The 139,733-nt window shown below is 35.1% G+C and overlaps 9 protein-coding genes across 11 annotated transcripts; 2 read left to right on the plus strand and 7 right to left on the minus strand.

Annotated features, from left to right (window-relative positions):
* Positions 1–21,545: 21,545 nt before the first annotated feature.
* LOC111988030 (uncharacterized) lies at positions 21,546–23,678 on the minus strand. Its single transcript, XM_024019786.2, has 2 exons — positions 22,919–23,678; positions 21,546–22,696 (listed from the first exon to the last, which is right to left on the minus strand). Exons 1-2 carry the CDS (start codon positions 23,676–23,678, stop codon positions 21,546–21,548), a joined length of 1,911 nt encoding a protein of 636 aa, XP_023875554.2.
* Positions 23,679–36,233: 12,555 nt separating this feature from the next.
* On the minus strand, positions 36,234–38,220 carry LOC112012891 (uncharacterized). The gene has a single exon (XM_024045262.2). It carries the CDS (start codon positions 37,652–37,654, stop codon positions 36,572–36,574), a length of 1,083 nt encoding a protein of 360 aa, XP_023901030.1. The 5' UTR covers positions 37,655–38,220; the 3' UTR covers positions 36,234–36,571.
* Positions 38,221–57,073: 18,853 nt separating this feature from the next.
* LOC112037304 (ankyrin repeat-containing protein BDA1) lies at positions 57,074–59,138 on the minus strand. Of its 3 annotated transcripts, none has more exons than XM_065766517.1 (3): positions 58,477–59,138; positions 57,646–58,101; positions 57,074–57,361 (listed from the first exon to the last, which is right to left on the minus strand). In XM_065766517.1, exons 1-3 carry the CDS (start codon positions 59,071–59,073, stop codon positions 57,338–57,340), a joined length of 1,077 nt encoding a protein of 358 aa, XP_065622589.1. In that variant the 5' UTR covers positions 59,074–59,138; the 3' UTR covers positions 57,074–57,337. The 3 variants fall into 3 exon arrangements, with proteins under 3 accessions (XP_065622589.1, XP_023925885.2, XP_023925884.2); XM_024070117.2 differs by having other exon boundaries at positions 57,074–57,557; XM_024070116.2 differs by having other exon boundaries at positions 57,074–58,101.
* Positions 59,139–79,960: 20,822 nt separating this feature from the next.
* Positions 79,961–81,671, minus strand: LOC111986599 (uncharacterized). The gene is made up of 2 exons (XM_024018267.2): positions 81,047–81,671; positions 79,961–80,960 (listed from the first exon to the last, which is right to left on the minus strand). Exons 1-2 carry the CDS (start codon positions 81,650–81,652, stop codon positions 80,088–80,090), a joined length of 1,479 nt encoding a protein of 492 aa, XP_023874035.1. The 5' UTR covers positions 81,653–81,671; the 3' UTR covers positions 79,961–80,087.
* A 5,420-nt stretch (positions 81,672–87,091) lies between these two features.
* LOC112030639 (squamosa promoter-binding-like protein 9) lies at positions 87,092–93,894 on the plus strand. The gene is made up of 3 exons (XM_024063309.2): positions 87,092–88,055; positions 92,753–92,892; positions 93,031–93,894. Exons 1-3 carry the CDS (start codon positions 87,685–87,687, stop codon positions 93,642–93,644), a joined length of 1,125 nt encoding a protein of 374 aa, XP_023919077.1. The 5' UTR covers positions 87,092–87,684; the 3' UTR covers positions 93,645–93,894.
* Positions 93,895–95,209: 1,315 nt separating this feature from the next.
* LOC112030609 (uncharacterized) lies at positions 95,210–100,561 on the minus strand. The gene is made up of 4 exons (XM_024063284.2): positions 100,375–100,561; positions 98,728–99,264; positions 95,771–95,836; positions 95,210–95,611 (listed from the first exon to the last, which is right to left on the minus strand). The coding sequence occupies exons 1-4, from the start codon at positions 100,501–100,503 to the stop codon at positions 95,552–95,554; spliced, it is 792 nt and encodes a 263-aa protein (XP_023919052.1). The 5' UTR covers positions 100,504–100,561; the 3' UTR covers positions 95,210–95,551.
* Positions 100,562–101,164: 603 nt separating this feature from the next.
* Positions 101,165–107,751, plus strand: LOC112030392 (protein STRUBBELIG-RECEPTOR FAMILY 2). Its single transcript, XM_024063090.2, has 16 exons — positions 101,165–101,439; positions 102,044–102,176; positions 102,277–102,348; positions 102,437–102,502; positions 102,600–102,671; positions 102,774–102,845; positions 103,477–103,548; positions 103,643–103,708; positions 103,793–103,858; positions 103,961–104,292; positions 105,013–105,284; positions 105,396–105,661; positions 105,979–106,126; positions 106,618–106,757; positions 106,842–106,998; positions 107,427–107,751. The coding sequence occupies exons 1-16, from the start codon at positions 101,346–101,348 to the stop codon at positions 107,604–107,606; spliced, it is 2,208 nt and encodes a 735-aa protein (XP_023918858.2). The 5' UTR covers positions 101,165–101,345; the 3' UTR covers positions 107,607–107,751.
* Positions 107,752–111,385: 3,634 nt separating this feature from the next.
* On the minus strand, positions 111,386–117,975 carry LOC112030527 (CDK5RAP3-like protein). The gene is made up of 10 exons (XM_024063214.2): positions 117,772–117,975; positions 117,546–117,680; positions 115,492–115,586; positions 115,311–115,405; positions 115,074–115,209; positions 114,822–114,971; positions 114,167–114,733; positions 113,739–113,947; positions 113,024–113,156; positions 111,386–111,742 (listed from the first exon to the last, which is right to left on the minus strand). Exons 1-10 carry the CDS (start codon positions 117,830–117,832, stop codon positions 111,611–111,613), a joined length of 1,713 nt encoding a protein of 570 aa, XP_023918982.1. The 5' UTR covers positions 117,833–117,975; the 3' UTR covers positions 111,386–111,610.
* Positions 117,976–122,812: 4,837 nt separating this feature from the next.
* Positions 122,813–123,142, minus strand: LOC111985763 (egg cell-secreted protein 1.1). Its single transcript, XM_024017408.1, has one exon. It carries the CDS (start codon positions 123,140–123,142, stop codon positions 122,813–122,815), a length of 330 nt encoding a protein of 109 aa, XP_023873176.1.
* Between the last annotated feature and the right edge of the window lie 16,591 nt (positions 123,143–139,733).

Consider the following 139,733-nt stretch of genomic DNA (forward strand, 5'->3'; position numbering starts at 1 on the left):
AGGATTTTTATGACTTTAAAAAGAAAAAAATGCTAGAGCTACAATTTTTTTTTTAAAAAAAATTAGTGATATGGTGAGTGGTTATTGGTAAGTAAAAAAGTGATAAAAGTAGTAGGTCTAGATGCAAACCAATAAGAATCTGTTATCTCATGAGTTTGCAAAAATATTGTAGAAAACTTTGTAGCTATAATATCACTCTTAAAAGAATTAATGATATTATTAAGGAGGCAAAGTGTAAAAATATAAAACAAAATTACTAAAATTAATACCGAGTATATATTCTAATATTTAAAAAAAAAATTAGGGGGGGTCATTGCCCCGCCCCCCCAAGCCAAATGCTACCTTTGTCCCTGGCCCAAAGGATTGCATATGCCTTAGCAACAATGGGGGAGCAAGGTTGGTGAAGCTTGGACTAGACTTTAATGACTGTGCCCTTATGATCTCTAGCCACAACCACAAGAGTGGAGAAGGATTTAGTTATGGTTGCATCAACATTGAGCTTTATCCAGCCAATGGGAGCCAGCTCCCAAAATAGGTGATTTACTTGAGCAGTAGGGAGTGTCTCCAAAGCAATCAAAGTGGGAAATTCTTGGAACTTGAATTGAATCTGCTTGATAGAATCAAAGATATCAATTTGAGCCTCCTGATATGTGGTTCTATTTCTTGAATGCCAAATTTCATCAAGAACAAGAGCCATGTTCAAGGATATACACCATTGATCCTCTTGAGGGCATAAGGCTTGGGGTGGATTCAATACTAGCTTGATAATGTTGGAGCTGGAGGAGATGTGCAACTCATCAGCTCTAAGGCCCCAACAGCTGGAATGCCAAATTACTTTAGCAACTAGGCACTTAAAGAAGAGGTGGCAGCTAGATTCAATCTCACAACCACATAGCACACAAGATGGGTCATCTATGCCCATTCTTTGAAGCAGATTTTCTTTCGTTGGAATGGTGTTGGTTCCAAATCTCCAAAGAAACATTTTGGTCCGTTCAGGAGCTTTGAGCTTCCATAGCTTTTTCCAATTGACATCTAAATGAGGTGGTGGATGGTTGCATCTAAGAGGGATAGTTTATGCATGGAATTCTTAGAGCCAAATACAAAGTTCGAAATGATTGGCTATTCAAGGAGCCCCCAAAAGTTGCGTCTCCCATTTGGAAAGCCATCGAGGGGGTTAAAAACATCATTGTCAAGGCACTTGCTATCTCATCGGAAATGGAGCTTCTATCAATGTTTGGCAAGACCCTTGGGTACCTTGGATCCAAGGCTTCAAGCCCCTTAGTTAGCCAATTCCGATACAAATCCATTGATGGTCTCCTAACTGATTGATCAAGTGTCTTTTATGTGGAATGTAAGCCTCATCAAAGATTCGTTTGAGCCTGACTCTGCCAATGCCATATTATCCATACACATTCCACCTACCCCAAGGCTAGACAAGCTCATATGGACATTGAACCCCAATGGAAAAATCTCTGTCAAATCAGCCTTCCATATTGTAACTCATAAAGATAAATATAGATTCTATATAGATCTTGCACTTATATATTACAGATAGAGGTGGTAATTTATGTAACATTCCTATCATATATGTACTTTTTATCCCAAAAAAGAAGTTTGAAGTGTAACATATGAGTAGTTATCACACACAACCGTGGTATAAAATACTTTTTGTTTCTATGAATAACAGAATAAACTTAAACCAATATTACAATGATCATATCAAACTAATCATAATGTAAAAACTACTTCTACCTACATTATCAATCAAAAAATCCTATTGCCAACCTCACTCACCATGAGTCAGTAAACACAACTCCAACAAATCCCAAATATTTGTGACCAACTATGTATCTTATACAACAATTGTATTCAATATTCTTCATATATATAGGAATCATGTACAACACTGCTCTTGTATATATAAATTAGACTGAATTACAAATTGCATCATCTAATTTTATCTAAAATTTAATTCATTCTTATAATTTTTTATTTATTCACTTAAGTTATATTCTTTTTACTATTATTTAATGTTGTCCTTTTGTCTAATTTTGTCACGTTGTGGTGTTAGGTGTCTTAAAAATCACGTCATTTTGGGACACTCAACAGCAATCTTTCCAACAGAAATGGATGGAAGGGCTACATTGAAAACAAATGGAAGTTATAGTATTAAATGAATCGATCAAAAGTTATAGAACTGAATCAAATTTTGGGCAAAGTAAGTTGGTGCAATTTGTAATTTAGCTTAAGATTTATATGTAACCCTCTTCTTATGATATGAGAACATGATGTTTATGAGATTTATATGTTTATGAGATGCTTGTGGTGGTCTTGTGTTGAGTCAATGGAAGCTTTGAGACTTTTTTGTGTTGAGTCATTGGAAGCTTTGAGACTTTTTTGTTGTATGTATTGCCAATAATAGTAGATTTATATGAGGAAAAAAAAAACTGTAAAGATTTTATGGGTTTATTACGTATGTTCATGAATGATGTCAAGGATTTTTTTTTAAGCTACAAAAAACATTCTTACAAAACCAAACCCCAAAATATACCCAAAGAATGCTCTATTTCAATGTACAAAAGCTAAAGCTCCAATGATTTCACAGAGAACTTGAGCTTACCCAAAGTCAACTTGTAATAGGAAAATAATTCAAAATCTTAAAACAAGTTGAGTATGTAGTACTTAATTAAAAAAAAACAAAACGTACCTTAGGTATTGTTCCTTAGGTTTCTCTCTTAAGATTTAGCCATGTAGCTACTTAATTAAAAAATACACTTCCATCCTATAAGAAAAAATCCACATGGTAGAATTTTAAAAGAGGAACCTAAAAAACAGCACTTAAGTACTGTATCTAAGTCTTGCTCTAATTAAAATACCAAACCACAATCGAACAAAACACCTAACCAACTTTGGGAAACAAAGTCTAAATCCTAATAGGATGTTATCAAGTGTCCTTGTGCACTCGAATAGGAATGGGCCCTAAATGCATTGGGATTTGGGAATTGGTAAAAACTAATAAATAAGCGAGTGTCAAAATGCATTTGTTAAATGCTTTGATTAGCGAGTGTCAAAATGCATTTGTTAAGATTGAGTTTTTTGTTGCAATCAATTAACTTATTTTAAGGAGTTGTACAACATTCAATTAAGAGATATTTGTTTACTTGCTTACTTTCCAATGTAGTGGAACCCACTAGATTCATCCTTAACAAATGCAATAAAGCATCCGTTAACATATTTTATAAACAAATACTCTTTAAATTGAAAATGACTAAACTCCTTATAAAATGTAAATTGACTCAATTATAAAATTCAACCTAGACCTTAAATCCACTTGTTAACTACTTTTCCTTTTTTTTTTTTAAGAAAAAAAAAATAGAATATTCAAGCCATATACTATAATATTTGTTATGTAAGATAATGATAGCAAAGTTTCATTAAAAAAGAAAAAGAAAAAAAAAATTAAGATTGCAAAGAGGAGTGAGAATGAACCACTTTTTGTATTCACAATACCAAACACACAACCACCTGAGGGGTGTGCTTTGTATGAGTTGTGAGATTCAAATAGTAGCACCCCATTATTACTCGAGTGATGCCCATTGTATAACCCATTACCTTCACAGGAAGTAGGGTCAATAAATCCACATAGAAAACTTTTTTTTTTTCATTCAGCCCAAAAAAAAAAAAAAAAAAAACACCTTTGAGGCCACGACACACTACAGGAAGTAGGGTCAATAAATCCACATAGAAAACTTTTTTTTTTTCATTCAGCCCAAAAAAAAAAAAAAAAAAAACACCTTTGAGGCCACGACACACTTTTTAAGCACAAAGTAATGTTAAAGGCACAAACTATTTTACAACTGTTAATGTGACAAATTCTTACTAATTCTCATTTGAGTTCACTACTAACATCATTTTTTTTTTTTTTGGGCTTACTAGGAGCATTCCCATTAGCTGTTCTATAAGAATGCCATTTTGACACCCTAAAAAGCCTATCTTATTTTTTTAGCACATCATTTTACAATATCCCCTACATCACATGTTTTATTCTTCAATTCTATACATTAAAATAATATTCACAAAACATTAAAATAATATATTAACTCCTCAATTTAAGTACACAACTAGTGGGCTGTAGCCACCAACAACAACCATTGCCGCAACCATACCACCATTTGCACAAACCCATTACGAAATCGACAGCCACCACCGGCATAAACCCATTACCAAACTTATGCTCGCAACAAACTCATAGCCACCAACGCCACAAACCCACAACCACCACTGGCATAGACCCATAGCCACCAACGCCACAAACTCATAGCCACCACTGCCACAAACTCATAGCCACCACCGTCGGAATCCTCCCACAAAAAAATAAATAAAATAAAATAAAATAGAGAGTGGTTTGAAACCCCAACCCAACTGATCAATCAATGACCAAACTCAACCACCCACCCACCTAAAACCCCAGCCTAACTGACCCAAAACCTCGACCCACAACCCACACAACGCCGTTGAACGCCAATCCAAAACGTCGAATCCATAACCCACACAACCACTACTGAATCCACCATCAAATCACACAAAAAAAAAAAAAAAAGGAAAAGAAAAGAATCCACTGCGATAGAGATTGGCATGGCTTGATGTTCCAACCTGGGTTTTGACGGAGAGGGAGGCAGAGATGTTGAGTAGAGGGAGAGAGAGTGCAAAGAAATTGTTAGAGGCTTGGAGCAAGAATAAGAAAGATAGGGAAGAAAGAAAAAATAAAAAGAAAAGATAATGGGCTCCACTTGAATAAAAAAATAATATAAGTTTTACCATTCGTGAATAATGTGATCTCAAATTTGAGATTGCACTATTTATTAATGCCAAATATTTTGGTATTTAAAACACTTGATGTGAGTAATTTTTTAGTGTTTGGTGTGTCAAATGCCAAATATTTGACATTTGACACACCTAATACAAATGCTATAATTGCCCACTACATCAATCCTCTGTAAACCCTAATAGCATTTTTCTATTCACTTTTTCAGTAATTCTGTCTGACTCATTATCACCCTATCAAATCCAATTAACCCGCCAAATCCACCAAGATTCAAATCTGCACCATCTCTCTCATTTCCCAATTTCCCAATTATACCCCTAAAAAACCACTATAATCCCCGTCCCTATCCTACCTCGTATATATACAAATATCACACGCACACACATTATTCATTCATTTCATAATTTGTTTTAACCACAATTTAATTTGACTTTGATTGGTTTAGAGAGAGAGAGAGAGAGAGAGAGAGAGAGATATGAACTGGAAAAATGAAAGAGCGAAAGAAATTACAGTGGAAGATGTTTTTAGTGACATCAAAGGCCATAGAGATGGCTTGCTCAAAGCTTTCATTGCTGGTTTTTATCTTTCTCTCTCTCTCTCTCTCTCTCTCTCTCTCTAACTTTTCTGTGTGTCTTTTCCGTTGAAATGTTGTTTTGAGCGTTACGGAATTGTCGTTTTCACCTCTACAACAAGAATTTGGCGCTTCTTTGTTTCTTCGGTTAATAGGTTTTCTTTCGTAGCGTATTTACTATTTAGCTTTGAATTGCGAATCAATTACTTCTCTCTCTAACTTTTCTGTGTTCATTGATTTTTTGCGCTTCTTTCATTTCTTAATTCGTTTTTTTTTTTTAATTTTATTTTATTGTTGTGAATTTAGGAATAGGAAACGGTTTTTCTTTGTTTGATTTTTTTTTTTTTTTGTTTGGATAATTGTTCGTTTTTGTTTAGTTTCCAGAGATTAATTGAACAACAATGGAGGATTATTTTATATATATAAAAATTACTTTTTTAATAATTAAATTTGGTTGTTTTGGCATTGTGAAAAATGATTATATGAATTAAGATTTGAATAGTTTGTCACCCTGTTGTATTCTGCAAGAGTTTCTCTTTGTTGAATTTTATGTGCGTCACTGTGTGTGTCTTTTTTAATACTTTTTTTTTTCTTTGCTTTGGTTTAGTGGTTTGTTTGTTTCTGGAGAATTTGAGAGAATAATATAGATGTTTTATACGTGAGAAAGACTTTTTATAAGTTGGTTGTTTCGGCATTGGGAAAATTGGGTGTAGGTTTTTGACCCATGAGTAAGCAGTGTTTGTTATTGAGAAAGCTAACGAAAATGAAAATTCTGTGTGTTTTTTTTTTTTTTTTTTTGGTGTTGCTGTGTAAGTTTTAATAGTAAAGAAAAAAGCGGTCTGCATAACTGTGCATGGATTTTGAATTTCTTTGCTAAAAGATAAGAATTATATGATCGAATTAAATTTTAAGTAAAGTTAGATAGTGCATTTTGTAATTTAGCCTAACAATTATATACAACCCTCTTCTTATAATATGAGAACCCCAAGATTATGAGATTTACATGCTTATGAGATGCCCGTTTGATAGTGATATTGGGTTGAGTCGACTAAAGTTTTGATATTTTTTTTTGGTTATATTTATAGGCAATAATAGTGGATTTTATGTGAAATAGAAGTAGAAAAATTTCAGTGTAGCTAATATGTGTGCGAATGGTTTAACAAAAATTGGGTCCATGTAATCTATAGACTTTGTTATTTTTGATAAATCGGTGGAACTTTTGCTGGCTTTTGATAATGTCGAACTGTTTTGTAATAGACTTATTTGTTGTTAATGTTATCTATCCAGTTTAACAAAAAAAGAAAAAAAAAAGATTTAGAGTGATTTTGGTTATAGTTTTTGAGAAATGTTAACGGATACCTATAAGTAGTATTGGTTTAGAAACTATTTTTAAAAACATTTTATGAAAAAATGATAAAGCAATTAATTTTTTCTGACAATTTTTTATATTTTCCATGAAATTAGTGTTAAAAATTTCATAATATGGTTTATTAATAATTGTTGTAAAGACACTTGTTAATATATATGATCCAATTTTTTTTGCATTTTGTCTTAAGCTTTATTTTAAATAATCTAATTTTTAGCTTTTTGAAAATAAGCTAATTTTTAATTATATGTTTTATATTATGCAAATAAGTTATTGGAAATAAATTATTTCCAAACAACAATTAGATGGGTTTTTACATTTACGAGGGACATCAAGGGGAGATTTTTTTAAATGTTAAAAAAAAATTTAAAAAAAAAAAAAAAAACCTCTTACAAGCCAATCCCAAATAAACACTAAGAGCATTCACATCCGATCATCTAAAATTTTCTAAAATAGATCTACAGTGTAAATTTTACACATTTTGAGCAAAAAACCACCCACATTAGTAGGTGTAAAAATGTCTAAAACCATGTATATATTTCCATGATCTACGGTACCTGTTTATATTTACATGGGTACTATAGCTCATGTATATATTATTTTACTAATTTCCTTTCGCACCAATTTTTCTCTCTCTTCTCCGTGCACAACGACCTCAGCTCCTCATTTTCTTTTCCTTAGATGCACACAAACACACCCACACACAAACACATATCAACACAGAAACACACCCACACACAAATAAACCCACACAGACAAACCAAACGAGAGATAGATCGGTGTTTGGTTCGTGGGTCGCCGGAGCTTGGTTCTGGGTCGCTGGAGCTTGGTTCGTGGATCGGCCGGTGAAGACACGATCTGGGTCGCCGGGGCTTGGTTATGGGTCGTTGAAGCTTGGTTCGTGGATCGGCCGGTGAAGACACGATCTGGGTCACTGGGGCTTAGTTTTGGGTCGTTGGAGCTTGGTTCGTGGAGCGGCCGGTGAAGACACGATCTGGTCGCCGGAGCTTGGTTTGTGGACCAGCCGGTGAATAAAGGTTCTAGACTCGGTGAAGAACTGATCTGGGTTGGTTGTTTTTGAGAGAGAGAGAGAGAGAGGTGATCTGAGAGAGGCTGTTAAGAGAGAGACTTTTAAAAAAAAATGAGAAGAGAAAAAATGAGAAGAGAGAGAGGGAGGTGATCTGTTAAGAAAAAATGGGAGCGCGCGCGTATGTAGTGAGAGAAATAATAAAAATATTGAGAAGAGTGAATATTTTATTGAAATATCTTGTATAATAAACAAACTGATGTGGGTGTTTTGTAACAATAGGTGTGTAAAATAGAAAAAGTAGGTTTTAGACTTGTAAAATGAAAAATTTTTCCACGGACTGATGTAGATGCTCTAAGAATTCTCTCTCAATTTACAAAAAGCTAGAGCTCCAAATATATCACTGAGAGCTTTACCCAAAGTCAACCTGTAATTGGTAAATGATTCAAAATCCTACAAGAAGTAGAGTATGTGTTACTTAACTAAGAGCATCCACATCAGTCCCTCTAAAATCATGTAAAACACAGTTTTTACACATTTTTGCTCAAAAATGTTTTCCATCAGTTCTTCTAAAATGGTGTAAAAATGTGTATATCTTTACACGAGCTACAGTAACCGTGTAAATATACATGGTTACTGTAGCTCGTGTAAAGATTATTTTACTAATTTCCGTTTGCTTGTTTTTTTCTCTCTCTTCTCCGACTTAACAAACTCAGTAAACTAACTTCTCATCTTCTTCTTTTTCCTAAGATGCACACAATTACATCCACACACAAACACATCCACATAGACAAATCAACACAGAGATACACTTGCTTAAAAAAAAAAAAAAAAAACACAGAGATACACAAACACGGAGATCGGTTTCAGCGTGGTGGATTGGAGCTCAGAGATCGGCTGAGATTTTGTGGTGGATCGGAGCGGTGGTTCGGAGCTGTGACATTTGGTGGTGTAGATCAGCTAGGAGATTGGATCGAAGTGGTGCTCGGAGATCGGTTTCAGCATGGTGGATTGAAGCTCGGAGATCGGCTGAGATTTGGTGGTGGATCGGAGTGGTGGTTCGGAGTTGTGGCGTTTGGTGGCATAGATCAGCTGGAAGATTGGATCGGAGCGTGGATCGGAGCGCTGCTCGGAGATCGGTTTCAGCGTGGTGGATCAGAGCTCGGAGATCAGCTGAGATTTGGTGGTGGATCGGAGCGATGGTTCGGAGTTGTGGCGTTTGGTGGCGTAGATCAGCTGGGAGATTGGATCAGAGTGGTGCTTGGAGATCGGTTTCAGCGTGGTGGATCGGAGCTCGGAGATTGGCCGAGATTTGGTGGTGGATCGGATGCGGATGGGTTTTGTGATTTGGAAGAGGAAGGCCAGAGAGATGGGTGTAGAGAGAGAGAGCAAGAAATTAGAAAATGGGTAGAAAGAGAGAGAGAGAGAGAGAGAGCGCGTATTAAAGAGAGGTAGTTAGAGAGAAATAATAAAAAAATGGAGTATAATGAATATTTTATTGAAATATCTTGTAAAATAGATGAACTGATGTGGGTGTTTTGTAAAAGTGAATGTATAAAATAGAAAAAGTAAGTTTTTACTGTAAAAATAGATGTGTAAAATACACATCCTGATATAAATGCTCTAAAATACGAAACTAAGGGCCCGTTTGGTCATAGAGTTTAAAAATTGTTGTTTAAAAAGATGTGAAAATTGTGGTTTAAAAAGTGTTGTTAAAAAATATGTTTTTAGTGTCAATAAAAAAAAAAAATGTGTTTGGTATCATGGTTTAAATAACATTTTTTAGTGTTCAAAAAATATAAAATATGTGTTTGGTATGTATGTTTTGGATGGTAAAAAAAGCTGACCCACGTACGAAATAACAATTTTTTAATGAGGAGAGAGAACATCTTTAAATAACATTGCTCCTCTCTTTCCTTCTTTAGCTGTTTCTCTTCCCTAAGAGCAGAAAACCATTCCCTGAGAGCAGAAAATCAAACCCACGCACAGTCATCTCCATCCACGCCAAAGAAGATCCACGGCTAGGCTTCAAGTTCCTCGAATCTCATCTCCACTGTCAACACTCCAAGACCCAGCGACTAATCGAGCTTCTGTCGCCGCCGAGTTGCCGACCCATTACTCCAAGATCCAGGTTCAAATCTTACTTTCACCTTGCTTGTCAATAGATTTTTGTCTAAAGACTGAACCGTTCCTTCTTCACTCACATATTTCTCACTTTTTTGTTTTTTTCTTTTGTTTTCCTCACCAATCGGGAAAACCCCCAATTTTTCTGTTCTTTGTTTGTTGTCGAAGATGCGTTTATGATGGGTCGGTGATGATTTATGGCGCTAGGTCGATGAGGGGACCTATGGAGGTGGGTGAGAGTTATGCCGCTGGGTTGCTCTGTGTGATCTTCATACCAGGTGCGAGAGGATTGGGCGTGAAGAGATGAGAGTAAAGAGAGGAGATGATACTTGAAAAAAAAGCTGACCAGCTGGGCCCACAAAGAGTGTTCAATATTATTACCGAAGTGCCACTGAAACTAGTGTTTGTTGTTTAAAATCAGCTCCTAGGTGATTTCAAAAACATCTGTTTAAACATGGATTTCTGAACAATATTTTTTCAAACAATCCTGAGCAGAACTGGTCCACCAAACACAGTTTTTTGTTTTTGGACAATAGTGTTTAGTGTTTAAACACTAAACACACTATGTTTTGAAATGGGTGACCAAACGGGCCTAAAATGGAGCAGAAGTAGAACACCTAACCGCTTTGGGAAATGAAGCAAATTCAAATAGGATGCTGCAGTGCTTTCAAAAAAAAAAAAGGATGCCGCGCTAGTGAAGGGGAATAGAAACGGGTCCAATTTGTATTGCAAAAACTAATAAACAAGTGGTTCGGTAAACATGTGACGAAATGCGGTTAAGGTTGGTTGGATTTTTATTCTGGGCAATTGATTAGCTTTTTTGGAGTTTGCAAAAAAAGAAAAAAGAAAGTGTATATATATATATATATATTATTGGTGATAATTTACTAATTAATTATAAGTGAGGAGTGAGATTTGAATTCTAGTGTTTTGGAAATATTAGAAGTTGTAAACCAATTACATACTATCTAGTTTAGGAGATAGTTTTTTATTGAAATTAAATTTTATAAGGATGTGGTGTAAAACCAAAGTTTTACACTCTTTAATTCTAATATATTACATCATCTATCCTCTATCACATATTAAAGAGTATGCATAACTACACTTAATGTCTATTTGGGAACAGCTTATTTAGTTGAAATTGAAATTTTTTTGTTGAAAGTATTGTAGATAAATCTAAAATGTAGCTAAAATAGTATAGTAGAACTTATAAATAGTACTAAAAAGTACAATGAGACCTATAAATAATAGCAAAAATAAGCTAAATAGTAAAAAAAAAAGTTAGCTTTTTAATTTAATGCTAAACACACGCTTAATCAATTCTAATACATCCAATTCTTATCGAATTCAGACTCTTGTCTATTTATTTTTGCTACTTCCTAATGTGGTGAAATCCACTTGATTCTTCCTTAATTAATGTAACCGACCACGCATTAATGCGTTCTGTAAATAAATACTATTTAAATTGAAAATAACCAAATTTCTTATAAAGAAGTGAATCTACTTCATTATAAAATGAGTAATGCTATTGTAAGGACATTGGGCCTCAGAGCCCATTATTTGTGTATATAATGAACTTAAGGCCCAAGCTGAGAGCTAAAGGCCCAAGCCGTGGACTAAAGGCGTCCGAGAGGGGGGTAAACGCTGCCAAAAGAGCCCATGTTGGCAAACGGAAAAGCCAGTTTAGATCATAACAACCTGGGGGTTGTGCTAAGGATAAGAGTCTCCTCGGTTGACCGAGGCCAAGGTCCGTAGAGATGGTCTGCCGTCCGGGGGAACGTTACAAAAACACTCAGTTGATACGGATAAGCACTATGAGAGCTCAAGATAGGGAAGTGTCCTAAAATATCTAAGGAGAGAGCTGCTACATCCGCATTAAATGCACTATAGCTAACTTCTTGGCCGCATTAATATGGAGGTGATGTCTGAATAGTAGATTTCAGCCTTACAGCTGTTACATGAGGACTTGTGGGAGGTGTTGATGGGACAAGTATCAACACCAACCATCTAGTATGCACGTGGAAGGTAGGGGTGAAAAGAAATGACAATATAAAAGAAGGAGAGGGCAACGAGATAAAGGGATCGAAAGAAAAAGGAGGAAACACTGTAGCAATCTAGAACCAAACTTGTAACCACATTTAAGAGCATTATATAAGAATCAGTCTCCTCGGACATTGCCAATGACATTTTTTCTTCAGTTTAAACTTGTCTATCTTCGCTCTTTTGTCATCAACCTACTTAACTTATTGTTCAATTAACTAAAACCTAGTTTTCTAACCCATTTCTTTACAAATTCATTGTTTTGGGCTTTTTGAGCCTAAGTCCATTCACATTTTGGACTAGGAATTTAAATCTAGTCCTTACCGCTATAGTTATAAACTATTTTATAACATTTTTACAAAACTATTGATATGAAAAATTCTTACTAGTTCTAATTTGAGTCCATTATTAATATCCCATTTTTACTTATCAATAATTATTTGGAAAATGTTAAAGCCACATTAGTAGTTTGTAAAAATATTGTAAAATAGTTTATGTCTATAGTAATTTTTTTTTTTAATACAAGATAGAATTTTTACAATAGCCTAATCTAAGTGTATATATGTATGAAGTTTTATCTTGGAGACTTAAACCTTGACCCTTATCACCCATACTCTACAAGCATTTATATTGTGGAGTGACCATTGTACCAAGGGTGCGCGGTGGTAATTTATGTCAACCACAATTTTATAAAATTCGACCTTTACTCAAAGGACATTTGTCAACCACAATTTTTTTTTAATTTTTTTGATATTCGTTATACTTTACCATAATATGACAGATTGCTATTGATTTTCTGTTATTATCACCAATTAACTCATAAATTTTTTTTTTCTATTATTCACGGTCGTTCACAAAGAGAAAATTGTGACAAAATGTGTAAAATTGTTGGATAATATAGTAATAGGAATTTTTTTTTTTATTTTTTATACGAGAGTAATAGAATTAATCTTCTAGATAAGAGAGCAAAAGAAGAGAAGAAGAGTGATTAGAATAAGTGATTAGAATGAGCCACTTTTTGAAAGCCCAAAAAGGGCCGTAGACGACTCCAATATCCAAATGAGCATGAGTTTGGTTGGGTATTAACAACTTTCTATATTTTTTTCAGCAATGTGTCGGACTCATCATGACTCTATCAAATCCAGTTAACCCGTCAAATCCACCCAGATTCAAATCCGCAATCTCTAAAAAAACAAAATCCCAACCCTACCCCTAAAATAAAACCAAAACCTCATCCCTATCCTCCCTTATATACATATACCCATCACATCACACACATTTATTTATTAAATTTTACATTAACTAAACTTTATTTTGACTTGGTTGGCTCACTCTCAGAGAGAGAGAGAGAGAGAGAAAAAAAAAAACTCACATAGATAGAGAGAGAGAGAGATATGAGAGCGGAGGAGGAACAGGAGGAGTAGGAGTAGGAGAGCAGCAGCAGCAGCACACTATAATCCACGCACAGTAGAAGAGGTTTTTAGGGATTTCAAGGGTCGTAGAGCTGCTTTGATCAAAGCTCTCACTACTGGTTTCTCTCTCTCTCTCTCTCTCTCTCTCTCTCTCTCTAACTTTTTTCTTTTTTCTTGCGTGTTTCGTTTACGTTACTACTGTCGTTTTGAGCGTTACGGCATGTCGTTTTCGCTGTTAGAGAATGCGCTTCTTCTCTCTCTTTTAGGTTTTCTTTGTTGTTGTTGTGAATTACGGAATATGAAGCGGTTTTCTTTGTTTGAATTTATTTTTATTATTTAATTATTTTTTTTTTCTAAGAATTTAGTTTGAATTTTGTGTTGTTGATTTTTTTTTTTTTTTGCTTGGTTTTGGTTTAGTGCTTTGTTTGTTTCCGGAGAAATTGAGAGAAAAACGATTTTAACTGTGCAATTGTTTAATTTGTAGAAGAAAACTGAAGAATAATAGACACGAGAAAAACTGTTTTTGAATAATTTTTTTGATATAATTTGGTTGTCTTGGCATTGGGAGAATTGTGTACAGGTTTTGAGGATTGAATTAGCTGTGTTTGGTTAGTGAGAAAGCTTAGGAGGATGAAAATTTTTGCGTTTTGTTTGATGTTGTTGTGTAAGTTTGAAAGTTAAAAAAGAAAAGAAAGGAAAAGAGAGGTCTGCGTAACTACGAGCAGAATTTGAATTTTCGGGATTTAAGTGAGAGCAGAATGATTTACTTTCATTAATGTACATTGTCACAACAACAAAACAGCTCATGAATTTGAATTTGAATTTGCGTTAGAAATATGTATTTCATCTATATATGTGTTTTTTTCTTGTTCAATTAGCGGTTATATGGTTTGTTAAGAAAATTCGGGGGAAAGCAGTTAGTTTCTGAATTTAAGTACTTTTAGAAAATTGAGGTAGAAAATGTCGTTTAGTTAGTTGTAATGAACGTGGAAGAGGGGTCGCAAATGATTTTTTATGACCCGTTGGGTCTTAAACTCACAACCGTATCCTCCACCAAAGAGGAGGTGCCAGTTGAGCAAGAGCTCATTGTCGTTTTCTTATTTATTACTTTTTGTTACTTTTGGAAAATTCTTTGGATATTTTATTGTTTGAAGTTAGGGCTTTTTTTGGAAAGCATTTGTATTGAGTATTGACTATTTATGTATTTTTCATTTTGTTGTTGCAGATGTTGAAGATTTTTATCAGCAGTGTGATCCGGGTGAGGAGCTATTTCTTTCTTCATCTTGAATTACTTATTAAATGGATGAAAGTTTTTAGATATGAATCCACACCCCCCTTTCTTGCATATATTTGCAATGTATGCACTGTTCCTTTGTTGATTGAGTTATAAGATGGTGTGTTCTTATCTGTGGCATGCAATAAGGGGCTGGTAAATGATTTTGATTCTCACTATGTTTGTCTGTGTAACTGAAGACCTAAAAAAAGTTAATTTGCTAAGAAGTTCTATCAATGTGTTAATTGCGTTTTGTCTTATAATTCTTTTTTTGTTATAGCCTTTACATTATAAGTACGCGTTTATGAAAAAAGTTAATCATCATTAGATGATTACAGAAAACTATAAAAAAAAAGAAAATGATTATTGGAAGTCAAAAAGGTAATTGCTATTTGTAAGACCACATGCACGAGGCCAATCACACATAGTTCTAATCATCTTTAAAATTGCAACTATTGTGTTCCTTCCACAATGTCCACAATAAAGATGAAGGGACAAGATTCCAAATTTTTAATGATTGCTTCCCAAACCAATTCTTCCTGAACAAGAGATCAACCACCTGCTTAGGTAACACCCATGGAATCCCAAACACTTGAAAAGTCTAACTCCCCAAAGCAGAAGCAGCATCATAATGCATTAGAAGGGCTACTTTGAGGTGAAAATCAAAAAGACCTCATTTAATTTAAATATCTAATAGAAAACCCTTGTTGTTACATAAAATTTTGTGCTATTTTTGGGATTTTGTGCAGTATCCTGTCATTGATATGATGCAGTCACTCAAAATTTTATTTGCCATTAGATCTTCTTGTACCTTTATAGTTTCATGTTCATAGAACTGGTCATTTTCTGTGGACATAATTCTTAAAATAGCTTGGTGTTTCCAATTTTAACAACAGTTATTGTTTTTGCCTTTTTTTTTTTTTTTTGCAATAATTTGTCATTAATTAATATGAAGTTATGGTTTTAAATTTTGTGCTTTGTATCCCCATATATATATATATATATATTATTTTTTTTTTTTTCTTTTTGATTTTTATTTCTGATTCGTAGCTATTTTATTGTGTTCTGTTCCATGGTCTTTATGCACTAGTTTGTTCTTACAGAAAAGGAGAATCTATGTTTGTATGGCTTTCCTAGTGAGCAATGGGAAGTCAATTTACCAGCTGAAGAGGTGCCTCCAGAGCTTCCAGAGCCTGCATTGGGAATTAACTTTGCGAGAGATGGCATGCAAGATAAGGACTGGTTATCTTTAGTTGCTGTCCATAGTGATGCATGGCTGATTGCTGTTGCCTTCTATTTTGGTTCCAGATTTGGATTTGATAGGGCTGACAGGTAAACTTACGGACTTTTCTGAATTTTCTATCTTCCTTTACTGATTTGGCATACTCTTTCTAGCAATTTATTGTTTGTAGATATTGTCATTTTAAGTACTTCGCTTCCTTTTAGTGATTTGATATTAAAGTGTAGGTTCCTTAACTTGCAGCATGATTGTAACTTTGGGCAAGTCAGCCTGATTGGGTGACTCAATGGTTAAGGGAGAGAAATTTGCATCTAGGCACCATAAAATTTGGCTTATGTTGGAAATCATGGTCTTTTATTGGTTCAATTGAGGTTATTATTGATTGTTTTTGGATAATAGTATTTTTTACCCTCTGTGATGCAAACTAAATGACTGACCACTTTATCTGTTTTTTCGTCATTTTTGGGTTTTAAAACCAGATTTGGACCCCTTATTAGATTGAATAATCTTTGATTATGTAGCATACATTGACCATTTTTTTTGTATGTCCAATGGTTAATGTTGAAGTTTCACTCTTAGTTGCAAGTGCTTAATAGAAGGGTTTCAACTTCTCATGCGTTCTATCAAGTACCATAGAAATGTACATGCTCAGTTGACTCATACTATATGTAATGCTTCATCATGTAGTGTAATATATTCTGTGCTTGATGCCCAATAAATAACAGTCTATTTACAATATTAAGACTCACTTTTATGCACTTTGAGATGTGATGTCAGGTATCTATCTTAATCATTTGTTGAATGAAAGGCACTGATATTTTACTTTTAGCTGGGTGCAGTTGGATTTCTAGAAATGGATAAACCCAGTTGTATTCTTACAGTTGTTGAAGCATGAAGTATGAAACCATTGTTTAGATGTTGTAATCTTTGATTTATTATGTGGCTGATTTTCCATGAGATGCTATTCCATTGTCTTATTACTCGTGATGCAGGAAGCGGCTCTTTAATATGATAAATGAACTTCCAACAATTTTTGAAATTGTGTCTGGTACTGCAAAGAAACAATCAAAGGAGAAGTCATCTGTCTCAAATCACAGTGGCAACAAGTCCAAGTCGAATTCTAAAGTGGTAAAAGGATTTCCTGTATATAATGCTTTTATTTGGTGAAGAAAATTACAATACATATGTGGGCAGTGGCCATTAAGTCGGTCTGGCGTTTTTGAGGGAAGCTCAACTGAACTGTGTTTTCCTCAGTGGGAAGTCTTAACTTGTTACCAAGTTCTGGTTTTTTGTTTAACAATTATAATTTTGGTAAAATGTAACATCAAGGAGAATGTTTGGTCCAATAATTCAGTATTGATAAACCAAGTTGCTTTTTGTCACTTTAAAATTAGAATTTCCTACAAACTGACATTTTAGCTTAGTGTAGTTGATTGGAAAAGAAGTCTCTTTGTTTTCTTTCCAGTGAGGCAGTGAAAACAAGAAAACCTGATTTGGGTTTGGTCCTAGTTGCCATGACTTCGTACTTAATAATAATATGGCATCTTAGGACTGTGGCAACATTACCACAAATCACAGCTTGAAGTGAGAATGTAGCATTGTTGGATATGAATGCCTTTTAAAAGAAAAAAAAAATGTAGTACTACGATGGATGTTGCCCCTCAGTGTCACTGGCATGTAACAGATTGACTGACTTGTTTGTGTTGTAGTGACAGAAAATAACGGGGCTGTCATGTCTCAGCTTCTGAAATTGTACATTTGGGGAGCTATTATTAACCATTCCTGGATTTCTTGACATCATTCTTTTTAGATTTTTCCCTTAGTTGTAACCAGCACTTAAGAGATTCATTCACCATTGTTTTAAAATTTATTCATTTAGGGAAAGTTCATACTTTGGTTTGGGACAAAATGTTTACCTACTGGCTACAATTACACACTCTACTACCCCTGTTTCTCTTATCAATTGATTTATATTTGTTTTCTTATATTTTTTTGACAAAGCAGCGGGCAATGGAAGCGCCAAAATATCCAAAAGCTACTCCTACGAAGGAGGAAGATGAGGTCGTGGATGAGGAAGACGAAGATGAGCATGGCGAGACCTTGTGTGGAGCATGTGGGGAGAACTATGCATCAGATGAATTTTGGATTTGCTGTGACATTTGTGAGAAGTGGTTTCATGGGAAGTGTGTAAAGATTACCCCTGCTAGGGCAGAGCATATTAAGCAGTACAAGTGTCCATCATGCAGCAATAAGCGAGCTCGCCCTTGACATGGAGAGAGATGCAGCATATCTACCTTTGTACTCATCTCTTGGTGGACTCTGCTAACTGTTTGGTTGATTGGTATCTTTGTCTAGTTTTTAAAATTAGTGCAACTTGTGAATGTGTACTCTGGTTTAGGGACCTCAGTTTTTGGTATAATGCTGTTTAGTTGTAGTTTGGATCTTTACCCTGTTTAGCTTTTTAAATGTTACTGTCTTTCTAATCCAAGAAATATCTGTCTATTTGGGGTGCTGTAAGACTTGTACTCATCCTGCTTGCTGTAAGTCTGTAACATCATTCATTATTGTGGTTACATGCACTAATGACTGATGTTGACTTATTTAATGTATTGTTAGCTGTAACTTTTCTTAGAAAAACATAGAAAATCTGATGTTCATTGATTTTTAGGGCGGTTTATAAAACCAGTACTTTGAACTGACCAACCAAAACTGATTGGATTTTTCAGTTTTGGCTAGTTCTTCTTCAGTATCGGTCTGTGGTGTTTTTAATTTCTGAAAAAAAAAAAAAAAAATCAGTTCTTTGGTTAGATCTTGGGGCCTGGGTTTCTGGTATCGAAACCAACTGACATGTTACTTTTTGTATGAATCTTAAACACATAAGTATGTATTACTCAGTGGAAGAGGCACCTTTTTTCTTGCATTAATGTCTTAGGTTTGAACATTGTTTTGGTACTTTTGTGTATATATTAAACATAAAAGAATGTAGTTTGGGGGAAGTATGTTATTTTCTCTCTCAACTCTTAAGTCACAGCCACCTTCCCTCCACACCTTAACCTTCGCTCTCTCTCTCTCCCCTTTGGTCCTATTACAAAGGTTATTCGTGGCATACATGCTCATTCCTTCACTTGGAAGAGTTTTTGGGTGTCATTCTTTTTGTGGGAATCTACATAAGGTATGATTCTTACTCTAAGATGGGGTTCATATTAGGGGATTGGTGTTGTATGTGTTGGTGTTCTGGGAAAACGATGAAAGACCTCTTAATACATTGTGATGTTGCTCGTCCTTTGGAGCAGTGCTCTTTGGATATTTGGGATTCATTGGGTGCTGCCTTATGCTATGCCAACATTATTGTTTGGTTGGATAAATTGGTTTAGGAAGCACTCCCCAGATGTTTGGAATCTCATGCCGGCTTGTTTGATGTGGCTGGTGTGGAAGGAAAGGGATAGTTGTATGTTTGAAAAAGATGAAAGACCTCTTTGGATATTTGGGATTCATTGGGTGCTGCCTTATACTATGCCAACATTATTATTTGGTTGGAGAAATTGGTTTAGGAAGCACTCCCCAGATTTTTGGAACCTTGTGCTGGCTTGTTTGATGTGGCTGGTGTGGAAGGAAAGGGATAGTCGTATGTTTGAAGATGCTGAGAGATCCCTTGATCAACTTTAATCATTGTTAATCCATACCATGTTTGATTGGGTTTGGACAAGGGTTTTTAAACTTTGTAGCTCTATTTTTGACTTCCATTACTCAGATGATCTATATAACTGTTTGTATTGTGTTCATCATTGTGAACAAAAGTATTTTCTCTTTTATCAATAGAACTTAATTCTTATTAATAGCCTTTCTCCTTTCTTCAGCACTCCATTGCCGACATGCACCTGGCCTCTGTTAGAGGTAGAGAGTTTTGATGAAAAACCTTAACCAAGAGCGAAGTTTTTTGATGAAGAATTAGTGAGTTTGCTCATGGCTACAGGTTTTTAATCACAACTTTCTCACCTTTTAATGCAGTTTCAGTGCTCCAAGGGTGATCTTTGGGATTTGGGTAAGCAATCTTCAGCTCTTCTTCAGATGTTTTTTTATTTTTTTGGATTCTAGTTCTTTTTCTTGATTCTATTTTCTGCCCCTCAAATGTTACTCAGATGATTCATTATTACCATAATAACATATACTAAGGTTATGCTCGTATCAATTCTCATACTAAGGATATGCTCATATCAATTGATGATTCCTTAAATTGATGAATATTTAGTATTTTTCAAATCGATTAGAATTGGTCTGAAATTAGTAGTGTATTCCTTTCCCCTACCCCCCAACCCAATTGAATTGAATTGATTTGAATCAAACTGAACTGCATTTATTCCATTTTGGTCGGCTTTGGGGTGACTTTGAAAATCCAACCTTTTTCAGTTCAGTACAAAATCTTCTCTCAACCACGATTAATTGCATCAATATCAGCTCTAATTGATTTGCCTCTTTTATGTTGCTTATGCAACATCTTTGTGATTATATTTTCTTCAGGAAGATGCAAAGACAACTGTTTCGTGAGGTTCAGGATGTGACTCATTTGCGAGAATTGGAATCTGTTTTTGGAGTTTAATTCGCAAGTTATGTTATTATAGTGTTTTGAAGTCACTTGTGCTAGCTTTCCTTTTAGGACTTTTTGGTCATTAAAGTGAAATACTTGGCATGCTGTAAGTGCCTATATATATTATCAAGGTTAATATTATTTATGTGGAGTATTTTGGGTTTTTCTTTCCTTGGCCTCAGATTCAATAATATGGTAATTGCTCAATCTACAAAAATTTCTATTTGGAATTGTGTTCCACCGTTAAAATTCGTGGGGAATACGAAAAGTACTAACTTGGATAAGCGAATATACACATTAGTTCGGTGACCCTCTTGCAAGAATAGGTCTGAAAGGTCAGTTGATGAAGCAAACTCCGATCCTGCACTGAGCTTATTGTAATTATTATGTTTCCATAAAGAAATGCTTCAACTTTAATATCTTGAGGACTATGTCTTAAAGAGTAGGAAGTACTGAACGTGAGATCTAAAGCTACTTGCGTGATGTTTGTGCGAGAATAGGATGCAAGCCTGACCCAAAATCTTGAAGAATAAATATTTCTGTTAACTTCAATGACCATGATGTCTTATTTGATTTTCTTTCACCCGTGGTCCAATGATATAGAAGTGCTAACGCCATTATCAATCCACGTCTATCTATAATGAGAACGAGTTATGACTTATAACTAATAAGGTGCAGCCGACGTTTGAAAATTCTACTTATACCCTCTAGATCACTTTATAGTCTTATCCAATATTCCTTCAAAAACAAAATAGTCTTATCCTATATTTAGCTTCCTATTTCTAGTTCCACTTGAGTCTATATATATATATATATATACCCTCTAGATCACTCTATAGTCTTATCCAATATTCCTTCAAAAACAAAATAGTCTTATCGTATATTTAGCTACCTATTTCAAGTTCCACCTTCTTCTTCTTCTTTTTCCTTCTTCCTTTTTTTTTTTTTTTTTTTTTTTTTTTTCGAATTTTTTTTTTTTTTTTAAAGTAAGATGATATATTACTAAAAAGGCAAAAACAACAATAGGAAACTGATCCATCAGCTTCCTTACAAAAGACCCATGGAGGGATGGAAGAGATGGATTAGGGTCCCCAAGTTGGAGAGATACACGCCCAACGGGCTAAATGATAAGCAAGCTCATTACATGAACGATAGCAAAAAGAGAATTTTGCAACAAAAAAGTAAGGAAAAAGGTTGTGGATGTCTGAGATAATGGAAGAGATTTCCCATGGAGGATCGGAAGATGAGCAAACTATAGAGTCAATGACAACTTTGGCATTGCCTTCAAAAATCACAAACTTGTAACCAAGATTTATTGTTGTGGAAATGGCAAGGAGGGCAGCTTTGGCTTCGCCCCAAACTAGGGATTGAGAAGGTTCCTTTGTTGTACAAACTGAGATAATCATACCATTAGGATCATGACCAACAATAGAGATGAATGTCGCATTTGGTTGAATGGCAGCGTCAAAATTGAATTTGATCCAACCTGTTGGTGGGGGCCGCCATTGAGAGGCAGTGGAGGGGTATATGGACAACCATGCTTCAAAATGGGATTTGAAGGATTTGTTGATGTCAGCAGCAAGCCAATTAGGAGGGTTGGATAGGTCTTCAAAAATCAGTTTGTTTCTACTCCACCAGATGCAATCACACGTTATTGCAGCTAATAGGGAGAAAGATGGGCCAACTGATGGGCAGAGACCAAGGAGACACATAGGATTAAGGATGGACTTAACCAATTCAAATGCTGACTTTGGTGGGATGGAAGATGGATTGACGGGGATACTTGTGTGCCTCCATACAATAATGGCAAAAGGGTACTCAAACAAAGCATGAACCACCGATTCTTGAGGATGATGACACCGGGGACAGGATGAATCCAACCTAGCAATTCTTCGAGCAAGGAATTCTCTAGTGGGGATAACATCCCATGCAATATTCCAAATGTGGTATTTGGGTCGTTCATTGAACTTCATGGACCATAATTTCTTCCATTCAACAGCGATAAGGGGACCAGAATTTGTGAATTTGGCATTTTGGTCAGCAAGGTAAGCCGACTTGACAGAAAATTTCCCACTTGGACATTTTGCCCAAATAGTGGAATCTGCAACTGGAGTGAAGGGAATGTGGATTTGTTGAATAGAAGAGGCTGTATCATGGTCAAAGAGGTTGTGGAGAAGAGCTCGGTTCCACTGTCTAGTTTTAGGAACAATTATATCAGAAACCAATTGTTGGTCTGGCAGCAAGGTTATGGGGGGTTGGGGTGAAGGATGGAATTGAGGGAATCCATGGGTCATGCCAAATGGTCACCGAAGAACCAGATCCAATGAGGTAGCAATAACCTTTTTTTATTTTTTATTTTATTTTATTTTATTTTTTATCAAAGGGATGCTTTTGTGAATGCCTTTCCAAATGTAGGATGAGTTTTGTTGGAGGGTAGAGGTTAGGAAGGAACAACCACGAAGGTATTTGGATTGGAGAAGGTTGGCCCAAGGTTTATCAGCACTAGAAGCAATAATCCACCCAAGTTTGGATATTAGAGCATTGTTGATGTTATGAGCTTGACGGAAGCCTAAACCTCCAGTAGATTTTGGTTTGCATAAAGAATCCCATGCTTTTGGATAGATATGGTGACCTGAATCAATAAATCCCCATAAAAAATCTCGAAGTGTAGCATCAATTTTGCCGTAAACAGACTTTGGTAGCTTAAAAGATGACATCCAATAAGATGGTATTGAGGATAGCACAGACTTTATAAGAGTTGCTTTGGCGGCTTGAGATAAAATCTTTGCTTTCCAACTAGAAATCCTGTTGTTGATCTTTTCCGAAATGATGTTGAACTGAGCTTGGTGACCTCTTTGGATATGAGTGGGAAGCCCAAGGTAGAAATTCTTGGAAGTTGGTTGGTTCAAACCAGTCAAGTTGCGCAGAGAGATTTTGGATGATGGAGGAACATTTTGACTAAAAGTTATTGCCGATTTCCTCTTGTTGATGGAAAGCCCAGACCAAGTCTGAAATTGAGATAAGCAATATTGGATAGCCGCAAGGTCGTCATGGTTAGCTCGAGAAAATACCACAAGATCATCAACAAACATAAGATGTGAAATTGGGGGGCAGTTTCTCGCAATCTTGATGCCTTGGAGAGAACCTTCAGCCTCTTTCTGAAGAAATAATCTAGACAAAACATCAGTCACCAAAATAAAGAGAAAAGAAGACATTTAAAAATTCTACTTATATATATATATATAAGGTGCAGCCGACATTTAAAAATTCTACTTATACCCTCTAGATCACTTTATAGTCTTATCCAATATTCCTTCAAAAACAAAATAGTCTTATTCTATATTTAGCTACCTATTTCAAGCTCCACTTGAGTCTATATATATATATATATAATTTTTATTTAATAGTTATTAGTTTAATCTTTTGTTGCAAATGTTTTTTGTTTTCCCCCAAGGACATAAGCATGTGTTCGTCAGGATTTCCCATTTGCATAAAATGAAACAAGTATCTAGAAGGAGAGCACTCTACCTTAGAAAGCATGAATATTTCATTTGGGACGCTGTTCTAGTGTTGTACTCATACACACTATGTCATGCTATAATTTTTTAAAAATTATTCATATTGTTGTATTATACCCGTACAAATACTCGTGTTCGTGCTTCCTAAACTCTATTATTGTCTTGAGCATAAAACAAGATGCACTTTTCAAAGCATTTGGGTTAGGTGGATCATATCTCTATTATGTCGTTTCATTTTTTATTTATTTAATATCTTCTAATTCAGGGATGGAGCTAAGACTTGGAGTTAGGGGGAGCAGTTTTATTGTTAGCTATATGCAATGGCTTTGGCTTTCAGCTCTATTACTTAGCCGACAAAAATTTTCTTTTATTATTATTATTTTTATGTGTGTGCAGAGTGTGTCTTTTGTTGGTAAGGACAAAATTATTTTGTTTCAGGTTTTTTAAAGGGCTAAGTTGTTTGCTTTTGGTAAAATTAGTTGATTTGTCTCAATTTTTTTTTTAGCTTAGCTATTACCTATTGGTAATTTTTGTTGTTGGGATAATATTTTGGGCTTGTATATTGTTTTTTTTAGATTTTAGATTTATAAATTTTTTTTTATGGACTTTAAAGGAGGAGGAAAATACTAGATCTACAAATTTTTTTTGTGATTAGTGGTTATTAGTAAGTAAAAAAGTGATGTAAGTGGTGGACCCAGATGCAAATCAGTAAGAATTTGCTACCTCAATAGTCCTTAAAAATGTTGTAAAAAAGTTTGTAGTTGTAACATTTCTCTTATAATGATCAATAAGAGAGATAAAATGTAATTTTATTGAATGAAATTGCTAAAATTAGTACCTAAATCTATAGTTATATAATTATATTTTAAAAAATTTTGGGGGGGGGGGGGGGGAAAAGCCAAATGAAGAGTACGGTACTTGGATCTTGACTCATAGAAGTGGGGATGTTTGAGGGACTTTTGGTTCTTGATCAGGTAAGGCTTCATTGTCCATAAGATGTAACTTAAAGCATATGGGTTTAAATAGAAATAATGATTGTAGAAGGTGTGTAACTTAAAGCATATGGGTTTAAATAGAAATAATGATTGTAGAAGGTGTGTAGAGGTTTATGCTTTTCTATGGACAAAGTGATGTTTGGTTTTGCTACAGGGCTTGAAGGCGTTATATGGAATTCTTGGTTTAACTATATTTTCTTGCAAGATATTCACACAATATAAATTTAATTTTTCATGCCTATTTCAATTAAGTGTTCTTTCTCCTTTGATTTTAACTTAGCTCTTTATCAATGTTGATTCTTTGTCGTTTTTGGGGGATATGCCTTTCATTCCCAAAAAGAAAAGAAAAATGATATTAATCTTTTCATTCTTGATAAATTTTTAATGTTATTTGGATGTAGTTAAGCATCAGGGGAGTAGACCTCATTTTAGTTCATGTGGCTATTAATGAACTTAGTGTAAGACAATGAGTTAAAAGGTCTAAGTTTACATGTGCTGAAGAAAAAATTTATGCAATCTTCCTTAGAAGGTGGAGCATTCAAACAATGACGCTATAGTACTATAAAGATTGAAAAGTTTCTTTTTTAATTAATAATAATGTATAGTTTTAAGGCATGTACATGCTTATATTTGGCAAGTTGCTATGTTAAAGTACAAAATGTTCTATGTATGATGAAAATTTGAAAGTTTTATTGGGGCATTCAAATATATGTGTTTTGGAATCACTTTTCAACCATTGTGGATTCAGTTTGTCAAATGACTGCATATTGCAAAAGGTCATATTCATATTAGTTTGGGAGACTTACAAAAAATAACATAGTGTTGCCAAATTTGAATTTGGCACTAACTGTAGTCCTAGAAAAATTTATTAATTTTGAGCTTTAATAGGATTTGATCAAACATTGAAATGTGGAGGACGGTGGCACTTTTTTTTAATGCTGATCTCTTTANCATTGCCCCCAAATCTATGAATGGCTTCGTCCATGTTCTAATTTAAATATGTAGTAGCCTAGTAGGGGTAGTTTTGCCTTATTATAACGCATTGGTTATTATATGGAAGGGTCATGTTAATAATTGCCTTTATTGCAATTATTAATAAAACATACTAAGAAAGTTTTGACATCATTTTTATAGAAAATATAAAAATTAAAGTTGTTAGTAAAATTAATTGTTTTTCCATTTTCTCATAAAACATTTTAAAAATAGAATCATATTGTAGCCCTCCAAGCACATCATGGTGCCTAGCTTGCTTACAATCTCAGAAACATTTCACTGGGCTGGATTTTAATTCGTTTTGAAAATCTTTGAATTCCCAATTACTGATGTGAAATGATTACATCAATATATATATAAAAGCAGAGACCTCATGCGGGAGTGCATAAGGTCCTGCCATGTGGCACTCTATTAGAGCTCTATTTGGGTAATTATTGCATTTGATCTTCCACCTCACCTCCTTTTAAAAAGGTTAATTCTTACATGCATTTAGAAATAGAAACAATGCAGGTTACTTAATGGCTTCAGCAAAAACAGTTCATCTCTTTCTCTTTCTTGAAGTCTTCAGTTCCCCCTTTATATTTAATGCACACTAACGTGTTTCTTTTGAAATCAATATCTATATCTATCTACAGCCTTTACAACTTGCTGGACACCTAGGAAAATGAATCGGTGTAACACTTCTTTGGAGAATAACCAAAATCCTATTAGATACCTCTGTCCTTTCTTCCTCCATTGATGCCAATTTGCTTCAACTATCATATCTCCTTCTCAGAGCTATGCTTCGGATCCTCAATTGAATTGTAAGTTAATTTTTCCAATAAAAGATGGGTATATAATCTCTAGAATCTCTCTTAAATCTTTGCTTTATTATTTTGATCTCTTTAAGTTTTGCTTTATTATTTTGGTTTGGACTCACGCAACTACATTTTTGTTACATGCACGCAAGTTGTTTGATAAAACAGCTGAGTGTTTTGTTGTAGACAACAATTAATGTAGAAGCAGTGAACTATTTTTCATGTGCTCACATTGTAAATTGACACTTTTTTTTAATGCTGATCTCTTTAATTTCTTAGAGATTTAAATATATGTCTCATTACGCTTCTACAATTCATGATAAAACACTAGACAACAAATGATACCCAACTTTGGAATAAAAAACATGGCTAGAGACTAAGGTTTAGTTTGAATTTAGTTTTACTAGCAAGCTTCGTAGATTAACTATTATGTTAAGGTCAAAGGTTGTGAACTTGTGAGTTTTGTAAAGATTGTGATTAACTGTGAGTGTTTGGGATGTGTATTTTTGTTTTAGAATTAAGAAGAAAGAGAAAGACATATTTTATATCAACTTTTATTCTACAATATTTCTCCAAAGTTGTTTTCTTATTTCTCATTAATTATAATGGATATGTGTGTGCAATTTATAATTGTTGCTTCTTATGATGAATTCATTACTAACAAAATTCTATAATAATTATGCTATATAATATATGTACAGCATTCTCCAAAGTCATCTTATATAAAACATTACAACATTATCCGTGCTTTGCACGGGCAACTTACTAGTTACATAAAAAGAAGACGCCCCCCAAAAAAAAAAAAACAAATCCAAGTATATTCAATGTTTAGTTCCTCCAACGGTTCTCTATCAAATGGAGTTCAATACTCTGGGCTAGATTATAAAAAAAGATAGTTCACTCTAAGGGGCGTTTTGTTCACTATGATGTATCTTTGATATGATGCACATTACCATAATGTGACATTAAGGGCATGTTTGGTAGACTGTAATAGGCGTTGTAATGTAATAGTTATTCCTATAGTTTAGTTATTCTTTAGTTTGATTATGTTTTTATTACAAGGAATAGTCATTCCTTATGAATAGCTATTCTTCAAAATGAGGAATAACTATTCCTCTTTAAAAGGTTGTATTAATTATTCCTTAGTAAGTGCAATAATTTTAAAACTTAATATATTTCCAAATAAACAAACTTTCCATATAAATCTAACAATTATAAAAATAAAAAATCATAAAAAATAACACATATCTCTCTTAAATTTAAAAATAATAATTTTTAAGGAGATATAATTGTATGAGTAAGATATTTCCTAAAATAAATGTTAAGTTTTATTTTAATGTTATAACTCATAACCAAACTAATGAATAGGTTTAGTTATTATATTACAACACACTTTATTACTAGTTATAAAGATTACAATTCCCGCCATAATTCTCATTCAATGTACCAAACGTACCATAAGGTGTTTGGTTCATTTAATTTTTTCTAATATTGCCATAATTTAAGATTATAAAATATATTACATCACCATAATCACATCACCTTCTTAAATGAGGTGATCTTACATTACTTATTAGCAGGGATGTAATAATTTATTGAATTCACAAAATTGCCAATACTAAAAAAAAAAAAATTATTTTACTCATGAGAATTATTAAAATATAAAAAAAACCTCTAAAATACCCTAAAACCTTTAAAATGACCAAAATACCATCGGAACCACCAAAACAACTTAAATGCACAACGAATGTCCAAAATATCCCAAAAAACCTCCAAAATGCCCCCCAACACTTCAAAAATGACCAAAATACCCTAGAAACATAAAAAAATGACTAAAATACTCTTGAAACCTCTAAAATAACCAAAATACCCTTAAGATCTCTAAAATGACCCTTGAAACCTCAAAAATGACAAAAATACCTCCAAACCCTCTAAAATGACCAAAATACCCTTGAAACCTCTAAAAATGACCAAAATACACCTAAACCTAAGAAAATGACCAAAATACCCTTAAAACCTCAAAAACGACCAAAATATTCTTGAAACCTCTAAAAAACCCAAAATATCCCAAAACCTTAAAAATTACTAAAATAACATTGAAACCTTTAAAATGACCAAATACCCCAAAATTAATAAAATGGCTAAAAATAACCCGAAAATGACTAGAATGACCAAAATACTTTCGAAACCTCTAAAATGACGAAAATAATTCCAAAACCACTATAATAACCAAAATACCCCGAAAATCACTAGAATGACCAAAATACTCTCGAAACCATTAAAGTGACCAAAATACCCCCAAAAACTTCAAAACAAAAATATACTAAAATCACTTGAATGACCAAAATAATCCCAAAACTTCTAAAATGATCAAAAATATATCGAAACCTGTAAAATGATCAAAAATACCCCCAAAACCATCTTAATGACTAAACTACCTTGAAACTTTTAAACTGGCCCAAAGTACCCACAACCTTCGAAATAAACAAAAGTTTTAGGTTATTTTGTGTTATTTAACGTTTTTAGGGGTATTTTGGTCATTTTTGAGGTTCCAAAATATTTTTTTGGTCATTTTGGAAGTTAAAAGAGTATTTTGGCAATTTTAAATATTTTAGGATATTTTAGATATTTCATTGAAATTTTGGTCATTTTTGAGGTTAAAGGCATTTTTGGTCATTTTAGAGGTTTCATGGGCAATTTTAGTCATTTTGAGGTTTTAGGGGTATTTTGTTCATTTTGTAGGAGGTATTATGTTCATTTTGAGATTTTGGGGGGTATTTAGGTCATTTTAGAGGTTTCAAGTTTTTTTTTTTTGGCTCATTTTAGAGGATGTAAGGGCATTTTGGTCATTTTAGTGATTTCAAGGTGTATTTTAATCATTTAAATGTTTTCGGATATTTTGGTCATTTTAGATGTTTCATGTTTTTTTTTTGCTCATTCTAGCAGTTTTAGGGATATTTTGGTTATTTTAGAGGTTTTGAGGCTATTTGGCTGATTTAAGAAATTTTGGGGTATTTTAAGTTACTTTGAGGTTTCGATGGTATTTTGATCATTTTAGTGATTTCGAAGGTATTTTAGAGATTTTGGAACTATTTTGGTCATTTTGATGTTTTGAGGGGTATTTTGGTCATTTTTGTTAGATTTAGGGTATTGTTGGCAATTTTAGATGTTACATGGGTACTTTAGTCATTTTCTAGATTTCATTTATTTTTTTTATTGAGATTTTAAGGGTTATTTGGTCATTTTGGGTCTTTCTAGGGTATTTTTTTGGTTCAAGGCAATTTTGGCATTTTTTTTGGTGTTGAGGCTATTTTGAATCAATTTTTTTATTATTATAATTATTATATAAATGTTACATTCTTGGATTATAATTGAAATGTAATTTAATTAACCAAAAATATTAATGTCACATCAAAGTAATGTGATCACATGAATCTAAGATTTATGATGATGTAACATTACATGTTGATGTAACATCAAGTGAACCAAACTCCCTTAAAGGTTATCTGAAACTAGATTGAGCTTTAGGTTTCGTGGGCCAGATATTGGGCTTGTTTGATTAGGTGGAACCGTGGAAGCAGGTGTGATAGATACGAAATTTTTAAACAATTTTGTCCTAAAATTCTCGAAGATAAGTTCTATTTCTCTCAAGTTTCCACTTTCCTGGACCACACCTATGAAGTTGATGTTTCACCAAGGGGTTTAACAATTGAGCTAATGAGATAAATGATTTGTCATTACCCTCCACTTTACCTACTGACCAGAAGATTTAAATTAAAAAGAAAAAAAATGATTTGTCCGTACCTAAAATTCTCGAAGATAAGTTCTATTTCTCTCAAGTTTCCACTTTCCTGGACCACACCTATGAAGTTGATGTTTCACCAAGGGGTTTAACAATTGAGCTAATGAGATAAATGATTTGTCATTACCCTCCACTTTACCTACTGACCAGAAAATTTAAATTAAAAAGAAAAAAAATGATTTGTCCGTGCGCAAGCTGATTTTGAAAGAGTTTGGTGACAAGAAGCAATCAAAATCAAGATAAATGACAAGCATGCAAAGCTCAAATGATCAAGCACAAAAAAGGGGGTTATTTTTAACCAATAGAGTCAAAAGCATTTGACAAGGGGAGGCAAAAGAACAATCTATTTTGTTTGTCATCAAAAAGAAGATTAAAGAGTACTATTATTATTATTATTATTATAACTTTACGGCATATCTAATCGACTAATTCTGGTGTCCACTTTAAAGCACTCATCCGCCTATTAAATATAACCCTAAGCCTATATTGGTTTCTAGTGATTAAAAGAAGCTACAAGGCCCACTAATTTGGGACAAAATATTAAAAGCCTCCAGACCTACAGGCACCACACACCACTAAGAGCATCCGCATCCGTGGGTGCAAATTTTCTTTCTATTTTGCACAAAAAAACTTACTTTTTCTATTTTACACATCAACACATTTATTCAATAAAATATTTATTTTTTTTACAATTTTTTATTATTCCCTCCCTCATTGCCCCTCTCTCTCACAGACCCAACGATATCAACGATCTCTCCACACCCAGCCACCATCATCACTCACCTAACCAGCATCATCAAGGAAAATCAACCCACTCAATCCGAGAAACAAACACTCCGAAACTCACTCAATCTGAAACCCAGTCAATCGATGCCATCGACGCTCTGGTCTTATCACCAGCTTAATTCAAAACCGGCACGATTGACTTCATCACCAGCTCTAGTCTCATCACACCCATCAACGCACCCCAACTCCGCTCTTCGCCGTTCCGTACGCTGCTCCCATACTTGAAAAAAAAGGGACAAAGTAGTCGCTGAAACCTGACGAAGAAGACATTCTTTTTTTCTTTTTGGATCAGATCTAAGATGAGAAGAGAATGAATTTTTGCTTTCTCTTTTTTGGTTCAGTTCTCTTTTTGAATGGCTTTTATTCTCTATTTTATCAAATAATTTGATCAAATGAGGAAAAGGGAGAGTGAGGGTTTGATGATTGGTGGCAACAGAGGCATGAGGAAAAGGGAGAGAGGTGAGAGTGAGGGTTTGATGACCAGCGACAGTGGAGGCATGGTTTGACCGGCGGCAATGGAGGCATGCGGAAAAGGGTGAGTGAGGTGAGGTGAGAGTAGAGACAAGGAGAGAGTCAGGTGAGAATGAGAGAGAGAGCAGAGACCAAGAGAGAAAAAATTATTAAAATATTAAATACACATACTACAGTAACCGTACATATATGCATGGTTACTATAGCAATTGTGTATTTATACACAAGTTTATACCCACTGATGTGGGTGATTTTTTGGTCAAATTATGTAAATTTAGTTACTTTTTCCATTTTGCACATTTATGCACATGCTGATGGGGATGCTCTAAGATTCAAAGATCAAAACATGAGTAATGTTATATTTATAACATTTTTACAACGAATTTTAAATAGTAACTTATTACAAATTCTATTTGGGCCCATCATTGACATATCTTTTTAACCCATCAATAATAATTACCACTCAGAATGATTCGTTTTGAAAATATTCTGGACATAATATTACACAATAGTTTCATATTAGAATCCCTTTGTGTACTGTTTTTCCTTCTTATAAATGATTAACATGTCACCTGCCTTCAGATTACTTATAGCTAGAGGTGTCAGAGTACGTGCTCCCAAATGCAAAGCATCATTGATTTTTAATTATATAATAGCAACAGTCATGCTAACAAAATACACACACAAACATTAACCCAGTTGACATTAGCAAAAAATTCAATAAATAGGGAACAGGGGAAAATTTACATATTGTATGAGTTTCAACAATGGCTGAACTCATCTCCTTTTCACATTTCACATTAGATATACAAAAGATACTAGCAACAGGCACGCCTGAAAAAAGTATTTCATATATATATATATATATATGACAATAGACATAACTAAATACAATAAAGAATGTATAAGAATATATTTACATGCTTTAATATTAAATGAGTTTGGTGCTTGGTGAAACTTACCTCTTTTTCACATTAAATATAAGAAGATGCTATATATACACAGCCAAAATGACTAGGACACACACTAGAGACTTTAATTATGAGATAAATATGTGTCCTCAGCCATTTTGGCCGTCAGATTAGCAATTCACAGATCATAAAAGAAGAGGGAGTACATTAAATAATTAATGAGTCATTAACAAGATTGCAGTAGATAAGCCAACATTAAATATTTAATGAGTCATTAATAAGATAGCACTAGATAAGCCAAACCTAACATGGGAAATGCTAACAAGTGCCCTTAGGGCACTAGTTAAGAATCCATTTAAAGAAAATTTTTATGGGAAATGAAAAAAAAGTAATTAATATTTCGACAGCTTTTTTCATTTTTTTATAAAAGTGGTATCAAAACTTTCCTAAAATGGATTATTAACTAGTGCCCTAAGGGCACTCGTTAGCATTTCCCTACATTTTAATATAAGTTACTAATTATAAATAAAATCAAGATTTTGGAGTGAGTGCTAAGACTGATATCGTAGGGTCATACAGCTTTTAAGTTAAATCTTATAAAGATTCTCTCACAAGTCCCACATCCATCCAAGATGCAAGGTGTTCCCCACCATTTACTTTAAGTTATCCACAACCACTAGCTATCATGTGCCAATTAATCAATAACATCATGAAAAAAGAAAACATTGATGGGAACCCCAAGTGATGCTTAAGTTTCTATCCAACAAACACCAAACAAAATGCTTGCAGAAGAAATTCAATTACTCCCAAGACCATATGCAATTGAATCTGCAACAAAAGGAATCTTGACTATTCTAAACTAGTCCCATATGGAAAATGAAAACACTCATCCGCCTATTAAATATAACCCTAAGCCTATATTGGTTTCTAGTGATTAAAAGAAGCTACAAGGCCCACTAATTTGGGACAAAATATTAAAAGCCTCCAGACCTACAGGCACCACACACCACTAAGAGCATCCGCATCCGTGGGTGCAAATTTTCTTTCTATTTTGCACAAAAAAATTTACTTTTTCTATTTTACACATCAACACATTTATTCAATAAAATATTCATTTTTTTTACAATTTTTTATTATTCTCTCCCTCATTGCCCCTCTCTCTCACAGACCCAACGATATCAGCGATCTCTCCACACCCAGCCACCATCATCACTCACCCAACCAGCATCATCAAGGAAAATCAACCCACTCAATCCGAGAAACAAACACTCCGAAACTCACTCAATCTGAAACCCAGTCAATCGATGCCATCGACGCTCTGGTCTTATCACCAGCTTAATTCAAAACCGGCATGATTGACTTCATCACCAGCTCTAGTCTCATCACACCCATCGACGCACCCCAACTCCGCTCTTCGCCGTTCCGTACGCTGCTCCCATACTTGAAAAAAAAGGGACAAAGTAGTCGCTAAAACCTGACGAAGAAGACATTCTTTTTTTCTTTTTGGATCAGATCTAAGGTGAGAAGAGAATGAATTTTTGCTTTCTCTTTTTTGGTTCAGTTCTCTTTTTGAATGGCTTTTATTCTCTATTTTATCAAATGATTTGATCAAATGAGGAAAAGGGAGAGTGAGGGTTTGATGATTGGTGGCAATGGAGGCATGAGGAAAAGGGAGAGTGAGGGTTTGATGATTGGTGGCAACAAAGGCATGAGGAAAAGGGAGAGAGGTGAGAGTGAGGGTTTGATGACTAGCGACAGTGGAGGCATGGTTTGACCGGTGGCAATGGAGGCATGCGGAAAAGGGTGAGTGAGGTGAGGTGAGAGTAAAGACAAGGAGAGAGTCAGGTGAGAATGAGAGAGAGAGCAGAGACCAAGAGAGAACAAATTATTAAAATATTAAATACACATACTACAGTAACCGTACATATATGCATGGTTACTGTAGCAATTGTGTATTTATACACAAGTTTATACCCACTGATGTGGGTGATTTTTTGGTCAAATTATGTAAATTTAGTTACTTTTTCCATTTTGCACATTTATGCACATGCTAATGGGGATGCTCTAAGATTCAAAGATCAAAACATTTTTACAACGAATTTTAAATAGTAACTTATTACAAATTCTATTTGGGCCCATCATTAACATATCTTTTTAACCCATCAATAATAATTACAACTCAGAATGATTCGTTTTGAAAATATTCTGGACATAATATTACACAATAGTTTCATATTAGAATCCCTTTGTGTACTGTTTTTCCTTCTTATAAATGATTAACATGTCACCTGCCTTCAGATTACTTATAGCTAGAGGTGTCAGAGTACGTGCTCCCAAATGCAAAGCATCATTGATTTTTAATTATATAATAGCAACAGTCATGCTAACAAAATACACACACAAACATTAACCCAGTTGACATTAGCAAAAAATTCAATAAATAGGGAACAGGGGAAAATTTACATATTGTATGAGTTTCAACAATGGCTGAACTCATCTCCTTTTCACATTTCACATTAGATATACAAAAGATACTAGCAACAGGCACGCCTGAAAAAAGTATTTCATATATATATATATATATATGACAATAGACATAACTAAATACAATAAAGAATGTATAAGAATATATTTACATGCTTTAATATTAAATGAGTTTGGTGCTTGGTGAAACTTACCTCTTTTTCACATTAAATATAAGAAGATGCTATATATACACAGCCAAAATGACTAGGACACACACTAGAGACTTTAATTATGAGATAAATATGTGTCCTCAGCCATTTTGGCCGTCAGATTAGCAATTCACAGATCATAAAAGAAGAGGGAGTACATTAAATAATTAATGAGTCATTAACAAGATTGCAGTAGATAAGCCAACATTAAATATTTAATGAGTCATTAATAAGATAGCACTAGATAAGCCAAACCTAACATGGGAAATGCTAACAAGTGCCCTTAGGGCACTAGTTAAGAATCCATTTAAAGAAAATTTTTATGGGAAATGAAAAAAAAGTAATTAATATTTCGACAGCTTTTTTCATTTTTTTATAAAAGTGGTATCAAAACTTTCCTAAAATGGATTATTAACTAGTGCCCTAAGGGCACTCGTTAGCATTTCCCTACATTTTAATATAAGTTACTAATTATAAATAAAATCAAGATTTTGGAGTGAGTGCTAAGACTGATATCGTAGGGTCATACAGCTTTTAAGTTAAATCTTATAAAGATTCTCTCACAAGTCCCACATCCATCCAAGATGCAAGGTGTTCCCCACCATTTACTTTAAGTTATCCACAACCACTAGCTATCATGTGCCAATTAATCAATAACATCATGAAAAAAGAAAACATTGATGGGAACCCCAAGTGATGCTTAAGTTTCTATCCAACAAACACCAAACAAAATGCTTGCAGAAGAAATTCAATTACTCCCAAGACCATATGCAATTGAATCTGCAACAAAAGGAATCTTGACTATTCTAAACTAGTCCCATATGGAAAATGAAACAAATGTTTTATAAACACAAAGAGAACCCAAAATTATGCTATTGAGCTTTGCAAATTACATGAACCAGAAGTTCTGGATAACACCATATTGAGATAACATACATAAGGTGTAGTGAAGGAGAAAATAAAAAAGGAATTATTTCATATATATATATATATGTATATATAACACCTGCCATGGCTTACAATGGTTAACCAGTAAAGCAGGGCAGGCTATAAGCAGACACAGAAAAAGGCCAAAACAGAGAACAACAGAAACAAGGAAGAGAAAATAAACAGGATTTAGACAAAGATCAAAGAAAAGACCTCTTTTCTTTTTCATCTCATCATGTCACAGCTTCCTGATTCTTTGTTGACATTCGCTTCAGAAACTCATAGGTAGTGATCATTGTTGTTGCAGACATGGACATTGAAGCCCACCGAGGCCCCAATCCTCTGTAACAAGCCATCCAACCTCCTTCCTTAACCAAATTCCTAATTGTGTGTGCAATAGTTGGCCCTCGACGCCCATTCTCTTCCCCATCCAAGACTTGCAATCTGGTCTTAATTGTATCAAGTGGCATTGTAATCAAAGCCGAAACACCACCCGCCATGGCTGCACTGACTCCCTGAACTGCCATTACAGTTTTCGAATCTGGCCTAAACCTGTTCACCCCATTCTCATTACCATATTCATCTTTTTTGCAAAAGTAATACCCAAATCCACTCCAAACCATCCTTTGTGCAATAGAGTAAGATGCCCACCACACTGCATTTGATGGCGCATATGTCAATATCGATATCCCAAACCCCCTATACAACCCCCTTGGCCCATCTGTATTCAAAATCTTCCTAAATGCATCGATCCCATTAGCATATTTACAAGCCGACACATTAGCAACACGTGAATTCAAATTCCCACCACAACCTCTACTACTACCTTGAACCATCAACCTTTGGCTCACCACATCAATTGGAGTCCAAACAAGTTGTGCAGCCATCGCGGCGCTCAACCCTGCAGCTGCATTGGCGACCGTGGCTGCAGTCGGCTCTGGAACCCCTAACCTAACCGTGGCCGAGCCCACATTACTCTTTGTAATCTCCAATGCAGTCATGTAAAGCGCCCGGGCTGGAATCGTGCCCGTCAAGGAAGTTCCAAATCCTCTATACAATGCCCTAAACCCTTCATTCCTTACAATCCAAAAAGCAGTCCTGATACAAGACACTTCTGATTGAGCTACTTGTTGCCTAGTTTTCAACACCACAATCGGGTAAAGCATCCCGGACACGCCTGAAAATAGTGCAGCACCGAGGAAGAAAAACTTCGATTTGTCGAGCATTTCCCAGTCAATCTCCGCCGGAATATGAACCTCTTTGGCAGCCGCAGCCGCCGTAGACGGCGATTCCTCCTCGGTAGCACTCAAATTCATCTTAGCCACTTTCCCCCAAATTTACAATTTTCACAAAATTCACTTCAAAATTCAGCTCTAATCCAACACTTTAACCATATGTACATAATTAACAGACAAAAAAACCCCCCCAAATTGGAAACTTTAACAAAAAGCCTAACCCTAACCCTAATTGTACGGACTGTACAAAAAACCAGCACAAAAAATCTATGAAATATGGTACAAAAAAGTTAACAAATTTAATTCGAAATTTTTCTAGTTCTTTTTCCTCTTGTGGAACCAGGTTTTGGATCGGAGGTGAACCGAAACGAAAGGATCTAACATTTCTTGGTAAATGAACTGAATTTACAAGAGAACCTTACCGGAGAGTGGAGCATCGTCCACCGGAGAATCTCCCCGGAAAGTTCGGATCTCGCCGGAGAAGAAAAAAAAGGAAATTTCTTGGGTTTCCGATTCTAGATCAAAATTCTCACAAATTCATACATAGAAACACACTATTTATATTAATACCTTTTAGAGAGAGAAAGAAAATGAGAGAGGGAGTATTTTTGTCCGTACAGAGAGTGGGAGAGTGGGAGAGAGAGGTGGGTTACCGGCAATGAGAGGTTTTATAAGGTGAGAATTTGAGAGGGAGAGAGAGGAGAGAGAAGAGGAGAAGAAACACACTATTTATATTAATACCTTTTAGAGAGAGAAAGAAAATGAGAGAGGGAGTATTTTTGTCCGTACAGAGAGTGGGAGAGTGGGAGAGAGAGGTGGGTTACCGGCAATGAGAGGTTTTATAAGGTGAGAATTTGAGAGGGAGAGAGAGGAGAGAGAAGAGGAGGGAATGGAGGGAGGAACTGACACGTGGAGGTTTTGGATTAGGGGTAGTTTGGGATTGATGGGGGTTTTTTGTTTGTTTTTGTTTTTGTTTTTGTTTTTGTGATTTGTTATTTGTCAACGTATGTCTGAAGGGTGTGACTACTGAGTGACATGGGAACTCTTATCCATAAGTTGGGACGAGATTAGATCCGGTGTGTGGGAGTGTGGGAGACATGATGTTTAAGAACCTATGGCCTTTTGCCATGTGTTGCAGAAGATAAAATGCGTTTAATATTATGGACAAAACGTAGGTACAGTATTTAAAGTGTTATTCTTTAAGTTTTTTTCTTAAGATTTAGTCATGTAGTTATTTAATTAAAAAATACATTTTTATTTCATGAGAAAATATTCATATGACAGAATCTTAAAAGAGGAACTTAAAAGACAGTATTTAAGTACTGTACCCAAGTTTTTCTCTAATATTATATACACAATATTTGAGTTGCCAAAATGTCATTGATGTTTGTCTCAGTCTATCGCTAGTACCACTTTATTGTCTATTATTTATAAATGGTCAACTCGACGGTTGTAGAAGAAAAGGTAAAAATGATTGTAATTATAGATTTATTGCAAAAAGTTATGAAATTATGGAAAAAAAATTGTAAAAAAAGAGTCCGGTTATAGAGTTTTTGCAAAGGACAATCACGTGTGAATCCACACATTTTTTTTTTTATAAGATAGAATTTTTACTCTAACCTAATCTAATCCACACATTTTAAAATGTATTGAACTCGTGACTTTCCTAATTTCAAAAATAGCAAAGAATAGATTGGCCTATATAGGGAGACTATTTTGTAAAATCCACAAATGAGGTATTGTATTGGGGTTTCTATTTATGAAGCATAGTGATTTTGTTTTGTTTTGTTTTTTTTTTTTGAGAAGATTTAACATAGTGATTTTATTTTATGTATTTATAGGTTTGATTAATCGGTGTTTTTAGGGTATTTGTTAATGATTTATTTTAAAAAAATTTTAATATAACTTTTATAAAAAATATAAAAAATTGTGAAAAAAATTAGTTACTTTTTTTTTTCCAAAAAATATTTCTAAAATTATTTCCTAGATCAATGTCTTTGCGGCATCCACTAACTTTTTCATTTACTTATTATTATTGTTTTTATGAACAAGAAAAAGTTTTAATTAGAGGAAGAAGTAGGCCTAGGGCCCGAGCCATCTACCCTCTCGACCTCAAACACATGGGCTGGGAGGCTGGAGATAGGGACGGCCTAGGCTAGAGCGAGTATAATAGGGAGCCCATGCTGCTAAAGCAAAAGCTAGTGATGGGCTTATGTGTATAAATTTTGATTTTAATGTTGGTAGAGACATCTTTAGGAGCCGGATTGGCCTAGACAAGTGGGGTTTGTGTGGAGGCCGAAAGCCCAATTTAAATGGACTGAACATTTGGGGTTTGGTTGATCCTTTATTTCAGCCTTAATTAAAGGTTGAATCTCGCACAAAGATTTCTTCAAGTAAAGTTTGATTTGCTGAGCTGAGTTTACCATATCCTGGATACTTGTGTGTTTAGGGAATGCAACCGAATGTATGTATTTTGTTTTGATAATTTAATAGTGGGGTGGAGAGAATTAAACTCTAAACGTTTCTATAGCAACTAGTTGAATTAGGAGGTTTTTGAGCGAATTTTTATATTTTAGATAGGCAAGATGCATGTGTGTATTTACATTAATATTTTTCTATTATCATTTTCATTATATAAAAATAAAAATACATTCTCAGTTTAATTTTTTTCAAGACGCTTATTAGAGCATCTGTATCAGGTGTGGTAAATGTGCCAAATGCCAAATATTTGGCACATTTACCACACCAAACAAAAAAATGAAGTTTTATGAGATGAGGCAAATCTCAAAATTTATACCACATTGCTACAGTACCGTTGCAAATTTGCAACGGTACGGACAGATGTGGCAAAATTTTTAATCTTTTTATATTCTCTTTTCTCTCTCCTCTCTCTTCATTTTTTTTCTTTTCTCTTCTCTCTCACACACCGGCTCCCTCTCTCACATCAGACCAGCTCTTCCCTTCTCTCTCACTCACCGGCTCGCCATCGTAACTCAGATTCGATCGCCACTCCGATCGGATCATCGGTCTTCTCTCATCGCCATCGTCACTCCGATCGGCGAATCATCGGTCTTCTTTCATTGCCATCGTCACTCCGATAACCAAAAAAAAAAAAAAAAAAAAAAAAAAAAAAAAAAAAAAGAAGAAGAAGAAACCTCCATTGCCGCCACCGGACCACAGCCATTGGACCCACGATCCATGACCATAATCACCGGACCACAGCCATCGGCATCCCACAATCGCCGGAGCACAATCATCGGCGGAGCCCACTCATCGACAAACCACATCAACGAAGCACAGAGAGAGAAGAGACAAGAAATAAGTGAGAGAGGAAAGAGAAAGATAGAGCAAAGAGAGAGCGTTAAGTGAATAAAAAAAAAAAAAAAATCAGCTTGGCTTGATGCTCCGGCCTGGGTTTCGTCAGAGAGGGAGGCAGAGACGTCGAGCAGAGGGAGAGAGCGAGCAGGGAAATGGTGAAACAGGGAACAGAAATGAGAAAGACAGAGAAGAAAAGAAAGTGTGCCCCACTGAAAAAAAAAAAAAAATATACGGTTTATAATTGGTGAACAGTGCGGTCTCAAATATGAGATTGCACTGTTCATCAATTGCAAAAATTATACCATTTAAAACATTTGATGGAGCAAGCTTTTGGGTTAAAAATGCTAAAAAAATAAGATTTTTAGCATTTGAAAGGTTTGATAAGAATGCTCTTATAGAGTTATTGCAAAGGACAATCACATGTGAATCCATACACTTCTAAAATGCACTAAACTCGTGACTTTCTTAATTTAAAAAATCGCAAAGAGTAAATTGGCCTATATAGGCAGACTATTTTGTAAAATCCACAAAAGAGGTATTGTATTGGGGTTTCTATTTATGAAACATAGTGATTTTGTTTTATTTTGTTTTGTTTTTTTGAGAAGATTTAGCATGGTGGTTTTATTTTATGTATTTATAGGTTTGATTAAGGGCTTTTTAGGGTATTTGTTAATGAACTATTTTAAAAAAATTTTATATAACTTTTTTAAGAAATATAAAAAATTGTGAAAAAATTCAGTTACTTTTTTTTCTCTAAAAAAAATTTCTAAAATTATTTCATAAATTAATGCTGTAAGGACTGGGTTTGAGCACTTCTTCTGTTGGATGAGTGAAATCAGGCCCAACTAACCCAATACAATAAATATATAGAGAACGAGTTTAAGGACTAGACCTTAGTGAGGGTTACAACAACTAGACATGGTTATGAGTTGATTTGAATAATAAGGACATGGACTAAAGTATTAAATTTTGTCCTCGGCCCTCATCTGAGGAGTTGGTCGTTCTTTCAGTACCTGGTTATAAAGGCTTCAAAGGTGATACAAATTGCTATCGTGCTTTCTATTTTTTCTCTCTCCCTTTTTTTGGAGGATTTCTTACATTATATACCCCCTTCCAGTTGATCCTGGCTCTCTATTTCTTGATCATGCAGGTTACTACTCGAGTGTTTGTCCTATTAGCCACCTTCCCAAACCTTCTGTGAGTTGCAGCAACCAAGGTAGCACTGTTCAGGGGTCATTTCTTCATTAATGCGGTCAGGACATTAGTTGTGGGCATTTAATGCGGGGCGGCAGTTTCTCATTGAATTGCTCCTCCACCATGCGCCCATAGCTGACTCATTGTGCTCGTCCTTTTTCTTGGGATGCTCTGGGAGACTGCCTTTGATGGCGTGCTGATCTTCCCTTCTGTGATTTCGACTGGCCGAGGACAGGATCGTCCTCAGCGATGTTTTTTGGCTCTTTGGACTTCCTTCGTTCGTCCTCGGACATTTCTTCCTCCTCGGCGTGGGTCTTGAGCTTGGTATAAAATGGGCTGGGGTTGTCAAATTCTTGGACCTCACAAATGCCTTTACAATATCCACTAACTTTTTCATTTATTTATTATTATTGTTTTATGAATAAGAAAAAAGTTTTAATAAGAGGAAGAAGTAGGCCTTGGGCCGAGCCATCTACCCTCTCAACCTCAAACACACGGGCTGGGAGGCTGGAAATAAGGACGGCCTAGACTAGAGTGAGTATAATAGGGAGCTAGGGATGGGCTTATATGTATACATTTTGATTTTAATGTTGGTGGAGACATCTTTAGGAGCCGGATTGGTCTAGACAGGTGGGGTTTGTGTGGAGGCCGAAAGCCCAATTTAAATGGACTGGACGTTTGGGGTTTGGTTGATCCTTACTTTAGCCATAAATTTTTTTGTTGAGCCATAATTAAAGGTTGAATCTCGCATAAGATTTCTTGTAGTAAAGTTTAATTTGCTGAGCTGTGTTTACCATATCCTGGATACTTGTGCGTTTAGGGAATGCAACCGAATGTATGTATTTTGTTTTGATAATTTAATAGTGGGGTGGAGAGAATTAAACACTAAACGTTTCTATAGCAACTAGTTGAATTATGAGGTTTTTGAGCGAATTTTTATATTTTAAATAGGCAAGATGCATGTGTGTATTCACATTAATATTTTTCTATTCTCATTTTCATTACATAAAAATAAAAATACATTCTCAATTTAATTTGTTTCAAGAGGCTTATTATGCTCTGACACCATTCTAGTTTCTACATGTCAATATTATTATCAGAATATCAGTTTTCTTTTTCTCCCAAATCAAAGGAAACCTGCAAAGCAAAGCTGGATACAAAGAAAGTAGTGTCAGGCTGCAAATCAACAAAGAAAGATGATTAAAAGAGTAAGTAGATCGATCGTCACTTGAATCCTAACTTGCTTTAGAGAAAAATTATGTCTCTTTCATTTTTTTACCCTTTTGTCAGTTCTTTCTACTACTCAAATGTATTTTCCTTTTATTTTCTTGTAAATTGTAGTGGTTAAACTCAGTTTCCTAAATAAAATTTGGTTGTAAAGGTCTAAAGGGTCTAAAATTTGAGTCCAAGACTTGTGGGGTTGTGCTGAGAGCATTCTCATAAGCTCTCTCATAAAAAATGCCATTTTAACACACCAAAAACCTACTTTATCATTTTAGCATATCATTTTACAATATCTTATTTATCAGATGTTTTATTCTTCAATTATATACATTAAAATAATATTTACTACAAATTAAAATAATATATTATCTTAAATCCTAGCCAATATACAAACACCTAACTCAGTGGCAGTTGCCACCAACCAACCAACAACCACCGCTACAACAACCACCACAAACTACACCCACAATCACCGGCTCCTCCAACAAATTCCAAATTCAAAAACCTCAACAAAAGAGAGGAAAAAAAAAAAAACTCAACCAACCAAAAAAATAAAGAATAAAACGCTGACCCAAACTCAACCAACGATCGGTGACGACTGTGGGGGTCGGTGGTGAGGACTAGCTAGATTGGCGGCGAGGATTGGCGAGATCGGCGGCGAGGACTAGCGAGATCGGCGGCGGCGCTAGTGAGACCAAAGGAGTAATCGGCGGCAAGTTCAGAGGAGAGATTGGCGAGATTGGACTTTCGGGGGCGAGCAGGGAGGACAGTGGCGGAGCTTGATTGGACGCTAGTGTGGTTTGGGTTCTTGATTGTCAATGTTTGATTGGAAGGATTGATGGAAAGGATGAGAGGCTGAGAGAGTGAATTAGAGGTTGTGAGGATTGATAGAGAGGAAGAGAGGATGAGAGAGTGAAACAGATGTCACGGTGAGAGAAGAGAGAGAAAGATGAATAAAAAAATATTAAACACATATGGCATTCTCATTTGTACCGTGCCAAAAATGAGAGCGTATTGTAGCATGTCTCAAAATTTTAGCACATTTAGCACACCTCATGATGCTTTGTTTTTGGTGTTTGTGTGCCAAATGCCAAATATTTGGCATTTGGCATACCTAATGAAAATGCACTGACCATGTCTTATTGTCCCCAAAGTTTTTTTTTCCCCCCAAAATTTGTTGTCCTCATTGCTGATGTCAAACTTTTTGAATCGATAACATTATACCATATCAAACCCTTTTTTTATCTATTATACCATATCATTTTATAATACACCCAACATTTCAGCTTTCATTTTACCATACTACACATTAAAATAATATAAAGTAAAAAAAAATGTTATAAAAATATTTCTCTCTATGAAAGAAAAAGGAGAGAGAGAGAGAGTAATAAAAAAAATTTAAGTTTACAATTAGTGAATAGGAAATTTAAGTTTTTTTTTTTTTGGTCACGATTCACAATTCAATGCTCAAACTTCAAATTCTTAGGTTTTGCATCTTATGGAAAATTAAAAAGCAAAGTATAAAATCCATCTTTGTCAATTTAGTACTTTTTTTTTTTAGGGGTAAAAAAAAACTTGTATATGTAGAAGTCTATTGTAGTAGGTTTGTAAAATTTTTAGCAAACACACATTTGGGTAATGTGTGTAGTTTGCGTCACAATGCTAAAAAACAGGATATCCAGAGTTTTATGACTCTAGATACTAAGGAGCTATTTGGATGAAAAAAATGATCACTCATTATTTATCACTCAAATATCATCACTTATTACTTAATAACTCATCACTTATCACTGAAAATACTCCAACTTCTTAAGGTGGCATGTTTGACACTTGTTTCCAACTTCTGATAACTCAAAAAATTTTACTTTTTGTGGGACCCACGGATTGACTTGGTGCAGCTTTTACTTATTATTATTATTATTATTATTCATTCTTCAACCCGCAATACCCAAACTCACCAAACCCAGGAGCTTCTTATTTTTATTTATTTATTTTTTTCCTTCAACCCCCAATACCCATAACAACCACTCACCGAACCCAGGAGCTTCTTATTTTTATTTATTTATTTTTTTTCCTTCAACCCCCAATACCCACAACAACCACTCACCGAACCTAGGAGCTTCTTATTTTTTATTTTTCCTTCAACCCCCAATACCCACAACAACCACTTCGGTTATGAGCTTGAAGCACAACCCCAGAAAATTCATTAGCATCCTCGACAGACCCATCTCCGATCTGAAACAAGTACTATTTGGTGCTCACTTTAGACAACTACTGTTTTTTCCACTGATGAGAAGAAAGCTTTGTGCTTGAGAATGGCTAAAACCAATGACTGAAACAAATACCAGAAACAACTTTGGTTGTGGTGATCGAGGACTTGGTGAATTTAATGGAAGATGATGTTTTAGCTAAAGAAGCAATAGATGTGAGAAAGGAAGGAAAAAAGAAAAGAAAAAGAATCCAGATCTGAACCTGCAACGGGTGGAAAGAAAGGAGGAGGAGCAAATGTGATAAAAGAAAGAAAGAGAAGTGAAAAAGCTTTTGGTGTTTGATGTGACAACACAAAGTATTGGGATCCACAGATTCTATTTAATTACCAAATTGCCATGTAACTCATAACTCAAGTATCTGAAAACACCTCAAACTTGTTTCCAGTTTCTATAATTCACTACTCACTTTGATGAGAATTGAGTGATGAAAACAAAATTTGAAAATACATCCAAACAAGCTATTGCTCTGTGAGACTCACTATTTTTGAGTGATGAGTGATGGAAACAGAGTGATGGGTGATGGAAACACCAAAATCAAACAGGCCCTAAGAAATAGCATCTAGTATTTTCAAACTATTCTATTTTACAATCTTAAAAACTAATTTATTTATTATACCATACCATTTTACAATACACCCAACATTTTAACTTTTATTTTAAAATACAAAACATTAAAATAATATAAATTATTCAATAAAATAAATGTAATAAATATATAGAGAGAAGAGAGAGAAAAATAATAAATAGAGAGAGAGAGAGAGGGAGAAAAGAGAGAGAATAAAATATTATAAAAATTATAGAAGCTTGACATAGTACCATCATATATTTAGATGGTACTGTAACACAATTGTAATTTTTTTTTTAAAATAATCAGAAGACTGAATAATGGGTTTTTTTTTTTTTTTTGGGGTACTTTGATGCTAAAATATACCAACATATGGTATTTAAGAGACCTGGTACTGATGCTTGCTCCCAAGTAAGCTAATAAAGTCCATCTTTATTTCTAAAATAATATATAGAATGCTGTGCATTTAACCCACCACCTCGATGAGCCTAACTCGATTTGACAAGTGACACCTAAGATTGGTCTTTGGTGAGTTGATGAGTTGGATTTTCAATTTGTCTTATCATCCTGATTTTTGTTTGAAGCTTGGTTTGGGTGGACTCGTGGTTAGATTTGTAAAATTTTCAACTAGAGTAATCTGTCTCAACCTAACTATTGTAATAGTTCAATTAATTTTTTATTTATATATGAATTTTATTTATTTAGAGACTTACATTCAATTTAGTAGTTTGATTATTTAAATATTTTAAGACTTAATTTTGATGAAATTAGAGTATTACAACTAATTTTAAAATTGCAATAATTTATTGAATAATATGTTTATAAAGTTGAATGAAAGCACAAATGTTTTATTAATATGATAAAATGGTCTCAAGCTAATCCTTGCAAGTTAGGTTGGGTTTGTTTTTAGAGTTGTCATGGGTTAGGTCAAGTTTGGGGCATTTTCAATCTAAGAAAATCCCCAATCCAACCGAACCTAACCTAACACAAGTATACTTTTGAGTATGTATAATGTTTACCTTTAGTGGAAACAACATCATCCTTTATGAAAGGAAATATATATATATATATATATATATATATTTTCCTAGAAATTAAGTCAAACTCAAGTAGGAGGTTCAATTCAACCTCTGAACATAAGGTAGCGCTGCCCTTGAGTTCATGGTTTTTTTTTTTTTTTTTCGTAATGATTCCAATAAGAATCAAACATTTCTTATTCTGAGTAAGAGAACCATATTCATGAGGAACTTGACTTCAAACGTCATACAGACAAGATTATGTTGCATGGACACGACAATTTTGGCCTAGTACTCGTGTCCGACACGTGTTGGACACAAATACTGGTAAGACACGCCAAAAATATGTGTCCAAAAGGTGTCCCTTCTTTTTCTTTTCTTTTTTATTTTGAAATTTTGACACGGCATTGACACAGCTCTGAATGTTCAATAAGGGTATGCAACACTCTTGAACGTTTAGATCCCAAAATACAAATTATCAATTCAAGCTTATAATCAAACAATTAATGTGCAGAACATGAACAAAAGCCAATAATAGAATTGATAAACAATCTAAGCCAAATATAAACACATCCACAACAAAAAATAAATGGAAAAAATAAAGGAAAGGAAGATGCAAACACACGGACAACACATGATGTGTTATCGAAGAGGAAACCGAAGCCCTCGGCGTAAAACCTCTCCGCCGCCCTCCAAGCGGTCAATAATCCACTAAAGAATGTAGTTGGGATACATGAACAACAGAAGACCCTCCAAGCCTAATCTACCCAATGTACCTAAGCCCTCCAAGCTTCTTACTCCAACGAGGTTGAGCCAAACCTATTTCTTCTTTAACTTACCGGATTCCGCTACTAAATCATAGCATCAACCAATGTAGATTGGTCCCTTCATAACTGCTTCCCAAAGCACCAAATTAAACATTCTCATAGATGTGGATGTGGTGAGATAAGAATTTGGCAAAGAACCTCTCAAGGGTATAACAATGGAGAGGAAGAGAGTAGAGAAATTTGTAAAGACTCTAAGGTAAACATTATAGATGAATCAATCTTGCTTTTCTCTAGGGTTTCTCTCAAAAATTCTCTCTGAAAGCTCTCTACATTTAGTGGGTATAAGGGTCTATATATAGTGGTGTGTGTTTGGAATACGAAGAGATAGTTTTTGCCAAACAGGGCTGGTTGGCGGCTTGGTCTCGCGGCTTGTCCAAGTCTTGAGTTCAAGTCGCGAGATAACGGCTTGGTCAGCCTGAGACTTTTGTCCTGTAGTGCGACAGCTGGTGCGACCCTTTAGCTCCCCTGTGTGCTTCTCACGTGCCTGCAGTTGGCGGCTTGCTAGTCGCGAGTCAGTCGCGAGTCCTAGCCTCGAAACTCTGCTTCTTTGCACAAACTTGAGCTTTTCTTCACACTCTTTTCACACACTACCCTTACATGAATCCCACCTAAATACAGGGTTACTAAGTGCTAAATTACAAGAAAATTGGCACGGAATAAAGCCAATAAGATGGTTGATAAATTTCAACCTTACAATCTCCCCCTTTGGCTATTCCATGACAAAACCCTAAAACAAACTCTAGACTTAACGTGTGAGTTGGGAACAGTTGAAAAACTCACTCACACCTAACTCTAGAATCTTTGAAGCTTTTGAACCATAAGAACAAGTACTCTTGAAGTACAACAACACAATAAGTTCATTGTATGCAGAAAATTTGTAATGCATATGGAGCAAGCATAATGCGATCAAGCACAATGGAATAAAGCAATAAACCATGGCAAGACCAAAACAGGTAATCACTATAACCAAGTGATCACAATGCTCATTCACACTTGGAATGAACCTCCGGACATTCAAGATGACAAACACAAGGCAAATCACTTGAATGATCAACACTCAACTAATGTACAGTACATAAAGTATGTGCATCTAGGAAAAATCATACAAGGGTACAAAAGTGACAGTACTTAGAAGGAAATGCATAACATTTAGTTAGAAGTACTGATTTAACAAAGCACAAAGGCTGCATAAAGCATGGTACAAACCACAGAGGCCTACCAGTTACAAACTCATAAACATTTTAAATAAAGTAAAAGTGCTTAAAGTTTCTCCCCTTCAAAATGATGAGAAGCTATGATGCACTTAGAACATATATACCTGTAGCTTGAAACACTTGCACAAAATACATTAGACCCTCAAGGTAAAGCAAGTCATAAAAGGATAAGTATAATGTAACAGGTAAATTGCGATCAAGTAATCATGATATGAAACATGTGAGCAACTTGATCAAACACCAAACACCAAAACAAAGTTTTCTTATTAGCTTAATGTCTTCTCCCCCTTGGTATATGTATCTCCTCTATGGAATATCTCTCCCCTTACAAATGTGCACGAGAAATAGAATTTCTCTCCCTAAGAATGTGCACAAGGGTCATATAGAAATGGCAAAAACTCTCCGATATACTCTCTAGAGTATACTCTCCTCCTTTTTGTCAAGAATAGACAAAGGGTCAAGGAGAAACGAGGGCAAGAGATGAAGATATGAACAATGATTATGATGCATGAGAGGTGCAAGATGAATGAGAAAATGAAACTCAAACCTAAGACATGACATGCTAGGATGAAGAAACAATGTATGAACCAATGCATGACAAGGGTAGCAAGGTGTGTGCAAGAGATGGCAAAGTGCAATGCATGACCAATGCATGGAACATGTACATGTGGGGCAAGGTGTGTTAAATACACAACCAATGAACTAAACATGTTCCTAATGAGGAAACATGAGAAACCCCAAAGTTTGATACTCATCGGAGTCTAAACAAGCGAGAAAATGCCTAAGAGACATTTTATCAAACACCTAGCATGCACACTATGAACAACAATGAGAAACAATGCATGAACAATATGAAATCCACCTTCAATACATGTTCTTTTGGCCATAAGGGGCCAACATCCAAAGCAAATCATTAAAAGAAACCAATCCCATACAAAAATTCGACTAAAACATAAGTTTTTCCAACCCCTATGATGAAAAACTCAACCAAGGGCACAAAACTCTCCAAAACATAGTCTAAGGATAAAAAACAATGAAAAGAGTTCATAATTACCTTAGAGATGTTAATGGAATGAAAAACCATTCAAATTGATTGAGCTTTGATGTAAAAATAGTGAAAGAGGGGTTTAACAGAGGATGAGAGAGGTTTAAAACAGGTTTCCCATGAAAAGCCCTTTAAAAAGCTATTTTTGGGAGTTTCGCGACTGGGCGAGTCGTGAAGTTCAGTCGCAAAAATTTCGCGAGTCACGAGTGAGTCGCCAAAGCTTCTGGATGAAACACGCGACTGGGGTTGGCAACTGGCGAGTTGCGAGTAAGTCGCGAGTGAGTCGCGAGTGAGTCATGAAAAACTCTGACACCTGTTTTTCAACACAAAACATGTTTAAACACTGAAAAACAATGTAAGCACTAAACATGAACACAAAGAGTGATAAAAATCACTTCCAAAAACATATAAAATGATCAATTTTTTTTTTTGGATTGATCCATGTATAGTTGAGCACACACACATCACATTTAAACAAGTACAATCGAACAAATGAATAAAGCATTCATTGAACATTAGGTATGTGTGTTGTGTATGTGTTTCAAGTGTGGAATAGTCCTTAGTCTAGAATGAAACTTCAATGATCAATTCAATCAAGTCATACACAACTAGTACTAAGTCAAGTGGTCTATCTTAATTATAGAAATGAACATATATGACCTCCCACAAGAAAATGATTACATATCTTTGAAGCTTTTCATTTGGCTTCTTTACAATTCATATCATTTGATCTTTTTGAATCAATACATCTCATTTTAGAGATCGATGCCTGAAATTTTTGATATTTCAATTTGATGAACAAGCCTTTGGCTTTTTGGGGCATCATACATTTTATTTTGGTCGCTTTCCCTTTTTCTTAGTCAAATACTAGTATGTGCGACAAACTTTTGCAGCTCAATATCTCTTTTCATTTGGAGATTTACATTTGGTGAACTCTTTAAGCAAAAACAACAAAATAAAGAATGAGAAGATATATAGGTACAAGTCAATGCATGTCTCAAAACTAACAAGACTATTGACTAATCATTCATGACAAGCTTGAAGATCGATTTACAACAATCACACAAAGATGTCAAGATTTTTCCCACAAAGATATAAGTACATAAAGAACAAGCTAAGCTTGTAAATGCATAAAGCCATTTGTATGAAGGTACAAGGCAAAACTCACATGTGATATGTGCTCAAACATATACGATCAAAATTTGAATTTTTCACTTTTTATGTGGTTTTGGATTTTTACTCACACAAAACAAAGACATAAAAGTAAGATAAAAAAAAAAAAAAAACAAACCAATGCAGAAAAAATGCATTATGCACAAATGCATGACAATGAAGCATCTAATGCATGAAGGATCTAACAAAGATCGAAAGAATTAGAACAAGGACTAAAATAGCAAAAACTCAACCAAAGGAACCTTTCCTCATCCAAACAGAACGATTGTTTGGAATGAGTGTCTCAAGAGATGTGAGACGAGGGTTGGAAGAATGAGAATCGAAGATGCACATAGTTAAGGAGTTAAGAGCATTAAACAATTTCTTTAACAACATGCTATCTTCACTCAAACCGGTTTACCCTTTTTAGCATAACTTCCAAGAAGCTCAAGTTTCTCTTTTCTTTTGAGAGCATGAAACTTAGAGCAATGAGGTCTTAGATGACCAAAAGCATTACAATGGTGATACACAATGTGTTTAGGTCCACTAGGCTTTTTGGGAAGGAATCTAGCAACATGGTTTTGTTCTCTCTTCAACTTATAACATTGAGGTCTTATATGACCAATCACACCACAATGGTGGCAAGTTGGAACAAACTTAGATCCATCCAAAACCTTAGGTTGAGACCTAAACGGAGGCTTTGACTTAGGAGCCTTTCTCTCCACCTTTTGATTTCTTTTGTGTGGAGGAATGTACATCGATTTGTCCTTTGGGTTGAACATAAAAGAGGTACAATATCGGGTACCACAACATGATTGCAGCAAATATTTTCATCATTTTATCAATAGGTTCAGCAATCAAACACTTGGCATGCATCTTATGAAATTCATTTTCACATTTAAGATTATCAACAAGTTTGTTAGACAAAACAAGTTTAGCATCCAAGTCCATATTCAAACATTCAAATTCTTTCAGCTTTTCAACAGAATTTTCAGCAAGTTTCTTATATTTTTCAACCAATTTGTTGGATTCATTGAGCTTAGTAATCAAATCATCCTTTTCACAAAATAATTTGCTCAAATTCTTTTGAAATTTCTTAGCAATTTTCTTCAAAGGTTTGATGTTAGGAATATCAACAATATTCAAAGATTCATGTAACATAGCAGCACAATCATGAGGATTATCACTCATGGAGGCATTTTCACAAACATGTGACATGCTACATTTATCATCAGCTAAATCATACAAAGAGGCATACAAAGCACAATCCATGGCAAATAACACAAGGGGTCAAGGATCACACTTAAGTATTTAAACCACAACAAGTGCACCCTTTCTGGTATCAATTGAATGTTCAATAAGGGTATGCAACACCCTTGAACGTTTAGACCCCAAAATACAAATTATCAATTCAAGCTTATAATCAAACAATTAATGTGTGGAACATGAACATAAGCCAATACCAGAATTGATAAACAATTTAATATAAACACATCCACAACAGAAAATAAATGGCAAAGATAAAGGAAAGGAAGATGCAAACACACGGACAACACATGATGTGTTACTTCGCTGCCCTCCAAGCAGTCAATAATCCACTAAAGAATGTAGTTGAGATACATGAACATCAGAAGACCCTCCAAGCCTAATCTACCTAATATACCTAAGCCATCCAAGCTTCTTACTCCAACGAGGTTGCGCCGAATCTATTTCTTCTTTAGTTTACTGGATTCCGCTACTAAATCATAGTATCAACCAATGTAAATTGGTCCCTTCATAACTACTTCTCAAAGCACCAAATTAAACCTTCTCACATACGTGGATGTGGTGAGATAAGGATTTGGCAAAGAACTTCTCAAGGGTATAACAATGGAGAGGAAGAGAGCAGAGGAATTTGTAAAGACTCTAAGGTAAAGATTGTGGATGAATCAATCTTGCTTTTTCTTTAGGGTTTCTCTCAAAAATTCTCTCTAGAAGCTCTCTATATTTAGTGGGTATAAGGGTCTATATATAGTGGTGTGTGTTTGGAATACGAAGAGATAGTTTTTGCGAAATAGGGCTGGTTGGCGACTTGGCCTCGCGGTTTGTCCAAGTCGCGAGATAACGGCCTGGCCAGCCTGGGACTTTTGTCCTGTAGTGCGACAGCTGGCGCGACCCTTCAGCTCCTTTGTGTGCTTCTCACGTGCCTGCAGTTGGTGGCTTGCCAGTTGCGAGTCAGTCGCGAGTCCTAACCGCGAAACTCTGCTTCTTTGCACAAACTTGAGCTTTTCTTCACACACTACCCTTACATGAATCCCACATAAATACAGGGTTACTAAGTGCTAAATTACAAGCAAATTGGCATGAAATAAAGCCAACAAGATGGTTGATAAATTTCAACCTTACAAGCTCTAACACGACTCTGACACGGTGGACACGACAGATCTTAAAAAAAAAAAAGCTCAAGATTTTGACATCTGGACAAGCACTTACTGTTGATCTTGTTTGATTAAAGCCCTAAAATTTTGCTTGCCTCTATTCTGGGACTGAAGCTCACACAACACACACACTCCCATTCCCTTCTCACTCCTTAGCCGAGCTCCTTTGTCCTTCATTTGTGCTGAGATTGGCAAGTCGATGACCACTACTTCTTTGGTGACCCCAAACTTCTCTCCCTTTGTTGTTTCTCTCTCTCTCTCTCTCCTTCCTTCTAGTATTGCGCTTCTCTCTCTATCGTTTTCATCATTCTTTTTTTTGTTTTTTGTTTTTTGTTTTTTGTTTTTTGATTTGCTTTGGCCCGTTGGCTTTGGGTTTAGTGGTTTACATGCTTGTTCTTAGAGGTTATATATAGTAGGTTTAGTATTTTTTATTTTGTGTGTCTTGCTACAGTTTTTTATGCTACAATTTTTATTTATTAAAGTTAAATAATGTAGGTAAAATCACTAAAATGAGTACTGAAAAATCATTCCATTAAGCTGGTTTGGTATGGAAATATGTTACTAAGTTAGAAAAAGTAAGTGGTGGTGGTGGGAATGTTGTTTTTAGATGTAACTATTGTGAAACAATTTTCAAGGGGTTTTCTTCAAAGGTGAAGGCACACATGTTAAAACTACCTAAATATGGAATACAATCATGTGTTAAGGTTGTAGATGAGTATTGTATGGAAATGCAACAATTAGAGGTTGTGTTTGAGGAATCTTTGCAGAGGGCGAAGAAGCCCAAGCTAGTATCTTTACCCATTGATTTTGCTTGTAGTCCAAATCTTATTCCTAGTGAGAGTAGTACAGCTACAAGTCAACTATTTTTTTTTCTTCAGAAAAAAGGGGTCTGGGAATTCTCTTTTGGAGAAGGCTTTTAACAATCAATGTTGAGAGCAATTAGATTCTCTTATTGCTAGGACATTTTATTTTGGTGGTTTACCCTTTCACTTTGCCAAGAACCTGTACTGGATTGGGATGATCAAATTTGCAGCTAATAATAATTTACTGGGCTATATTTCTTCGGGTTACAGTAAATTAAGAACAACTCTATTGCAAAAAGAGAGGGCATATGTTGAGAAGTTGTTGAGGAAAATTAAAGATACCTGGAAAGAAAAAGGTTTAAGCATAATAAGTGATGGGTGCACATATGTTGAAAAAAGGCCACTTATCAATTTTTTGGCTACATCAGAGAAATGACCACTTTTTGTAAAATCCATTGATAGTACCAAAGAATACAAAGACAAGAAGTTCATTTCTAAGTTGTTTCTAGAGATCATACCTGAGGTTAGACATCAAAATGTTGCCCAAATCATTACTGTTAATGCATCTATTATGAAGTTTGCAGAATCTATTGTTGAAGTTGAATGTCCTTATATTTCGGTCATCTTATGTTGTGCATACCATCAATTTGGCCTTGAAGAATATATGTGTACCTAAAAACTCTTTGCAGAATGAGGTTACATATAATGAATGCAAATTGATTGTGCAAGTTGCTGATGAGGCATCTTTCATTCATATTTTCATCACGAATCATTCCATGAGATTAGCAATTTTTAATAAATACTCCCATTTGAAATTACTTGCTGTTGCTGAAACACGATTTGCTTCAATAATCATCACGCTTAAAAGATTGCTTCAAGTAAAAAAATATCTTTAAGAGATGGTTCTTGGTGAGCAATGGATGTCATATAGAGAAGATGATTATGGAAAAGCTCAAACTGTGAGAGATTATGATTTGAAGATTTGTAGTGGGACAAGATTGACTATATTATGAGATTCACAGGACCTATTTATGAGATGCTTTGAGTGGTGACATGGATGCGCCTATTCTTCATAGGGTGTATGAAATATAGGATTCAATGATAGAAAATGTGAACAAAAGAAATATACCGGCATGAAGGCAAGCAAGAATATGAGGAGTCTCCATTTTATGAGGTGGTACACATATCCTTATTGATCGGTGGACTAAAAATTGCACACCAGTTCATATCCTAGCTCACTCCTTGAATCCTAAGTAAGTTTTCTATCTTTTTAATATCTCTCTCTGAGAGAGAGAGAGAGAGAGAGAGAGAGAGAGAGAGAGAGAGAGAGATTTATGCATTTTGAAACAAATAAACTCATTAGTTGTACTTAGTTATTTGTTTTTAACTAGGTATTATACCAATCAATGGATTGATGAAGTCAAAGGCCGTGTTGCTCCACATAAGGATTTTGAAATTTCTGAGGATAAAAACAAGTGCCTCAAAAGATTTTTTTTCCTAATATTGATGATAGAAAGAAGGTGAATGTGGATTTTGGTTTGTTTTCAGGAATTATGAGCTATGATGATGATAGCATAGAAGAAAGGTGGACCTTTGATCCATCACTTTGGTGGTTAGTCAATGGGTCCAAGTTACCAATGCTTCAAACCATAACTCTAAAGCTTCTTGGATAGTCTTGTTCATCATCATGCGCTGAGAGGAATTGGAGTACATATGACTTCCTCCATTATTGAGGAGGAATAGAATTACTCCTAAATGTGCTGAAGATTTAGTGTTTGTTCATTCTAATCTTTTATTTCTTTCAAGGATGAGGGAAGAGTACACTAAAGGAAAATCTTAGAAGTGAGACATTGGTGGAGATACTTGGGATGAGCCATTTGGAGGACCTAGGTTGCTTGAGAGTGCAAATCTTACACTAGACGAGCCAGAGATGAAGATAAGTCTTGTTGAGAATGATGACTATGGTGATGACGATGATGTTGTTGTTTTGTGATCATCTTGAAAGTTTAAAGCTTGGTTTTCTTTTATATTTTTAGTTTGATGTTCAATGTAGTCTATTTAAACTTTTGGTTTGTACTTTATACATTTTATGGGTGTTATTGTACTATTTTGAGTGTTAGTTTACTTATTTTTTATTTTATTTTTACTTTATTTAAATTCTAGACATAAAAATATTTTATGTCTAAAAATATTAAAAAAATACATAAATATAAATATTAATTAATTAATTAATTTCCGTACCCACATTGTGTTGTACTCTTATTTTTCAAAAATTGCCTAACTCCTATACTTGTACCCGTGTCGTACCCGTACTTGTATCCGTATTTGTGCAACATATAGACATGAATGCCAAGAATATGTGCCAAATCCCTTTTCACACCTCATTTCAAGCATCATTTCTAGACTTTATAGAAAGAGAGAAATTTTTTTTGACAAAATAATATCTCAACTTCAATCACATAAACTCATAAAATGCTACGAAATACTTGAAGCACAAAGGTAGGAATCAGGCAAAAAAAGAGAGGATATTTTGAACTTAGATAGTAGCCATTATTACAGAAATCTGGAATAATCGTTAATTGAAGACCTCATAACCTGCTACGTCACTTTGAAAGAAAAATTACAATTTCATCCACTTACTAATAGCAACCGCAGTCTCCCATCTTAGAGACGATTCCATCCATTCTGGTTCGTTCAACAACTTAACGCCTTTGCACATCTAAGGATGAACTTGAAGATCATTCTTAACAGCCAAATGAGAAAGAGAATTATGTAAATTAAAAGCACAAAAAGAATCAAATAAGCCAAAGCTTTAGTTGGTAAGAGCGTCAATTCCCCAAGTTCTTGTCTATACTTTTCTGGAATCATCAAGATGAATGCCAGTACATAGGTAGTGCCCAAGAATGTGAGAGTGGTACACATGGCAAGTGTCAAGATGACTGTAAAAAATTTATTCTTAAGAGGAAATCCACTAATAAGCAAAAAGATGACACTGAGAGATGCAGTAAAGGTAATGGAGTTGCTTACTAAGAAATAAAGGAACAAGTTTCGATAATTGACATGGAAGCCTAACGCCCACGTTCTAGCGTCACATGTTGCATTGAGGCATGCCTGAGTTAGCCAAACTCCATTGGGGGGACTGAGCGCAGGTTGGTAAGTAATCGTTGTAATCACAGTGGCCACCACCATTAATGCACCACGCAGCTCTTTTATCCAATTACTCTTATGTTTCAAGGGCCTTTGTCTGCTTAATTGTGTTGGATTCCCTGATTCATGGTGACCAATCATGGTTGCTGATGGTGGTGGAAGATTATTTTGGTTATTTGCTCTTTCAACACCGGCATCCATTAAAATGTTTTGAAGGGTGAATCGTTTGAAATCTTTTGGACTATGCTCTAAGACATCTAAAGCTGTAAAACCCATCCAATTTAGAGAATTTGCTCCTTCTTTCACTTTGGACACCAAAAGCAAGAATTTTACGATCTGCAAGAAATTGTAACAGCATAGTTTTAAACAAGTTTTTTTTTTTTTTTTTTTTTTTTTTTTTTTTTTTTTTTTTTTTTTTTTCTATAAGAAACACAAGCTAGCAAAAACGCTACATATAAAAAAAAAAAAAAAAAATTGCCCAATTGCATATAAACTCACAATTGACAAACACTCATATGTGCTTAATAAAAATGTAAATATTTGGAGATAATCAGCATATATATATATATATATATAGACACACACACACAAACACACATAATATATTGTCTAAGATTATTAGTGCCCAAGCTACCTAGTTGTGAAGAGACAACACTCCTTCTGGGTGGGTTTGGGCCTTAAGGCTTATATATAAGAGAAATAAAGACAAACCTCAATTTGCTTTAGCATCACCGCTATATGCAAGATAGTGTTGCCACCGTCATGGTCTTTGGAATTAAGAAATTCCCCATCATCTTTCACGGGTTCCACCAAGAGTTTCAGAGTCTCCAATTGGTTATACTTAACACATAAGTGCAAAACGGTCTCTCCCCCATCGAGTACAACTCGAGTTAAATCACGCTTTGCAAAGATCAATGCCTTCACAACCTCAATATTTCCTCTCATGGCCGCATAGTGAAGAGGAGTTCTTCCATCTTGATCATAAACCAGACATGCATCTTCATTTGCACGTAACAGTGCATGGACAATTTCTACATGACCATTAGCAGAAGCCAAGTGAAGTGGACAACGTTTATGGAAGTCCAGATCCATAGCCAATTGAGGTTTTAGAGCTAGAAGAGCTCTAGTAAAATCAACGTGACCAAGCAAAGCTGATATGTGTAATGGAGTTTCATTGAAAGGGGTCAATGAAATTTTCTCAAGGATGTGTGGATCTTTCTGGATCAATCTGTGCAACGTGACCATACACCCATTCTCTGACGCTTTATGGAGCTCTGTTATATTATCTTCTTCCAACCTTATTTCCATTTTCCTCTCCAAATATTTTGCGACTATAGTCTGCCTAGAGTAGAAGTATAATATAAATAAATGTAACTAGTCCTAACAGGGATATTCTTATCCATTGCAACCCTACCATGGAAAAATCTTAGTTATTCAGTATTGTCCTCCTACCACAAGTTTTTGTCAATATATGGGAGGAAGCATCAGTGAAATTTGCACTAAGCTTCCTAGCAAGAAAAGATGTGGGTTGTAAATTTCCAGGTGTTCGATAATAATCAGCTGTGTGGTTGGCCCTAACAATTCCTTCCTAGCAAGATAAGATGTGGGTTGTACATCATATGGTTTATTTTTGCTCATAAAAAAAAAAAAAAAAGGTCTTAATCAGTCAAGTCAGTAAACATTGGAATTTTGCTAAATGGTCCGAAACGTGCGAAGATAGATATTTTGTGTTTCAAAACTGACTATTTCTTGCGTATCAGAGCCTCTCATTCCCCCAACATTTAAAACATTGTATTATCTAGAACTCGAATAACGTACTTTGTGGGTTACAGTTGAAAGTACTTCAGAAGAGCCAGCCATATGATAAGCCTTAAAACACCATAATTATGAAATCAATTTTTGTGTTTTTCATAATTTGGGTGATATGAACACCTTGAGAACTAAATTAAGCATTTTTTTATAAAACCAAACTGTTAAAAATAACTATAAAGGAGAGAAATTCAAGATTTTGAGGATAGACTGAGGTATAATATATTATTGTGACAACGTAATAATTATTTAATAATTAATTAAAATATATAAAAAAAGAGAATGAAGGTCCAAAGTTTATAATCTTAACTAAACCAGCCACCCAGCTTAATACAACATCAAGAGCATATTATATTTCAAAACTAAAAATAAAAATATAGTTTGTCTCAATATTTCCAAAGTTGATATAGTGACCTTAGCTTCTCAGTTTAATACAACCATGGCTTTTTAGTGGAGCTTGTAATATGCCTGTATTAGAATTTCATTTTCCATCATTTGCGTGTGTGTTTATTTGTTTAAAAAAAGAAAAAGAAAAAGAAAAAGAGAGTAGACCATATCGCAATTTTAAATGTGAAGGGAAAAATCAAAATAACCCCGAACTTGTCCTTAGCGGAACATATATGATCTAATTTTCTTATTCATAGAGTTTAATTTTAGAGGGGTGGCAGTTTTTTTTTTTTTTTTTTTTCTACGCGTGATGTGTGATTTGTGTGTAACGTGCATGTAAGTGTAACACTGGTGTTTATATAGTTTCGTGGATCAACCCTTTTCAGGCTTTTACTATTTGGTAAAGAGTATTTTTAATGCTATCTATAAAGTTAACATGTGCATGAATATCACAAGGAAAACAAAAAAGTCGATCCAAGCAAAGATGGAAGTAATAGATAAAACTCCTCACACATTCATCAATAATTGTACTTAACTAGTCTAATACCCATATATTTACATGCATGCAATAACATATCTCATAACTTATTCAATAGATTCAATCACTTCACGCATATATCTATGAGCAAAGAGACTGATAATGTAAATAAATCAACGTGAAAGAATCTATGTACAACCAATTAAACAGTCATTGAAATATTAAATTATACACCCATAAATTTCATAACATGTAATTGTATATATCAAGGCATACTCAATGCTTATCAAAAAAAAAAAAAAAGGCATTCTCAATGAAATTTCACATATTTGTTTAGATTTACGAACAAATTATGGAATCAATCATGTATGGACGTAGTCCAAGCAAAACAATATTATATTTCTACACACTTAAATACCTCAATTTTCTTTTAATCATAGGTATAAGAATTAGATTAAGTGCCTAGGTACGTAGTGGAAGGTCTTGAAGGCCGGTTAGCTTGAACTAAATTTATTTGTTTCAAGGGGTTAATATAATAATATTTGAAGGGAAATTGAGAAAGGTTTTAGGTTCAACTCTCGCTTACTTACAGATGAAAATTATATTAAAAAGAGTTTATCTATTGGAAGCACCATCCAATAAAATTAACATATACTTCAAAGGAGTTTTAAATTAATAATTCAATTCCTGTATTCCATGTTGGGATATTCCAAAATATTCTTTTGTTTCTAAAATTAAAAAGCCATCAATTTACTGAGTTTTCTATTATGTCCATACCAAACACAAGCACTTTAAATGAATTTTTTTTTTGAGAACTTTGTTTAAGGATAATTTTGAAAATTTGTATTTTTTTAATTAAGAGACATAAGATAATAAATAATGTTTCCTTAAAAAGTTAGGTTTCCTAAACAAGACCAATAATTTGGGACAAAAGTATTTCTCAATATTTATGGAATTTTGTAGATATAGCATTAATAAATGTTTCATAAAGTTTTATAAGATTGAGAAAAGAAATATATTCATGGTAGAAATTATAAGATTTGACAAGTGACACTTTAAGGCCTATTTGGATTGAGGGGGGAGGGAGGGTGAGTGGAGAGGAGTATAGTAGAATTGACTAAAAATATGATAATTTTATGCTAACTCTACTCTACTCCACTCTCTCCTCCTTAATCCAAACAGACCATTAGATTGGTCTTTGGTTAGTTGATGAGTTGGATTTTCGATTTATCTTATCATCCTGATTTTTGTTTGAAGCTTGATTTGGGACATGGACTTGTGGTTAGATTCGAAAAATTTTCAACTTGAGTAATCTGACTCAACCTAACTATTATAATAGTTCAATTAATTTTTATTTATATATGAATTTTATTTATTTAGAGACATGCATTAAATTAAGTAGTTTGATTTATTTAACTATTTTAAGATTTAAATTTGATGAAATTAGAGTATTATGACTAATTGTAAAATTACAATAATTTATTGAATAGTATGTTTATATAGTTGAATGAAAGCTAATTGCTTCATTACATATGATAAAATGGTCTCAAGCTAATCTTTGCAAGTTAGGTTGGGTTTGTTTTTAGAGTTGTTTTGGGTTAGGTTAAGTTTGGGGCATTTTCAATCTAAGAAAATCCCCAAACCAACTGAACGTAACCTGACACAAGTACACTCTCAAATATGTATAATGATTACCTTTTGTGCAAACAACATCATCCTTTATGAATGGAAAAAGAAAAGATTTTTTTTTTCAAGAAATTAAGTCAATTCAGTTCTCCTAATTCAAATGTCAAATATAAATTTATTAGAAAATACTTTTGTGCAAATTTAACTACAAAAGGAGTGTAAAAGAATATGATAAGATTCAATTACAAGATGGAAGTGTAATGTAGACAAGTGGTATCTCAAGTCGGAGGTTCAATTCAACCCTTGAACATAAGGTAGAGCCGCCCTTGAGGTCATGATTTTATTTATTTCATAATGATTCCAATAAGATTCAAACATTTCTTATTCTTAGTAAGAGAACCATATTCATGAGGAACTTGACTGCAAACGTCATACAGACATGAGTGCCAAGAATATGTGGCGAGGATCCAATAACTACATAAAAATCCAATCTAAACTGACCAAATCCCTTTTTTTCAGACCTCATTTCAAGCATCATTACTAGTCTTTATTAAAAAGAGAGAGAAAGTTTTGACAAGTTAATATCTCAACTTCATCACATAAACTCATAAAATGCAACGAAATACATATGCTCATGGTTTAAACTTTCATTCCAACTTGAAGCACAAAGGTAGGAATCAAGTAAAAAACAGAGAGAGGGTATTTTGAACTAAGATAGTAGCCATTATATATTACAGAAATCTGGAATAATCTTTAATTGAAGACCTCATGACCTTCATCCACTTACTAATAGCAATTGCAGTCTCCCATCTTAGAGGCGATTCATCCATTCTGGTTCGTTCAACAAATTAGCGTCTTTGCAAATGTAAAGATGGACTTGCAGATCTTACATACCAGCCAATATAGAAAGCGAATTGTGTGAAATAGAAGCACAAGAAGAATCATCCAAACCAAAACACTACTTGGGAAGAACACCTTAACCTTATGTTTTTGCCTAATCTCTTCTGGGATCAGCAAACGGAATGCCAGTACATAGGTAAAGCTCAAGAATGTGAGAGTGGTACACATGGCAAGTGTCAAGATGACCATAAAAAAATTATTCTTAAGAGGGACTCCACTAATAAGCAAAAAGATGACACTGAGAGATGCAGAAAAAGCAATGGAGTTGCAAAGTAAGAATTGAAGGAACATATCTTCGTAACCACCATAGGCTAACACCAAAGTTCCAGCTTTACATGTTGTATTGCGGCATGCATTAATTTCAGTATAATTCTTTATATCGGTTTGCCAAACTCCACCGGGGGGACTGAGTGCAGGTTGGTAAGTAATCGTTGTGATCACAGTGGCCACCATCATTAATGCACCACGCATCTCTTGTATCCAATTACCCTTATGTTTCAAGTACAAAAATTGGCTCGACCTTTGTTTGCTTATTTGTGTTGGTTTCCCTGATTCATGGTGACTAATCATAGTTGCTGATGATGGTGGAAGATTATTTTGGTTATTTGCTCTTTCAACGCCGGCATCCATTAAAATGTTTTGAAGGGTGAATCGTTTGAAATCTTTTGGACTATGCTCTAAGACATCTAAAGCTGTAAAATTCATCCAATTTAGAGCATTTGCTTCTTCTTTCACTTTTGAAATCGAAAGCAAGAATTTTACGATCTGCAAGAAATTGTAACATTATAGTTTTAAGCAAGTTTTTATTTATTATTATTATTATTATTTTCTATAAGAAACACAAGCTAGAAAAAACGCTACATTAAAAAAAAAAAAAAAAAAAAAATTCCCCAATGGCATATAAACTCACAACTTGCTTATAAGACATGTCCAATAGCATATAAAAAAATAAAAAATAAAAAAGAAGGGAAGGGGGGAGGGGTTTGGATCCTGATAAACAAAGAATATTTATTATCTAACATACAAAATAGGTTTATTCTTGCTTTCTATTATCAGAACAAAAAGTTAAAGTTTATTAAAATGAATATAGAATAAATTAATAATAAAATTTTCTTAAATTTTCAGAAAATCTTGGTAGTAGAATTTTAATTGGCATAATAATTTTGAAATTTTTTTGAAAGTTTGACAAAAGAGTTTTACATAGAACAATTAGGAGAATTGTTTTGATGCACTTATGACATAGCGAGAAAAGAATGGGGGAAAAAATATAAAAAAAGAGAGCGCATCCACGTGATGCAACTACAATGTGTAGGACTCAATTACTCTTATTATATGACTATATGATATGATCTGAAATGAATTTATATAATATTTATTTAGGTAAAAGTCTGAAAAGTAATGTAGACCAGTTGGTTAATTTAAAGTAGAATTAAAAAGCACTACTTAAATTAACTAGTTATGTAATTCAAGTTATTTTTGGTTAATTATAGATTAATAAAGCCACCAATTTCATAGTTTACATTTTTATTTAATATCCCCTTAGTTACACTCACTTTTTCATGTCACAAAACCATTCCAAAGCACACGTCAAAACAACAAAGTCATCTCAACACGCACCCAAAACACCTCAAAAGGTTGGCTCCTTCCACCATTTGGCCATGGCGTCCAAACCTCCCCAATTGAACACCATAATACCATACATCGCAGTCACACACCCACCACAAAAGCAAGAACACGGCCCATGACTCCAAAATAATTTACTTAGAATCATTATCAAGCTTACTTGTAAAGAAACTAGAATAAGCCCAAAACCAGAAGGATTATGAGCTTTCACCTTATATCAGAACCTGAAAAACTAACTTAACTAACAAAACAGAAAAACAGAAAAGATAACAAACACTAACACGTGTGGCACGTGTGATCACTAATGAAATATATACAACAGACTAAACTACAAGTCGTCTTATCATTGTGTAGCTTAGCTACTGTCATTTTCTTCTATCTTTTTCTTCTTCGTTTTGTAGTTTCTGCAGATAAGATCTTCTTCAACTACTGCTTCCTCTGTATTTGATTTCTGCTTGGTTTGATACCTTAATCTCTTACCTGATTTAACCCAAACTTTCCCCTTGTTGATTTACATGGGCTATATGGGTTATTGGGTAAGGGCATAGACAAGGGTATTGATCAGGTGGTCAAAGGTCTAAGGCTAGGTTGCCTAGTTGAGCTGTGGTGGGAAGGGTCAAATGGGAGTGTGGGGTTAAATGGTGGGTATGTTTGTATCTGGTTGAAAAGAGGAAGGGGGAGATAGAAGATAAAAGGGATAAGGGAAAAAGGTAACGTTGAAGGGAGCGGAACTTGTGGCTGAAAATGGCTAGGACCATTTAGGACAAAACTATCCCTTTTTATTTTCATCCTAAAGAGGTGGAGTGATAGCTAAATTACCTGGGTGTTACAGTGTTTGTGAATCTGTGATACTATAAAAGAAGCATATAAATAGATGCATGCACTGGACGTAACAATATTTTAATCCTTTGCTTGAGCAATCCATGCACTATTACGTACATTACATAAAAGTTGAGAGTTATATATAAACCGCGTGATGTTGACGGAAAAAACTTAAGTAGTCTTAGAGCAGTGCTCTTGACGGGGTGAGTCCCGTTGTGGAACTCATGTATGGAGGCTTTTTTTTTTTTTTTTTTTTTTTTTTTTTTTTTTTTTTTTTTTTTTTTAATTTTAATTTTTATTTTAATGAGCCTGAAACACTGCTTTGGAATTATTTAAAAATCGGCCAATATTGACAACTGCTCTACCAGTACTATAGGTATTGGACGACTTTGAAATTTTATGGTCAATTACATTTAACCAGTGGTGACGTCACGTGCAACTCAGGATGTTTTCAGGAACACCCTGACCTAAAAAAAATCTTGAATTTTTTTTTTAAAATTTTTTATATTTGCTCTGTATTAGGAACATCCTTAATCACAGAATTAGGAACACCCTCAAATTAAAAAAAAATAATAATAAAGCCCAAAAAAAAATTTGAACTAAAATCTAAAAAAAAAAAAAAAAAAAATTTGTAACAGAGCCAAGCCCACAACCCATAGCAAGCCCATCAGATTACAGAGGTAGCAAACCCACGTTACCCATGGATTCTCCAAAAAAGAAAAAAAAAAGAAAAAGAAGAAGAAGAAGAAACCACTCAAGGCCTAAAGCAAACCTAAACTCAGTCCCTCAGAGCAACACCGCTTGAGCCTCAAGCCAATAGACGGAAATCGGATCGGTCACAGACTCACAGCTCGCTCGTCGGAGATTGGCCCAGTCCAGATCGTTGTTGTCGCTCGCTCGCCCCTCCGCGTCGCTCGTTGCTAACCTTCATCGTCATCGGAGGATGGAGATTGGCAGATCGCTCGTCGCCTCGTCACTGCATTAGTGGCCTCAGCCTTCAGGCCTCCCTGCTCAGCTGCTCCGGTGCTCCCTCCCTTAAGGTATTTCATTTTCTCTCTCAATCTCTCTCTCTCTCTATCTGAACTGAAATGAATGAAAATTATGAAACTCTCTCTCTCTCTCTCTCTCTCTCTCTCTCTCTCTTCATTCTTTAATAAGAGGAACTCTCTCTCTCTCTCTCTCTTTTGAACTGAGTCTGTGATTGACCGAATTTAGCTTTATTAATATATTTTGTCTGTTTTTGACTTTTTGAATTTGGCTTTATCAGTTTATCTTATCCGTTGGTATTGGTGTGTGTAGTGTGTTGGTATTGGTGAGATATTAATTGTCTTTTAGTGTAATGTGTGAATGTGTGATTGTGAAATTTTCTGATTGGCAGGGGCATGAGGCATCAGGCACAAGGCATGCTTGTGTGTTGAATGGGGTGGGGGTAGATGGGCACATGGGGGGCCGGGCTGCACATTACACTGCTTTAGTGCTTTAATTATTGTGCTGCACATGGGATGTGTAATGTGCACATCAGTGGCTTTTTTAGTGTAATGCGCACATGGGGTTAAACAATATAACCAATTAAAGCAATATAATTAATGACAAATCAATTAAAGCAATATAGTTTATTGTTAGGCTAAACAACAATAATTAAAACAGTATAATTAACCAATACATTATAAAAGACAAACAAATTAAATTATGTTAAGCTAAACAATAATTAATAATTTTATAATTAATGAAACAACATTATAACAAATTATAGTTTATAAAAGAAAAACAAATTAATGAAACAACTAAACAACAATAATTAATAATTTTATTAATATTTCAAATGAACTTATGGTTTATTGTATAGGTACCTTTGTTCATTTTTTTTCCTTTTGAGGTTTTTCGGTGTACAAAATGCAAATTTGTTTTGGTTTTAAGAACTTTTTTTATTTTTATTTTTTTATTAAACACAAACTTCATGCCAACCAAATCTTGAATTTCGGCCGGTATTTACCGAAACGTCCCGAAACACCCAAAATAGACCGAAATGACCCAAAATTTTTTCAAAGTGAAATAGGAACACCCTGGACAAAATTCATGGAGTCGCCATTGCATTTAACTATCATAGACATAGAGAGACAGAGAGTGTGGAGAGTTTGCACGTTAAGAGAGGGTAGAAAGTAGAAACAACCTGAAAAAGACACGTACTTTTGGAGGTAAAATTTACTTTGCTATAGGTGAGTTCGTAGTACTGTACGACTTTGAAATTTCATGGTCAATCACATTACATGTAGAGTGTAGAGCGCAGCTAGAAATTTTTATTTAGAAGGCTAACTTATGATATTAATTTATTAGCTTATTATAATTTTCATAAACATACACAAACACAGACATCTATATGTCATATAACTTAGCATCTTCCATAGTAAATTCTTAAAGTTTTCATTTTTAATATAAGTTACTAAATTATCAACCAAAGTGAGTAAAAAATTTTCAATTGCACTAATGAAGTATTCAAAAACATAAATGATTCAAAACTTTAATAGACAAAAGAACATAATTTATAATAAAAAATGAATGTGAGAAAGAAAAAAAAAAACATTGATCTCTATAATAGTAGACCAATTGGACAATTTTTTTAAGAGTATTGATGAAGCGTAAGTTCGTCAGTCAAGATTATCAGATGGAAGCAATCTCCGGCCTTCAAAGGTGGTTACCGGTGTGGTGCTTGCCATAACGCCTCCGATGCCAAAGTTAGTATAAGATGCTATTCGAGAATGAACAATGCAAAATAGTAAAGCAAATTAGGTCTCTCGGTGTGTATGTACCTTGTTCTTGGCAATGTGTGGGCTTTTTATATGTTTTCATGGCTTCTAGCTGTTGGAGTAGTTATGGAGGTCTTAATGCTCCTCTTGGTAACGTTTGGTGCTGTGTAATGTGGCATTAATGTGCTCCAACGGTTCATACAGTTGGCCTTGTAACCGTTCTGGGTCTAATTGGCTGCATTGAATGGCCTGGCTGTCTTCGTTAGTAGCGTGAATAACAACTTCGTTAGGCCTGAGGTTGTCTTTGTCTATATTGATGGGATCGTCCATGTGGGACAGACTCGTCAGTCCCGCCAAGTATCATTGGACTAGCTCAAATATTTGAATTAAGCGGCCAAGTTCTATTTTTGTAGGCCAATAATTAAAATGTTAAATATTTATATATAGTATTAAAATATTTTAAAATTTTTTGTGTTCATGCATGTAGCTTCGCCCCTGATTGCATGTCATAGAAATAAAGAGATAGAGAGTGAGGGAATTTTGTATGTTATGAGAGGGTAGAAAGTAGAAACCTTAGACAGTCTCAAAAAGAACGTATTTCTTGAGGTAAAATTTACTTTGCTGTAGGTGAGTTCGCGCGAAATATGATGAGTATTAAGGTTAACCAACTTTGTTTCAAGTTGTTAATATAATAATAATAATACCTCAAGGGAATACTTGACATTTTTTAGATATTAGTTTAAAGCCCATATATATATTTGTATACTTTAACCATTTTATCAATCATTAACCCGATATTGTAGCCCAAGAACCCATAAATAGTTAAATACTAACAGACCCTAAAAGAAAATTCAACATTTGGTCTACAATCTAGTCACCAGTTGAAACATATATTCTTGGGCTAGAAATTAAGTCCCATACATGCAAGCGTAGGCTATAGATTGATATGTTTAAGTGCCTAAAAGTGAATCTAGTGGGACTATTAGGTTTCCCGCCGGCCTTTTCGTTTTTCGAGCCTTTGTTTTTAAACACTTTCTCTCCTTATTTTTTCTTTTCACTTTTCAAAAAATCTTCAATCATTACTTCTCCTCTGTTAGCCTTCTTCTGCTGTTCTTCTTTGAATTGGTGTGCTGTTTGGCAGTGCTTCCTCGATCCGCCATTGTTCAAGGTATGTCTTCTTTTCTCGCTTTTTCTTTCGTCGTTTTGCTGTGGTAGTGTTTCTGATTCCCTTTTTTTTCCTTTCCTTGTTTCTTTCTGTTTGCTTTCGATCTCCCTGGATTTTAGCTATATTGTTCTTTTCTGTGATTCTCTTTGGGTTTCTATGGTTGGTAGTTCTGAAATCAGGAAAGTCTGCCCATCAATTTCCTTCCTCTTTGGGAGGGTCTTTAGGTGTTTTCCCCAATATTGAGGATTTCGTCTTTGAGGGAAACTGTTTAAGTGTTTCCTTAGCTGATCTGTTGCCTTTGCTTCGTCAGTCGTTAGATTGGTTTGAGAACGTAGTGAGGGAGCGAGGGGAGATGTCTGAGGTCAGATCCAGTGAGCTCGCGATTGGGTTATCGTCCAGCGTTGACCCAGTGGAGGGGGATATCGCCGTTTCTTCCCCTCGAAATGTTAGACCTTTTTATGCCCTTGGGGAGGAGTGTGGATTGGACGCGGATGTACTAGGGAGATTCAAGGATAGATTTCAATTTTCGGATCGGGTTAGGGTTTGTCTGCCTAATAAGGAGGACCGGGCCTGTCACTTCTTCCCAGGCGAGGTATGCTTTTACGAGTCCGCCTTCATTTATGGGTTGAGGTTTCCCGTCCACCCTTTCCTCATGGAGCTATTAGACCACTTTGGTATTGCTCCTAGGCAGCTTATGCCAAATTCGTGGAGAATATTGGTCAGCTGTATGGGAATATGGCTGGCTGCCACAGACGGAGATATGCTTCGGGTTGATGAGCTCACCTATTTATATCGCTTAAAAGCATCTTCGTCATTCAGGTACTGGAAGTCCAGATTTTTCTTTGTGTCCGGGGACGATTTTGAGACCCCCTCTGGCGAGGTTTGGGGTGAACTCTCGAGGTTGCATTGTAGGTGGGAAACCCCGACCTTAGGTGCATCAATGTTTCTTCTTGCTACTTAAGTTCTGTCGTGTTGGCCTTTATTGCTACTGACTCTTTTACTTCTTCTTTTGCATAGTTAAAAGGCGGCCCAAACTAAAGAGCAAGTATAAGGAGTGAGTGCAGAAGGCGATTGAATACGCACAAAAAATTGAAAGCTGGGATGATCTTGTGAGCCCAAGAACCCTAGCCTTCTATTGCCTCGGACCAGATCCTTCCAGCTTCGTCCTGCAAAATCTTGAAATCAAGGGAAAAAAGAGTAAGTGTTGGGTTCGTTAGTGCTGACTTGCTTCTCTAAATTTTTTTTTTTTTAATAATTTTTTTTAACTAATGTTTTCCTCTTGTAGAAATGACGACCAAATTCAATAAGGATATGTACGCGAAGATGAGGTCCAAGAAGGATGAGCCGTTGTCTAATATTGGGAAAAGAGCGGTTTGTGTCACTGGGAAGGGCAGTTCCGTCGCTCTAGCTGCCTCCGTCAGTCCTGTTGTTTTCGGAGCTGAGATGACGAGGATAGCCTCTCCCACCACTTCTATGGAAGAGATTGGTGCTACTCCCATCTCCAAGAGGCCACGGTTGTCGGAGAGAGAGAAGGAGAAGGTCGATTCTTGTTCATCTACAATCTGGAGTGATGAGAAGCTGGCGGTGGACAGGGCTCACGAAGTCGTGACTACTGCGGATTTAAAGGTCTTGTCTGACATTCCTTTCAATGATGTTGCCGCGCATCATGTCCATAAGCTTGTCTAGGTAAGATATTTTGGGCAACTTTTGATTTCCTTTTCTTTTTCGCTTCACTGATGACTTTGAACTCCTTCCCAGGTGCTGGGAGAAAGTCTCCATATTACTTTCGAGTTTTTCACTCAAGAGGCTAAGATGGCGTCCCTCACGACTGGGATGGAGGCTTTGGAGGCGGAGAATTCGACTTTAAAGAAGAAACTTATTGACTCCATGGGTGAGGCTAATTCTTTGAAGGGAACAGTGAAGACCCTACAAAACGATCTCAGAGCAAAGCATCAGTTGTCGCTGGAGAACGATGAGCAGCTTCTTGGCACTAGGGAGAGTCTTAAGACTATTGCTGGCAGGTCCGTCGAGGCATTTCAGACAACTGACGAATATAATACTGTTTTGTTTAGCTGGTATTTCAAAGGTTTTAAGCTCCTGAGGAGATATCTCATTAAGCATCCTTCTGGAGTAGACATGGAGAAGCTGGATTTGGAAGAGGTGGACTAGGAGATGGCTACTGACGAGGCTGCCCAACCTTCTGCCACCAAGCCTGATGCCCTGAGAATGCTCCTGCTAATGATGCTCCTGCCGATGTGGACGTTGCTAGTAATGACACTGATGTTGAAGCTCGAACCTGACACTTCATAATAATTTTTTTATTTTTTCTTCTTAGATGCCCGTTATGTTTTGGGTTGTTTTATATATCTAATCCTTGAACAATTAATCTACTTTAAGAACAATGTTTTTGGCCCAGTGTTTATGGGTCTTTGGTTGTAGGAACACTTGTAATTTGCCCGTTGCTTTTGGGCTTTAATTTAATCTACATCTGCGTACTTACTTGTACTTGTGATTGTATGATCTTTGGTTGGTGATATGCTGGTGTGATCTTTTAATCGTCCATGTTGTGTACTCGTTTAGGCAGAGGTAGTCCCTTAGCCCCTTTTTTGCAACTTACATCCCTTTAGGGATCGTCATCGTCAGTAACTTACATCCGTTCTATGTGGAATCTTGTTACGTAGCCATTTTTTGTTTTTGTGACTTGCGCCCTTTTAGGGGGTCTTATAGTCGTTAGTAACTTACATCCGTCTAGGCGGAATCTTGTTACGTAGCCATTTTTTGTTTTTGTGACTTGCGCCCTTTTAGGGGGTCTTATAGTCGTCAGTAACTTACATCCGTCTAGGCGGAATCTTGTTACTTAGCCATTTTTAGTTTTTTGTGACTTATACCCTTTTTTAGGGATCTTGTCATCGTCAGTAACTTACATCCATCAAGGTGGAATCTTGTTACTTAGCCATTTTTGGCTTTTTGTGACTTACACCCTTTTTTTGGGGATCTTGTCGTTGTCAGTAACTTACATCCGTCAAGGCGGAATTTTGTTACTTAGCCATTTTTGGCTTTTTGTGACTTACACCCCTTTTTTTAGGGGGTCTTATAGTCGTCAATAACTTACATCCGTCTAGGCGGAATCTTGTTACTTAGCCATTTTTGGCTTTTTGTGACTTACACCATTTTTTAGGGATCTTGTCATCGTCAGTAACTTACATCCATCAAGGCGGAATTTTGTTACTTTGCCATTTTTGGCTTTTTGTGATTTACACCCTTTTTTAGGGATCTTATCATCGTCAGTAACTTACATCCGTTAAAGCGGAATCTTGTTACTTAGCCATTTTTGGCTTTTTGTGACTTATAATCGAATAGGCCTGCTCGCAGAGAAACATTAGCTGGATAACCTTTTTATTGATTTCAGTAATGAATACATTTAAATGTTACTTCTATTGATGGTATTTCTTCAAGTGTTCAATGTTCCATGGCCTCGGGAGTCTTTGTCTGTCTAGGGTTTCTAGGTGGTAGCTACCTTGTCTGGAGTAATGGACGACTCTGTAGGGTCTTTCCCATGTGGGGCTGAGTTTCCCTTGAGTAGGATCTTTGGTCGCCGGGGTTACTTTGCGCAGGACGAGGTCGCCTATGTTGAGTCGCCTGAGTTTCACTCTTCTGTTGTAATAGTCCTTCATCTTTTTCTGGTAGTCTGTCATTCTGCTGCAGGCTTTGTCTCTTACTTCATTTAGACAGTCCAAGTTGAATTGTAGATGATCATTATTGGTTTCCTCGTTGAACATTTCTCGCTTGGTGTTGGTTACTCTTACTTCCACTGGGATCACTGCTTCAGTCCCGTAGGTGAGCCTGAAGGGGGTCTCTCCCATCGAGGTTCTTACTGTTGTTCTGTAGGCCCACAAGACATTGGGCAATTCTTCTGGCCAGGCGCCCTTCGCATCATCCAGCTTGGTTTTTATGATCTTGAGCAGCGTATGGTTTGTCACCTCCGTCTGTCTATTCGCCTGTGGATGTCCTGGTGATGAGAACTGGTTCTTGATGCCCAGGCTTGAGCAGAAGTCCTTGAAGCCTTGGCAGTCGAATTGTCGTCCGTTATCTGAGATGATCGTCCTCGGAATCCCGAACTTGCAAACTATATTCTTCCACACGAAGCTTCGGATCCTTGCTTCGGTGATAGTCGCTAGTGGCTCTACCTAAACCCATTTCGTAAACTAATCAATAGCAACTAGCAAAAATTTTACCTGACCTTTGTCTAGGGGCAATGGGCCAATGATGTCGATTCCCTATTGTGCAAATAGCCATGGGGACGTTATCGTCGTCAGTCTTTCTGTTGGAAGTCGTTGGACATTCCCGAACCGTTGATACTTGTCACATCTCTTGACGAACTTTGTTGTGTCCACCTGCATAGTAGGCCAAAAATAAACTATTCGAATAACTTTGCTTACCAGGGATCTAAGGCCAGCATGGTCCCCACAGATTCCTTCATGTATCTCTTCCAGGATGTACCTAGCTTCTTCTTTACTAACATACTTTAAGTAGGGCATGGAGAAGCCTCTCTTGTATAGGGTGTCGTTGAGGATTGTAAATCTGGTTGCCCTCTTCTTAATCTTCCTAGCTTTGTCTATATTCGGAGGGAGGTGTCCGTCTTGGAGGAAGGATATAATGGGCGTCATCCTGCTGTTTGTGCTCTGGATTGCGAACGTTGGAACTTCTTCAATGCTGGGGTTTTTCTGGATTTCCATCATCAAGTCCACACTCGTCGTACCCTCTTCTGACGAGGCTATCTTCGAGACTTTGTCTGCCTCCATATTCTAGCTCCTCGGTATCTGTACGAATTCCACTTCATCGAACTCCTGAGCTAAACATTTCATCAGCTTGAGATATTTCTGCATCCTTTCTTTCTTTGCTTCATATTATCCCTAGATCTGCCTAATTACCAGTTTTGAATCATTTTGGATTAACAGGTTCTTAGCCCCAAGCACCTTTCCGAGTCTTATTCCCGTTAGAATCCCTTCATATTCGGCCTTGTTGTTGGTGGCTGAAAATTTTAGCTGAACTTCGTACTTTAGTACTTCTCCATCTAGGGTGACTATGACGACCCCTACTCCCCTCTTCTTTCAAGCTGACGAACTGTCGATCTATATCGTCCATTTCTCGGCCTCGTTGGTGTGCTTATCTTCGTTCGGGGAAGTGAACTCGACGATGAAGTCCACTAGGGCTTGTGCCTTAATGGCTGTCCTGGGATGGTACTCGATGTCAAATTGGCTAAGTTCAATTGCCCATTGGACCATTCTTCCAGCTGCTTCAGGCTTGTTCATGGACTTTTTGATAGGTTGGTCTGTCATCACCAGGATAGGATTTGCTTGGAAATATTGTCTTAGTTTTTGGGAGGCCACTATTAACGCAAATGCAATCTTCTCAATCTTTGGATACCTGGACTCAGCCCCCTTGAAGGCTTGGCTGACGTAGTAAACTGGGAGCTGTTTCTTGTCTTCTTCTCAAATCAGAGCTGCACTGCACTCACGGCGGTACTTGATACTGCCAAGTATAGATATAAGTTTTCCCCTTCTTTGGAAGGACTCAAGAGAGGTGGGTTGCTTAGGTAACACTTGAGTTCTTGAAACGCTGCTTCAAGGTCTTGAAGAAGGGGAGGCATTTGTCCATCGCTCTAGAGACGAACCTATTAAGTGCTGCAATTCTTCTTGTGAGCTTTTGGACTTCCTTGACGGTCCTAGGTGATGCCATTTTGATTATGGCTTGTACCTTTTTTGGGTTTTCTTCTATTCTTCTTTGGGACACCATGAACCCTAAGAATTTGCCTGAAGTTACATCAAAGACACACTTACTAGGATTCAACTTCATCTGGTATTCTTTGAGGGTGGCGAACATCTCCTTCAGGTCGTCCAGATGTACGAGTTCTTCCCTGCTCTTGACGAGTATATCATCCACATATACTTCCATATTCCTACCGATTTATTTGCTAAACATTTTGTTTACTAACCTCTAGTAAGTAGCTCCTACGTTCTTTAGCCCAAAAGACATTACCTTGTAGCAATAGAGCCCCTGGCTTGTGATGAAAGCAGTCCTCTCTTGATCTTCGTCAACCATTTTTATCTGGTTGTATCCTGAGAAGGCGTCCATAAATGTTAACAACTTATGTCCGGCAGTAGAATCCACAAGCTGGTCTATCCTTGGTAGAGGAAAACTATCCTTTGGGTATGCTTTATTTAGGTCTGTGAAGTCCACACACATTCTCTACTTCCCATTCACTTTTTTCACGAGGACGACATTTGCAAGCCAATCAGGATAGTATACTTCTCGGATGAATCCTGCCTTCAACAGTTTATTTACCTCATCTATAACAGCCTGGTCTCGTTCTGGAGCAAATACCCTTCGTTTTTGCTTGACGGGCTTCTTCTCTGGGTCCACATCCAGCTTGTGCTGGATGACTTCTAGGGATATACCAGGCATGTCCTTATGGCTCCAGACGAAGATATCTTGGTTTTCTTTTAGGAACTGGACTAGCCTTGATTTCATTTCAGGGCTTAGCACCATCCCTATCCTGGTCGTCTTGGTGGAATCTTCTTTGTCCAGTTTCACTGTTTCCAAGGCTTCCGTTTTGTCTTCTTCTTTCTCTTTAATCGTCCAAGTGTGATTCTCTTTTGCAGCTAAGACAGCCTGGTAGCATTACCTAGCCAAGACCTGATCGCCTTTCACTTCTCCAACCCCGCTGTCCATTGGGAACTTCACCTTCAGGCAATAGGTGGATGTAGCTGCCCTCCATTTGTTGAGTGTGGGTCTTCCAATAATCACATTGTAAGACGAGGGGCAATCTACCACCAAAAAGTATATCTGACAAGTCAACTGCTTCGAGTAGGTCCCCACTATTATTGTTAACGTCACCATGCCCTTGGGATATACCCTGTCTTCGCTGAAACTGACGAGAAGGGTGTCAAATGGGCTCAGTCTCTTTGGATCTAACTTGAACTGTTGAAACACTGGGAGGTAGACGATATCTGCTGAACTACCTTTGTCTACGAGGATTCTTTTGGTGTTGAATCCTTCTATAGTCAGCATTATGACCAATGGATCATTGTGAGGCTGCTTCACTCCTCTGACATCTGCTTCATTGAAAGACATATCCTGATCCGTCCATCGTTGCTTGTACGGAGCTATCATGTAGACACTGTTCACTTGCCTTTGATATGCTTTCCTGAGGGATTTGAATGACCCACCTAGGGATGGCCCTCCTGTTATTGTATTAATTTCACCAATAATATTCTGGGGGGGTTGGGAGGTGTTACCTTCATCTTTGGATGAGGATTCTCTCTGATTTTTGTTTCCGTCCCTGAATTTGCTAAACTCTCCTTTCTTCACATACCTTTGTAACTTTCCTTTTCGTATCAACTCTTCTATTTGCTCCTTAAGGTCTCGATAATCTTCGGTGTAGTGACCATGATCCTTATGGAACTAGCAATACTTGTTCTTGTCACGAATGTTTGGTGATGAATGTAATGGCCTTGGCCATTTGAGGAAATGTTCATCCTTAATCTGCATTAAAATTTTATCAACAGGCATTACCAGAGGAGTAAATTTTACCGGTTGAGATCTTTTATCATCCTTCCTTCTGTTATCGTCATTGGTTCGACGATCTGGGAGCTCCCTTTTCTGTCCCCTACATTCGTCCTCCTTCCTTCCTCTATCTCCTGGCTTCTCTATGTCCTTTATGGTTGCTAATGCATCTTCAGCATTCATGTATTTCTGTGCATTTAGGAGCATTTCTGCCATCGTTTTTGGAGGATTCTTTGCGAGTGAAGCCACGAGATCTCTGAACTTTAACCTTGCTTTGAAAGTCGTCAGTTGTACCTTATCATCAGTTTTGTCCACCTCTAGGGTCTCCCGAGTGAAGCGCTTAACGTACGACCTCAGGGTTTCTTTTTCTCCCTACCTGATGGTAAGCAAATAATCTGCTGGCCTCTTGAGACGCTGCCCCCCAATGAAGTGCTGTAAAAAGGTGTTGCTCAACTGGTCAAAGTTGTCAATGGATGACGTTGGCAGCTTGGTGAACCATTCCCTTGCAGCTCCTTTAAAAGTGGTAGGAAAGGAACGGCACAGTATCTCGTCAGGGGGCTGCTAAAGTCCTAGAGTCGTTTTGAAGGTGTTGAGGTGATCTTTTGGGTCCTTGAGTCCATTAAATGGTTCCAGTTGTGGCAGCCGAAACATCTACGGTACTGGGCATCCTAAGACCACGGCTGTGAAAGGCGAGTCTGTTGCCCTTACCAATCTGGCCACGCTCTGGTCTGTCTTCTCCCTGATGGCATTTTTCAATTTGTCCATCTCCTTCCTCATTTCCTGAAGAAGATCTGAATTTTGTTCTACTGGAGTAGTAGGCCTATGATGGTTGCTCCTTCTGTGGCTATTTCCCTCGTCCTCCATGTTGTTTTTGGATCGATTCTCCTCCTATTGAAGCTGTAGTTTCATTTCCTGATTTTGCTTGTTGAGTTCTTCGACGGTAGCTGCGAGAGCCTAAACCTGCTGGGCTAAGGCTGCGGAATCTTGATTGGCCCCATCTGAAAGTAACAGTTGATCAGAAACTACTTTTTCGAGTCTGAACACAAAAATGTCGTTCTCACAGATGGCGCCAAACTGATGAAGTATAAATTCGTCAGTCAAGATTATTAGATGGAAGCAATCTCCGGCCTTTAAAGGTGGTTACCGGTGTGGTGCCTGCCACAACGCCTCCGATGCCAAAGTTAGTATAAGATGCTATTCAAGAATGAACAATGCAAAATAGTAAAGCAAATTAGGTCTCTCGGTGTGTATGTACCTTGTTATTCGCAATGTGTGGGCTTTTTATATGGTTTCATGGCTTCTAGCCATTGGAGTAGTTATGGAGGTCTTAATGCTCCTCTTGGTAACGTTTAGTGCTATGTAATGTGGCATTAATGTGCTCCAATGGTTCATACAGTTGGCCTTGTAACCGTTCTGGGTCTAATTGGCTGCATTGAATGGCCTGGCTGTCTTCGTCAGTAGCGTGAATAACAACTTTGTCAGGCCTGAGGGTGTCTTCGTCTATATTGATGGGATCATCCATGTGGGACGGACTCGTCAATCCCGTCAAAAGTATCATTGGACTAGCTCAAATATTTGAATTAAGGGGCCAAGTTCTATTTTTGTAGGCTAATAATTAAAATGTTAAATATTTATATATAGTATTAAAATATTTTAAAATTTTTTGGGTTCATGCATGTAGCTTCGCCCCTGATTGCATGTCATAGAAATAAAGAGATAAAGAATGAGGAAATTTTGTATGTTATGAGAGGGTAGAAAGTAGAAACCTTAGACAGTCTCAAAAAGAACGTATTTCTTGAGGTAAAATTTACTTTGCTGTAGGTGAGTTCGCGCGAAATATGATGAGTATTAAGGTTAACCAACTTTTGTTTCAAGTTGTTAATATAATAATAATAATACCTCAAGGGAATACTTGACATTTTTTAGATATTAGTTTAAAGCCCATATATATATTTGTATACTTTAACCATTTTATCAATCATTAACCCAATATTGTAGCCCAAGAACCTATAAATAGTTAAATACTAATAGACCCTAAAAGAAAATTCAACATTTGGTCTACAATCTAGTCACCAGTTGAAACATATATTCTTGGGCTAGAAATTAAGTCCCATACATGCAAGCGTAGGCTATAGATTGATATGTTCAAGTGCCTAAAAGTGAATCTGTGCTGGGTATGCTCACATCCAATACAAGGTCCATCTACTAGTCCAGTTACGTTACAAACACTTGGCTAATTGGATTGCCATAGTGCCTTCACCTTGGATCCGTTAACATTTTGGTCATGACAAACGACAAAAATTGGCAGCATCCTTGTTATGAACATTAACATTACTGATTTGATGATATTTTTGTATAACAAATATTTCTATAAATGAAGCAGTCACTTAGTTTATAAGCAAACGAAGAACATCCTAATTACTTCCCCCAAAGAAAAAGGATCCTAAATCCTAATCCTTATTTGATTACTTGCCCATCCAATTCCAACTCTAATTATGAATTGTGCTCGTTGTCATGTCAAAACAGAAAAGAAAAAAAAAAAAAAAATTTAAAACCAACCAACCAACCAACCACACAAACTGTACAATGAGGTACCAATTGGACATGACGGAAATTTGTAAATAGAACCAACAAAACCAATTACCAAATGTAGGTCGATGATTATTTTGGGCATTTTTTTTTTTTTTTTTGCCTCTTGTGACACCAAATTTTGGAAATGAAGCAAATGGATCCAACAATTATTTATACAAGAATGAAATTTATGAGGGAATTGAATCTGATTACAAATGTTTCCAACATTTATTGATAAAGGTTATGATGAAATTGAATGTGGAAGAATATGTGGTAAGGATAGAATAACAATATAACAGGTCCTAGGCTGTTTGGATCCATTGCACACTCCAAGTCTCCATCACCAATCTTTGATAAAGTGAGAAATTTTTAGAAATAAACAACTCTACTCTGGTACATATAATATTTTTTAAGTACAACCAAATACATACTATCATAGTTTGATTTTCATTTCAACAGGTTGAACAAGAGACTGAAAAAGTAAATAAGAGGACAGAAAATTAATGAAGAAAAGACCTCGACTTGGAAAGTAGCCAATACTTTATGATATCAAACTGTTATTGATTGCTAGTTGAACACTATATAACTTTCCACAACACTTACAATCCATAAGAGTAAGATGATTAAATTTTCAACTAGTCATAGAAATTTCAGCTTCCGATCTTAGATTCGAGTTGTTCCAATTCTGATCATAGAACTTTCGTGTCTTCGCTACCAGCCAGGCGAGAAAGCGAATTGTGTGAATCAAAATAACCACACCAATCACAGCCATCAAACTAATCTGAACACCACCTGATATGATGCCCTCCGAGTCGAGCAGTGTCTCATCATAATCTTCATGTGGTAAAAGCAGGTAGAATGCAATTACATAGGCAAAGGCTAGGAACGTGAGCGTGGTACACATGAGAAGTGTCAAGACCCCCATACAAATCTTATTCCTAAGAGGAAATCCACTAATCAGCAAAAAGATGACACACCAAGATGCAGTGAAAGAGGCAGTATTGCAAACCAAGAAAGTAAAATAAATGGAGTGATCTTTATTACAGGCGAAGACTGAGGTTCCAACTCTACATTCAAATTTGTGCATTCGTCCATGTCTCTCAAAACTAAAGTTTTTATCATTTTGCCAAACTCCACCTATGGGGTTGACTATAGGTTGAAACGTGACAGTTGTGATAACAGTAGCTACCAACATTAATGTACCACGTATCTCTTCTAACCAATCACCTCGGTAGCTCAAGTATTCTAACCATTTCGTCCACCATTTCTTGCTTGACCTTAGTGGTTTTGCTGGTTCATGGTGATCAACAACTACTGATGGTCGTGGAAGATTAATTTGGTTATTTTCTCTTTCGACACCAGCATCCATCAAAATGTTTTGAATGATGACATTTTTCAAGTCTTTTGGACAGTGATCTAAGGCTTCTATGGCTGTAAAACCCATCTCATTCGAGGCATTTGCTCTTTCTTTCACTTTAGACACTGAAAGCAAGTACTTTACGGTCTGCATAGCAATAGTTTTGAACAATTTATTTTAAAGAAATTATATGAACATATATGCAAGCAGAAAAAAAAAAGAAAAAGATATACCTTTATTTGCTTTAGCATCACAGCTAAATGTAGGATGGTGTTGCCACCTTCGCTGTCTTTGGAATTGAGAAAGTCCCCTTCATCACTCATAGATTCCACCAACAATTTTAGAACCTCTAATTGGTTGTATTTAACACATACATGCAGAATAGACTCGCCCCCATCAGGCACATCTCGAGTTGAGTCAGGCTGCGCAATGATCAACTCCCTCACAACATCAACTCGTCCTCTCATGACGGCATAGTGGAGAGGAATTCTGTCATCTTGATCACGAATTAAGCATGCGTTGTTGTTTGCATGTAACAGTGTTTGGACGATCTCTATGTGGCCCTCAGCAGAAGCTAAGTGAAGGGGACAACGTCCATGGGAGTCCAACTCGACAGCGAGTTGGGGGTTTTTAAGTAGTAGTGTTCTACTAAAATCAAGATGGCCAGCTAAAACTGATATGTGTAATGGAGTTTCACTAAAAGAAGTCAGTGGAATTCTATTAAGTAAGAGTGGGTCGTTATGGATCAACCTATCCAATGTGGTTGTACACCCATTCATTGATGTGTCATAGAGTTTTGACATCATATCATCTTCTTCATGCCTTATTTCTATCTCCATCTTTGTGTATAAGGGTTTTTTTTTTTAAACCCAAAATGTTCCAAAATATGAGAAAACAAACCTTCAAGAGAAAAAATATACTCAAATTCTTCGAAATCATTCATTATCAATAAGATTTTGTATAATTTCCCAAATAATACAAGTTGAAATAACGTAAATTCATGAAATACATTGACAATGATGAAATTAGAGATGCTTGTCTTTCCATGTCAACAATTCATGTATTTCTCCATATGCAATGTCAAATATGATGCACTTTCGATATTTCATGCGTTTTCCAAAAATAATTGATAGAATGATACACATAGTACGCTTTAGGAAAATTATAAACAGTGTTCCAAAATGGGTTTAATTATAAAATAATTGAGTGTAATTATAATTCTTTTCAAAAATCTCATTAAGAAGTCACTTACCTTGGAAGTTTAATCCAAATTTTCTCAATCAAGCACCATACAAACTATCCAATTGAGTAACTAAGACCGTCATCAAGAACCTCAGAACTTAGAAATTCAAATATCAAGCCTATCAATAACAAGACCCATCAAAATGTACACCGTCACACTTGTCTTCATAAATCAGAAAAGATCCCTACGATATTCTCACCAAAGGCCCTAAAGCCTAAGTTAACCATCCTAGGACACATACCCATTCCCATATCAAACAAGCATACAAGAAATCTATAGAATCATGACACAACCAAAGCATTTTAATTCTCTACCCCAAACAAACGTTTTTATTATTGGTACATACATAAATGCCCGAATTTTATGCAAATAGACAAACTGATAATTGTTGGGTTACACGTGTGAGTGAAGTCCCACATTGAATAAAGATAAAAAGAATGAGTGGTTAATATAACATAATTGAGCACATACCCATAGGGCTTAGGCCTTTTGGGTTAAAGTGTGTCTCTATATGTTATATTAATTACTTAAGAAAGCTCCCCAAGGTGTTTATCTCCCCGACAAGTGGTATCAGAGCTTATGGTGGTGTGCGGCGAAGGTGGTGAGATGTTCATGGTCCCTACCTAGAGGGACAGAGAAAGCCTTAATGGTCCACACACAAAAATCCTGGAGAAAAAGAAAAGCCCAACAAAGGAATATTGCAAATGGTGCTAAATAATGATGAGGTGCGAGGTTCCCATGGACATGGACGTGCGGAGTTCCCATGGATGTGCGTGTAGGGTTGACACGTGGTTCCCATGGATGGCGTACGAGAGACTCATGGATGACGCATTGATGAAGTGAAAAAGCCCATTAGTCAAGGGGGAGTGAGTAGGACTTGTTCAAAGCTCACAGAGTGGCAGAGACTCACGTGGTGCTAAATAATGGTATGGTAAGGGTTGACACGTGGTTCCCATGGATGGCGTACGAGAGACTCATGGATGACGCATTGATGAAGTGAAAAAGCCCATTAGTCAAGGGGGAGTGAGTAGGACTTGTTCAAAGCTCACAGAGTGGCAGAGACTCACGTGGTGCTAAATAATGGTATGGTGCGAGGTTCCCATGGACATGAACATGCGGGGTTCCCATGGATGTGCGTGCAGGGTTGACACGTGGTTCCCATGGATGACGTACGAGAGACCCATGGATGACGCGCTGATGAAGTGAAAAGTCCATTAAGCAAGGGGGAGCGAGTAGGACTTATTCATGGCCCACAGAGAAGTCTTGAAGCCCACAGAGTGGCAGAGACTCACACGTGAGAGGGAGATTGTTGGGTTACACGTGTGAGTGAAGTCCCACATTGAATAAAGATAAAAAGAATGAGTGGTTAATATAACATAATTGAGCACATACCCATAGGGCTTAGGCCTTTTGGGTTTAAGTGTGTCTCTATATGTTATATTAACTACTTAAGGAAACTCCCCAAGGTGTTTATCTTCCCGACAATAATTATGCCAAAACTAGATTTAGTTACACTTAAAACTATACCACGTATTCAAGTGTTACTCTAACTCATGCATTAGTGTTAAAACATATTAACAACTAAGAATGAAAGCCATAATCTCATATAAAAAATTCATAAGACCATACATCACACACACCCCCACAAAAGTAAGAAGCACAGCCCCATGACCCCAAAATAATTTACTTAGAATTATAATCAAGCTTAAGTAAAGAAACTAGAATAAGCCCAAAACCAAAAGGATTATGAGCTTTTACCTTAATCCCTTACTTGATTGAACCCAAACATTCCCCTTGATTTACTTGGGCTATTTGGTTAAGGGCAAAGACAAAGGTGTTGAGGTGATCGGAGGTCAAGGCTAGGTTGCCTAGTGGAGCCGTGGTGGTGAGGGTCAAGTGGGAGTGTGGGGTTAAATGAGTGGGTATTGCGTTTGCATCTAGTTGCAAAGAGGATGGGGGAGATAGAAGACAAAAAGGATAAGGGGAGAGGGCCGGGTAACGTTGAGGGGAGGGGGAACTTGTGGCTGAAAATGGCAAGCACCATTTAGGACAAATAGCTAAATTACCCCTCCCCTCAACGTTGACAAATCCATGCAATGTTACTTACAGTACTGAAAATGGGTGGGTACTCTCAATTTTTATACCAAATGAGGTGAAGTGATCAGTAATAGTTAAATTACCGGGGCGTTACAGTGTTTGTGAATCTGTGATACCAGAAATGAAGCATATAAAATATAAATAGATGCATGTAGTGGACGTACCGATATTATAAGCCACTGCTTGACAAATCCATTTACTGTTACGGTACATAAAAGTTGAGAGTTATAAACCGGTGATGTTTACAGGAAAAAACTTTTGTAGTATTAGACCAGTACTTTGGGCTCTTACAAAGGGTGTGGGCCCTATGGTAGAACTCACTATAGAGTGCACTGTTTTTGAGAACCCAAGTACTGTTCTGAAACTACCTAAGAATACCCATGTTAACAACCATCCAACCAGTACTATAGTTATTGGACAACAATGAAATTTCATGGTCAGTTACATTAATTATCATAGACATAGAGAGACAGAGTGGGGAAAGTTTGTGATATAGAAGAATTATAACAGGTACCATGAACTTAACCCGTCAGCTTTTGTTCTGGCTGACGGGTCAAGTTGTGACGAAAGATAAACGTAATGAGATGCATACTGACTAGATCAAGATGAAACTGACGGGCTGAAGCCCCCAAGTCCAACTGACGGCAATTTGAAGCCCCTAGGTTACTGAACGAAGCATGAAGGCTGACACTAGCTTAGCTGAAGGGAAGGACAGGCTGACGCCTTAAAGGCTGACGGTTCTGTGAAGACCATAACTTGGTCATCACGCATGGGTTTTAGAAATTGCTTGTATTCCACGCCCAGTATCAGAGTCCTATAAGGAAAGGATTCCGCAATCTACGCGCATAAGGATTCCTACAAGGAAAAGACTTCTACTCCAAGGAAAAAAGGTCCACCCACTACTACTATAAAAACCCCAATACCCTCATGAGCCGAGGTACGCATAATTAACCCCTCTAGCTGACGGTTCTGTGAAGACCATAACTTGGTCATCACGCATGGGTTTTAGAAATTGCTTGTATTCCACGCCCAGTATCAGAGTCCTATAAGGAAAGGATTCCGCAATCTACGCGCATAAGGATTCCTACAAGGAAAAGACTTCTACTCCAAGGAAAAAAGGTCCACCCACTACTACTATAAAAACCCCAATACCCTCATGAGCCGAGGTACGCATAATTAACCCCTCTCTAGCACTCTAGAGTTGAAAGAAGTTCTAACTTGACCTTCGGAGGGTATTTGGCCGGCACCACATCGGTGCTCTCTGTGGGGTTCTTTCCTTTTTTTGTTGTGCAGGTGTTGTTTTTGAGCGCACAAGCGTCGTGCAACTCACTGGTGAGATCTTCGGCATCATCATTATCTATTTTAACACTTCATTTTACAATATACTCAATATTAAATGATTTTTTTTTACCACTTTATTTAAATATTCTTTATTTTTTTCACTTTGTGCTACAGTAATGAGAAGATGTGACCCCACATAATAAACTAATTTTTTTTATCACTCCATGGCAACTTACTATAGCTAGTTGTATAAATTTTTAACTTTACCACCACCAATGTAGCATAATTTTTAGTGTTCTAGGTACTAAAATAGCATTTTAGTTATTTTAGCATTACTAATGTAGATGCTCTAAATTGGAAGAAAAAAAAGTGGAGAGAAAATGTTTCTTAAATTGAATTTACTATTTTACCCTTCTTAATTATAATTGTTTTTCTATCATTTTTTACACCATGTTTGGTTGCACAAAAGCCGAAGGGGAGGAAAGATAAGAGAAAAGAGCAAAGGAAGGGAAATGGGGAAAAAAAAAGGCAAAGAAAATACTTCCCTATGTGTGTTTGAATGTAAAGAGGAAGAGAAAGGAAGAAGGAAGTGAAACAATTATCATGAAAAAATTATTATACTAATTATCCTTATAAATTATAAATTGAGAATTAAAAACTTATTCTCCTTAATTGTAAGGGAATAAAAGAAATTGAGAGAGAGAGAGAGAGAGAGAGAGAGAGATTCTTTCTTTTGTCAAAACTACCATCTTTTCTTTAGTATGACTTCTCTCTCTTTGATCAAATCGGCTCAGTTCACTACTGGTTGCTGATCTATTATTTTGATTTCCTTTTCTACAATAAATAAATAAATAAATAAATATATATATATATATATTTAATCTGAGAGAATTTTACTTTAGACTAATATAAGTGTATAATATGTAAAACTCTCTTCTGAAAACTTGAATCTCGATCTTTGTCCCCCACAAGCACTTTTACTTGTGAAATAACTATCACGACAATAATGCGCAGTGGTAATATAATTTGTAATTAGGGATGTTTGTATGTGGGTGAGAGTATTTTAATATTTGAAGAATGCTTATGTGGCTAGGTGTAGGTGAGGATGTAATATGAGAGTTTTACCTAAACAAAGTTTGGCTCCAAAGCCTTGGACTCTAACCACTAATAGAAATATGGCATTTGTCATTGTCACATATAATACACACGACTCATTTAATCCAATTAACCAAGTAAATCATGTGCATTACACATGACAAAACACATGTCATATTTCTATAAGTGGTTTAATCATTTTACTTCAAACATATTTAGAGTTAAAACTTTACCCTTTTATAGTTTTACTTTTAATTTTACACCGCCTCTCTTTACTGAATTCATTCTCTTTCTTTCTCTCCTCTTTTTTTTTTTTTTTTAACCAAACAAAGAAATATTCTTTCTTTCCCTTTCCATACAATCAAACAAGCTTGTAAGTAATACGAAAATAATAATAAATTTATTCAAGTAACTTTTCCTATTAGTTTACTTCTCTTATCTATTCTACATTATCTATCTCCCCCTAACACCCAACCAAACCAACTCGGTTGAATTATAATCCTCCCAATTTGTTAACAAAATGGTGGACCCCAAAAGCACACTGAACCCATAAGGCCAGGAACCCCAGCCATCACCACATAAAGGGAGAAAGATAAGAGAGAGAGAGAGAGAATGCTTCCCACCGTGGCACAGTCCATACTAGACAGACAGAGGGGGGCCAAAATACACAGGAAAAGAAGTTTTACAAAACGACAGATAGTGATGGTGAGAGAATAAAAGCCTAAAAGTAGCTTCGTAAAAGCTCCACAAATACGAAGTACATACGTGCCCATCAATCTCTCTCTCACTCTTTCTCTCTCTCGGGCTCTTTTCCCTGCATTATTTGGAGCTGAGAGTCTAAGACAGTCTCTGAGTGTACCATACTACACTATGCAACACAGCTACAAACACCCAGCTCAGCTGTGACTCAGCTGTCAGCATGTCCTATTACTGTCAGATCGCTCCTTCTCAATATCTCTTCTCCTCCTCCACCACCACCACCACCTTCTTCACCCACTTTTAAAAGAAACCCATCTCTCTTTTCTTTCTTTCTCTCTCTCTCTTACACGCATAGTTTATTGGTTACAGTGTTACACGTACCACTACTCTCCCAGTGTTATCAAAATGACAAAAATGAATGAGCTTTAGAGTAGTAGAAGCTAGAGAGTACATACTATGGAAATGGGTTCTGGCTCTCTGGCTGACTCATCAGGAGGCTCATCCTCTTCTTCCCCACCAAACTCCTCCACTGACTCACTCAATGGTTTGAAATTTGGGCGCAAAATTTACTTTGAGGATGCCCCTCCTGGTCCCGTGGCTCCGGCCAAACCGGGTGATGGACCCGAGTCCACCCCTCCAAAGAAAGTCAGAGGTGGCGGTGGTGCAGTTGGTGCTCAGCAACCTCGGTGCCAAGTTGAAGGGTGCAAGGCAGATCTGAGTGATGCTAAAGCTTACTATTCAAGGCACAAAGTCTGTGGCATGCATTCCAAGTCACCTAAGGTCATTGTTGCTGGCATCGAGCAGAGGTTTTGCCAGCAGTGTAGCAGGTAAGCTAACCTTCCTTGATTTTCTTCTATTTCATTTGGTTCCTACTTGTATTTGTAATTCAAGTTATAATCTTTGATGGGTCATGTATTATTTTTTCTTGAACATTTTGTTGGTCGGTTTTGTGTTCTTGGAGATTCTTGTTATCAGTAGGATGGGGTTTTGGATTTCTTAGGTTTAATAAGTATGTCTTTTTTGAATTTAATTGGGTTTTGATGTGGGTGCTTGTTGTTGGGTTTGGGTGTTTGTTGTTTATGGTTTTGGTTGCTTCTGGGTGAATTAAAAAAAAAAAAAAAAATTAAGGGGGCAGGGGATTAGACATTTTCATTTATATTTTGGTATTTACTGCTTGTCCTCTGCTAGGGATTTCTTCATATTTCTTAAAATTTAAGTGTTGTTGCTGATGCTGCAGGATACTGGGTTTGTTTGTAGATGTGTTTTGGGATTATGGGGTTCTTTTTCCCCATTTCACCGTTTAGCTTTGGATATGTGTGTCGATGGAAGGTGATTTTTGGCCTGTTATTTGGAATATTCTGAGTTTGAGGGTTTTTTTAAATTTAATTTTTTTGGTTATAAGGAGAGTTTTTTGTATAATTGTGTTGTACAAGTATGTCTTAGTGAAAGGGGTTGCATTCCAACCCGAAGCTACAGCTATGCTTAGTTGCTGACAAATTGATGTAATTCTTTCATCTGTTATTGGCATTGCTGTGACTTTGGGCCTATCTAAAGTCTCTCTACAAATAGGCTATGGCTTACCTTAATTTTTTGTAATAACTATGGTGTACACCATAAGTAGTCTTCTTCACACACACTACTAAGACAACCTGCCTTAAGAGTATATCTCTACTTCTAAAATGAGTTACAAGTTAAACATAAACTTCTTTGATGTAAGCACTCGTAACATGTGTAGTTATCATTCTTAAGTCTATCAAAATATCTAGCTTCCAGGTTCCATAACCAAATTTGTGGCATAGGCTCAGCTGTTCAAGAGCCAAATAACTAGGCATTTTATAGTCTTTAAATGTGAAAGTAGCTTTGGACAAATTTCAATTAGGGATTATCTATGTGAAAATAATTCATTTTGTTTGGATTGTTTTGGACCAAGTCATTTGATTTATGCATGTAACTTAGGTGGAGTGCACTAAATGTTGGTTTGATCATTTACTTGCAACCTGTGTGTACTTGAATTAAGGATAGAAATATTTTTTCCCATCCTATATACAGGAGATGATGGGTCATGTCTGTTTGCCACAAGCTTTTTCCTTTAGCTTTAGCTTATTTTGTTTATGTACAGATTTATAAAAACTTATGTAATATAGCCTCCTTTCAGTAAAAAGGAACCAGAAAAAATCCAAATAAGATGATTCCAAATGGACTCACTGCATGTGGCGTTACAGAGATTAGACCGGCAACTTGGGTTGGACAAAAATAGCAAATACCTTGTTTACCACACAGTTGTTTCTAAAAATAAAGGATGTTGTAGTGCTAGATTCAATGACCCAAGTGGAAGCACAATATTTTGCACTTGTGGCTTGAAATTAGGAGATTGAAATCAAATGTTTGATATATTCCACCTTAGTGAAGAGAACAGGTTTACCGGAGGGCTGTTAAAACTGATTTTATACCCTAGCTTTCAATGCTGTGATATCTGTTGCAATAAATGCAAAGATAAGCTTGCAAATCAAATGGTCCAAAATCTTGTAATGAGTTAATCATCACGCTGAAGTTTGATCAAAGTTACTACATAGGTCTAAAACATAGCCCTGTATCATAAATAAAGAGGGCATGGTGAATGTGAATGGTAGAACTTGTAAGGTTAGATGTCGAAAACACCAACAATAATAGCTGATACAAAGGTCAGCTATGTATAACATTTCAGTTCCAAGCCAGATTTGGGAGTTGTGTCTTCTCAGCTTATCACTGTTAAAAAATATTTGGGTGCAATCAAGCTGTATCCAACAGAGTACTGTAAGAGAAACCTTTTCCAATTGGGACAAGGTTCCTCTCCAAACTAGTTTGGAAAAAAACCCTTCAAACTCCTCCTATATCTTTTTATTGGATGTGAATTTTGAAAATCTAATTGTTGGATTGCATATTCTTTATATTCTTAACACGCATGTCAAATTTTGTTCAAACCGAATATTATTTACCATTCCATCAATAAACTTATTTTTTATGCATAATTTTTTATCACAAAAACTTAAAATTCAAACATGTCATTGATGACATAGCTATTGATCTTAGATTTTCTTAAAATTTGCAAGCACGAAGGATATAATGAAAACATACAATCCAACGGTTAGATTTTCAAATTTCACATTTAGTAAAAAGATAATCAAAAGATATAGGAGGAGTTTGAAGGTTTCTCTCCAAACTAGTTTGGAGAGAAACCTTTTCCAAGTGGTATATATTTCTGACGTGTTTGTAATGTGTTAATCTGTAAAATGATGTGTAAGTTGAAAGTTCTAAGTAAACATCCTGTACATATAGTCAGACCTTTGCAATGTAGAATCATGAGTGATCTACAGCTCATGCGGTGAGCACAGTTAGTTGTATTTGTAGGACCTGGCAATCAAAATGAACATTGACATGTGTGGAGAAGCTGAATGTTCTTGAGTACTTTTCTTTGTTTTCTGTAGATTAGTGAATCATCATTAGGTAGCGGATTTGATCACAACTCTTGCTTAAGGTGTCATCTATTATAACCACATCAATCACTCTGTTAATACATATTCAGGACTTTAAAGTTCTGCATAGTGATATATGGTTGAAACTAGTCATGTGGTTTGCTTCACAATTATTGTCTTTGTTTTTATTGAGGATAAAAATTTTCCTTAGTTGTTAATTTGAGAATGGATTGTCACCTTGTTAAAAAGAAATTGTGAATAAAAAGTAGGTTTCATTTCTGATGTTAGGTTTTCTAGAAATTCCCTAAAGAAAGATATGGTTTTCATTTCTAAGTTTAAATGACTTGAATGAAGTATGAAAGGGCAGATTTTTCCTATTGATGGAATTTAATCCCAATTAATATTGGATTTGAAATTATTACAAAGATTTTATTTTAAATCCATAATGTCACAAGTATTTCAAATCCCTAAATTTAAATCCTTCAATCCAAATGCGAGGAATTATCTAAAAATTTATGAGACTTCTGTAGTGAAAGTATACTAATGTCTGATTTGGGGTGGGCTAGTCTTTGGTAGGAATAGAGATATAATTTAGATGAAAGTGATGCTTCAGCTTTACATGAGAAATTCAGTTTCTTTCTTTATACCACAGTTAGAAATGACTTGCAAATAAATTCAGTAATTAGGCACGGACCAATTTTTTAAATAAATTTTCCACTTTTGAAACAAAGAATGCATATATAACTGAGATAAATTCAAAGAACCTTCATATTAATGGATACCAATTAAACATGGAACAAATTGCATGGTTTCAGATGCTGTAGGAAATAAACATAGATTGTAAATAAAATGGTTGTATATACGTTGCATTTGCATGACACAATAACTTTTGTTTTCATGGGTTTTCAAATGTAGATTTTCTTGTTGAGGAAAAGTTCTTGTAGGCCCTAAAGTTTGTGAACTGTCAATGTGACGAAGTGGCATCAAAGCTGCTTGTTTTGTCTCTTATAATCATTGGACAGAATTTTGAGAATTTCTTTAGACAAAAATATCAAGAGTATGGTGGGTCATCCTATAGGCTCATTTATGTCTTTGAGATCTAAGGAGACAGGGACCTGACTTTGGTGGGTAAGTGTAACTCACTTCAAATGGAATACTGGTTGATCTTTGGAGTCATCAAAGGAAGTTGGATATTCATGTAAATCAGCTTATTTTTTAAGTCCTACTTTTAAAAAAAAATGTTGACATGTGCTCCAACATTACCATATTCATGTAGTAAATGATGTTGTAGTTGTAATTCTCTTTTGTTTTTCATGTATAGTACTTTCCATCAGATCTAGGATTGACCCTAGAGACTAGTGCCAATATACTTAAAGAACTAAGTAAGCGAGCAATATCTGTGCTTCAGGATTTTCAATCGAAATAGTAGGTCCTGGCAAGGGCTTTTATGTCATTAACTATATGTTTACGCATTGTAGGTGATGGAATTGAGTGGGATGAATGATTAGATAGTAGTGAATCAGAGACCTGTTTGCCCACAACTTCATGAATCCTTAAAATTCTTATATGATGAAGGTGTTTTTCATGGGATGCCATGATTAATCGAGGGAAAAATAATAGACTAAATGATTAATACGTTATGATATGACATATAGCCTTTCTTAAGATTCCATTTAAGGTTCTTTTAGTTTCTCTTTTGTGGGTACCTCATCTACTTTGAACCTCTGACCTGTTGAACTGAGGATATTGGGAATGTCTGTCGATAGCAAGCTAGTGCTTGTTCATTTTAAGGTTTGAGGGCTTGTCTATATGCACATTCATGTGTATTGAACTGGATAATTAGTGAGGATTCTTGAACTTCTCCCATTTCAATTCACAGAGGCAATAAAGAGTATGCCATCTCATGTTGGGGAAACAATTACCAGTTTACTTCTTGTTATTATTATATTTAGTTCTTGGCCTTATTTTCTTGCTGTATCAATTTTCTATGAAAGGGTTGGTTTTCTACCAAATAATAGGCATTCATGCTTCATTTATCCCAACTAATAGCTACTGTGAAAGTTTCTGCCCAGATTTCATCAGCTCCCTGAATTTGACCAAGGAAAACGAAGTTGTCGCAGGCGCCTTGCTGGTCATAATGAACGAAGGAGGAAACCGCCACCTGGATCATTATTGTCCTCACGCTTTGGCCGACTCTCATCATCCATCTTTGGTTAGACATTATCAGTATAAATATCATTTTCAATGACTGACTTTGCTTGTTTAGCTGTGTGAAAATATATGCAGTTTTCGGTTATGCTTTACCCTGTTTATAAACTTTAGTTCAATTGTTCGATTCTTGAAATGACAGAAACCAGCAGTAGAGGGTTTCTGATGGACTTTACTGCATATCCAAGGCATTCTGGGAGGGATGCATGGCCAACTGCAAGGTCAGAGCAAATGCCTGCAAATCCATCTGCCACTTCAATGGAAAAGTTTGTTCCTCATCCATGGCAAAACACCACCGAAAATCCTCCGTCTGACCTATATCTGCAAGGTTCAGCAAGTGGGACTAGTTATCCTGGTCCAGGAATTCCTCCGGGAGCTTTCACAGGAGTCACTGACTCAAACTGTGCTCTCTCTCTTCTGTCAAATCAAACATGGGGCTCACGAAACCGTGCATCAGGTCTTGGGGTGAAAGACTTGATGAATACCGAAGGGGCATCTATGTCTCAGCCGATGGCTCCCAATGGTGCAGTTATTAATCAGTTTCAAAGCAGTTCATGGGGTTTCAAGGGCAACGAGGCTGGTAGCAGCTCACATGAGATGCCCCCTGATCTGGGTTTGGGCCAGATTTCTCAGCCTCTTAACAGTCAGTTTTCTGGTGAGCTTGAGCTGCCTCAGCAGGGTAGGAGGCAATACATGGCACTTGAGCACTCCAGGGCTTATGACACCTCCCCTCAGCAGATGCACTGGTCACTTTAAGTGCCCTGTTTGTGCTCTGGTTCTTCCGGACACCTTGCTGACTGGAAATAAACAATTTGAATGTCTGCAGATGAGCATATGCCTATTTTGGGACAGACCCAAAGTAACTGATTTGAATGTTTGCAGGCCTTTTTGTTGGGATAAACCCTAAGTAACTTTTGACTTGTGTTGTTTAAAACTGTAGCACTGATGAGCAAGGTGTTCACCCTGCATTATCTAATTAGTATGTTTTACTGTTTGTTTGGGATCATTTGATGATGGTTGGTTTTCTTTTCAATGAGTGGTTTTAAAGTGGGAAAAGTTAATGGATACCTTAAGGGCATTGGTTTAAGAAATATTTTTAGAAATTTTTTATGGGACAAGAAAAAAGTAATTGAAATTTTTGATAGTTTTTTATATTTCTCATAAAAGTGGTATCAATATTTTTCTAAAATAGTCTATTATCAAATGCTTAAGGGCACCCATTAACTTGACCTTTTATAGTGAAATATTTTTTCAAGCACATTAGGTTATGATAGGTTCTGGTGCCTTTCAAGTTTTCAGCTGCTGTCTGGCATTGGAACTGAGGGACTAGTCCTTCACCTTCTCAGGACCTAATTATGGTCTTTTTACTTTAGTGCCATGGAAGATGGAACCCATGTATAGAACCAGCATATATATCAAGTGATAAATAAAAGATGCTGGTCTTTTACTGATTGAGCATGAGAAATGCATTGTCCAACCAGTGGGGGTTGGAGTGAAAATATATGAATTGACTGGAAGGTTTGCACTAATTATGCTTGTGTTTCTGCTAGTGTCATATTTTGTTTAGTGGTTTCAAACGAGGAGGAAGAGATAGGTTGATGATCTACATAAAATTTAATCATTTTATTATTATGAATTTATTACAAATACACCTTGTGGCCGCTCTACTTGGAATTTAGAATGCATGTGGCCGACTCTAATTAGTACGTTGATGGTTGAGTATTTATAGTCAAGCCTAAAATTATTTTAATAATTCAATAGTTGGGGAATTCAAACTTTGATTCTCTTAATAAAACAGAACTGGCGTTGCTATTGATATTCACATTTGGAACTTAAGGTTTAGCTGTGATTAAAAAGTTTTTCTTTACCTGTAAATAATGCTTGTCACTTAAGCATCCATCTTGCTAGTGGCTTCCTTACAGGTTTGCACCACCAGTAATGCTTACAGGAATTCATGTGCAAGTGCAATGCATGCTTCCGGCGGTACAACAAATTTTACAATTGCATAAGCAGTTGACTTTTGATGATAAACACAACTGACACTTATGGACACATCACTCAATTAACCACTTCAACAATTGCAATTGCAAAAGCAGTTGACTATAGATGATAAACACAACTGACACTCATGAACACATCACTCAATTGATCACTTCAACAATTGTGTAGGCATTATTGATTATAAATTTTAAAATGTAGGTCCACGTACTGTTTCTCTATCGCAGTGCTATACAATGGGGCAGGCTAGTTGGAACCTCATCAAACAGAAAATTCTTGCATTCTAAATATCATATGACTAGGGAAGCTTTAGTGGAGTCGGATGATATTGTAATTATGTTGTCTGATTGCTTTTTGTCAGTCCCTGTGATCCTTCAATACACGTACAACTCCTCCCATGAGAGAATTCAGTGAATTCTATAATTTTGTGTGGTTCTTAATCCTTTACATGGGAGAATATTCAAAGAATGTATATACATGGCGTACAGGTCTAATCCTATTGATGGGAAACCCCGGGATCAAGTTGCTCTTTTGGAGACTCATTTCTGCTTTCCACTCATCTCATGATAGTGGGATGGCAGAGCGCTGAGAAAGAGATCCACTTGCAGAAATAACAGCTGTACACCTAATCTTCCATTGGAATAGAGCTAGCAACTCTTACAGTTTTAATGGTCATCTTCATCAGTTCCTGGGCAGTTAGCCAACAGTGCCTCCACTGATTCATACTGAAAGAAGAAAGATGAAAGGGTGAGGGGAAAGAGCTATTAGAATTTGGGTTTGGTATCATGGATTAGTATTTATAGTAGCAATGTCAGTTTGAGAGCAACATAGTAAAATCTTAAGCACTGCTTTTAAGTATTGAAAAATAATTATACCCTACTCACCCGACATCCACAGAAGAGGCAGTACTGATATTCATCTCTAAGTTTCATCAATATATCCTGCAAATCCTGCATATAATACAGTGTGATTATCACCCACTATACATTTACCAAGTGCATAAGTAATGAACTCAAAAGCAAGAGATAGATTATGAGCAAAGATCAAATATGAAAATCATAGCCATGTTTAGATTAAATGTAGCCTAATGATGAAAATGAAGCGATCCTAAGTAATTAAAGCTCGGCTGGTCCATCCTAGTTGTCACATCCATCAGTCCATAGATCATATAATTGTCTTCGCCATATTGATAGAATCAGGTTAATAGCTTGTTTTCACACATAAGCCTATGTCAGTTTTCACTTTTCACCCAGACCCACATACTTGAATGTATAAATTCAATCATAGGAATAACTTGAAAACTTCAAATGCAGATATACCCTGATGAACAATCACTGTTTAAAGCTTGAGATTATTGCACCATATGAAATTGCTTTCAATGGCTGAGATTGAAACTTGAAAAAAAGCAACTTTCAATCTCAACCATTAAATAAAAAATATTAAAATAAGTAAAAAAAAAAAATTAAAAGGTAAAAAGTGAAGTGGTAAAAAAAAAAAAAAATTGTGAGAGGGGAATGGGGTAATTGCACCCGGTTCAATACACCGGATCCTAATCCACTGCTTACCACCCCAAGAATGTAAAAGAAGCTTTTATTATAGGGTTTTGGAGTGAAAATTAATATAAAGATAGGTCATATAATCACTACAACATCTCTTTCTTTCTTATTCTCATTAAATTAGTTACACTGCAGGAATTGAATCACTCATGGCTCATTTTTTTTTTATGTAAACTTCAAATTCATATGTTTTCTGTAATTAGACATGAGAAAGCGAGATGCCAGAAAAAATGCGTCTGTCATTTCTGACTTATATGTGGGCTGCAAGTAGTATTTTCCTTCTGTTTACATCACAAGTATATTGAAGGTGAAAATCAAAGAGTGCTAGTAAAAGAAGAGCAAATTAAAGAGAGATGGAAAAGTTATTTTCATAAACTTTTTAATGGAAACAAAATGAAAGATTCAAGTGATTTGGGTAGTCCAATGGAGGATAGAGACCTTCGGTTTGTTCAAAGAATTAGGATGACTGAGATAAAGAATTAAAGAGAGATGGAAAAGATATATTGATAAACTTTTTAATGGAAAAAGTATGAATGATTGGAGTGATTTGGGTGATCCAATAGAGGATAGAGACCGTAGGTTTGTTCAAAGAATTTGGACGACTAGGGTAAAGAATGCATTAAAGAGGATGAAAATGGGAAAAGCCATGGGACCATATGGAATCCCCATTGAAGTTTGAAAGTGCTTGCATGATGTGGGGGTATGTTGGTTGAAAAACCTTCTCAATAAGATCTTAAATATTCAAAAAAATGCCTAGTGAGTGGAGGAGAAGTACTTTAATACTTATTTACAAAAACAAGGGGATATTCAAAATTGTACAAATTACCTTGGAATTAACTCATGAGTCACACCATGAAACTTTGGGAAAGAGTGAATGAACAGAGGTTAAGAAATGAAACAACAATATTGGAAAATCAATTTGGTTTTATGCTAGGACAATCTACCATGGAAGCTATTTTCTTAATTAGATGTCTAATGGAAAAAATAGAGAGTCCTGTAAGGATCTTCATATGGTTTTCATTGATCTTGAGAAAGCATATGATAGAATCCCCAGAGAGGTTATGTGATGGGTTTTGGAGAAGAAAGGAGTTCCTCTAAAGTATATTAAGTTTATTAAGGAAATGTATGACGAAGTTGTATCTAGCGTGAGAGAACGAGTGGAGGAATCTCAAGTGAGTTTCCTATTACTATAGGCTTGCATCAAGGATCAACATAAAGCGTATGGGCCCATTTGATTGGAGATTTCTAGTATCGCTGTTTAAAATAATGTGAAAACTATGGTTTAAAAAGTGTTGTTGAAACATTATTCATAAAGCAAAAACTGTGTTTAGTACCATATTTCAAATAACATGTTTCAGAGTGTGAAAAAACATAATTGTATATTTGGTATGTGTGTTTTATTTTTAAAAAGCTGATAATACCTTCTTCTTTTTCTCTATTTGAGGAGAGAGAAGTCAGTTTCTTTTTTGTCTAATCAAGTAAGCCCCATGGTTTTCAACATATTTACAAAAGTGCCATTGAGCAACGTTGTTTGAAAACTGAAAACTGGTAAGAGGAATTTTCTAAATTCAATGTTTAAACACCCTAAAATGAGCAATGTAACTCAAACACTCCAATAAAAAACACCGTTACCAAACGCATTGTTTTTTTTTGGACCACAGTTTTCAGTATTTAAATACTGAAAACAGTTGTTCAAACACCCTAACCAAACATGCCCTATATCTCTCTGCACTAGTGATAAAAGTAGCCCCTATTGATGAAAAGATGAGGAGAATCATTTGAGATGATTTAGTCATATTTAAAGGAGAGCGAGTAATGAACCAACAAGAAAGACTGAATTGATCCAAGTAGAGGGAATGGAAAAAAAAGTAGAAGGCCAAAAATAATATTAGTAGAAGTAATAAAAAATGACATGTCAATTAAGGAAGTAACAGAGTTAATGCCGTCAGATAGAATAAAATGGAGGAAAATAATTCATGCGGTTGACCAAATCTAATCGTCAAGGATTCATTGCCAACCCCAAATTTTGGGACTAAGGCTTTGTTGTTGTTGTTGTTACATCACAACTTAAAAGTCGGATAATGATTACTGCATAGTCTGGTTGATCCATCTAAGTTACTATTGCAGAAAAGAACATAAGAACCAGCATAAGAGGCATTCCTGGCCAAATGAAGAAAATGTTCCACTACCATTTCACAATCAAATGACACCAATCTCCATGTACCAAAGCCAAAAATAGCTTATGCAGAACGTCTACATGACAAACATAAATGGAAAATACGTACCTCTTCTGTTATCTCCTCCTCTTCATCTTCTACCTGTTCACCCTCCTCTTCATCCTCATTCTTCTCAGGCTCGACAAATTCCTTATTCTCCAATTGATCAAGAGCGGCCTTTGCCTTTTTAAAATTAACTACAACTTTTCGACTATGCCACTGTGACTTCTGCCAAGACCCAAACTCTACCATCAAAGTTTCTACCTTTCTCCTCTTCTTCTCAGCCATGAGCTCCTCCTCCTTCCTCTTCTCCTTGTGGGGGTCCTCTCGACCAATCCCAGCTCGTGACCTTCGAATCTCAATCCCCACGGGTTCAGCCCTGCCTGACCCCTCCTTTCCTAGGGTTGAACCAGGAGTGTACCCCATTTGCTTCAGAAGTTTGAATCCAATGTTGGATTGTGGGATTGGTGCCTCCACTTTTGCTAATGTTTGCTCATCCTCCTCTTGTTGCTTTCGCTCTCTTTCAAGTTTACGCCGTTCTTGCCAGTTTAAAAATTTGGACTGCTTCTTGGAGGATTGAGCAATTAGGGTTTTGTTGTTGGAGACCTGCAGAAAGCAAGGAGAAAATAAAGGAAAAGGCAAGTTATTTGCAAAACAATAATTTAATCAATAAATATATTTCTTCATTCTCAATTGAACCCAGCAAAAGAAAAGTAGAAACTATAATTTCTTTGCATATTTTCCTTAATTTTGAAGGCAACCAAACAGGTTGGTAGGTTTGTTTCCACTTTCCTTTGAGTCAATCTTGTTCTTGGTAATTCAAAGCTCTGGGTTTCTTGTTGGAAAAATTAAGCTGTTAATGTTTGCATACTAATAATCCTTAAAGAAAAAGGTTTAAGTATTATCCCATTTGGTCCCTAAAGTAGGAAAAGAAAGGAAAAATAAAGAAAATAATGACCCTATCTCCTCATTTGTTGTTGAGAAAACTAAGTTAACTCACTTTAAATTTCATGTCTAAAAAGGTTCAAGCATCAAGCTGAAAAATTGCCTGAATTTCAATCTGAAGAAATTTCAAGTTTTTTATATTTTCTTTTTAACCCCAAAGCGTTCCATTTCTTGGTTTAAAAACATTACTTTTTAATTCTTCCTCCTTGCTGATGACCCAAAACAAACACTAATCTAATATAAACATAGCTTCATAGTTCATGCAGCTAATTAGATTAAAATATTAAAAACCAATAATACTGTTTAAACTCCCGCCAAAATACATACAACACCACATCAAACATTTTCTCATCTTTCCTTTTTTCATTTTTCTCGGTAAACCAAACAGGGTTTGCATTCTACACTATTAAGCCCTTTATAAATAATAAGGGGAAAAAAACAACTTCAATTCGACAGGCTCGTAATTTTCACAGTAACAAGACAACCTTAAATATGAATTAAGTAAAAATAGAAAAACAAATTTTCTCCACATTACGATTACTTTAGGGTTTGGAATTTTCCCAGAAGTATTCAAGTGGTAGGGTTTCGTTGTCGAATAATTGGTGAAACGCTGGGGCAATTACGCGCTGAGAAAGTAACGAAAGAAAAAAAGAAAGTAGAATTCAGCACTAAGCTGTGTAGTAAATTGTAAAAGCGATAGAACCCTAGACAATTTTGGCAATTATTATTGTCACAAAGTTTTCTAGGGACCCAAACAAGGCATAAACAGACCTTTTTGGAAGCAGGTTTTGGAGGGAGAGAGGTTTCCGGTGGAATAAAACGAGAGAGATCCCCCATGTAGTCGTCGTCTTCTTCTGGTTCTCCAGCTCCATTGGTGTTGCCTTGGTTCAATTCCGCCATGGTTGAGACCTGAGAGAGCTTCGTTACACTTTTTACAGTGAGGTGAGGCTTCGAGTTTCAGGGCTCAGGAAATGTTCGCTTAATGGGCCGAACTAAAAAGACTTGGAGCCCAACTTGGTGAGCCCAAAAAAAGTTACACATGAGCACGTGTTGGTATATTAATAGTAACGGAATTTGCTGACGTGGATGGATGCCAGCTCAGCAAAGATTCTATTCAGTATCAGAATGTAAACTGCAAAGAACAAACCTCCACAGTAAGCATTCTGTTCTAAACACAAATCTCTCTCCCTCTCTCTTTCTCTCTCTCACTGAAACACAGAGAATATAGCTTAACAGTTTTCAGTTTCTAGAGCTTTTCATTTCTTAACAGTTTTCTTGTTCTAACTAACTTTTTCTTGCGAAATTGATCAAACTTCTGTGACTGTTTCTGGCTGATTTTCAGTGTTCTTTTGGCTTTGGAGGTCCAAAATTTCACTATTGTTCACGATAAATTTCTGAAATTCAATTTACTTTTTTATTCGCTTGGAATTGTGTTCTTGATCGTGTTTCATCAATGTGCACTGGTACTTTTAGCAGTACTCTGCTCTGCTCTGTTTGGACTCTGAGAAAACAGAGGAAAATGACAGAAACTTGTAGCTAAAAACTGTTATGTATACAAGTTTTTTACAATTACTTACTTGGCTGCCTTGGATTGAAATTTTTGATTTTCTCGGGAAAGCAAGCTAGAGTGTTATATATTTCTTCGTGTTTTCTATAGACTTGCACTGTTTCACTGAGAACTGTCTCTGTAATTTTCAGGGAAGCACCAAGAATTCCTAGTCTGATTCTCGAGAAAAAGAAATATGGACAAACAGTATCTATGTTTGTGTCTCGTGGTAGTTGTCTTCTCGGCAACTCTGGCTTCACAAGCTAAGGCATTTACCAATCCACTTGAAGGTAATTCTGTGGATCGCTTTTTTTTTTTTTTCTTTCAATTCCAGTTCTTGATTTTCTTGCGTTTTATCTTTCATTGGATTCTTTTATAGGAAAATTGATATAGTTTAGGTATTTTAGTGATAATCTGTGATTAGAATGTTCTTTATTCTCTGTTTGGTTAGTGAGAAAATGGAGGAAAATTTTAATTTTAAAAAAAAAAAAAAATCAAAGAGAATTAGCACAACACTCGTGCTTCCATATTGTGAAAGCTTCATTGTCCGTGCTCACAATTTTTGGCGGGAAAATTGGGCCCAAATTTTTGCAGGGTAGGAAATAACTGAATTTTTTGTGGCCCCCAGCTGTAGTTGAGCTTTACGATAAATCGTGTACAATCCAATTGTGTAGTGGGTTCCACGTGATATGTGAAACAATCTGAAATTCCCATAAACGATAGTGTGGTAGATTGATACCCGGACCTTCGACTTTACGTCATTTTTTTTTTTTTTTACACTGATTCGATTTATTCTGGGTACTATACTAGTGCTATTGTTGCTTCTCTCTATATTTGTTTTGAATTCAAATATTGCTGTGCTGTGCTGTGCTCTCATTTGCTTACATTGTGCAGTCAGTGCTCTTCAAGATCTCTACAAGACCCTGAACAACCCACCAGTACTGAAGGGATGGAGAGTGGATGGTGGGGATCCCTGTGAGGAGTCATGGACTGGAGTGTCATGTTCTGATCCATCTGTTATACACCTGTAATCCACTTAGCTCACCTATTTTTTTCCACTAACAATGCCACATTTTGCCAAAAAGGCCCAAAGTCTTACCCTTCTATGTTCTACTAACTTTATGCAGTAAAATTCAAGGACTAAACCTCACTGGGTGGATTGGAGACCAGCTTAATAACCTGCATCATTTGAAGCACCTGTAACTGAAACTGCCTTGTTATATTTATCTCTAATTGAAATAGTACCTGTACTGTTTATTTAATTCTTTATTCTGGTTTCTTCTTTAGGGATGTCAGCTACAATAACGTTCAGGGTGAAATTCCATATAGCTTACCCCCCAATGCCACAAATATGTAAGATGCCTATTTTTTAAATTATGATTCTTATATGCTTAGTTTTTTTTCTTTCCTTCAAGTTTTTGGTGATTCTTCTACTTTTTCGTGAATGCAGAAATATGGCATTCAACTATTTGAGCCAAAATATTCCCCACTCTTTACCGACCATGAAATATCTCCGACATCTGTGAGTTACTTATCCCCTCAAGTGCCTATTTACTGAATTGCTTTTGGATTTTTTTTTTTTTTTTTTTTTTTCAGTCAGAATCTCTTAATTCTTTTCTTGTAGAAATCTAAGCCACAATTTGTTGTCTGGACCAATTGGCAATGTCTTTACTGGCTTACAGAATCTCAGAGAGATGTATGTGTTCTTCACCTGATCTTTATATTTCCTTTTCCCTGGCGTTTGAAGTGAAAAGAAAGTAATACAAAGTACAACATTTCATGAAATATAAACAAGTTCTAGTATAACTGAACTTGGGTTTCTGTTACTAGTTTTTCTTATGAACAATTCTGAAACTTCTTTCATGGTACAGCCTCTTACTATCTTTTTGATGAGTTTGAATGAAACTTAATATAAATAAGTAAAGCAGAACTAAGATAGTTGGTGTTTCTTCCTGAAATCTTATGTCTTAAGTGTCATATTTATTTATATAGTAACTGTTTTTTCTTCCCAGGTTAAACTGTCAAATTGGTCTTCTTTCTTGTAGTAGTTCATTTGATGAGTTCATCGCGCAATTTAAGTTTAAGCATTGGGCTACCCTCTTTTTGAATTGATTATTATTCTAAACTTAAGTGTATTAAGCATGTTGTCAATTGACAGTATAATCTGATGGACATCCTTAAATTAAATGTTTTGTGTCACTCCTTTAGCAGGGAACTCTTTTTTAATTGATTATTATTCTAAACTTGAGTGTATTAAGCATGTTGTCAATTGATAGTATAATCTGATGGACATCCTTAAATTAAATGTTGTGTCACTCCTTTAACAGGGACCTATCATACAATAACTTTACTGGAGATCTACCAAGTTCATTTGGATCTTTGACAAATCTTACTAGATTGTGAGTCCCCACCCCTCGCTCTTGATTTCTATTCTACCATAAGCACATTGTCTTTCTAGAGTTATTTGTCATTTTGGTTTCCATAATTATGCAGGTTCTTGCACAATAACAACTTCACCGGATCAGTCACCTACCTGGCTGAGCTTCCACTAACTGACTTGTAGGTTTCTCAATAGCTGTTCTTTGTTGCACTTCTGCAACTTTTATTGATCCTGATTGCTTGCTTAAACATCTCTTTCGCCAGGAACATTCAAGATAATTCTTTCAGTGGCATTATACCAAAGCATTTTCAGACAATACCAAATTTATGGTAAGTGATCGAATTTTCAATGGGGGTTACCTTTCAATCGCCTGCATCAAGTATGAAATCAAAATTATCAACTCATTAATTTTTCATTTTCCCTCTTATTAGGATCGGGGGAAACAGGTTCCACGTAGGGGACAACTCTCCACCCTGGGATTTTCCCCTGGAAACTGTGCCAATTGAGCAAAATATTAGTACCCCTCCTACAACTCAGTCAAGTGCTGTTGAGAACTATCCCCCTCACAAAGAAAGTGGACACAAGAAGAAAAGGCTGGGTCCTGGAGGAATCGCTTTTATGGTTGGTGGAGGAACTCTGGTGGCAACATGTGCAGCACTTGCCATTGCAATCAGCATTAACCGATCCCGTGCACAGAAGCATAAGATGTTGGAAAACAGCAATAGATCCCTGTGCTCTCTTCCTGTCATTACTACAGCCAGAGGTACTCTTATATACAAGTTTTAAAGATTGGTGCATTGATGAAATGCATCACTGATTTTTATAATTTGACAAGAGGTTCCTACATATACGACTCAAATATAAGATTGATGTTTGCATAGAATTATCCTCTTTAGTATTAAAATTGAATCTTAACTTACTGTCATAAAATTGTACTCTCCTCCTTGAATATGCAAAGAGGATGCCAAAATTTTATTGCAAGTGAAAGTTCAATGGCCGTACTGGTATATTTCCACTGCAAGTGGCATTCCAAGAATGCTACTCTTCTCTTTCTGCATGTGAATGAGTAGACAATATTCTCTTGTCAATTTTCTTTTTCCTTAAGATTTTATAGCATTTGAGTGATGAAAAGAATATTTGTTGAACCCAAGTTTAAACCATATTGTTATAGCCTCCAATTAATATGAATGGAGCTCTTGTTTCATATGTTTATCTACTAAGCATTAAGTTTTTATCCATCTTTCATCTGCATAAACTTTCTTAGAAATGGAGTGTGTCCTTGAAACCAAAATTTCAAGTGCTTACAATGTCACTTATGGCAGAAGGCTTATCTGAGACTAATGGCACAAAGATTGGATTTTAGTTTGGATGGATTTCAATTCATTTCTTTATAGCAGAGCTTCTTGGGATATCAAGCATGCTTGTCTCATAGATTACTTTGTTAGTGATTTTTTCCCCGTGTGTTTTTTGAACTTGATAACAGACTATTCTACTGCACCAGACGAGAGCCCTCCAATTTTGACCTTGAGAACTCCACCCATTCGTAGTCCAAGGCGGATACCTCCTATTAACCACACCAGAATCGAGAAAACATCTAGAAGAAAAAGTTTATCTAAGAAATGCGGAATCCCAGCACGAACTAAGATTTACACTCTGGCAGAGCTTCAATTAGCTACAAACAGCTTTAGTGAAGAGAAACTTCTTGGAGAGGGATCTCTTGGTTCTGTTTACAAAGCTGAGTTTCCTGATGGCCAAGTACAGCTTACACTTGACCATATATTTTCTCATCTTACAATAACTTTCAAACTTAATATAAGTAGGAGATTATTTGATTGATTGATTTTTTTTTTTTTTTTTTGGGTTCAGATTTTGGCTGTGAAGAACATCAATACGGTGGCACTTTCTTTCAATGAAGAAGAACAATTTATGGATGTGATTTGGACTGCTTCCCGTTTGAGGCACCCAAATATTGTAACGCTTATTGGCTATTGTACAGAACATGGACAGCATCTTCTTGTGTACGAGTATGTTAGAAACTTATCTCTTGATGATGCTCTGCACTGTGAAGCATACAAGCCTCTGTCATGGTGTCTCCGTCTCCACATTGCTCTAGGTGTTGCTCGGGCTTTGGAGTAAGTGCCTATATTGTTCCCCCAATACATTCATATCTTCCAGTGCTATTCCACAATTATAGAATGGATATTTGGATGTAAAAGACCATTAGTGTAATTGATAAAATCATTTAGTGAAAGCATCCTTTTGTACCAATGCTTTTGTAAGTATGAATTTGGTTCAAAATTATATATACCTAAAGAATTTTGCTAGGTAAAACAGCGTAGATAACCGCTAAAAAATTACAACTTTCATGAGAGGAAAAAGGAGCAATCCTAATAATAAGTTTCTCTTCTCTAAATTTTGATTATCTTCATTTTTTAAATGATGCTTTCAGCTATTTGCACTCCACATTCTCGCCTCCTGTTGCTCATAGCAACTTGAAAGCTGCCAACATCTTACTTGATGAAGAACTGACACCTCGTGTCTGTGATTGTGGGCTAGCTGTTTTGAGGCCACTAACAAGCAATAAAGTTAAAATTAAGGTAAGTGCTCCCATGAATTAGTTTCACTTTCCAAATGAAAATTATTGCTAAATGTTCTTTGTCCAAATGTTCCTAACATTCTTAAAATTTTTCTTTCATAATAAAAAGAGTTGTTTATATGTTAAAATATTTAGGCCACTAATATAACAGAGTCATAAGTCACCCCATTATTGATAAAGGCTTATCACTTCTTCAGAAATTTATCAGAAAGCATATGCACACAAGCACATGCACTAGGTTATAAGTTTGTTCCCACAAGTTCCTAAGAGTAAGCCGCTTAAACTTCATTAAAAACTGAGGCAAAGAGGGCCTAAAAAACAACAATAACAACAAAGCCTTAGTCCCAAATTTTTTGGGGTTGGCTATAGATCCTCAACAAAGAGAGCTTAAAACATAGTTTTGAAAAATAAAATTCATTAAGGAACTTTGCTAGATATAAAGATGGCCAAGGAATACACTTATACATTATAATCGCTTGTTGATGCAAACAGGCTTCTGAAATTGCTATTGGTGACACTGGCTACATTGCACATGAACATGTCCAACCAGGAATAGATAACACGAAGAGTGACATCTATGCCTTTGGGGTGTTGCTTTTGGAGTTATTAACGGGAAGGAAACCTGTTGATAAGTATGCTTCATGCTCATTTTCTTTATTTCCTAACAAATTCTTGTTGTGTTTCTTTATAATGTCTGTTCTCCTCTTTTAACACAGTTCAAGATCAAGGGAAGAGCAATCTCTGGTGAAATGGGCTTCATCACAGCTTCATGACAGTGAGAGTTTGGAACGCATGATTGATCCAGGCATCAAACGAACAATATCCCCCAAGGCTCTCTCCCGTTTTGCTGACATTGTCTCCCTCTGTGTACAGGTATTAGCCCTTATCTTATACATCAAGGATTAATTAGTTGTATTGGGAAGCTACAAGAAAATTGATTCAAACGATCTAGTTAGACATCTTGCTAAAATGAAATTGAAAAAATAGTTTTTAGCTTCTTGATTTTATTATGCAAAATAGTTTTATTTTATTGTTTAGACTTCCAAGCAGTGCCTTTTTTAATTCACCAAAATGCTCTGAGACATTGAAATTAGAAATTTTTTATTCAAGTCTAGTTTCATATTTAACTTATTTTAAATTTGATTATAAAGCCTGATAAAAATCATTTCATTGAGGTAGCTTGTGAACACACATTAACATCTACACACACACACACACACACATAGGTATATAAATCAGCATTGTCGTAATCATGTTACTCAACTTTTGTGTGTTTGTGCATGTGACCGGGACTGGGACAGCCTGTGAAGGAATTCCGACCTCCAATGTCTGAAATTGTGGAATCACTTACGTCTCTGTTAGAAAAGCTCGGCAAGGCAAAAAGCGCCACAGCAGCCGGTAATGAAGAGGAGGAAAGGTCTTTCATCTCAAGCAATACCCGCTTCATGGGTTCGCCTACATTGAGCTGTTCATCCCCTTGACCACTGATTACCAGTTCAAAGACTGATTTTACTGTAAGATGCTTCATGACATTGCCATAGTTGCTTTACAGTAACTTGATTGCTCGGCATGTTCTGTAATTTTAGTTAATTGCTCCTCAAAATAAAATCCCATAGTTAGCATCAATGATCTAATATTCATTTGTACAGTTATCATATCATGCAATGGCAGTTTAAAGCATAGGGATTCACTCTTTAATTCCATTAGATTCTACTGATTCTCGAAATGAGCGATAACGTTTTCTTCCCTGCTCCCTCCACCTTCATTCCCATCCTGCCAAGCTGAGGCACTGGCACGTTTTACCTAACCTCACTGGAAAAAATCAATACAAGTAGCTAAACAACTTGTTATACAATACAAAAGAACCTCCTGCAGAATTGTTAGGTAAGACTACGGCAGCTTGCCATACTTTCCGAACACCAATCAAGAAGACGAGTCATGAAAGCACCTATAGCATCCACTGGTAATGTGTCAAAAAGGGAAGTTTCCTATATGAGTAGATGTATTCCTTTAGAAAATAATTCTTCAGCTGATCAACTTGTTGCAGCACAGTGAGAATTTGGATTTTGTGAACTCTCTTCTAATATATTCAAGCAGAAGAACTATTTTGTTCAAGGATCAGAAATACTTTGTTGTTGAGGGAGATACTTTTTCAAAAAATTGTATCCGCTCAGCGGACTCCGCTGTAATCATATCAATATGTTTACAAAGATGGTCACAGGGAGCAAGTTTCAAAACTAGTTGAACTTGATCAATATGCATTGTGTTTAAGCACCTTTTGGATATATGTAGCGTCTATTGATACATTTGGAGGTAGCTTAGTATGTTTATGATTTTTTTTTTTTTTTTTTTTTTTTTTTTTTTTTTTTTTTTTTGTGGGTAAGGCTCTAATTTAGTTTTTGCACTTTAGACATTTGTGGTGGAGGTGGCAATTTTGCCCCACCCTGCTTGACCCCGCCCCTCCCCGCTTTGCCCCATGCGGGTTTTCCTTGCCCACTAAGGTGGCGAGGCGGAAATAAGACGAGATTTTAGCTCCACACCACGAAACAGGGCAGGGATGAATTTAGACTTTTTAGACCCACCCCGGCTCACCTCGCGTTGATAGGAGTTACAATTGTAAATTTTTCATATCTTAAAACTCTACTATGTAAACAAACATATCAATATTAATTTATTTCATTTTACTTAATGTGGTTCTTTGCCTCTATTTTGTTGTGTTGTGATATTCTATTGTTAAACATTTGGATAATATTATTTAGTTTTTGCTAAAAATTATTTGAATTTGATGGGATAAATTTAGTTATAATTTCAAGTATATTTTCATTAATGGAACATATTTTATTAAAAAAAAAAAAAACTGTAATAGTTGTAGGGCAAATTAACAAGAAGTAGAGTTTTACAGGGCAAGGTGGGGATGGGAATTGGGATAAGAAAATTTTCTCCATAATGCGGGACGAAGATGAGGCAAGACAAAACTATGGGGAGTAAGGGCAAAGATCTCATCCTTCCAACCAACCCTACCTCATTGCAATTCCTAATTTTTACTATTATCTTAACCATCTTTTCAAATATTTGAGTTTTTTTTTTTTTTTTTTTTTGGGTCTTTAGCAAACCCATTTTGGGAAACTCATTTTTGAAAAAAATTTCACTCTTGAACTTCAATGGCATTTCCTCATTAATCTCATTTTTTACTCTCTCTTTTTCTTTTTCTTTTTTGTAATTGGGTGATTTAACTCAAGTTTGACCGAGTCAACTCAGTTAAACTTGAGTTGAATCTCGCTTAAAGGAGAGAGAGAGAGAGAGAAAGAGAGAGGGAGAGGCCAAAACTTTTTCCACCTTCTTCCTCCTTTATCCTTTTTCTTTTTTTTCTCTCTTCTCCTCCTCCATTGTCATTATTCACAAGCTCTCTCTTTTTTGCATTTTCTCTTTCTTCACACCATTCCTTGTGTAAAAAATTACTTCTTTTGACTTCTAAACTTGATTTTTACCATCATCTTTAAAATCTCTTTAAATCTTTGAGTTTTTTTTTTTGTTGTCTTTGGCAAACCCTTTTTTGGAAACTCATTTTTGAAAAATTTCACTCTTGAACTTTAATGGCGTTTCCTCCTAAAACTCATTCTTGACTTCCTCTTCATTTTTCTTTTTCTTTTTTTCCTCTTTTTTTTTTTTTTTTTTTTTTGTCAATTGGATGAGTTAGCTCAAGTTTGACTAAGTCAACTCAGTAAAACTTGAGTTGACTGACTAACTGAAAGGAGAGAGAGAGAGAGAGAGAGAGAGGAGAGGCCGAAACTTGGGCCTCCCTCTTCCTCATTATTATTATTATTATTTTTTTTCCTTTTCTCTCCTCCTCCTCCATTATCACTATTCACAAGCTCTCTCTCTTTCATTTTCTCTTTCTTCACACCATTCCTTGCTTAGAGAATCACTTTTTTTTTACTTCTAAACTTGATAGATATTGACCATCATCTTGAAAATCTCTTCAAATCTTCGAGTGTTTTTTTTTTTTTTTTTGGTCTTTGGCAAACCCATTTTTAGAAACTCATTTTGGAAAAATTGCACCTTTTTAACTTCAATGACATTTCCTCCTGAAACTCATTGTTTACATTTTTTTTTTTTTTTTTTTTTTGGCAATTGGGTGTGTTAACTCAAGTTTGACCAAGCCAACTTAGTCAAACTTAAGTTCACTCACTCACTTAAAGGAGAGAGAGAGAGAGAGAGAAAGAGCTTGTGAATAGTGAAAATGGAGGAGGAGAAGAGAGAAAAGAAAGAAAAAAAGATAAAAGAGAAGGGAGGCCAAAATCTCTCTCTCTCTCTCTCTTTTCATTTTCTCTTTCTTCACACCATTCATTGCTTAGAAAATCACTTTTTTTTTTCTTTTCTTTTTTTTACTTCTAAACTTGATTTTTACCATCATCTTGAAAATCTCTTTAGATCTTTTGAGTTTTTTTTTGTGTCTTTGGCAAACCAATTCATGGAAACTTATTTTAGAAAAAATTCACTCTTTGAACTTCAATGACATTTGCTAGTGAAACTCTTTTTTCCTTTTTTCTTTTTTTTTTCTTTTTTTTTTTTTTCTTTTTGCAATTGGGTGAGTTAACTCAATCAACCTTGAGTTGAGTCACTCACTTAAAGTGGGGAGAGAGAGGGGAGGCTGAAACTTTGGCCCTCCTCCTCCTCCTTCTTTATCTTTTGTTTTTCTTTTCGCTCCTCTTCCTCCATTATCACTATTCACAAGCTCTCTCTCTCTCTCTCTCTCTCCACACCATTTCTTGCTTAGAAAATCATTTCTCTTGACTTCTAAACCTGATTTTTACCATCATCTTGAAAATCTCTTCAAATCTTTGAGTTTTCTTTTTTTTCTTTTTTTTTTCATTCGATCTTTGGAGGTCCCAATAGTTGAGGTATTTGTTAGCTCAAAGCTGCCGTAATCATTCCTTCATGGTCTCAGATCACCACTCCTACCCCAGACTATCAAGTTTGAGTAAAGATCACCCCATCCACATTTACCTTCTAGCTTGGTGCCACCAGTAACTTTCAAGACTCCTCCAAACACAGCTAAAAAAAACGCGGCTATAGACCTGCGTGTTTTGTAGTGAAACCCTTAAACTTTATTTCACATGCTTTAATATACCGTCTTTTAGACTTTAACATGGTATCAAAGTGACGATACCTCAACAGTAGCACTGCACGGTTTTCATAAAATAAATAAATAAAAGAGGAACCATTCATGGACTTTGTGACCAAAGCAAAATTCCACATGTATGACAAAATAAAATTTATTTTACCTTAAAAATTGAAATGACATGTTTTTCCAATTTACATAAATAGCTAAAGTTGAAATTAAATACTGATAATTTTCCATATCCTTTAAAAAAGAACAGGAAAAAAAGTTAAAATAAAGGCTCCGGCTCAAAAGAATGCCATTTGATCCTGCAACCCACTACCTCACTGAATATTTCATTGTTGCCAAAAACAACTCAAGTGTTTAAGCCCCGAGGCCACTTGTCAACAGGGTATTGATCTCGCCAATGATATTAACAGGTCTTCCATCGAACATGGACGAAAGTGTACTCTCACAAAGCTTCTTCAACTCCCTGGTTTTTGAAAGAGCTGCTTCCTGAAATGGAAATAGATATACTCACTATTTTGTATTTGATAAATCAATTACCAGTGACAAAGGGAAGAAGAATAGTGGATTTTTTTTTTAATTGAACCACATATAATTGTGTACCTTTTTCATCTGAGTGAACTCAAACAAGAACTAATAAAAGTTCTAATAAAGTTGATTTCAGAAGGGGGTTTATAAAGGCAAGGAACATGATGCAACTGCATAATGATGTAAGTGACAAATATATTGCGAGTAATCTATAAGGAAATGAATAATGAGAGCATGATAATATATGCCACTTAGCTAGACTCAGGGCAAATGGCTAGTAGTTGCGACTGGCAAGTATCAGAATTATAGTTCAGAAATCCAAAAGTTGGACTGCTTAATGACTATTCCTTATATCACTATATCTTCACATTATATATATATATATAAACAACATTTAGAGGAAAAAATGTGGTTTCTATATATGACTGCTTAATATTAAATTTCAGCACAAAGAAAATAGCCTAATGCACATCTATATGTAATTTCTAAAATCTTCCATGCATTACATGTGAAAGTGTTGTGGACTTGCGAAGAGAAAAATGTAGGAGAAAATTGAGAAACATGTAGGAGAAAATTAACTGAGGTCTTCATTTTAAAAAGCTTTGCATGGAAACCAGGTTCTCTCTCATTAGTTTTTTCCTTTTTTTTTTTTTTTTTTTTTTTCTTTTGGATAAGTGACCGGGTTCTCTCATTAGCAAAAATGAATTTCTAGAAAACTTAAACATTCAATTTTGGGTCTACCAAAATGGTTACCAGTTAATGTGCGTTGGGACTTGTGCGGGAGTGGACATGCACGCACACAGAGAAAAAGGTCCTCAAAAGGCCAAGAGTTGGATAAACACTACTGCATCATTTTGGAAAATTTTGGGTGGTTAATATCTTCAAGTAGAAAAATGATTTCACAGAAGTAGATTATGAATTACCAAAAATATAAAACATATTTTTATATGCTAAGAGCCTTGTAGCTCAACTTGCACCTCATGGTATTTCCAACACAGATATCCAAGATTCAATTTCCTTTTCCCCTATTGTAATTATAAAAAATAAAAGAGTATCTTTTGATACATTAAGGGAGTAGAAAGTTTTAGCAAATACAAAAGAATTTTTTTTTTTCCTTCTAAAAATAAAATAAGTATAATTTGTGTTCATTTTTATATAGTGATTCATCTTGGAGCATGCTAAAGAAAACAGTGGTGTAACAGTATAGATAAGCATTATTCATCAAATCAAAATACAACTCACTTGCTTCGGCCAAGAAGAGGATAATGAATTGTGCAGCTCCATGCGTTTGGTAGCCAAGCTCTTCAATCCCTCTTTCAACTTGACTTCATGATGCTTCTTCTCCTCTAATGTGGTCACTAGTCTGTCTAAAAATCTGAAATTCAGGCCAAAACCAGAGTGAATTAGAATTCTAAATTTTCTAACATTTAGATTGAGCCAATGGCTACTACATATACTACAAATATAAAATACCAACACACTAATACAATAAAAGAAGAATGAAACTATTTGAGCAAACTGCAATAGTCCGCCAAACTCAGGGTGGCAACAGATGAACTAGTGACAAAGAGAAGCAAAAGTATGTTTTTATATAAAAATAATAAAAAATTAAAAAAAAAAAAAAAAAAAAAAAAGAGGAACAGGAACAGAGTTCCAAGATATATTCAATATCAAATGATTATGCAATATCTGAGCAAAAAATTACCATTATTGTGCACTAATTAAGAATACAAGATGCTACATCCACATTTCTGTATACAAAAGATGAATTGAAGGTGGAAATTCCAATCAACTTAACTCATTACTTCTGCCTTTTACTGCTTTTCAAACCAAATGTATGAAAGTTTCGTTGGAAACTTAAAGGGAAAAGAAATGCAGAATAGGGGGGAGGAGGGGGGGAGAAGAAGAGAACAACAGATGTGAAAGGTACAATGCAGTCTAAAATATTGACTAGCACCTTTTAGAGTTGAGGATCAAGATCAAGTCCCTTGTTTTCCTATTAGTCAGCAATGAAATGACTACGGAAATTTCAGATAGCATGGTCTCCATGGCATCAGGAGTATACTGCTGCAGCACAAAGGGAGCAACTGCCTGGACTTGATGTTGCAAGGACAAAGTTTCTCCATTCTTCACCTCTGCCAATCGTTGATTTAGAAATGCTTTGACCTGATAACATTATGTCAATACTAAACATCAACCCTTGAACTAAAAATACTCTGCTCATGTTGGAGCAATACCAAACTAATTAGTTCTGTCAAGGCTGGATCACGGTTTTTCTACAGAAGAAGAAAAAGACGTCTAATGCTCTAAATATTGAAAAAACGAAAAAGGTTTATTGGATTCCCATGAGCCAGTAAGATATAAAACACAATAATTAACAGATACCTCATGCAGATCATCAAGAATCTTATTTCTGTACTCAGTCTCCAAAAGCTTGCTCCTCTCTTCATTCATTTCTGGCATTTGAGATGAAGTGTCTGGAACAAATGTCTGTTTGTCCAGACCAACGTTTGACAAACTGACGTCATCCATGACATCAACTTGGGGAGTGTCAACACTAACATCCCAAGATATCTCTGACACAGAAATCTCTGGGTGTAGACCAAGTTCAACTTTATCTAATGAGGTTCGATCAGATCCCACAACTTCATTTGGTGAAGGGTCCTGTAAGACCTCACTTGCATTAATTATTTCATAAGGACCCAAACCATTGCCATTATCATCTGTTTCTTCCACAGTACCAATATCCCAATCAATCTGAGAACTGTCAACCGAAATATCCCAGTCAATATTATCGGCAGCAACATCCACATTTGCTCTCAGAAGATCTGGCTCATTATAGCTTGATTGAGTATTGACAGAATTATCAATCTCAGAGCCCACAGAAACATGCAAAGACGGGGGATGTTCACGTATGTCTCTCAAGTTAGGTAACACAATCGATAAAGATTTCTGCAAAGACATTACAATCACAATTCATTCAGGGACAATCTATCTAGCAATCATCACAAGACAAATAAAAACCCAATTATTTCCTTACATCCTTTTCTGTGTGAGCATCTCTCACAAAGTTTGAGTAGTACTCCATAGCCTGTGACATAGAATCACTATTTATAACTTCCAAAATCTTGTTGAATGTGCTTGGGAGAGATTTTGCGGTCTCTAAAAGTTCAAGCCTCACATTATTTCCCTGCAAGATTTAACAAGTGCCAAGTTTATGCATCGATTGTAAGCAAGAACATACACCAAACCAAGATGCCAAAACATTATTGAAGTGGTCCACTATCATAACCTGCAATCCAAGCTCTTGACAAGCCTCAACATACTTAGCGGCTGATAGAGCTGCATTTCTTTTTATATCAGCTTCCTTGCGCTCTAGCTCTAATAGTTGTTGCTGAATCTTCTGCACCTGTTTCTTCTGATATGGTCTTCATATTTGAAAAGTAAGTGAACCACATAGACATTAAATAAGCTTCTTACAAATTCTCAGCGAACAATCAAGAGAACAACCGCAAGAGAGCACACTTACATTTCATAGTTTACATTTTGAACCATAATTTGAGCGGCCTCACCAAGGTAAATATGATCCTTTTCAAAAGAACGCACAATTGCCTCCCAAGCACCCTAGAAAATTCTAAGATATATTAAACTATCTTATGAAGAGTTTAAACAGAGAGAGAGAGAGAGAGAGAGAGAGATGAATTTCTTACAGCAGCACCTGACAGCCGGCCAAATATATTCCGGCTTTCTGGAGTTGACTTTAGAAGAGTTTCATATATTCGTTTGGACTCTAAGTAATCAATCCCTGGAAACAATATCTTAATCATCATACCACCACCAAATAGTCATATTAACCAACTCATCACTTTAGCACCTAATCCCTTACACTTTTAATGGATATTTATATAAATAAAAATCTCAAAAGTGAAGTGCTTTAATTTTTGAAATCTTAACACCTCCACAACTCCACATTGCAGATATATCTCAAAATAACACTAGTATTAGGATTACTACTTAATTCTTCATCAAGATCCAAATTATACACTCTAAATCTTTGTTCTTTGATACATTGTATGATGATTTAAATCATAAATAAGTACTAGCAATAACAAACAAATAAAGTGAAGAAAAATAGTTAATTCATAAAAATATGAAGTATCACTATCTTGATGACCATATCTATAATGTGGGGACACAAGCCCAAAGATATATTGGGCTTTGGGCCTTGTCCGAGAAGGCCCCGTGGTCCGAGAATAGATCAATAGCAAGGAAGACATGATACTTCGAACTTTATGAACAAATTGTGACTATAGAGGGTGGGAGAGTTTGTCCGAGGAGGAATACCTCCTCAGCTAGACGCAACGAGGATCAAGATGTGCCTCCTGCCATCTAGGGTGACACTCCAAGAGGTTCTATCGATAAAGACATGCATCATGAACATACAGGGACGATGGGAGCTAGGAAATATCTAAGGAAAAGCTGCTGCCACCGCATTAAATGCCCTGCAGCTAACTTTCTAGCTGCATTTATGCGGAGAAGACTCCTAAACAATGCTGCCTTGGCTACCCCAACTCATAGAGAGCCAGAGAGGGTGTCCGATGAGACAAGTACTCAAGTAGTGGCCTGGATGATTAACAAGTGAAGGGCCAAGATTATTGAAAGGGAAATATATAATATAAGAGACCTCTGAGGAAAGGGAGGGGAGGAAACATAGAAGAAGAAACACTGTAGCAGTCAAGAGCTGAACTTGTAACCTAAGTTGAGAATCAATATACAAGAACTGATCTCTTCGGATTGTGCCGAGAACAATTTTCTTTAGATTAAATCAATTTGTCTTCCCTTTCTTGTCACTTGAATCCATTATATTTGTTGTCCAACTTGTTCAATCCCAATTTTCCACCTCACTCTCTACAAATTCATTGTATTAGGCTTTTTTGGGCCTAAGTTCATTCATCAATTTGGACTAGGGACCCAAATTGCATCCTTACATATAAGATGATGGTTTGGCATTTAGATTGTTATCTAAAACCTAGAATATATCTTTCACAAAAATTTAAACTACTTTGATTTCTTTTCTTCTCAAATATTACTTTCAACTTATAGAGACTTTGACTTGTGCCACATTTTACTTATCCACTTGTTCTCATTATAGGTTTTTCTCCAACCTAAGACTTAACAAAAGCATATCAGCTAATTTAAGTAAAAGAACCTACAAAAATGGACCATAATTGTCTTTCAAATACCCGAAATAGTCTACTTAATAGGTCTACTCAACCAAGCAATGGCTGTTTGATACACAAATCAATTGGGTTCCCAACATATTTAGCCTCATCATCAAAACATTTTATACTTTTTTGAAAATTTATTGGGTTTCTACCTGCCTAATTTAAGATTTTTTTTTTCTTTAAATTTCCTTTGTAGGAGTTGTAAGTCACATTATGAAATATGAATCATACCCTTTCTAATCACACCAGCTTTGCTAATGCCAGCATTTGCTAATATTTCAATTTTCAATATATTCTAATACCTAGACACAACCAAAATAAAACCCAAAATTCAAAATTTTTTTTTTCCCCACAACCAAGCAGAACCAAGTAAAATAGGTCATTCCCCACAACACAAGCTTTTTATCATAAGTAATTGCAAAAGTGAACCAAAAACAACATAAAAATCCAAGACAGTGTAGCAACATTTTCCAAATATTTATATACCAAAATCACACATAAAAAGTCGATAAATGTTTAGACAAGAAATGGAAACACACCTTCAGGGTCTAGGGTTTGGAAATAGGGATCGATATCCTTAGGGAGAGAAGAGAAATCCTTGGAAATCCGAGCTCTGATTGCCGCCAACTTTTTTCGCCAATCCGCAGGTATTCGTTTCCGATCAATCAACCATTCTTGAATTCAAAAGGAAAAAAAAATAATAATAATGAACGAAATTGCGTGAATTCAAGGAAAGAATTGAAGGTGTGGGTATAGATAGTTTACCTCCGAGACGAGAAAATGTGATGTCGATGGGAAGGTTTCGAATGTCATCGCCACTCTGCATTTTATTTTCCTATCTGCGTTTTGAGAGACTTGTCTGTCAGACCCAAATTTCAGTTTCTGCTTCTTCAATCTTCAGCTGTGTCTCTGTGTGTTACGGGTACCGTTAACAAACAAACAGCCCGGCTTGTTTCCATAAAAATAAAAAAATAAAAATCTTGTTAGTTTTACTCTACACTTTTAGTTTAATAAACTAGTCAAACTCAAATCCAAAATAAATAAATAAATTATAAATTACATATTTAAATTTTGAGTGTTTAAACTCTAAAATTTTAAATTTTAAAATTTACTCTCTGAAATTTAGAGGTTTTTAGATGTTATACTAACATTTCAAAATTTGAATTTTATATCTTAAAGTTTGGGAGTGTTTGAATTTTACATCCTAAACTTTAGGATGTAAAATTCAAACACTTCCAAACTTTAGAGAGGAAAATCCATTTACTCCTAAAATTTAGGACTAAAATCCAAATTTTGAAATGTTAGGGTGTAAAATCCAAACACTTCCAAATTTTAAAGTATAACCTAAATTCTGAAGTTTTATGATATAAAATCCAAACACTTCCAAACTTTAGGGGTGTAATTTACAATTTATCAAAAACAAAAAGTTTATAAACAGGCTTGTGAATGTTAAGGGTCGATACAAACCAATTTGTGCTTGTTTATGGGTTCTGTAATAAACTTGATATGAGTCTGACAAATGAAAGCTAATCTTACAAAGACTTTTGTGACTACTCGTCACCAAATAAACTTAGTGTTATGCTTGATAATGTACTTGTGTTAGATCTTCTGTCTGTTTCAACTTCAAAATTTTCTAGAAAATAAGTTATTTTTTTAATGTTTGATAGCAACCTTAAATGTGTAAGAATAACTTGCCATAATATAGATTTGTTTTCCAAAAAAATTAGTGAAAAACAATTTTTAATAAATAAACCATACTTTTTATGTTGACAAAGAGTAGTTTTTCTTTAATTCATTTTTTCTAATGCTAACAACCACTAAAAAATGCAAAAATCTATCTTCACATAAGGATTTCCACACAAAAAACAAAGAGCTCGATATTGAGCTTGAGCTCAGCTTGATTAAATGAATCAAGTCGAGCACAAGCATTTAAAATTTTTGACAAGCTCATATTTGAATATCATTTATAGGCTTAGTTCGAGAAAAAATAACTTTTTTTTTTAAATCTTAAGGGTCCGTTTGATTGGAGGAGTAGAAAAGTAGAAGAATAGAAGAGATTTTAATTTCCCTTTTTTTTGTGTTTGGTTGGAGGAGTAAAAAAGTGAAGGAATGAATTTTTTTTTTCTTTGGTTAAAAAGAAAAATGGAAGGATAGAAAATGTAGTTTGTATAAATTTACAATCTTTCCCTATTAGATAAAACAAAAAATAACACTTTTTAAAATTTTTGTTAAGAATATATACACGAATGGACACTTCAATGAAATAAAAATAAAAAATATAATAAATTCAAGAACCTAAAAATTTTTTTATAAAACCAAAAAAAAAAAAAACAAAAACAAAACTAAGGAGGAAAAAAAAAACGAAAAAAAAAAAAAAAAAAAAAAGAAGAAGAAAAAGAAACGAATAGCACTTTCACTCTGTTTGTTTCGCTGAAAAATCTTCTGTAAAGATAGTTTTCTACATTTTCTAGTATTTGGTACTTCCTTTAGTTAATGAAAAACCCTAATAAAAATAAAGCTTATTTTCTTTAAGTTATTGTAGGGATAAAGGGGCCCAAGAATATATGTTGGATCTTGGGCCTTGTCTAAGGTCGCTTAGTGGTCCGAGGATAGATAAACAGTAATGAAGATGTAAGACTCAGAACTCCATAAACAAATTACGAATAAGAAGGTTGTGGAAGGTAGGCCGAGAAGGAGTATCTCTTCGGTTAAACAAAGCAAAGATCAGAAAGTATATTTTGTCATCCAGAGTGACATTTCAGAAAATTCTATTAATAAGGATATGCATTATGAACGTACAAATGGGAGCTAGAAAATATCTAAAGGAAAGCTGCTACTACCGCATTGAATGCTCTGCAGCTAACTTTCTGGCCGCATTAATGAGGAAGTGATATTTGAACAGTAGTTTTCAGCCTTAGAGCATTCACATCAGTGTTTGCATAAGTGTGTATAAATGTGCAAAATAAAAAAAGTCATCACTTTTACACAACTTGAGCAAAAAAACTACCCACATCAGTGGGTGTATACTTGTTTATATTTATCAGTTGCTACAGTACCCGTGTAAATATACACGGGTACTGTAGCATGGTTATATCATTTTTAATATTTTTTTCTCTCTCATCCTCTTAGCTCCCTCTCTCTCTCTCTCTCTCTCTCTCTGCGTCCTGCTGAAACTGCTCTTGAGCCTATTCCCGGAGAGGTTTCTGCAAGGCTTTCTTGGCTCCGGCGACCTCCATCTCCGCCAGCCTCTACAAGTGGTTTTGAGCCCCAACGGCCACCAGTCTTTTCCTGCACCCCTGGCTTCCTCCACCGAGCACTGCCGCCACCACCATCACCGGAAACTTTGTACAAACCAGCTCATTCGATCTGACAGTCAAAAGCGACACCAACGCCTCCGCCGCTGACTCTTGTAGCCCCACCGGCTTCGGTGACTCCATTAGCTTGACTCTTGTAGCCCCACCGCCGCTGATCTCTTTCTTCCTCTGCACAATTTCTTTCCGCCGTTGACCCTCAGACACCCAAGAACTTTCAATTTCATCCTCCAGTGCCTTGTTTTTTTCTTTCATATTTCGGGCCATTGCCAGGAGGTGGGTTTCAATCTATTTTTTCTGGTTTTTTGTTGATTGTGGGTGTGGGTCAATAGGTTGGGTGGTGATGATGGTGGCTGGGTGCTGATGTGGGTGGTGATGATGGTGGTGATGGTGGCCGTGGGTCTGTTAGAGAGAGAGGGGCAATGAAGGAGTGAGTAATAAAAAAATGTAAAATAATGAATATTTTATTGAATAAACGTGTAGAATAGATAAACTGATGTGTGTGTTTTGTAAAATTAGATGTGTAAAATAGAAAAAGTAGGTTTTTTTTTTTTTTTTTTTTAATGGAAATTTTGGCTTTTTGCATTTGCAATGCTTGCATAAGTGACATACCAAAAAGGCAAAAACCAATTGGTGAATTTCAGTTACTTCAATTGATAAAGTCTCTTGTTGTTGAATAAAAGATCTAGAGCTCAAACTCACCTGCACCAAAACTAATTGGTGTCTTAGCCTAAAAATAAAGAGTTATCATTACGGATCAAACGCTTAAAACCATTTTCCTATTTTCCACACAATAAAAAAAATAAAAATAAAAATAAAAAACCCTTACGTCAGTGACTACATATATTGCCATAATCTCATTTTTATAATCTTGACTGAATGGAAGTTTGAATATTTGGTTAGAAGAGTCACTAACATGGTTGGATGCAATAGCATTTTAGGAGAAAAATTGTCACATTCTCTGCAAAATGGTTAATTAATATTAAAAAATTTTTAATAATTTTAATAATTTAAGATTGTTGTTTTTATTGTTACTGGCACAACTATTCCATATCAACACCATTGCTCAAGGGAAATGATCCTCTTAATTTTGTTTGAAACGAAGAATATCCATATGAACATTGAATTGGGAATTGATGCATGGGATGCTTGAATTTGAAATTGAAAATCTCATAGGCAAATTTTTTTAAATAAATCCCTTCTTGACCTAAACAAAAGAAAGAAATTAATTATTTGAATCCCCAAAACTTTAAATAAGATCCCACCTCCAAATCCCCAATCCAAATTCGAAACATAGCAATTTTTTTGTAATAAACATTCTAACTTAGAAGGCTCAAATTGTCACGTTATAGAGACATACAGTAACATCTCCTATTAATTTGTTACATTAATCTGTTTGTTTTCATTGGAAAACCTTATATGAAAATAGTTTTCCTATGTTTGAGAGCATAAAAATAAAAAAAAATAAAAAAAAATAGATCAAAAGAGAACTATATTTGGTCAACAAAAAACTCTATTAAAAATATAACTTATTTTTTAGAGATTGTTTTTTCTTTTGTTTCTTTTTTCTTTTTTTTGAAAACACCATCTCTCTCTCACATGTCAATCAAAATCAATCTGTGTAATATATAGACCAATTTTCATACTTGTTTAATTAATATTGGTTGATGGGTTGACAGCATGAAATGGATGAATTGCTAGCCATGGTAATTGCTGTCTCAATACGTGTGATTGGTCAGATAACCAATTGATTGTGAATCCGTGAATATCACCCAATCATATGTGGTGACAATTATCTCTAGCATTAGTGCGAATTGTAAAACCTATTTAACTAATGTCTCAAAGATATCAGTTCATGACTATAGATATTAATCTGGGCATGCTGTTGCTTTAGGAACGGTATACAAACATTGAAGGAATTTTCTTTATTGGCATTGATGAAGATTGTTGATAATTAATTTGATAGAGATGCTGTCGTGTTATTTTAGTTTAATATTGAGCATTCCAAATTAACTTTACAGTTAGTTTACACAACATATCTGTTAGCACATGCTTTGAATTATACAAGAAATGTTAAAAAAATATATAGTGCATATCAAATACGGGAAAACATTTTCAAGTTTATTTTAAAGGTTATTGCCAAATACAGGAAAATAAGATAGTTTTCCTAAAAATGCAATTTGAAAAATAACTCATTCTCTAGAAAATATTAATGTCGAAACAAACAAGTGAGACAAGATTGCAACTAAAAAGTTGACTTAATAAGATATATGGTATTAGTTTGTATGGGTGAGAAGAGATTGATGCTCGACATATTACATATCCATATTTAAGCACCTCAAATGCTACAAGTGTCACTCAACAAAAAAGCCCAAACCATACTTGGAACCCAAAAAATAAAAAACAAACAAGGACAATAAGGACAACATTTATTTATTAGAGATATCAAATTAAGGTAGGGGAACTATGGGACTAATTTAGAGAAACTTGTCTTTTTAGCCCTCAATTGGTGTTGGTGACGGTAATGGCAATGTTTGAGCAGCAGTACTATCATCTTCTTCAGAAGCATCACAATAACCAAATAGAATATCACCCTCTTGCTCAGTGAAGCCAAGGGAGCCCATCATAGCTGGCCAACACTCACGTTGTATAATCCTTATGGCACGACAACAGTTGGATCCAAGATAGGTCTCACCATTGAGGAAGAACAATATGGCTTCTCCACTGCATGATTGGAGCTCAAACAACGATTCCCAGCAGTTATTTTGATTGTCCAATTTTAAACGAGTTGCAAGGGTTGAGGGAGAGTTGAGAGGTCCTGCCATGGCTAAGAAGGCCATGGAAAATGTTAGGAAAAGTGTGAGAAAGAGGTTGAAAGAGTAGGCCATGAGATTGAGACAGATAGAGATAGATTGGGTATGAGAGAATGGTATTATTGGTACGTACTCAAATGGGGTTAGGATGGTTGCATTATATATACATGAAGTTTGTGCATGGGAAAGTCTAAAAGACTTAAATGGGTGCACAAGTGTGGAGGCCAAGAGATATAGTAACTTATAAGATAATTGGAATTTTAACAGTTAAAGACATTATAGTAGATGTAAAGACCATCTACATTTATGCTTTATGCCTTTATATGAATAAATTGATTAGCATCACATTTAAAAAATATAAGTAAAAAGTAAACTATTTGATGCACACAAGGTGGTATTGCATGTATGTGATACATGTATCTACCCTTTTATACGAGATGGACCCCATACATGTATCGGATGCGTGATAGATTTTCTAATCTATATGCATACCTTATGCGGGAACGCCACATAACTTAAGTTTAGCCACATCATTATCACTGTAACCAAACATCACCTGATAGCGCATAGGCATGCGCACACACATAATGTCTCTATAACCAAAAACCTCCAAGTTAGGTATTGCACACCCAGTTGTTAAATCCTTTTGGTGTTTGGGAATGAAGTTTGTACGGTGCACCATTTGGAAATGAAGTTTCGAAATAGAAAAGGAGGTTCCTTTTTGTTTTTATCAATAGGTAAATAACATGTTTTTGTTTTCTATCATTGCACATTTCTTAATTTATTGTGTGCTTTTTAGAGTTCTTGTATGAGATTAATATATCTGTAGCACTGGGCCGTGGGGTGTTGTTTTGCATATACTATTCACCATACGGGGATCAACATTTGAAAATGGAAATATTGTTCCTTTATGGAGTTGTTGTTATGTGCCGATACCATTGTTGCCATTGTTGAGGGTCGTGTTATATCTGAACCTGGAGTGTTGGCCGACTAGTTTATATATGTCTCCAAATTTGTTTAGCTAGTTTAGTATGCCCACTATTTGGGTTTTAGTTAGTTCAACTGGTAAAATTTCTGATAGTTGAATAAAAGATCTGAAGTTCAATCTCTGCTTACACCAAAAATTGATTAGTATCTTGGTCTGATGATAAAGAGCTATCACCAGGAGTGGATAACATAGGTTGAAACTCTCTAAAAAAAATGTTTATTATACCCACTATTAGAAAATTCTATAATGGGTTATGATGAAATGGTATAAAGAAAGAAATGGAAAATGAAACATGCCTATTTGTGGTGTGTGTGTGTGTGTGTGTGTGTGTGTGTGTGTGTGTGTGTGTGTGTTTAAATGTTTTAGTTTGGCAATAATTTTGAAATTTTGGTTAAAATTTATTATAATCTTCTGTTAAAATTTGAGTTATATCAACATTTTTTTTTTGAGAACCTATCAACGAGTTTTTGAAACAAAACCAGTTTTCATTTAGTGGATCCCACGAATTTTGGGTTTTGAGTTATATAACTCAAAACACCTCAATCCAAACACCCTCTTAGCCAATATGCTTAAGGGTCCAATATGATTATGAAATTTTGTGCATTGTTATTAAATTGTTTATATTCTTTGATGGAAATGGTTTTTATGTTATAAATATTGGATATAATGTTTAATATTATGGAAATGTAGTAGTGAAATGTGGGTAATACATAGTAACATGCAATTTGGTAATCTATATGATATCTAAAAGTTGAAATGTAGCATTTATACTCCTGAGTTTGGTTCAACTTTTTGATACTACGTTTTTTGAAAAAGTGGTGGTTTCAAAAAGTGCAGTATGAAAATTGGCTTTTTTAAAAAGCTGAGTGTTTGGTAAAGTTGTTAAAAAGAGCTTTTTGAAAAAGTTGAGTATTTGGCTAGCACTTATAAAAATGATAGTTTGAGTTATAAAGTACCAAAAATGACAATGTATATATAATGGAGTTTATTTCATACTCAGATCAATTACTTAATAATGATGATGATGATGATGATAGTAAATATATTATTGGTATTGTTTTAATAATGTTTGTGTTAGTTTTTTTTTTTAGTGTCATAATTATTTGTTATTACTATTGTGGCAGGCGAAGAATGGAATTAACAGAAATGAAATGTTATACTCCAATTACTATGCGCTCACACAATTAATTTTTAGAGATGGGATGCAAGACCAACCTTTTAGTACCCATTCGAGAAGAAAAAAAAAAAGTGACACTCAAAGTTGTATGTATAATATTTATGTGAAAACAGCTTTGAAATAGCTAAGTGTTCGTCCTTGGGTTTGGTCTGAGGAGGATGTTACAGTTTTATAGCCTTTCTCTCTTTCCCTCTTTTTCCTAATCAGACTTCCTCTTGATACGAATGCTTCTTGGCTTTATATATCTTAGCAAAGATGCATCTGGATCTTACATTTAGAGGGTCATGATCATACTTCCCTGCTTCTTGGCTTTATATATCTCAGCAAAGATGCATCTAGATCTTACATTTAGAGGGTCATGATCATACTTCCCTGCTCTTGGCTTTATATATCTTAGCAAAGATGCATCTGGATTTTACATTTAGAGGGTCATGATCATACTTCCTTGATACTTGTCTCATCCAAACCTTGCTAGAAGGTTTTTACCCCAAGTTATTAGCTGTGAAAGCACTATTCAAGGTCGTTTCTCCATTAATGCGGCTAGCTAAGTGGTTGCAGTGTATTTAATATGGATGGGATAGCCACGTTGTCTTTCCTTTTTCTTCTATTTCATGCTCAACACCAAATTACCCTTTTCTCCCCTCGGACTTAGCCATGCTCCCTTTGACTCTGTCCCTCGACCTTCCGAGGTTAGGCAAGCATACTCAGCATCTTCGCCAATTATGGTTGCTCAGTCTAAGTACAAATTACATGGCTAACTTCCGAGGATAACCCATCTACAATGTCCGAGGTTTACTCCCATATGAACTTCATCAACTCTTTAGATCCTCGTCCCCCCACAACTATTAATGACTTCTTATCAATATTAATTAAATCTCAAAATTTTTCATAATCATGGAGCACAAAATGATAATGTAAAAAGATGATAAAATACATACCAATAATCCAAATTTAAATTGTACAACATGATATTATAATATATATATATATATATATATTAATTATTGTCCCCAAATAGAATTAGCAATGGAATGATATGCATAAATTGTGAATGATTTCCTTCATTAAATTTCTAAAAGAAAAAAATTACTAATTATTTTAAACCATTTTCAAATAAACAAACGATCAAAGTGGAAAGTGGAAACTACTTTTATTAAATTTAAATATGACATAAAATATTTTCTCAAAAAAAATGACATAAAATAGTAGAACATTAAAAACTGCAAGCTGTGAACCACAAATTTATATAATATATATATATATATATATATAATAAGTACAATTTGGAATTATGGTACACTTCGTGGCATCATACCATCCTCTAAAGTCTAAACTATTACTTCATCAAAGGGGAGAGAGTGAGAAAGATCAAAATGAAAAATAGAGAGATCTCGACAAACCCCCCCCCCCCAAAAAAAAAAAAAAAAGAGAACAACAAAGAGAGAGAGGTAGTCGCCGGTCATTAACTGAAGATTGGATCAGAGCAAAGCAAACGAAAGGGAGATATTGCATAAGGAAAGATTTCGCTATATTGCACTGTTTTTTGTTTTGCATTTTGAGGAATCTTGATTTGCAAGGGACTGATTTTTTTTTTTTTTTTCCTTAGCTAATTTAGGAATTTGTTATAGATTTTTTTGTGTTTGGATTTGGAAATTTATTATTGAATTGAACCTGTGCCAGACGCTATTTTTTGTGGTCTTTATAGCGATTAATTTATCAAAGGGTTTTAGGACTGTAGATGGCGATCTGCCTTGATTTATCAAAGGGTAAAATTGAGCTTTTAAGAAAACACGATGGACAATTTAGAAAATAGACAGTGGCTTTCCAACATTAATGTTAAAACACAGCGGTGGCTTTTGCAAAAGTTGGGGCTGGCCAGGGTCAAGGAAATGCACAATCTTTTGGATTTCGAAACGTAACTTTCTTCCAAATGCTACCATGCATAGGTTACCAAACACTCATTTTAAAATTTCAGTTTCAAAAGGCATGTTTTGGCTCAAGAAAGTGGAAACAAACACACATAGTTATTACACTCCTGTTAAGTCATATTAGCATAGCATTTCGGTCTATTTCAGCCCTTTTAGTTACTTTCAGTCCACTTCAGCCCTTTCAGTCCGCTTTAGTCCATTCAATCCACTTCAGTCCATTCGGTCTATTTTGATCCATTCAATCCATTTCAGTTCACTTCAGTCCATTTGGTCCACTTTGGTAGTGCTTTTGGAGGAGAGGTTTGTGAAAAAAGAGAAGCTACTTTATTAATAGTTATTTCACATTCTCAATGTAATGTTGGTAAATTCTTGATAAAATTAAAATTTTTTTTTAATTTTAGTCTTGTATTTTTCAAAGAATGCACATAATTTAGTACATTAAAAATAAAAAATAAAAGCCCCTCTCAATTTCAAGCTCTAATACCTGCAAAAATATTTCATTAAAAAAGTGTAAATATGAGATATATGATTAAGATTAAATAAATCAGACATAGACATTAAAAAAATAATTGAAAGAAGAAGAAGAAGATCTTTTTTGGTGAATTGGTAAGTGTTATTTTTGAAGCACTTACCAAACCAATTGCATAGCCATTTTAGAACAGATCATTGCTGCAGGAACAACTAGAGAGCTACAAAATTGCAAGCCTCAACAAACAAAGATCACCAATACAATATGAGCTTCCAATAATAACCAAGCTTGCATCCTAACATCAGACTAGATAGCATCAGTACTTAGTGAACAACAGCTTACAATTGCCCTGTTTAATGCTTCAATTCTTCCAATTTTGTGGGGTATCATCACCTGGATCTCAACTTAGAATTCTATAACCACCTCCAAATTTCCTTGCAATTAACGGAACATAAGAAATAAATAACTGGTGTATGGACATGTCTTCAACTCACAATTTCAGTTGTTTTCACCTGTGTGTACGGCCATGTGTGCAATAGATTTTACCCTTTTTTTTACAGTTGGACCAGTGTGTATGGAGAGTGTGAAACTGGTGATGTGCAAGTATCATTGCTCCTCAAGTCCAAGAATGTAAGGGTAGACATGACTAACCAAAAATAAAACATGCAATCTAAGAATTCAGAATCTGCTCCCTTCTTTTAAAATCATAAGCAAGATCTACAATCTAAAGAGTGCATGAACAACTGCTCTAAGATTTTCTGAACAATAAATTCTTAAGTTTTTTTTTTTTTTTCCCTGGGTGCTGTCTCCCTTACACAGGTGTTACCGCATTTTAATAGTGCTGGGGCATTGCCCATGCTTGTACCAGCTCTAGCATGGTTGTATTGCATTTTAGGGTCCGTTTGGGAACACCTTTTAGCATACTGATGCTATTAATGAATTTAAAAATCATTGTATTAAGTACACACTAGCTTGAATATTGAGACATTCAATCCCAATAAGAATTTACAATTTGTTGTTTGAGAGTTCTAATAATGATAAAGTCTACCCAATTGAGATCTTAGGTTCACAGTGAGGCTGTGTTAGGTTAGAGTTGATGTGAGTCTGCTTTGTAATTCTGTTTGTAATTGTACCTGCTGGTTCTTGTAATTGTTTGCTTTGGTCTTAATGGGGTTTAATTGTGTTAATCAAAAGGAGCTAATAGTAGATGATGGGTTTCAAATTTTCAATAACTGTCATTGATCAGTAAGATTTTAGGAAGCTGGAAGTGCATCAAGATTTCTGGGAATTAATGTCTAGTGGCGGTCCATTTGTGACAAGCCAAGGCACAGCTTCTTCAACCATAGATGTAGCCCTTAAACTTGTAACTCACCTTCCTTTTTCTTTTCTTTTTCTTTTTCTTTTTTTTTTCTTTTTTTTTTTTTTTTTCTTTCATTTAATGGCTTTAGGAAGGGTTATTGGAGGAGCACTTATGGACTTCAATACTGTTTAAATCTTTTTTTCTTTTCTTTTTTTAAAATACTAAATTTTTTTAACACACACACATGGGGAAGGTGGAGAAAGTTTTTTAAAGAAATTTATAGTGGTGTATATCTAAAATAACCTAACTTTTGGATACACAACACAGACTTTGAGGAATTAGGCCCTTTTGGATATACACACTACTGTAAGTTTCTTTAAAAAACCTTCTCTCCTCTCCCGGTGTGCATATTAAAAATACTTAGTATTCTAGAAAAAAAAATATTAATATTAATTTGAAGAGAAATATTGTCACATTATTCTCTGCTAAATGGTTAATTAATATTAAAATTTTTTGTTTTTCATGCATCTAAAAGTATCAGTATAAAATCAACATCTTAAAATGGATATCCTTCGTTTCAAACAAAATTGAGCAATGGTGATGGTATGAAATGTTTATGTTGGTAAATTTTGTTTTACAGTAGCAATAGCATGCTCCCTATGAACACTAAATTGGGGAATTGATGCATTGGATGCTTGAAATTGAAAATCTCATAGGCAAATTATTTAAATAAATCCCTTCTTGACCTAAACAAAAGAAAGAAATTAATGTTTTGAATCCCAAACTTTAAATAAGATGCCACCTCTAAATTCCCAATCCAAATTCAAAACATAGAAAAATTTGTGTAAAAAACCATTCTAACTTAGAAGGCTCAAATTGTCATGTTATAGAGACATACGGCAACGTCTCCTATTAGTTTTATACATTAAACCCTTTTTTTTTAATTGGAAAACCTTATATAAAAATAGTTTTCCTATATTTAGTAGCATAAATAAAAATAGATCAAAAAGAAACTATTTTTAGTCAACAAAAAAAAAAAAAAAAAAAAACTATTAAAAATTATAACTAATTTTTAGAGATTATTTTCCGCTAATTTTTTTAGTAAACGTCTCTCTCTCTCTCTCTCTGACCTCGTTGTTCTTGAACATGTCAGTCAAAATATTCTTGAACATGTCAGTCAGAATCAATCAGGGTAATATATAGGCCAATTTTAGAACTTGTTTGATTAATATTGGTTGATGTGCTGACAGCATGGATTGGATGAATTGCTAGACATGGTAATTGTTGTCACAATACATGTGATTGGTCAGATAACTAATTGATTGTGAATCCGTGAATATCACCCAATCATATGTGGCGACAATTCTCTTTAGCATTAGTGCGAATTGTGAACCCTATTTAACTATTCTCTCAAAGATATCAGTTCATGACTATAGATATTAATCTGGGCAAGATGTTGCTTTAGGAAAGGTAACTATATAAACATTGAAGGAATTTTCTTTATCGGCATTTATGAAGATTATTCATATATATATATATATATTTTTTTTTTTCTTTTTTTTTTTTGATAACATGAAAATTATTGATAATTAATTTGATAGAGATGCTGTCATGTAATTTTAGTTTAATATTGAGCATCCCAAATTATCTTTACAGTTATAACATCGGTTAAAACCAATTGATACTTAGTTTTTTAATTTATATTTTTCCATTAGTTACCTTACACAACATATGTGTCAACACATGCTTTGAATTATACAAGAAATGTAAAAATATATAGTGCATACCAAACACTTGAAATACTTTCAAGCTCATTTTAAAAGTTACTGTCAAATACAGGAAAATAAGATAGTTTTCCTAAAAATGCTATTTGAAAAATAACTCAATTTCTAGAAAATATTAAAGTCAAAACAAATGGGTGAGACGAGATTGAAACTAAGGAATCAACTTAATATAAGATATATGGTAACATCTCTTATTAGTTTGTATAGGTGAGACGAGATTGATGCTCGATATATTACATATCCATATTTGAGCACGTCAAACACTACAATCGAAAAAAAAAAAAAAAAAAAAAAAAAACAAACAAACAAACAAGGACAGTAAAAACAACATTTTTATTATTAGAGATATCAAATTAAGGCGGGAAACTATGAGACTAATTTAGAGAAACTAGTCTTTTTAGCCTTCAATTGGTGTTGGTGATGGTAGTGGCAATGTTTGAGCAGTGGTACTATCATCTTCATCAGAAGCGTCACAATAACCAAATAAAATATCACCCTCTTGCTCAGTGAATCCAAGGGAGCCCATCATAGCTGGCCAACACTCACGTTGTATAATCCTTATGGCACGACAACAGTTGGATCCAAGATAGGTCTCGCCATTGAGGAAGAACAATATGGCTTCTCCACTGCATGATTGGAGCTCAAACAATGATTCCCAGCAGTTATTTTGATTGTCCAATTGTAAACGAGTTGCAAGGGTTGAGGGAGAGTTAAGAGGTCCTGCCATGGCTATGAAGGCCATCAATAATGTTAGGAAAAGTGTGAGAAAGAGGTTGAAAGAGTAGGCCATGAGATTGAGATAGATAGAGATAGATTGGGTATGAGAGAATGCTCCTATTGGTACGTACTCAAATGGGGTTAGGATGGTTGCAGTATATATACATGAAGTTTGTGCATGGGAAAGTCTAAAAGACTTATATGGGTGTAGAAGTAGGGAGGCCAAGAGATAGAGTAACTCATAAGAGGATTGGAATTTTAACAGTTTAAGACGTTATATTAGATCCTAGATCAATGATTAGAAATATCAAAAGTTTCATAATCTGGATCATTGGCCAGTCAAAAAGACTTTGATTAAACTAAAATTGGTTTTAAACAAATTCGTGATCACATCAAATATGTGGGCTTTTAGTGGGCTTAAAAACATTGAACTCTATCAAAATTTTTCTTTCTGTCTATATCATCTTTGGCCCAATCCATTATTAAAATTTTATCAAAACCATCCTTCTTGGGCCTTAAATTTCATAAGTTACAAAATTTCACTATCAAAACTTTGAACCCAATACATGGGGTGGGCCCTGTTGAATCTGAATTAAGATGAAGGTACACCGCCAATATCCACCCAATTGTGATTGTGATACTGAATGGAGCGGAAATACCAATATACCTTTTTCTAAGTAAAAAAAATGTTAAAATCATTTGCACAATAAAAAGTTTATATATAGTTGTGTTTCACCGGAAAAATATGATCGTATATAATTTCCCAACACTCTGTACTAAATATGTGGAGTTTCCAAATCAGTTTTGCTTTATATTTTAACAGTTAATTCCTTTTAAAACACAACAAAAATTCACAACACCACTAAATTTACATCCACTTCACACATGGACTATTATAAAAATTCAAATTACATATTGTGATGAGCCCATGTGTGAGGTTGTAAGCTTATTTATGAATGTTGTGAATTTTTGTTATGTTAGTAGATCTATTGTAAAATGAATTCATCTCAAATATGGAAATTATCCTTTTTAACATTAATGCTATATTGTTGGCATAATCATTTTGTAATCATTAGATCTAAGTAGAAACAATACATACATCTCTTCATGTGGTAACATTATTGAAAATATATGAGATAATAAAATGTTGCAATCATTAGTGTAGGGGGCTCAGGCTCGGGTAATCAATAGCAGGCCACTTAACTTAGGCCCAAAATCGGCCTGAGTAGCAAACGCTAGATTAGAAGATTGAGCTGGGCCCAAACCCTATAGGAATAGGCCCAGCCCAACAATAAGTATGTTAGGACCTAGAGAGTATCGTTTAGGGAATATCACAATGTTTGGGCCGAGCTAGGCCCACTACCAACTGATAAGACAGTGGAAGATCTACAAGGAAATGGATAAATTTAGGTCGGTTACCGAGTACTATTGGTGCCTATGGGGAGTTCGCTACCAAACATCATTTGGTGTCTTGAGCAAATTTTGAGAGAATCTTCGAAAGACATGATTGTTTCTAGGGATTCCGGATAAAATTGGGATTGCATGGAAACTAGTGAAAATGTAATGATTTGAACCCCCACTAAGGAGAGACTATATAAAGGGAGTGAGGGCAGAAAAAAGAGGTTGGTTGGAAGATCTTGGGAAAAAGAGGAGAGAAAACTTAAGGAGTGAGAGGGAGAAAGTGGAAAGACCACAATCAAATTAAAATTCTCTCAACCATACCAAAGCAAATGCTTTATTCGTAAGGATCATATATTATATAACTAGATACAATACAACAACGCCAGAAAACATAAAAATCATGCACCCACCCTTGGAATAGAACAAAAGCTTCCCAAGTATAACACATAATTGTGCTTTTATATAATCATTCATCATCTAATAGTTGGATACTGTTGTGCAGAATCAAAGAGCTAACAGAAGAACCAGATGCTGCATGACAATGGCTTTGCAATATGACACCATGTGTATGTGTGAATCCAAAGGAAGAAAGGATGGCTAGCCAACAAGTGTGGCTAATGGCGGCAATTATGCGACAGCAACAAGGGTCAAGACCGCCTCAACAATTAATGAAGAAAGAAAAAATCTCATTTGAGTAGGATTTCAGGTCCATGAGTGTGTTCCAACAATGATGTAGGACACAATTTAGTATTTAATTTTTATAATTATTTAATTTTAGTGTTTTTAAGTAATTTTTGTTATTTTAGGTTAGGTTATTTACTTTCTTCTTTTTAGGTGCTTTTAATGTTGTTTAGTCAAGTTAGGGTTTTAATATGCTTTCATAACCACTTTAGGGTTTCTAGTTGTCCTAAGTTTTGTTTTTACTATTTAAACACATTGTAGCCTCCAAAGGCAATTTAGTTTTGAAACTATTATCAATAAACATAGACTTTTGTCAAATTATTTCTCTAGTGGATTCCAGTTTTTATCTCCTTATGGATTTAGGAAAACTCCTCATGGATTTGAGATGTACTACCAAAAACTAACAATTTGGTTTCTGTTCCATTAAGAGAGCATCGTGTGTGCTTTCTTCAGGCTTCCGCGACATCAGTTGGTATCAAAGCCTTGACTTACATTGGTCTGATTGCTAACCAACAAAACGATAACCACTACCACAACAATGACGAATAACTTAGCGAGTATTATGTGACGTACAACAAGCACGCTGGCACCGTTAAAGAATGGAAATAATAAGGATAATTGCAATGGAAACATAATTCACGGGCAACCTATTGGTAAGCAAATTTCATATAGGCCTTATAGAAGAATTGCAAGTTTTAATGGTTATTTTTATAAAGAAGATTTTCTTGATTGGTTACTTGATCTAGAGGATTTATTTGACTTTAAGAATATTTATTATAAGAGAAAAGTTGGAATTGCTTTGTATAAACTTAGTGAGTATGCCTTACTTTGGTGGAAATGAGTACAATTTGATAGAATCTGACAAGGTAAAGACAAAATTCGTTCATGGCCAAGGATGAAAAAGATGCTTGCTATCAAATTTTATCCTTCGAATTGTGAAGAAATCTTGTCGTATACAATACAAGATTATTATTGGCCAAGAAATTCATACTCGAATTATTTTGAAGTGCCAAATATTCCACCATTAAATGAAGAATTGCATGATGAAGAATTGCATGTTGAAGAAAATATTGTTCTTTAAGTATATGTAGAAGTCAAAGAAGAAAATATAGAGATTTTTAAGGAAATTAATGAAGACCTTGTTATAGAAGAAGAATTTGAAATCAAGATTATGGAGAAGATTAATGAAGACCCTATTATAGAGAAAGATCTTGAGGTTGAGATAGTAGAGACCATTAAAGAAGAAATTATAGAGGAAGTTGTCAACAATCTCAATGAAGTCAAGTTAGATGATTGCAATATTCAAGCTCCTATTTTTTTTGGTGGGAGACACCGAAACAAAGTTTATTGATTTTATTGGGGTTGATAGATTTGATTCAATTGTCAGTTTTTATTTGATAAATCTCTACAAGTATATGAAGACAAAGGAAAAAGGAATTCAAGTTGATTAATTTGTTTATTCCATTGATAAGTTGCAAATATGGAAAGAAGATCAAGGAACTCAAGCATGGGAAGTATTTGTTTATTTGAAGTGGAAGATTTCAAATTCCAAAGATCAACTCGAGGACGGGTTTGTTTCAAGTTGAGGGGTCTAATGAAGGATACGGTTTAGTATTTAATTTTAGTGTTTGTATGTAATTTTTGTTATTTTAGGTTTAGATTATTTACTTCCTTCTTTTTAGGTGCTTTTAATGTTGTTTAGTCAAATTAGGGTTTTAATATGCTTTCGTAGCAGCTTTAGGGTTTCTAGTTGTCCTAAGTTTTGTTTTTACTATTTAAACGCATTCTAACCTCCAAAAGCAATTCAGTTTTGAGACTATTATCAATAAACACAGACTTTTGTCAAATTATTTCTCTGGTGGATTCATTCCAATTTTTATCTTCTTGTTGATTCAGGGAAACCCCTAGTGAATTTGAAGTTTACTACCAGAAACTAACAGTTTGTTTTCTGTTCCATCAAGAGAGTTAAGAGGGTATCGTGTGTGCTTTCTTCAGGCTTCCACAACATCAAACAATTGGCAAGCTCTCCAGAGTTTTGAAGCATTGCTGCTATGTTCCTTGTTGCTGTTGCATTCTCTAAGACTAAAGCAAGGGCCAATAAGATAAGCACATTTATTAAAGCCATTGTATCAATGTTAATGTGTGTATGAGAGAGAGAGAGAGAGAGAGAGAGAGAGAGAGAGAGAGAGAGAGGAAAGCTTAAGGTTCAAATACACAAGGCAGATATTTAGAAGGGAACTTTTTTAATTAAGATTTAAGAAGTTGTTATTAATTAAGATGTAATTATTGTTTTAATAATATTGTTCTATTGGTGTGAGCCAAAAGAAAATAGAGAAGATGATGTGTTTATGCAATGTCATTGGTCAAGCAAACCATTTCGGAAGTCATAAACAATTTAAATTTAATTTACAAGCAATTTTGAGCCAAGTAGTGAATGAAATATTATTAAAAGAAAAGAGAAGCCAATGCAAATTATATATATATATATATATATGCTAAATTTATTAATATGGTGAAAGAAAATTTAAAATTTTTAAGGTTAGCAACCTTAAATAGTAAAATGATTGATGAGTTTCGAATTTTTTAGCCGATCCACCATTGGCAAGTTAGAAAAATACCATATCACTACCTATCAACCAACCTACAAAATGGCCGGTTAGTTGATGATTCAACTCAACAGATTGGGCAGGTTAGTTATGTGTTGTATGCTAAACTTCAAATTTTTATTTTATCATTTATGAAGATATTTAAAAAATATTTCCTCTATATCATATAAACCATTTAAGGACTTGCAACAATATTATTAACCATTAAAGGAAATCACTTTCTCATAGGTAAAAATACACACGTCTTATGGCATGAGTATTTTTAACTTTTTCTCTACCCAAAAAGAAAAAAACTTTTAAGCATATCCATGTCACTATGTATGCTTACAAATTTTTTTTTTTTTAAGTTTCATTATTTATATCAACATGTGTAAATAAATGGAGTCAATAAAAAAAATTTAAAAAGCTAAATTTGATATGTGATATAGACTAACAAGAGATGAATATATATAAAGGGTAGATTGGGTTATTAGTCTTGGCAGTTTAAAAAATCTCAACCCACCATCCAACCTGACCCGTCACTTTAATAGTTGAACCTACCTAACCTGCTTGAAAATAAATATCATATTCATATAAGTCAGTGAAGAGTGGTAGGGCCAAGCAGTTTGGGTGGGTTGTTACATAGGCCTAATTTGTGAAACAATATTGTCTTGGCTAATGATAGGCTTCTACCAATATGGGGTACTGTTAAAAATCCATTTTTAATCAATTTGAGAAGAATACTGCAAACAAATTGCAACTACTACATTTACAAGTATCCCTCATGTGAGAGGAGGGAGCAATGCTTCTAATAATAATTTTCAACATTTACATATCGATCCATGAAATCCATATTAGATCACTTTGTAAGAGAATCATAAAAAATAGATATGATTTATTAACTTTTGACTCAATGAAGAGTTTTTAATTTGATCATAATGTTGTTTAAGGATATATAGTGACATCTGAAAAAGAATGCTGGCTTTCAGGAAAAGACTAGTAAATAGTTTTTTTTAGTTAAATACATTGGTTAGGGTTATGAATGTTTTACAAAAATTTATAATGTAATTTTCTAGTGACTCTAGAAAAGCTGTGCACTCACATGTGTCAACAGGAGTAGAACCAGAGAATTATAAAATTCGTGGAGGAAATTTGGAAAAAAAATATATTTAAAACTAAATATTATAAGGGTTGTCTTTTTCTTTTTTAATTAGAACATTATAAGGGTTATATGTATAGTTGATAGCTTTTTAAATGGACCATCCATACATTTTAGAAAAACTTATCCTTTGTATAATTAGTTGAGTTCTCGCACGATATGCAGTGCAACTTATTATTAGTTTTCTCCAATATTTTAATAAGTTTTATCCAAAAAAAAAAAATTTACTTAACTGATTGACACCTCAATTTCCAGTAGAAACATTCAGGATTCAAATCCCCACCCCCAACTATCGATGTATAAAAAAGATATTTCAATAAATTTCATTGTAAAAAATTGTAATCTTTAGTTAATTTATATGTAGACAAAATAAAATACATTAAAAGTAGTATAGTGATTTGATCATATTATATATGTGTTTACAAATTGAAAATTGCATGATATAGTAGCTAATATAGATAGACATGTTTCCTGCCTAATAAAAAATGCATATATCCTTTATTATTATTATTATTATTATTATTATTATTATTATTATTTACATTATTGATTATGTATTACTGAATTATTATTTACATTTTTGATTGTGTGTTACTGAAAAAAAAAATCCCCCTATAGCTAATATAGATAGACATGTTTCCTGCCTAATAAAAAATGCATATATCCTTTATTATTATTATTATTATTATTATTATTATTATTATTATTTACATTTTTGATTGTGTGTTACTGAAAAAAAAAATCCCCCTTTTTGTTGGACATAGTTTCAATTGTTGCAAAAACAACTAAATTTGAGTAAAAATGCCATATTTCAAATCAATTGTTTCTCATATAAATCTTGGAAAAATTATATTAAAATTTCATTATGCTTAAAATAATGAATATAACAAAATAAACATATTTATTATATTAGCAATCTTTCTAATTACATAAAATACATACTACAGTGTTAGTTCCACACACACACACAAAGGAGTTAGGAAATTTAAAAGATTAAGATTAATTTTAGTGAATTCATAAATATTTAATTTTTTTATGGCTTTTGTTACAATTGTTGTCAAAGCAACTAAACATGAATAAGAATGTCATATTCTAATTATTATTATTCCTACTAAAAGTAATTAGGTTCAAATAAGTTTTGTTTGGTTTAATGGACTGGGCTAAGCACATCAAAGCATAAGAGAAACTAGGTCCAGCTAACCCCAACAAAACCACTTCTCTGTATTACGGTAAAGAATCTAATTTTTAGATCTAATGATATACATAGTTATGTCATATCATTCAATATTTTATATATGTAGCACAAGACACTTTTGTATTTGTATTATTTAACGTCAACTATAAAATAAATATTCTTGACAAATTAGAATTGGTTGCATATAAAGTGAAACACAAAAATGAAATCGAAAATCTTATTTTTGAGAGTGAAAAGATTGAAAATTTGTATTAGAAATGAATTCATTTTAAATAAAAATGAGTTGTTTTCAAATATACAAAATTATTGCCTTCAAGGTGTACAATATTCTTGCAAGACCAGTTTCCCTACATTAATTCCTCACAACCCTCAATCCACAATTGGGTTGGCTATACTAAATTAAGTTTAACATATCTTATTCAAAGTTCAAAATTAGTATTGTGGATTACATGAAGTTTATAATCATTAGCTTTCACACACACTTTCAATATGATATGTGGAGTAGAAGGTTTTTTTTTTTTTTTTTTTCACCAATCTCAAATTTATACGAATTTGTATTACCAGCCAGAGCTATGCTAGGAGATATAATACGATGTATTGGGAGTAGGATGGTGACATACTTTGCATGCATGGTATAAAGTTATAATAAGAATAATAGTTGCTAATTAATTATTCAGTGTTGAAGAAGTCTCACATTGGTTAATGTTAGTTTTTTTTTTTTTTTTTTTTTTTTTTTTTTTTTTTTTTTTTTTTTAAGGGGAGATATGGTTGGAACTATAGACATGAAACATTACAAATGACATCATTATTGCTAAGGTATCACTTGAACCCCAATTAATATGAAGTTGATATATGCTTATTATGAATAGGGGTGGCAATTGAGCGGGTCGAGTAAATTTTGAGTCGGGTCATAAATGGGTCAGGTATATAATTATTCATTTATCCAACATTGTAATGTAATGTAACATTACGAGAATCAAATGTTTCCTTCATATTACCGGAATCAAATGTTACAAGAATCTAACATGAGATTTCAAGAATCTAATTGTAATGTACTATTTTTAAAATGAGTCATTGGTTATAATTTATATTTTGTAGAACAGCTCCTATTAAAAAAATTTGGATCACTAAATTTATTGGGTTATTATTAAAGGCATGGTTGTGACACGGTATAGGAGAAGTCTCACATTTTCTTTTTCTTATTTTCTATAATTCGATA

The sequence above is a fragment of the Quercus suber genome, unplaced genomic scaffold (genome assembly GCF_002906115.3).
Source record: "Quercus suber isolate HL8 unplaced genomic scaffold, Cork oak 2.0 scaffold_24, whole genome shotgun sequence".
Classification (NCBI taxonomy): domain Eukaryota; kingdom Viridiplantae; phylum Streptophyta; class Magnoliopsida; order Fagales; family Fagaceae; genus Quercus; species Quercus suber.

Bases quoted from the DNA above. Each gene is read 5' to 3' on its own strand.
- LOC112030527 (XM_024063214.2), bottom strand. From the start codon at position 117,832: ATGCAGAGTGGCGATGACATTCGAAACCTTCCCATCGACATCACATTT. The intron at 115,210-115,310 runs GTAAGTGTGCTC...TCAAATATGAAG, and splicing joins CAAAATGTAAACTATGAAAT to ACCATATCAGAAGAAACAGG. The intron at 114,734-114,821 runs GTAAGGAAATAA...ATGTCTTTGCAG, and splicing joins ATGCTCACACAGAAAAGGAT to AAATCTTTATCGATTGTGTT.
- LOC112037304 (XM_024070116.2), bottom strand. From the start codon at position 59,073: ATGGAAATAAGGTTGGAAGAAGATAATATAACAGAGCTCCATAAAGCG. The intron at 58,102-58,476 runs GTTTGTCTTTAT...AATTTCTTGCAG, and splicing joins TGATGCTAAAGCAAATTGAG to ATCGTAAAATTCTTGCTTTT.
- LOC111986599 (XM_024018267.2), bottom strand. From the start codon at position 81,652: ATGGAGATAGAAATAAGGCATGAAGAAGATGATATGATGTCAAAACTC. The intron at 80,961-81,046 runs GTATATCTTTTT...ATTGCTATGCAG, and splicing joins TGATGCTAAAGCAAATAAAG to ACCGTAAAGTACTTGCTTTC.
- LOC112012891 (XM_024045262.2), bottom strand. From the start codon at position 37,654: ATGAATTTGAGTGCTACCGAGGAGGAATCGCCGTCTACGGCGGCTGCG.
- LOC112030639 (XM_024063309.2), top strand. From the start codon at position 87,685: ATGGAAATGGGTTCTGGCTCTCTGGCTGACTCATCAGGAGGCTCATCC. The intron at 88,056-92,752 runs GTAAGCTAACCT...GTTTCTGCCCAG, and splicing joins TTTTGCCAGCAGTGTAGCAG to ATTTCATCAGCTCCCTGAAT. The intron at 92,893-93,030 runs GTTAGACATTAT...TTGAAATGACAG, and splicing joins ACTCTCATCATCCATCTTTG to AAACCAGCAGTAGAGGGTTT.
- LOC111985763 (XM_024017408.1), bottom strand. From the start codon at position 123,142: ATGGCAGGACCTCTCAACTCTCCCTCAACCCTTGCAACTCGTTTAAAA.
- LOC112030609 (XM_024063284.2), bottom strand. From the start codon at position 100,503: ATGGCGGAATTGAACCAAGGCAACACCAATGGAGCTGGAGAACCAGAA. The intron at 99,265-100,374 runs GTCTGTTTATGC...TGCTTTCTGCAG, and splicing joins CAAAACCTGCTTCCAAAAAG to GTCTCCAACAACAAAACCCT. The intron at 95,612-95,770 runs GTGAGTAGGGTA...TTCTTCTTTCAG, and splicing joins GCCTCTTCTGTGGATGTCGG to TATGAATCAGTGGAGGCACT.
- LOC112030392 (XM_024063090.2), top strand. From the start codon at position 101,346: ATGGACAAACAGTATCTATGTTTGTGTCTCGTGGTAGTTGTCTTCTCG. The intron at 102,349-102,436 runs GTAACTGAAACT...TTTCTTCTTTAG, and splicing joins CTGCATCATTTGAAGCACCT to GGATGTCAGCTACAATAACG. The intron at 104,293-105,012 runs GTACTCTTATAT...ACTTGATAACAG, and splicing joins TGTCATTACTACAGCCAGAG to ACTATTCTACTGCACCAGAC.
- LOC111988030 (XM_024019786.2), bottom strand. From the start codon at position 23,678: ATGTCTTCTTTTCTCTTTATTTTGGTGACTGATGTTTTGTCTAGATTA. The intron at 22,697-22,918 runs GTTGTTCCTTCC...CCTTGCTGCCAG, and splicing joins CCAATCCAAATACCTTCGTG to ACCAACAATTGGTTTCTGAT.